Consider the following 144,179-nt stretch of genomic DNA (forward strand, 5'->3'; position numbering starts at 1 on the left):
TGCTCTATTTTTGCTTGACAGGTGGGTAACGTTAAATTGTTTTTTTTCTTCTAAATTGACGCTTATGTTCGCCAAACCCACACAAGGATATAATTAGCTAGAACTATGCACGTTCACAATTATTTCAGGAAGCACGGAAGGGAGGGGGAGGAGATGAGATGCGGAGGAGGGAGGGTCTAGCTCCGATTTGTTTGAAAATATTCGAACGTCAACGCCCAGGATCGCTTTGAGAACCTTTAAGGTTGGTGCCAGATGGATTAACCGATCCATTGTGGTACTCATAATATCCACCGAACAGTGTAACAGTCCAGTCAGTTTAACTGTTTTGAACAATTAGTTTGTGCAATACATACACTAAACCAAGTATTTTTATGAACTAAAAAAAACTGCAGAACTTTGATCATAAAACTAAGAATTTAAATATAATCTAAGATATACACTCACCTATAGGATTAATAGGAACACTACACTAATATGTGTTTGACCCACTTTCATCTTCAGAACTGCCTTAATTCAACGTGGCATTGATTCAACAAGGTGCTGAAAGCATTCTTTAGAAATGTTGGCCCATATTGATTGTATAGCATCTTGCAGTGGATGGAGATTTATGGGATGCACATCCAGGGCACGAAGCTTCTGTTCCACCACATCCCAAAGATGCACTATTGGGTTGAGATCTGGTGACTGTGGGGGCCGTTTTAGTACAGGGAACTCATTGTCATGTTCAAGAAACCAATTTGAAATGATTTGTGCTTTGTGACATGGTGCATTATCCTGCTCGAAGTAGCCATCAGAGGATGGGTACATGGTGGCCATAAAGGGATGCACATGGTCAGAAACAATGCTCAGGTAGGCCGTGGCATTTGAACAATACCCAATTGGCACTAAGGGGCCTAAGGTGTGCCAAGAAAACATCCGGCATACCATTACACAACCACCACCAGCCTGCACAGTGGTAACAATTCTGACTCTACCATCGGAAAGGTCTCAACAGAAATCGAGACTCATCAGACCAGGCAACATTTTGCCTGTCTTCAACTCTCCAATTTTTTGTGAGCCCTAGCTAATTTTAGCCTCTTTTCCCTATTTGTTGTGGAGATGAGTGGTACCCGGTGGGGTCTTCTGCTGTTGTAGCCCATCCGCCTCAAGGTTGTGTGTGTTGTGGGGTCACAAATGCTTTGCTGCATACCTCGGATGTGATGAGTCTAAGTTGCTCTTCTATCAGCTTGAATCAGTCGGCCCATTCTCCTCTCACCTCTAGCATCAACAAGGCATTTTGACCACAGGACTGCCGCATACTGGATGTTTTTCCCTTTTCACACCATTCTTTGTAAACCCTAGAAATGGTTGTGTGTGAAAATTCCAGTAACTGAGCAGATTGTGAAATACTCAGACTGGCTCTTCTGGCACCAACAACCATGCCACACTCAAAATTGCTTAAATCACCTTTCTTTCCCATTCTGACATTCAGTTTGGAGTTCAGGAGATTGTCTTGACCAGGACCACACCCCTAAATGCATTGAAGCAACTGCCATGTGACTGGTTGATTAGACAATTCCATTAATGAGAAATTGAACAGGTGTTCCTAATAATCCTTTAGGTGAGTGTATTACTCAGATATTATGCATTTTATGAAGATCTCTGATTTACATTATATCAGAATGTCATCTTCATGTTTCGCCATAAAAATATCAGCAACTGCACGAAATTTTTGATTTTTGCTCCATTTGGGCCTTGAAATAAAATGGAGGTGTTGGAGCCATAAAATCATGATGCATGATGCTTAAAAAAAATAAAAAAATAAAATAAAATAGGCAAACTAATATATTGTCTAAAGGTTCAATTAGCGGTTCCATTTTTTTTCCCCACAGTTCCCCATCATTAAACAGAAGAAGATTTTTCTGACTGTGTCTGTGAGTGACTTAGGCTTTACAGGGTTATCTATATTCTGGAATACATGAAGGAAAAAATACAAAAAATATAACAAGAAAATTTAATTTCATCTAGTTGATACACCATGATATTTGGGATACACTGTGCAAAATGTATGTTAGGGAGATTTAGGAAGTAGAGTTTCTAGAAGGACTGAAGAGTCCTGATTCTTTCTCTCTTTTCTCAGACACTCATGCACACAGTATGTAATCTTACAAGACAAATGAAACAATGTCCCCTTTGACCTTGTATTGAGAAATTACAAGGTTATAATGATTTCCTTATAACGAAAAAAAGTGGGAACGACACCAATTAGTCTGAAAGACAAACAGACATGAGCAGGAGACAGCAGGAATTAAGTGCCTGAAAGGAGATTAAAGGGTTTATTCTGCTTCAGTTTGTCTAATCTTGGGACAGAATATAATGAATGAAGGAGAGAAAACGACAAGCTTCTGCAACTGAGAGATAAACACAGACTGGAAGAGACAGGGAGAACATTGCATAAAGAAAAACATGAAGAAAACTCAAGACAACAAACATGAGAGGATCCGGTTGTGCATGCGAGAATGTGAAACTCCAGCATGTACACTAATATGAACTGCAAACTGTACTGAAATGCCACAAATCAGCGAGGCTGGAGAAAAAATATCTCTCCATCTCTGCTTACAGTAAACATACTAAATAAGCAAAGGTAATGGGTCACCAATGCTTTAACTATCCCCTGCAGCGTGTCCGTGTCTGTAAACGAGGCACTGGAGTCAGATTACTGGATAATTGCTTTTCAAGATTTTCAGATTTAGGCAAACAGCAGCAAGACTTACACTGATTTATAATTTAAACTGCGTGAGTCAGAATTTCATAAGTGGAGCAGTAGACCAAACAGCTAAAACAAATGTTTTTGATAAACTCTGTAAACTATAATTCATTTGAATAGAGCTGTTTAAAGAAACTTTACTACAGACTAGATCGCAGATCTTTAGAATGTCTCGTGTTTCCTAGAATAAGGCTATTTAAACTGAGGATGAATTATATCTTAGGATATCTTGTATTTTTTTTTATTTGTGTTTTGTACATCCTCCTAAACTCAGTTATTCCAGTCTGTGTATCCTCTACTGATGAGAGGGAGATGACCTGTTCTGAATTTCCGCACTCTGTTCTCCTAGCGCTCCTGATACAGATAGATATTCAGTGCTGATAACACGTTCTCCTACCTCTTTCCTTATGCTTATGTCTTTCGTTCTCTTCTCTGCCCCACTCTTATTCATCTTATCTGTTGTGGTCTGCCCTGTGTTCTTGCTTAATGCACCAAAAAGGTCAAAACCACAAACTTTCATCAGATTTGCTTAGCCAATAAAAGTCAAGCCGGCTCTCCACAGACAGCCGCCTAATTGCAGACTCTCTGCAGCAGTAATGCAATTAAAGAGGTTTTTTGGTTGTCTTCATATTAAGGACCTTGTTCTCTCTTTGTAATCCAATTGCTGAAGATTAATCAATGTGACCACATTGATAAAATATATACTTTCTGTCGACAGCCAGAGAAGACCTAAATCCGCCAAATGAGACAGAGAGTGTGTTGTTGTCCGGAGAAGATTAATTCAACATTTAGCCAAAGCCAAAATGAAAAACCCTGCTGACAAGAAACGTTTCAGTGGTAAATCATCTCTTGATCATTCCTCTCATTATTTTTAATTACACAGATTCTAATTTCCCACAAATTTCCGATTTAAGCACCTCTAACAAATGATCACCTTAACATGCAGCACTCAGAATCGATACCCTCTGAATGGGTAAACAATATGGCATCAACTATGCGCATCTGACACTGCAAGAAAAAGGTTCATTCAATTTAATTAAAAATAATAATAATAATAATAATAAAATAATAAGATGCTGTATGATAATACAGGTTCACCTTACTGATTATTGATATATTTTTTTCCTCTGTTTCTACTATCTTGTAGGCCACAGCTGAGTTTACTATTAGCACACTTTGCACAGGGGCGGACTGGCCATCTGGAGCACCGGGACTTTTCCCGGTGGGCCTCTGGCCAATGTGGGCCGGCCCGGTACACAAATATATAATGACGGAAGTCATAATATTAAATTTCTTTTCTACATGAATGGATGAGGGAATCGATCCCGCGAGCGCGGCCGACAAGGAGTGTGTTTCGCGTGCATGCATGCGAGTTTAAGTATTGCCCTCCCTCCCTGTTAATTAGTTTGGTCTACTCCACTGCGTATGAAACGCGCCTCTTTCACGTCCTGGAAACACACCAAGCCAATGCCGATGAACTAGCTTTTGTTGTTGCGGGAAAAAAAGCTGCACTTTACACACCGAGAGAACTACAGCTGACTGTCAGCTAGAATGCGCAATCTGCGCCTGCTTGTAAATGAGACAACTGTCTATTTCTGCAGATATATTAGTCCATATTCGTCATTCAAAAAGAGAAAGCGACGCTGCACGCTGCAGATACACACCGTAAACAAAGCAGCGAGTTCTTACCGTTTGAATATCAATCCTGCTAAACACTTGTTTTTGAAATATTCGGGAAGGAAGGAATATTACTCGGGTAAGATGACGTAACATTAGAACAGCCTTATCTGTGCTGTTTTGACTTCTTTGCTCGCTGTTTTGCTAATATTATTGTGCAGTGCACTGACAATCAGAGTTTCACTCTTCACGGACAAAAAAAACAGACGAGGACCAATTTCGGCGATTGTACAGAACACACCGAGAAAAGTCGGCCGACACACAAAAACTGACCAATGGCTGACCATCGGCTTGGTGTGCTCCAGGCTTAATTTACAGAGATAGAGAGATTGATCCTTTACATCAAACTTCTCTGAGCAGAAAATTACAAACAATTGTCCATGGATGAAAAGGGGAAGAAAAGAAAAGGTGGAGATTAAAAGTTACGCGTTAAAAAAGGCATTAAAGGTAGATGCTGTGAAATCCTTAAAATGAACAGCCTGAGACAGTGAAATTTGTAGTTGTAGAGAATACAGTATACAATACTGTAGCCACACGTGTATTCATAAATTTGAAGTCACAGAGAGAAATGTTTTAAGAGTTGCAAAATTGTTGACACTTTTTTATCTTCCTCAAATACAACACAACAGTTACACCTTCTCAAATTCGTCATTGCAGGTGCACAAATCCTATTCTAAAAATCACAAATTAAGAAACTTGTACGCTTTCAAGTTTTATGCACTCTCCCTTTTGCACCAAGTGCACCGTGAAATCTGGTGCAAAAGTTAGTTGTGCATCTGTAGAGGCAGTGGGCGAAGCCTACAGCCTTTATTCATGAGTTTCCCGGGCATGCGCTGGAACTGCTTCTAGTTCACGCTCCTCTTTTCTCAGCAAGTTTAATGGATTATTTAAAAAAAAGGTAAATATTGTTTCAGCGTAAACTTAAACTACAATTGTGTATCGTTTTGTTAAGTTCATAATGTTTTTATTAACTCGTCACTGACTGAATGATTGTTGGCATTCACTTCGTGTAGGCCTATATAAAGCACAGGAAACTTACACTTGTCGTATAAATTGCACCATGCAAAGCTTTAACTGGGTTTCGGCTACTGTGTTCCTAGCTCACTCTCAAGACCAGGTCTGCAAACATGGGGACCCAGTGCTCCGGCATCTAGCTCGTCTGGGCCTTCGGGTCAACTGGGTGAAGAGTAAACTTTGCCCCATGCAGAGGATCTCTTTTCTTGGTTTCGACTCGGTAGCCTTCTCCACTCAGTCACTGAAACGCATGAGTGGGGTTTCATTGAAGTTATTTCAGAGGCTCCTGGGGCATATGGCATTTGCAGCCGCGGCAACTCTGCTTGGATTGCTTCATATGATACAGCTTCAGCTTTGGCCGGCATGGCAACATGGCGTGCTTCGAGTACAAGTTATTCCCAAGGCCCAAGGCCAATTCTCACGTGTTCCTGTGACCCCGCCCAAAGGTTCCCACTCCCTTCCTGGACCAGGTGGTGAACCTGCAAGCGCTGCCCTCGGAGGAGGCAGACCCAGCCTTGGCACTCCTCTGTCCATTATGTGTTCTCCGTGCCTACGTATACAGGATGCACTGTTTCAGGACCTCAGACCAGCTCTTTTTCTGTTATGATGGGAAGCTGAATATAAAGACTGTCTCACTGGATAGTGGACGCCATTGCTTTGGAATACTATCAGCAAGGTCGACCGTGCCCCCTTGGTGTGACTGCCCAGTCCACCTGGAGTGTGGCATCCTCTTGGGCTCTAGAGCATTGCGCCTCACTAACAGAAATCTGCAGAGCTGCAGGCTTGGCGACATCCAACACATTCGCCAGATTCTACAAACCCAGAGTGGAGTCAGTGTCCTCCAATGTTCTCGCTTCAACAAGCTGGTACTAGGACCCGCTCAGCTGTCTTAGCTTGCTCGCCATTCCACTCCACGGACTGGATACGTGCGATATTCTCCTCAGGTGAGCCTCACAAGCCCTGAGTTCCTCCAGCACTTCTGACGTCGGCACCAGTGTCTATTGCCTGTGTGTCGGCTAGGTGCCTCCCGTGTGCATTGTCCCTCCCGTGAGCGACCCCCACATGTGTATTTCCAGTGTAAACCTCTCTGAGCATGTGTCTTACCCTTGGCAAGCCACCTTGCCACCCCTGGGGTTGAAATTTTACACCTGCGGCTGGACACCCCAGTGTTCTCCATATGCATTCCTTCGGGTCATTTGTGTATTCTCTACTGTTTGGTTTTCTATATGGAATGACATCTGCCAATGCTAAGGCCTTTTGTAAGAGGGCTGCATCTAAGTTCGAAAACAGGGTCACTGTAGGGCATTTCCTTCCTTAAAGGGGACTATTTTGGTGTAACAGAGGAAGCCAGGAATCTATGGTCTTCTTCAGTAGAGTAAACAATTACAGCGGTTATTTTTGTTAGGCTGTGCCAGAAAGTAAAAGTATGAACCCAAAGTACTGAGGTGGATCAGTCAGTTACCTTTGCAAGGTTGAGTGCAGATAACTGATTTTGGCAAACATAAGGGATATGGAATTTTGTTTCCCAGTAGATACTAATATTCCATTTAGTTTCCAGTGAGGTGGGCCAAACAGCATGTGTACCAGTACTGCTGCTCCCAGATAAGCCACGTTGTTGTCTGGAGAAATTCAAAACAATGGATGCACTATTACTTTTTCCAAGAAGCCTGTATTTAAAAAAAAAAAGAAAGAAAAAAACAAAAGTGACGAAGCACTTTACTGTCTGAATGTGATAAATTTTGACTCCTGGAAAATTGTTAATTCATACAATAATTCAGCTTTCAGTACTAAAGATTACACATTTTTATGCCAGGGGTTGATTTTTATCAATGATGATGATTTTAAATTAGTATTATTAAATGGAATTACTCATAAAATAAAATAAATATTGTAATAACTAATAATAATCTCAATAAAATTAATGTTATTGTTTATGAATCTATTTAAAACAAAATAATTAAAATCACTACTTTATTTAGGATACATAAAATGCTGCTCAGTCTTTAATAAATATTGTATGGTTCATTTCAGTGATTCAGATATGCTTGAGAGCCTTGGCATTATATCTGATTTTTAAAAATGAGCTGCTAATGCAGGGCTGATGGGTCTTCAGCCGGCCAGAAGAAAACTTTCTGACTGGATCAGCACATGCTGTGGCTGCTGCGCACTGATGAATTTACAGTAATAGCGATTGTGGCCACTGAGGGTGCTTTTAATTACCAACCATTCCTTTCTGCCTTGATTCTGTTCCGCTCTCTTGAACAAAGATTGGTGGTGATGTTCAACTGTGTTTCCTGTTTACTCCTTTAAACACCATAACTTTTGTGACTTCAGACAGTTATCCCAGGAAGTGCTCAAACTTCCAGTGAAAGGGCATCAGTGCGGTTTTAGGTTCTTTTTCTTGTGCTATATTTTCCTTGTATGCATCATAAAATAATAATAATAATACACAATTGGGTTTTTTATTATTTAAGAAAGTTCTGTAAAGCAGGTAGACATTCAGTTAGCATACAAACAAATCTTCTGCATCATTCAGCGCACAATGCCTATTTCTCACCGAGCAAACAGGAGATACCCATAGTGTGTATGAGGCACACAACTGTATTTTCTGAATTATTTTCTATGTCTGATAATCTATCAAATTATAATCAAATTAAATATTTTTTTCATGGACAGAAATGATAATTATCAACTCTACAGTACATACAAATGCAGGGATTAAAGTGAAAAAAATTCTTCTGACTGAAATTTTTTTCAGGCCAAGTCATATTCCTGTAACTTTATTTAAATAGTCTAGACCAATAGCGTTTTAAGGGGCGATGTTTAAAACCGATCTACTGCCAGTTTGCGTAATTTAAAAGCTATTTTAATCTATGAAAAACAATTACTTATCTTGACAAATAATCAACCATATACATAACTTTTCAGTGCATGTTTGTATTTATCTTATGAGACCAAACAATGCTAAACTATATTAATATATAGTTTGTGCCATGGCAAATCGTTTTGGCTGAGGGCTAAATTTTTATAAAGTTTTTAAAAAGTTTTATAACTTTATTATGTATGTAGGCTATTTAACTTTAACTTTGTAGCCTATTAGAGAGCGGACTTATGTTTAACTGAATTGTTTGCTTTATTTCTCATTGTATAGCTTATTATAGCCTACCTATTAGGCTACTTATACTTTTGAACGGGATATTAGCATTAAAACTGGCATTTAACAAAAAAGAGACATGGTTGTGTAATTTTATACATTCTAAAATATATAAAATATTATATTACTATGCATTCTCTTCACTGTATATGTACACATAATACAATAAAACGATACAATCCTGTCTGTTTGTTAAATGTCAGTTTTAATGATAAATAATGTTTCATATTTTTAAAATGAAAACAAAAAGAAGCAGGTTTGTGTTTTAGCTATATTTCGTGTTGTTATGGTAAATGGTAAATGGTAAATGGACTGCATTTATATAGCGCCTTCATAGACCTAATGGCCACCAAAGCGCTTTACAGTTTGCCTCACATTCACCCATTCATACACTCTTTCATACACCGACGGCGGTGCAGTTATAAATCATGGGCGGTTATTTCATGGGCGGTTATAAATATATGATGATCAATGTGCGTTGCCTGAACCACATTTGTGTGGGCATTTATATGTTTATGATAATAATTATGTTCATTTATAAATGAAAAGAGGCAGAGTGGTGTTGATGAAAAAAGGCAGAGTTGATAACCGGAGTAGCCGCGTGCTGAGTGACGCGATCAAGAACGCGCTGTTAGCAGCGTCCTCTCGTCCTCGGGAGTTTGTTCTCCCGAGTCGAACTTGGCAAGTCCGAACTACCAAGGACGCGAGTCCGAAGTTTGCGTACTTGGTATTGAGAAACGACGTTCGGTTTTCTATCATGGACCGAGCTGTAGCCTCGCCTGACAAGATTGAGTGAACAGGGAGCAGTTTTTCCGTGAGCGGGAATTGAAAAACCGGAGTGGACCATGAGCAAAGTGATTACAGAATGCTTAGAGTGGAAAGAGAACGTGCTTTCGCTCCACTCCAGGCTTTATCACATCCCCCCTCAGCAGGGTGAATACACATCATCTTTCCTTAATTTAAGACCTATTCAAACTAAAATTAAGACATTTATCACACTGTTTGCGAAATGAAAGCCTATTTACGGCCTTAAAATTATGAAAAGTTAATTTAAGACATAAGGACAGACGGGAATCCTGCAATTGACGGATATCCGTCATAGACTCGCTGCAATTAACGGAAATCCGTTGTAGCGACGGAGAACTTTAATCCCTGCAAATGACAATTGTTTTACTGTACAATTATTTGAAAAATATTATTTCCACGTAATAGGTCTATTCTCAAGTTACAGTATGGAATCGTAATTCCGTTGTCACTCCGAGTTACGTCAGATGACGACGAATGGGGTTTCGCTTAGAAAGCCTATTAACTTAGAGTATCATAAAACGAGCCTATGGGTCTGCGGAATTTGCATGGCGCAACTCCGCCCCACCACGTGGGTATAAAAGGAGGACGCTGGCAAGCCAAGTTTATTCTTCGCTCCACAAGCCATCGCGAAATTATACATGCAAATACATTTAAAATTATTAAGCCTTAGCCTACTTACAGGTTGTGGCCCAACAACTGCTGCCTCTGGTTTAAAAGCTGGAACTGCTTCATGTTTTCATAACAGTTTCTTGTTGAATCCGGCATTGAATTCGTGGAGATTCTGGAAGCTGTCTTTCGTAAAATGCGCAGCACAGAGAGCTAAATTACTATCGTAATTTTAAGGGAACATAATTGTGGCGAGGGGGGCGTGGTTCAACGGAGTCTGTGACAGGAGAGCGGAGACAGAGCCAAGCGAGGAATAAGTGGGTCAAAGTTCAAATGACAAACACCTGTCTGTGATTTCAGTGATTGGCGCGAGGAGACCGCATAAAAGCGGGCTGACACGCAGTTTGAGAGAGAGACTGGGAGCCCGTGCACGGGAGTCAAGAGGAAGCGATCAGCTGTGGAAAGAGTGTGGTGCTGTGGAAAAGAAGCTGTATCCAGCGGGAAGAGTTGTTCATTGCTGACCACAAGAAGCTGTAGCCAGCGGGAAGAGTGTTGTTACTGACTATTTATGTTGTTCATTTATATATAGAGTTATTTTGAGCGCGTAAAGCGCCGTGGGGAGAGAAAATAAACCTGATTAATAAAGTGCACGAGCCCCAGTATTCGCCGACCCCGTGTCTCCTTCCATCACACCCACGCGAACCTGGTTTAAACTACAATAATCAAACATAAATTGTATCCATTGTTGACGAACTACAACATCCGTGGGAAGCCCGAACACAGAAGACCTGACAGCTGGTTGAACATAACACACTTGACGAGCCGCAGAAATATGGCCATGCCCTTTTTTGCATATTCCGGAGGGAGGGTTGATGTAAATGTATGGGTTAGTGACGACTAAAACCCTGTTGTAGTCCCAATCGAGTCGTTTTTGTAAGCAGTAAACTTCCTGATTTTTAAAAGATGATATCTCTGCTTACATTGAACTTTCAGAGCTGCAACTTTGCAGATGCTGTTCAGTGGACCAGGAAGTCGAGACTTATCAACTTAAAAACATACTTTATAAATGAGATTATACTTCGGTTATACTCATGTAAATATGTTTTGGTCCCAATCATTTTGGCAAACATATTTTGGAGAAAAACATATTTATTTTTTTTATTCCACATTTATATTTTGTGTAAACGAACTTCATTTAGAAAGAAAAAGTTCCATAGCATCAAAGCCATGACGCAGCGTCTCATTCCCCTACAAATGACATTTTTGTCATATTGTTGTAATACATTTGCATATTATATTACTGTATCTCACAAAGTTTGAATACCTACTAAAAAAAGGTGCCGTAATATTATAATACTATTCCTGGATTGTGTAGGGGATCAGAGCAGAGGCAGAGAAGAGATAATGAAACTTAAAAGCGGAGACAGAAGACAGATTTTTCAGAACAAAGATGTAAGCTTCGACTGATAACATCAAAAACCCTGTACTGCTGTGGGAATTTTCCCATCTCAAGGACTCCCTGGTGTGTAAGTAATTGGCAGTTGTAAACTAGTCAAAAAAAGGATCAAATTTAGCAATAATAGAAAGAGACAGCAGAAAGAGAGACACAGAGAATTGTCATTTCTTGACGTTCAAAATTGAGACACCCATGTTCATGCACACACAGGCCTAAATGAAGTTGTGATTGTGAACATATAAGGTGGGTGTTTTCGTTACATTAATGGAGAAGCACATTCAATCAAACTTGTTTTTCCACCCTAATAACACACAACAGCACAGAAGCACACTTGTCATCAAATAGACTCCCACTGAGGCTTAAAAAGGAGACATGAAGAGACACTGAGTACAGACTTTGTGGACTAAACCAAAATCTACAACTAATTGGACTCTCATAACATTGGACTGTAAATAATGTTGTAGACGTAATGAAGCATTCAGAGTTATTTGGAGAAAAGATGCTTAATCATAAGTCTAGACCAGTAGTAGGTAGCCCCCCAAAAGTAACTTACAGTTTGACATAATAGGGGATTATCACGCTTCCGGGTTTCATGGGCGGGATTTGTGCTTTGTGCATGTCCACTTCCGACGCAGTTCAACAATGCCTGAGACGAATGCTATTTATGTCACTGCTCTGTTCCACTTTGTAAATCTAACCAACAACGCCAACCCTACTTAAGTTTTCATAGATTCCCGACTGAATTGAGTATAAGGAAGAAATGGATTAAAACTTTAAAATAAAACAAGGTAGCACGTTTGTTTGCAGCCAACACTTTAGCGAATCAGAGTAATTTACCAGGGATGCTGTATAAATAAACTTAGTGTAGTCCTTCATCAGTTTGCCAGCGAGATCGGTGATTCAACGGAAGTGGCAGTGCACAAAGATCACAGAATCCGGAAGTCCTACGTATCAGCGTGATAATCCCCTATTTCAGTGGAATACAATGCAAGCTGTCACTGTGCATCAGGATATCTGATTTTGACAAAGTAAAGCCTTGGGTTCTAGTCTTTATTATAATTTTTGAGAGATTGCAAACATCTGCCTGAGAATGTCTGGACATAAATCACTTTAATTCATTCAATTCATCCGGTTCCAAATAGAATTTGGTGTCTCCAGCCAAAGGAGATATACAGTGGCACTCATAATTGCTCCTTTTTAGTGACATATCTCAAGCTTGTACAAATAAACAAACTTTCTGTCTGTTCAGTCTTCCCTATACAAAAGTACACTACAGTGGATTAAATTAGCTTTTAAGCAGAATGTTATGCTATAAAAGGCAATGGGGAATATTCTTCCAATGACCTTACAATCTTCTCTTGCCTATTTTATTAAAAGAATGATCTACCAAGAACCAAATGCAAGAAAAAATGACTTTTGTCAAATAAATAAAACTCACCAGCTGACCACTTAATTAGGAATCGCAAATTCATACTTTATAGATACAAATTCAACAGTGACATTCCAGAAAAAAAGAAGAAAAAAAACATAAGGATGGATGGTTCATGTATATAGAGCTTTCATATGTACTACTGTACATCCAAAGCGCTTTGAAATCATACCAGGGTATCTGGTGGTGGTCAAGGAGACAACTTGCATGTCTTAACGAAATCTTGCAATCCCTTGGACCACCACCAGTGGCTTTTTCTAAAGCTGAACCAAAAATCGGTTGTTTAATGGCAATAATTTGTTCTAATCAAAATGTATTTTTTAGACTGTTGCTAAATTGCAGTAGACCATTTTGCTTAAGATATTCACCCTATAACTGCTGTAACATGGAACAGCACTGCTTGTTGAAGTCATTTTATAGAATAATTTACATATACATCATATAATTATAATTACATAATTTGGTCCCACTTTATATTAAGTGGCTTTTAGTACTATGTACTTACATTGAAATTAATAGTTTGTTACAATGGACTTATTGTGTACTTACATGTTTTTACATTGTACTTATATTTTAAAATTCCAGCATGTAATTACATTAGTAATTACACAGTTGACCCTCCCCTCACACCTTAACCTACCCTTAAACCGACCCATACCACCACACCTGTCCCTAACCTTACCCGTATCACATCTCAATAGCAGCAAAAGTGTTTTACAATACAACAGGAACACAATAATACATTGTACTTATTGTTCAATGTAAGTACATAGTACTTAAAGCCACTTAATATAAAGTGGGACCCATAATTTTAAGTCATCCTGTGGGCCCTTTGGAAGGTGCCCAGGTTAAACATCACTGCCATGGTAGAGTATGATGATAGGCTAACAGAAGGACTTTAGCAGTATTCTATGATGGACTACACAAAAACACAAAGAATGAGAAGTATTTAAAGGAGCATATGCAAGAATGACAATTAGTGGTCGAAATAGGCACTGCAGTCAAATTAAAAATATCGGAGATCGTTTCTCCCGCCACCTGCTACTCAGACTCGATGGTGCTCACTCGGGTTGCCAGTTTGAGCACACGCAACAGGAACGAGTGCAATGGACAATGAAAATTGGCAAATTGCAATGTGCAGGATCACAGACCAAACTAAAAACAAACATTCTAGCCTGGAAACGCTTATTTCAAAGTAAAATAACTGGCTGTTGAAGTGTTTTTCAGAGAAACGAGTAAGTGAACTTAATATGTTTTGCAGATATTTAGAAAACATGGTATTTGTATGCTTTAGTAGAGTGAAAAAGTTATATACAGCACCTTTAAGTTGAGAATTTGGGTAGTGAAAGAGGAGGGTTTCTGAAGCGTGCTGCAGCACTTAGACAAATGCTAATCAAGTTTTTAAAGTTTGAGCACACAAGCTCATTGGCTACTGCTAGAGCAGGAATCAATCAGCTGTGCCCTAGTGATTGCAAGCAGCTTGAGTTAAGGACCTATCAGCCTGCACAATCTAAAGTTTTATGACAGATCTTACTATTTATATAATGTGATTTGTGTATGATCTAAAAGATATGAATTGAAAAGTGGTCCGTTACATCAGAAAACCTTACGTAAAACTTTTCATGAAGAGGTTCTGGTAGTTCAGACTGTCCAAAGGCAAAAATAACAGCTTCCTATCAGCTGTTTAGTCTGATAACATGTTCTATCTCAGTCTTTTTAGTAGGGGTTATTTTGATGCAATAAAACTCCCTCACAAATGCAGTAGGAAATCCACCAGGTCACAGCAGTGGGGGAGTACAACAGTTAGTCATTATTAGACCAAACCAGTGTTTGGCATGGAGGCACGGTTGCTGTTTGCCGGCATGACAGCAGCTACAAAAATGCATAGGTTTGTTTAACACTACATAGAACGCATGCTTCCGGCACAGATGTTTAAAGTTTTGTCTGCTATGAGGGCTTGTTGACGTCTTAGGTGACAAGGACATGTCATTTACTGTTTTAACTCTCCTGTCAAGCACAGTACTGTGCCGTTTTAGCGTGTTTCACTATCCCAAGTCGTATTACAGATCAAACAACTGAAACAAGAATGACTTTGATAGTGTTTGGTATCAAGGAGTGCACGACATTGACTTTTAGAAAATGTACTGAGGTGAAACTCAAGAGGAAACAATCTCATCACTGTTTTAGCTCTCCTGTCAACCTACTGTGCTTTAGCGTGTTTTACTATCCCAAGTTGTATTACAGATCGAACAAGTGGAAAACGAATGGCTTTGAAATGTGTTTGGTATCAAGGAGAGCATGACATTTTGCTTTTAGAACATTTACTGAGGTGAAACTCAAGAGGAAATGAAAAATAAGCCCAAGGTTGTAAACTTGCTGTCAGGCATGCAGTGTTGTGCCTGAACGCATTCATTGAATGATAGTTCATGAACTTGTTCATATTTTGGGCGAACGTGAACTGTACGTACTGTATTACTGCCTGATGAACTCATTCATTCTGGTGTATGTGAACGCACCCTCTCTCAGTTTAACTTCATTCAATAGGGTACCAGATTTCTATAGAGCCTTCCAGGCGAAAACCTGGCTAAAACACACCATAAACAGGCCTTAATATGTAGCGAAAAAAAAATCCAATCTAGCAACACAAGCCACCAGTGTCACACACACCACCGCATGAGTCATTAAAACAGGTGTCATATGATCATTTAAACGAGTTTTATGACAAAGTCGGTGAGGATGGGAAAAATCGTACATTTCTGCTCAGACTTTACCTGCCGATAAAATAATGTGCTGTGGCAATAAAAATAAAAAAAAGCTCGCAACAACATTACGGAAAAAAGAACTATGAACTACAGGGCTCCAGACTAACTTTTTTTTATTAACACAGTGGCCCCCAACTGAAAATTGTAGAGGCACAATCAGAAAATTTAGAAGCACACAACTTAAATCAACATACTAACCAAATATTCACATTTCTACCAAATAAATTCCCATTGTATTACTAAACATACTTTGATAATAGATGCAGAAATTACAATGCCTTTGCGCTCTGATTTAACATTACAACCTCTTGTCTTCTAAATGCAACCGGCAGTGGTGTTGCTTTTTGATTTATTAACGTTACCGCATACTCTATGCTTCAGGCTAGGATTGTGTTTAACTAGTGTATTACAGTATGTTTACACTGTGAAGTGCTTGCACTGTCGGCAAACCTCGTGTTCCCCGCAGTTGTGGAGTAGCGACTGCAACATTCGCAGTTCATGGAAGTCGTCTCCTTCCAGTACTACCTTAACCAGCTGAATTCCGACAGCCAGTCTTTACAGAAATGTTGGGTTTGGCCGTTTTCGCCACAAAAACCTTTCACTCTAAATCATCTTCCGACTCAGGTCTCGCATGCGCTCATGCGCAATCAACTCAACTCAAGTAAATGACAGGTCATGTTCGAGATTTGCCACTCACATTGAACAGTGTTTACAAAGAGTAATCGTTTTGTTTACGGTTTTTTGATTATCGCTGTTGTAATGTATTATTTGAGAAGCCATCAAGTGAATTTAACTGACACACTAGCCGCAGGTTGGAAGAACGAGTCAATAGTTCACTTGTAACGTTATCTCCATCTCCTTCCCACAGACGTTTAAAAGCGCGTTCGATTATCAACCCACCCCCTCCACACATTAGCCACTTACAGTGGCCATTCCCTATTCTTCTCACACTCATTGGCCTGCCATACATTACGGATTCATTGATAAGCCCCTTCCACGTTTAATGTGTAAAAAAAGGCAAAATTTACTAAATATAAAATTCAGTCGCACACTCTCAAATTTTGGTCGCAGTGTGGAGCCTTGAACTAGTTCATATCTGGAACTTGTGTGAATTTAGTTCAAAATTGTCAAAAATTGTGAAGAATGAACTATGAACTGAACTTCATGTAAGTGAACTTTCCCAACATTGCAGACATGACACATGTGTCTCAAATGCACACAATCAAGAAAAAACGATGGGTGAAAGTCCACTTACTTGGTCAGGAATATTTATGAAATATCAATTTATCTATTAACAACACACTTTCCAACATTAACAAAAACTATTATGGCCTTGCAGTGTGGTGTCAGTATAAGTCAAAAGATCACAGTAAGTCAAGCTCACTGGAAGAGATTTAAACTAAACACATAACATTCATTGTATTTGAAAGATACTTTTTCCATTATAATACTTTAACAAGAGACAAACACAGTTCCAAGGCAGAACTTACAGACTTTTGATCTTGTTCCAAACCTGAGACACATTGGACACAGGAAGCTCCCAGGAGCCAAAACAAACTCAGAGACTGACAGTGTGGAGGGTGTTGCCCAAATAACAGAGATATCCTCCAAAACCTGTGTGATTGTCCTTCAAAAAAAAAAAGACAAGTCAATTTAAAGGGGAAGCATCAACTTGTTGTCTCGTGCAGCGTATCCCTAAACACAACAGGAAATCAACCATTTTGATCTTCCTCTCCGATTTTCATACAGTTTTTGCCATTTTCAGGCCTTGTACTTTAACGAACAGCCAGACAAATGTTGATGTTTCACCATGAAACAGGAAGTTGCTGTAACTAAAGGCAAACAATGTCCAATCTGCCTGGCCTGAACTCATTTACATGATACAATTCAGATATAGTAATAGCGCCACCTATCTTCGTAGTCACGTTCATACAACTTGCTAATTCAGTTATATACAGAAACCGAAAGGTCCAGATGATGTGCCACATGCCCCATTCATTCATGGCCTTAATTTTGACCTATCCAGAACATAGATTTGCGGTAACGCCAGACTCCATTTAATCTACTTGACATAACAATTTTGGAATTGTGCATAGTGAAACTGAGACCATTTCACCAATCCCACTGAGACATTTGAAATTATACCAGTTGGTTTGCTATGAATTTTTATAAAATTATTGTATTCTGCCTTATCCGGAACTTCAGCCTTATAATATCTTTCTCAGAATCAGTTTTGAAAGTTTGCCACCAAAGAATCACTTGAAAGATGGTTGAAATGCATTTCACCAAATCCACCACTAGCATCAGAGGAACAATCAATCAAAAATGATGGTCTTTTTTTAGGAAATTTTAACAAAGTGGAATGGCAATCACTTTTGTTATCAGATATCTACAGTAAATCATATTGCATGTCATTGCATAATCATCAACAAATGTAATGCAACATCACAGGGTTTATTACCCCATGTGAAAAAAAAAAAACGTCAACATCTGTGACAAGAGAAGTTTAAAGGAAAACAAACAGAGAACTGGCTGGGTCTGGATGTCAGGGACCACAGTGGCGGTGGACTGGTTAGATGATATCTTAACCCCTTTAGGCTGAAAAGACCAACAGAGACACACAACAGATATCAACATAAATCTATGTTCTGTTAAAGTGCCCGCTATTATGTTATTTTAAAAGGTTCTTAATTTTGTTTTGGAGGTCTCCTACAACAGGTTTATATGCATCAATGGTCAAAAAACTTTCATTTTCTCATTATATACAGTAGGTAGACAACCAGAATAAGACTTTTACCGCCACCCTGTTACAATTTGGGGTGTATTTGCTGCCTTTTGCCGCTAAGAGGCGCTACTTTTAGACTTTGAAAAGGGTCCATTTATTCTCTCTATTGCATAATCTGCAGCCGCGTAGTGAAATGTAGCTAAATTAATTAATAATCACAATACTGAAATTAAATTGAATAAATAATGAAAACTTGAAACATTCCAACGGTAGCTCTGTGGTTATTCTACAAAAAAGTTCTAAACACATTAAAAATGTTACATATGTATTGCTAAAACATATTACAAAGTCTGTGAACTGTGAAGTACTGAAATGTGGAGTTAGACCGTTAAACAGTTTTTCACCAATGCAATTTTACGGATTAATTGGGCGGGGCTAACAGGGCTCCGTGACGCACTGGAACCCATGAGCTGCTGGACACCCCCCTATTTGATGATGCACAGAGTCTGATCTCCCCCTCTCCACACACACTCCCCGAGCACATTTGCATTCACGGCTCAATCGCGAGTGACTGTCAGTACTATTAGTTACTACAGCTGAGCCTACAGTTTGCTAGCTAGCTATGCCTTCGACACGGACATGCATGGGCTACTACCTGGATGCGATCATGTACAAAACAGATCGGTATCTTCATTTAAATTCCCTTAAAAACGATCACATCAAGAAGAGATTTTTAGAGAGCCTAACGTTACCTTGATGACGAGCTGAGCATCACCGACAGCAACACCCGCCTCTGTAGTGATCATTTTACACTGGATCGTTTTATAAACTTTCCTCAGAGACAACTTGGATTCACTGATAATTCACTGATAATCCGCTGTTGGCCGACTGGCCATCCCAGTCCCTGACCTGAACCCTATAGAAAATGAGTGGAAGAGAAGAAGCGCCAACATGGATCTGGGAATCTGAAGGATCTGGAAAGATTCTGTATAGAGGAATGGTCTCTGATCTCTTGTTAGGTGTTCTCCAAACTCATCAGGCATTACAGGAGAAGACTCTTATAAGCCGTTAAAATGGAAAAAGGAGGTTGCAAAAAGTATTTAATAAAAGGGGCAAACAATTGTCAAACACAGAGACCCCTGTCTAGGCATACATAAACGCCTTGAGTAATTAATACTGCATCTGAGAGACCCTAGTCCTCTTTAGTCCTTTATTATAAGTTTATTTCTGCTGGGCGGTAATTTAAGAAACTCTAAGACTCTGCTCTCACGCTTACGGTGGTCTGGAAGTCTGCTTGAAAGGGAACTCTGCAGCTACCAGATTTATTTTAGTTTTATTTGGCTCTCAGTCAAAAACACTCTGTCAGTGAAAGTGGCCATTCAGATGGGAATCAATTATAGGGCTGCAAATTCCTAGGGCCTTAGGGTGCTATTGAAAAGGATTTCTTGACTTTGAATTACTTTAGAAGACATAAAGCTGCAGGTGCAGCAGGGCTGGATCTAAAAGGGCATCAGGTGACAGAGTGATATAGAAATCTGATAAATGGAAAATGTTTGTCACTTTTGTAAGAGTAACTGATGAACAAGCATGTCCTTTTGGCCAAACAGTTCTTTACTGTCAGATCAACAGGCCGTATCAACATGCCATATTGAAAAAGCAGCAGTGTCTGATTCTGTTAGTTTTTGTGGTTGAGAGCCAAAAAGTTAATCCTCATCTTAAAATTTTGTGTAATTGCTTTTCTCTGATCCTCTCTGCCTTGCTGCTGGTTTGCATCTGTATGCTCTGTATAGCTTTCTGCTTTGAATCTCTATTTACTATAATTCCTTGTTGTTTATATTGCTAAATATAATTTACTTATTAGAAATTGTCTAATATTGGCACAATGTCACAATCTGACATTGCTAGCTTTTATCTAAAGCGTTATTGCTAGCACAACACGGTAGTATCTTGCTAGCCTGTTAACCTGCCATCTGTGCTTGCCAGTCAACAAACATGGTGAGTAATGTCTTTTGTTATTGTCACTTGCACTTCTTGTCACATGTATAGTATAACCTTCTCTGTCAGCTTTATCTGTAGCATATATATATATATATATATATATATGCTACAGATAAAGCCACAGTAAGCCCACCTAAACACATTTTGATACACTTGAAATGTTGCACTGTGAAACCAAACCGAACCAAGAAGAAAATGCAACATTGTAACAACTGAATTCCCTAGCAAACGATCTAGTCTGAAAACGCCAGACAATCGAACCGTATTCCCAGGAAAAATAAAATCAGCCTAAAAAAAGAATTAGGTCCAGTAGACTAACAAAATGTTCTAATAAAAAAAATATCGAGATATATAATTAGGGCCCGAGCACTAACAGTGCGAGGACCCTATTGAAACTGTTAGGATTATTTTTTTTTTTTTTTTTTTTTTTTTTTCTTTTTTCTGCAAAGTAAGTGCCATTTTCGGGGCCGCAACATGCTCAAAAACTCACCAAATTTGGCACGCATGTCAGGACTGGTGAAAAATTTCGTATTTTGTGGGTTTCGCGAATGGGCGGGGCAAAATGGCACGATAGCGCCACCTAGAAAATTGGAAAAAATTAGCCCCTCGTCCACGTTCAACCTACATGCACGAAATTTGGTGGGGACGTGTATCATATCAAGACGCACAAAAAAGCCTCAAGAACCCATACCCTAAACTCGACAGGATGTCCGCCATTTTGAATTTGGCGGCCATTTTTGGACGATTTACAGACTCCGTACTTTAACGAACTCCTCCTAGGGATTTAGTCGGATGGACTTAAAATTTCTGCTGTGCCTTCTAAAGGCATTGACGATGTAAAGTTGTGCTATCTGCGCGTTTTCGTCGATGGGCGTGTCCGTGGCGTCGAAGATTCGCCATGAAACAGGAAGTTGTAATAACTTGGCTGTAAATGCCCAGACCTGCACGAAATTTTACACATTTGACTAGAGTCCCGCCCTGAAAAAATCTACATGCCGACATTCACCCTAAGTCATAGCGCCACCTGCTGGCAACAGGAAGTGACCTTTAACGTAGCAGCCCCCGCCATATGTTTGACCGACATGTACGAAATTTCTGTGGTACATCTACCATGACCAGACGTACAAAAAAGCCTCAAGAACCCATACCCTAAACTCGACAGGAAGTCCGCCATTTTGAATTTGGCGACCGATTTGGGACGATTTACACACTCCGTACTTTAACGAACTCCTCCTAGGGAATTAGTCGGATCAACTTCACATTTCTGCTGTACCTTCTAAAGGCATTGACGATGTAAAGTTGTGCTATCTGCGTGTTTTCGTCGATGGGCGTGTCCGTGGCGTCAATGATTCGCCATGAAACAGGAAGTTGTTGTAACTTGGCTGTAAATGCCCAGATCTGCACGAAATTTTACACATTTGACAAGAGTCCCACCCTGAACAAATCTACATGCCGACATTCACCCACAGTCATAGCGCCACCTAGTGGCAACAGGAAGTGACCTTAAACGAAGAAGCCCCCGCCGCTTGTTTGACCGACATGTACGAAACTTCTGTGGTACATCTACTATGACCAGACGCACAAAACAGCCTCTTGGAGCGATGCCCTAAACTTGACAGGAATTCCACCATTTTGAATTTGGAGGCCATTTTTGGACGATTTACACACTCCGTACTTTAACGAACTCCTCCTAGGGATTTAGTCGGACCGACTTCACATTTCTGCTGTGCCTTCTAAAGGCATTGACGATGTAAAGTTGTGCTATCTGCGCATTTTCGTCGATGGGCGTGTCCGAAGCGTTGATGATTCGCCATGAAACAGGAAGTTGTAGTAACTTGGCTGTAAATGCCCAGATCTGCACGAAATTTTACATATTTCACAAGAGTCCCACCCTGAACAAATCTACATGCCGACATTCACCCACAGTCATAGCGCCACCTGCTGGCAACAGGAAGTGGCCTTTAACAAAGCAGCCCCCGCCGCATGTTTGACCGACATGTAAGAAATTTCTGTGGTACATCTACCATGGATAGACGCACAGAAAAGTCTCCTGGAGCGATGCCTTAAACTCAACAGGAAGTCGGCCATTTCTAATTTTACCGCCATTTTTTGATGATTTACTCATTACGTACTTTAACTAACTCCTCCTAGGGCTTTAGTCGGATCGACTTCACATTTCTGCTGTGCCTTCTAAAGGCATTGACGATGTAAAGTTGTGCTATCTGCGGGTTTTCGTCGATGGGCGTGTCCGTGGCGTCGATGATTCGCCTTGAAACAGGAAGTTGTAGTAACTTGGCTGTAAAAGCCCAGATATGCATGAAATTTTACACCTTTGACAAGAGTCCCGCCCTGAACAAATCTACATGCCGACATTAACCCACAGTCATAGTGCCACCTACTGGCAACAGGAAGTGGCCTTTAACAAAGCAGCCCCCGCCGCATGTTTGACCGACATGTAAGAAATTTCTGTGGTACATCTACCATGGACAGACACACAAAACAGCCTCTTGGAGCGATGCCTTAAACTCAACAGGAAGTCGGCCATTTCTAATTTTACTGCCATTTTTGGATGATTTACTCATTACGTACTTTAACTAACTCCTCCTAGGGCTTTAGTCGGATCGACTTCACATTTCTGCTGTGCCTTCTAAAGGCATTGACGATGTAAAGTTGTGCTATCTGCGGGTTTTCGTCGATGGGCGTGTCCGTGGCGTCGATGATTCGCCTTGAAACAGGAAGTTGTAGTAACTTGACTGTAAAAGCCCAGATATGCATGAAATTTTACACCTTTGACAAGAGTCCCACCCTGAACAAATCTACATTCCGACATTCACCCACAGTCATAGTGCCACCTGCTGGCAACAGGAAGTGACCTTTAACGAAGCAGCGTAGTAAATACACAGCCACACTGGCTGAGCTGCAGAAAATGCAACGCGGCCGCCTCAGACCCCGACGTGCTACAGGTGCGAGGGCCCGCCCATCGCTGCTTGCAGCTTTAATTTGATCTATTATGTAATAATGAGTGTCACACTTCATAAAGCATCAATGCTTCAAAGTTCACACCACCGAGCAAACAACGCTCTCTTGGGGTTGCTGGTAGAAGCAAGCAAATAGTCAAGTGTTGACTTTAATAGAAGAACATTAGCGACATCTACAGTGCAGTAGTTTAAATTACTTATTTATCTACCTTTGACAAGGCTAAATTAAAGGTACAATACCTAAGATTTAGATACCGCTAGAGGGCGCTACATTCAAAACAACAACAACGGCTTTGCTAGATGACGACGTGGAGGAAAGCGGAATGATGGGAACTGTTGTTTTCAACTCCACCGTGGATAAATCAGTCAGACGGGAATCGAAAATTAGTTGTCATGGATGAGGTAAAGTTCGATTTCTATAAACGTTGCGTTTAATGACATGCTTGTTTTTCATTAAACTGAAATAACCGCGCAAGAAAAGTCAGGTTTAAAAGTAAATTAGTTATCACAGATGTTACTGTACGTACGAGTCACTGGACGGAGCTATGGTGGAGAGGGTTTGAAGGGGCAGGTCTCTTGCAAGGAGTTGACGTGGTTGGTCCTCTTTGGTAACTTTATAAAAATAAAAAATCAATTTAAAGGTGCATTGTGTAACAAAGTTGAGTATCTATTAACAGAAATGCAATATGACATCCATAACTATGTTTTCAGTGGTGTATAAAGAACTTACTTGATTAGCCGTAATGTTTTTATTACCTTAGAATGAGACATTAATAGCTCCATAACCGCGGGAATCCCCTTCTATGAAGGTCGCCATGTTGTGACGTCATATTCCTACCGTAGCCGAACGCGAACAAACAGCGCTACAGAACGCGTTTCATCACTACCTTGAAAGAGAAGTAGCGGAAAGCTGGAAGCTAGCCTTACACTCCGTGAGTAGTGTTTTTCCCCTTGTGAGTGGTGTAAAATATGTAGTTGGGATTGTTTCATGTAACTTAGTTCTCCCTCGCTGTGTTATGGGTTTGTTATGTTGGGGATAGATGTGCTGTTACGTTCTTGAGACAGCTGATGATTAGTATTCATGTCATTGACCGTAAAACAGTACGTTACAGGAATCACTAACCCGTCGATAGAGACTTTTACTAAAGTCTTTTATCACTAAAGTCGATCGCGAAGAATTTTAAAAATCAGAGAAAAAAGCCTATTGTGTGTAGTAAATAGTCTGGGATGCGGAGATGACATGATTGTAACAGCGCGCGCACTTCCGACCTTTGGACTCATGCGGACGCGTCCCAGCTCAGCCACAGTAACAGCTCATATTAGCCAGCTAAACTATTACTACCCTGTTAGAAAAAATATATAGCTGCTCCCTCGCTGTATTATGGGTTTGCTACAGTATGTGTGGAGAAATGTGCTGCTGGTTACGTTTGTGAGACAATCAGCTGATTATTATTTTATTAAATTATATATTAAAACCCTTGATCCTCACCTGACTATGGCTTTGTAAACAGACAGTATTCATGATGTGGTTTATAATGGACTGTGGTACAGAAACAGTGACAATGTTACACACTCTTGGCTTACTCTGGCTATTCTCTGCTGTCTCAGCCGACGAGATGTTTGTCCCGTTTTAGCAACCGTAGCTTCTTCGAAAGGGAGGGGTGAGCAGTGGGCTGAGCCCTTAGTGCAAACCTGGTGCAAACTCGCAACCGAACCACTAGATGTCGCTAAAAGTCACACATTGCTCCTTTAATGTCAGTTATCCCAACCTGCAAGAATTCATTTCCGGGAGGTATATTTCGATAACAAGATTGTGGGGGTGGGAGGGAAGGCTAACTTTCGCGTTCGCGAGGCACACACGCAAAGTCTCTCCCTCTGTACAGTGCACGCGCAGCGCGCTGTGTGTTATGCGCGCAGTATGTCTCGCTCTAACATTATATCCCGGGAGATTTGAACTAATTTGCGGGCATCAGGGACACGCTATCAATATGCGGGAGACTACCGGAACTTCCAGGAGACTTGGGATGTCTGCAATGTACATTTGACACATCTTTTCATTTTGTGTAAGTATTCAACAACAGCTACAGTTTCCACAAAATTAACGTTAAGGGGGTCGCACACCGGACGAGAAGCTACAGCGCCGCACCACATAATTATTCGAACACATTATTATCTATAAGTGTACACATACCGGCGGCGCCCAGCAACGTTTCAGGACCGTGTTCAAAACCCTGCTGCGCCACAGAGCGCCATTTACATAGTTTTATATAAAATTGTAATTATTTTTGCCTCAAACCGTTGCTAATGGATCCTGACTTTGCCCTATGCTGCAATATGCATTTAGTTTTGCAGTCATTTACAGAAATCAGCTGCTTGAATGACAATTACTGATTATTATTAGATTTTTCAGGTGAGATTCTCAATTCATTCTGTGAACGGATTCTCTGAGGTAAAGTTTTCAGAATGCAGACTCAGCAACGATTGTATTTAATTGTACAGTACAATAACATAGAACAGACATTATCTTCATTTTCTGTCATTAAACATAACAATATTGCTGGCCATGCACTGATGAGAAAGTGCGCGTCCGGTGTTCGATAAAGCTTAGGGCCGGTTCACATATCGCGTCTTTTGCGCGCTCAAGTTCGTTATTTCAAATGTAGGCGCGCGGTATGCGCGCTCATAATGGAAGCGACGAGGTCGCGGTGCGACGCGCTCGTTTTTTCCAGGCGCGTCCGCGCCGCATCGAGATAAAAACATCTCAACTTTTCAGAATGCCGCTAGCGCACCGTAGGTCACGTGACACGAACCAACCAATTAGCTTCCTCGCCATTTTTGTTACCTCTTCTTAAAATATAATCAAACTGTTGTCCATTGTCCAGGCGGAGTTCCTGAATCAGCTGGTGAAATTCCCCATGGTTCTTGCGTTTTTGTAGTATGGGGTGCACCCAAACACTGTGGCGTTTTTTAACTTTTCTGAGTAAATAAATCTTGTAACAGAGTTACAGCAAGGGTTTTTCGGTGGTGGAAATCCATTGCTGAAATTTACTTCATGTAATGGAGAGCGCAGCTGATCGGTTGCTTAGCAACGACAGACGCCTCCGGAGTGCAACCGCCCTAGCGCTTCTTTGGAAAAAGGAGAACGCGTGCGCCTAGCGTTTTCTACGCGTTTTTAGGCGCGATATGTGAACGGCCCCTAACGTTACTGTGGAGTTGTCCTAAACGTGGCGCGGCGCTTCTCGTCCAGTGTGCGACCCCCTTTACAGCCAACAGTTCACATTCCGAGAATAAATGAAAAGAATATATGTGCTCCATTCCATAACAAATGCGCGAAATAAGCTGTCGTTTGATAGACGCTAACGTACAACTACCGCATTTGTCCAGGACTACACGTAGTAAGAGCGGAAACCGAGGTAAGCGGATATGACGCGATTGACTCGCGACTCCCAGCTCACCCCTGCTGACACGTTCCGTTTCCTTGGTTAAAATCTCAATTTTCTCGCGATTTAAACATTGTTTGAAACATTTGGAATATTGTGAGTTATCATCTTTACTAAATATATAACACTGGCCTTGTGATTTTGGGATATTTTAATGCAAAAATCTTAGGTATTGCACCTTTAACTTACATTTAGATTTAATATTAATATACAACCCAATAGAATACAATTCTTCAGATAATGGCCCAGTTATTTCATTGCTTTCGTTTGGTTCTAATCCACAGCTAAAATGTGAATGAAATACAACTGATGTTGTTGGCTATAAAGGTGTGTTTTCTTTAAGAATGTCGATCAAGTTTGATTGACAAACAAGTTAGGTGTTTCTATATTTTATTGGCTTATGAGAGTTAAGTTGGGCCCTCACTGGGGTTTTGTGAAAGTTAGACGAGAGGAGAGATTGACGAAAGACGCTGGCAGATAGTGGTAGCGAAACGTTGTTTCATCGATAATTCATGGTATCAAAACACTGTATTGACAATATTGTGCACAGTAGCTTAACGTGTATAAGGTACACGAATTTTGAATGAGTGTTAACTTGTTTTGTAACTGAGTGTTCCCTCGACATCGCGGCCTTCTTTCTGTAGACTATCACAATTACTAGTGTGTGTCAAGTTATTCTAAAGATAACAGGTGACAGACTCAAATACTTAAGAAACGTAAACTCACTAACTTGGCGCATTGTTGATCTGGTGAGGACCGTCGGTATCGTATCCGTATCGGGAGTTTGTTAGCTGCAAGCGAGGAGTCTGTGGCCCGTATTCAGAGAGTGTAGCCGGTGCGCTGGAGAAAGTTTCCCCGGAGACCTGCAGCAGAGTTACGTTTCATGCAGAAACGGTAAGGAGTATGAAGAGGCCAGCTTACTGATTCCCAGGCCGCCAAGCAACGTCTCAAGTCTACAACAACGCGCGCCCACAGCTTTTCATGTTGGTTCATGGTGTTATTCAGTGCACTTAAAAACTGTTGTTGTTTTTTCACTTCACTTTTTTTCAGAGTGATTCTTTTGATCAGATTTTGATATTTGACAATTTTGGTACAAATTAGTAATTTTGTGAGCTGATTTATTGCACTATTTTGTCCCGTTTGTGATTTAATGAAATGCGACTGTGTGAATTAATCACTACTGATCACTTGTTTAATTGAAATAATTAAACTTTTTATTTTATTTTATACAAATTTTATTCTTTACATTTTTTGTTACTTTTAAAGAGTTCGGGGAACGAATGTGGCCTATATGGCAACGCTGTACCACAATGGAAAATGGTCAAAGTTATGATTTTCTTTTCTATTTAAATGCATATTTATTTTAGAAATTTCTAGATTTATATACTTGGAACTCATGCAAACCAAAAATAAGTAGATCCCTATCATTTGGCTTACTCATCCTCACTATGGAAGAGCTAACTCTGCACTCTTCCTATTGCCCTTTCTGTAAAATATTGCTGTGTTTATTTTCTGAAAATAAATCATTTTGTTATATACATAACTACAACTTTAATACAATGAATAAACATGTCAAATAAATAAATAACTGCAATATTGTTGATGCTACTTCTATCTATAAAAAAATCCCTATGAGGAAATACTTTAGAGCTGCATTCAGTGACGCTGACGACGTAAGACGCTGCTGACATGTTAGTGCGCCGAGCTTCGTTTACAGTCTGAGGGAGACGCACGCGGGAAACAAAAAAATCTTTGCAAACATGTCCAAGAGGATTTCGACATGGGAAGGCCCAGCGATATTTATTTGAACCCGAATACACGGGCACACCAGATGCACGTCAGCAGCGTCTTACTGCAGCGTCACTGAACACAGATTGACAACAGGACCGGAAGAAAAAACAATGCTTATTAAAGTCGTAGTTTTTGTCATTTTTGGACCAAAATGTATTTTCATTGCTTAAAAAATTCTAACTAACCCTCTGATGTCACATGGACTACTTTGATGATGTCTTTATTTCCTTTCTGGACAAGGACAGTATACATTTTCAATGGAGGGACCATTGAAAATGTAACCATGACCATTGAAATAGCCACGGTAGCCTATATATATATATTTTTTTTACTTTCTAATAAAAATGTATCACACTACTCAGAACTGGTTATAATAACAGAATTAATAATAATAATATAACAGAAAACAGTTATTTTAAATTATTATATTTCACAGTGTTAGTTTTTTGAAGTATTTTTGATCAAATAAATGTAGCCTTGGTGAGCATAAGAGACTTCTTTCAAAAACAACCTTTTGAACAGTATTATTCAGTATACCCCTTATGAGGGTTTGCAGGCTGAAAGAGCAAAATAAACAAAAAAAATCCTTGCTTTAGGCAGGGCTACAAAACGACCTGACCTTAAAATGGAAAAAGATGGAAATCTTACAGTAATTACAGAGTACTCCTATACGGTCCCACATCTTCTGTGGTCTTGTTGCTTACAGTTCCTTGAAAGGAAATGTTTAAACTGACAGACAGACATCAACACCCTGTTATATCGCTTAAAGATCTCATAAGAAAAGACGTCCAGGCTCTAGTTTGCACATATGCTGACGGTGCCTAAAATGGGATTTGTACATTTTGGTGCAGCTCTAGTATACATTTGGTCTAGGTCAAAACTACTATTGTGTGAATAGTATTGATTGAGCCGCAACCTATTAACTTGATGGAACATGCTTAAGGTATTGCCAAGGTATTTACCATTTCCTTTTGACATGCAGACAAAATCCATGAAAGGTTTTCCCCTGTGAAACTGAAAACTGAGAGATTTTAGCATATAATGTTTTACTTTAAGCTGTTTTTATGCAAAGACTTTAATGGGTCTGGATTTTAACAATAGTTCTTTTCCTCATCAAGATTGTGATTCACATATTAAACTGGGAAACATTAGTGAGAGCGAGAGCATGGGGAAACTGTGGGACAGGCCAAAGTGTCAGAGACTCTCTCTATTTGTCCTAACAGGAGGAGGGACTCGGAGAAGAAGGTGGGGACTATGCTAATAGATTCAGAGGAAGTGAGGGAAGACTAGAGGAATGTGTTGGAGATTTCAGGGGGGAGTTCAGCTGGCCGGGAACTTGCTATCTGCCAAAAGAAGAGAAAGAGAGGGACAGATACACACTGAACGGGTGAAAATATGCCCCATTTCACTGTGGTACCAGTGCAGGATAACTCACCGTCCAACTATGACAGTCTGGAGGGTATAAACTGGGTGGATTACAGAGACACAGGACAGGGAGGATACCCTGGACATGGAGACACAGTTAGCTCAGATGGTAAGTTTTCTTTTCATGTATCACTTTCTGAAAAAAAACATCCATCTAAGCATAACTTTTGGTTTAACTACATCAGGAGCAAAGATTGAACGTTTATTCAGTTTAATAGTTAGATTTAACCCTACTATTCGTGACAGACATCCTCGAAGCATCAGCTTTAGATAACATGACATTTGTTTTGTCACTAACTTCATAGAACCCACTGGTTACTTATACATCCCAGTTGTTGGAAAGTTTTGAGGGACCTTTATCATGTTGGAAAAGTTGCATCTCTATAAATGACGTATATGTGATGTAGGGGAGGGATATAAAATTAACTCAAACTGAGACTCTTGGCACAGTGCTGACATGCCAGACACCACTGTGGTGACAAAGGAAAACAATCAAGAGGCAAAGCAGAGGCGGGACAGGGGGGTCTGCCATAATGGGACAGGCCTCAAGTATTCATGGACACAAAAGATGTAGACCTCTCTTTGTGCCAAGACAGCAGCTGAGAGTTTAACTGGCATTTATTTCCTCCATTTTTTCCATTTCATTCTCAAGCTTATTTTAAAAAAGAGAAACAAATTGTAAGACATGCAGCCCATGATTAAGAGACATCAGCATCTGTTTATTGCTGCTGTAACTGGCATGAGAGACCACCAGGTCTGTGGAGATGCAGCTGTCTTTTTACCCTTTGTGTGTCTGGGTAAAAGGGCTCAAATTTGGGATATATAATCGAGTGAGGCTTTTGTAAATGGGATATGTATATCATCATCATATATACAAATAAAAAGCCCATTTAGTGTATTAAATATACTAATATTTTACTGTTAGTAGGTGAAGGGATAATAGCATTGCTCAAGCTTGTCTTTTCATGTTTTTGCCTTTGGCTGTACTTTTATGTACTTTAGGCTGTACTTTTATGTTGAAACGAATGAACAAAGTGAATCATTGAATGAATCATTGCGGTGGGGGGGGGGGGGGGGGGTTGGGGGCTGGATCTGTATATGCATTCTTCCCTTACAGCACACCATAATGAATAATTATAAAGCTTATAATAAATAAATCATTGCAATAGAAGTAAAGAAAGAAAGAAAGAAAGAAAGAAAGAAAGAAAGAAAGAAAGAAAGAAAGAAAGAAAGAAAGAAAGAAAGAAAGAATTTTCCTACATAATATCCAATGGACAGCAAAGAATTAATAGTGTGCAATCATACCCTAAAAGAACATTTTTTCTCTATATATGTTTTATGGACAAAAGCAAATATAGGCCTACTATATATACAAAAACTGATTTTCAAGTCACATTTTGCCATGTATTTTTCATAGTCTAATGGTTATCACTGCCTCTTTATATTCTCTCTCTCACTCACTTTCTCTCTGAGTATGGACATGACAGGCTGGAAATTTTGCAGAAGTGCAAGTTTAATCCAATTCCTTAGATTAAAATGGCCTACCAGATGTGTTTGTCCATGACAGGGCAGGTCTGAATTAAAAAAAAAACAAAAAAACTTGATGTATCATGACTGTTTGCAAGTTTGGGAAGAACAGTAATTTAACATTCAGCATCACTTCAGCCTTTTGATCATCACATAGACATGAGAAAAGTTATTTTGAGTGGTCTGGTCATTGAAGTTGTAGATCTCTAAATACCAAATGAGTACCAATATGATTTTCAATGCATAAGCATTATGATGAAGAAGAGTCTTATGTGGCAGTCACACTGGTGGGTCATTTAAATTTAGGAGGGGCAGAGCAGAAGAAGGGTGTTCACACTGCTATCTTTGTCAGCTTAGCAAAGTAGTACACACTGCAGTCATTGTGCTGAAACAGGCCTGTAATGGAAAAGCATCAGCTCTCACTCAAACCCATACACTATGCATTGCTTCCATGTTACTAAGAGGTAAAGAGACGAAGAGAGGGAAGAAGACGGATAAAGAGTATTTTTTTCCCCCTAAATATATAAATAGCACAGTTCTGTTGTGTGTGTCCAACAACCTTTCAGAGTTCATTAACAATAGCGTAAGCCAAGGAGAGACAACATTAATCTAACAGAGATGTTATTCTATCTGGTTGTCTTTGACATATTTTAACACAACTGAAAAAGTTTTTTTTTTCATGAGTGGCACAAACCTGGTGTGTTCTACTGTTCATCAACTGGCTCCTGACAACCAATACTTCTTTATAACCAGTTATTTGACACAGAAAAAGCAACATCATGCTATTTTCGAGTGGGAGCTGCCTGGCAGTCCCTAACTTCAAGAATGTCTCTGACTTCTCAAGGTAACAATAGATCCTCTTCCATAAAGAGGAACCCCTTCCACAAAGTATTACTTCTTGTTGAGAGACAGCTGTACCTGCAGCACATAATGTCTTAAACTGACTTTTCATTCTAATCTCATATATGAAATTGTTTTTTCTTTTGACTTCATCAAGATCAGGAACAGAGTTAAAAAAAAATAGTGTAACGCACACATTGATCTGCTTTGAAGCATATGAGGGTAATCTAAAGCTTGTGCTGAAAAGGGGCATAAATCAAGCTCTCAAAATGAATACTTATTTTTTTAGCAAGAAAGCATTAATTACATTGAATTCAAAAGTGACAGTAAAGATATTTACCATGTTAATATTTCTATTTAAAACGTCTCAGGTTACGCATGTAACCCTGGTTCCCTGAGAGGGAACGAGAGCTGCGTTGTCAAACGCGATGGGAACGCTCTGCGTGATTGCGTCGTGAAGCATCTGTACAATCAGTCCAATGAGAGAGCAGGACGTCAGGTGACGTCATCGACCAGGAAACTATAAAGCACCCTTGAGATCAGACCGCGACAGCTTCTGTGAAAGGCCTGAAGCAAGTCGATCAGGGCATGCAGGAAGTATGGCAGGCGAACGCAGCTCTCATTCCCTCTCAGGGAACCAGGGTTACATACGTAACCTGAGACGTTCCCTTTCAAGGGAACTTCGAGCTGCGTTGTCAAACGCGATGGGAACCCCATACCCACTACGCCATGCTGAGAAATGCCCGTTCTGTGTGAAGTCCTTGCGCACACTTAGAAGCAAGCAACCTAGCCCCAGGAGTGGAGAGGCCAAGGTCATAAAATCTGAGAAATGTATGCAGAGAGGACATCCTGCCGCATTACAAAAATCGAGAAGGGAAACACTCAGAATAAAGGCTGTAGAGGCCGCCATACTTCTAGTAGAATGGGCCCGAACAGCCATAGGTGAAAGCTGTTCAGCCGCTTCATAAGCTAATGATATAGCCTCGACTATCCATTTGCTCATAACCTGTTTAGATGCAGGGGACTCTTTCTTGAGTGACCCAAAGCAGACAAATAATTGTTCAAAGTTACGCCACAGGGCAGCTCTGTGAACGTAGGCATCTAATGCCCGAACTGGACATAACAGGTTCAGTCGTTCCTGATCTGGGGTATTAAAAGGTGGAGGATAAAAGGCCTGCAGCACTATAAGGCCCCCAAAAATTAACTGGGACCTAAGGAGTATAACCCGGTCTAGGGTATAGAAATACTTTCACCATACCCGGTGCAGATTACAGGCATAAAGGAGCAACCGACAGGGCATGCAAATCTCCTAATCTCCGGTAAATGAAACCGCAAAGAGAAATGTTCTCAAAGTGAGGAATTTTTCTGAAACCTCTTCAATGGGCTCAAAGGGAGCCAAAGCCAGACCCTCAAGTACAATGGCCAAATCCCAAGCCGGTGCTCTAAGTGCAGTGCAGGTTTCAACCTCATGTACCACCGAGAAAAACCCCCCAGAGGAGTGTGGTAGGCCGATATAGCCGACTGCAACTGGCCCCAGAGGTTGCCGAGGAGAAACGATTTCTCAAAATCGTCCCTGCCCTGGAAGAGCCCTCAGAACCAGCAGGGAAACCGAACCGTCAGTGCTGCGACCCTCCTCAGAGAGTCGCACCCCAAAGGGCACTGAGGAGAAACGATTTCTCAAAACCGTCCCTACCCCAGAGGGGACCACCCTTAAAAGCCTGACCACCTCAGCGTCAGGGCTTCTCCTTTGTCCAAGCTTTTTTAGAGATAAAACAGTCCTCAGATCTTGCATTTCTCTAACTGGCTCTGTTTGCACCTTGTGCTGCGAGGAGCTTAATAGGCAGAGACTGCTCTCGTCCAGCAGTCTCAGGAACATTGGTGAGGAAGAAACCTCTGGAACACCGCTGAATGGATTATTTCATAGTTTTCTTGAAAGCGGAGCGTCCAGAAGAACAGACATATTTTTATTTTCCCATTATCTTTATATCGGAAAAAACATATATGTACATATAATTCTGTGGCCACCAGCGGGAACAACCGAACTGGCAGCGCTGCGACCCTCCTCAGAGAGTCGCTCCTCACACACATTCCATACCCACCAGGGCTGCTCTTTCCTAATAAAAATTTATTCATTATGATGGCTGGTGGGTAACGTCGGGGTTAAAAACGATGACACAGACTCGGGAGAGAGAAAGCTTGCAAGCGTCTCTTAACCCGAGGCACTGAAATACCCAAACATTGCTATAATATGGGGATTAAACACATAAAATATAACCCCGACGAGGAGGCTGAGAAACAGAGTTTTCTAGTTTTTAAAATAAATTTAATCTAAAAACTCTTATTTATTTTTCAATCTCATAATGTTCAGCTAGCCAGTAAAATTGTAACTGGCAAAAGCATAAATAAAACCTCCTTTTAAAAGCTCCTCTTTATTCAGCAGATGAGCTGACTTATTTATTCATTCATTTAAAAGTCAAAGTCAATCTGCCTTTCTCTTAACATTTTTATTTGTTTGTACGGTTTCTTTTTAAAACAAAACACTAACGATACCAATTCCTCGAAACTGGAAATCGCAGTCCAGATCTGGCATGTGAAAGCTGAGATAGAGCTGAGCTCGTCCCAACCCCCGCTGTCAGATCCGTTTGCGAACCCCGAAATGCGAGTCGTCTCCGTGCCTCGGCAACAGAGAGACCCGCGCGGGGAACGCGAACCGAACCGTCCTCCTCGGAGAACGCCCGGCGGGAGCGGAGCGTCCTCGCGGACAGCTTCTCGCAATGCCCACAATCAGCTCCCTCGAGAACTGACTGCTGGCATGCTCCACTCCCAAACAAATAGCTGATGTGTGTCCCCACCCGTGATGTAACGAGGGCAGGGAACCACACAGCGTCTATAATCTTGCTTTCCATAAATATAGATAGTGATATATATTTCTTTTCTTGGCTTTGACAAACAACAATAAATAGACAAGGACAGAGTACAGAGATCGCTTGCTGAAGGCTACAGAAGCTGTCGCGGTCTGATCTCAAGGGTGCTTTATAGTTTCCTGGTCGATGACGTCAACTGACGTCCTGCTCTCTCATTGGACTGATTGTACAGACGCTTCACGACGCAATCACGCAGAGCGTTCCCATCGCGTTTGACAACGCAGCTCGAAGTTCCCTTGAAAGTGAACAAATGTTGTTTGTTCGTTTAAACTTTCTAATCATCAAAGAATCATGAACAAATTTTGTCAGGTTTACACAACAACATTAATTAGCACAAATGTTTTCAACACTGATAATAATAAGAAAGGACCAAATCAGCATATCATTAATGATTTCTGAAATATTATGTGACATTGAAGACTGGAGTAATGGCTGATGCTGTCATAGGAATAAATGACAACATTTTACAATATAATAAAATAGAAAACAGTTTACATGGTAAAAATATTTCTGTTATTTAGTGTATTTTTTATGAAGACGCTTCTGTTGAAAACATTTTAAAAAAAAAGTACCAAACCCAAACCTTTTTAGTGTACCTGTTTGGATCAAGTTAGATGGTGTAAGCTATATGAACCTAAATAAAAGAGTTATATTAATTTTTATATCAATTATTAATTTTTAAGCAATTATACTATTAATTATGCATGTCCAAATGCATGCTGGGAAAACACAAATTTGACATTTTTTTCAATGTAGGCCTATCTTAAAGTATATTATAATCTAAACAATTTGACAATAAGCAATTCTTTTCAGGGTTTTATTGGCATTATTTACATACAGACATTTGTTTATAGACCATTTTGCAAGATGTAAACAACACTGGTCCAGAAACACTTCCTGTTTCAGTTTATAACTGTTTTCATTATTTCACATGTAAAGAAAAAATCTTAAATATGTTTGTTTAACATTTTGATTCAGTTTTACATGTTCTGTTGGTTGTATTTTATCCCAGCTTTTATGTAGTGTTAAAAAACTGAAACAGGAAGTGCTTCTGGACCAGTGTTGTTTACATCTTGCAAAATGGTCTATATGTTTTTTTACAGTGTTGTTTTCATAGTACTTTTGAGTAAGTGTAGTATATATGTTTTACCTTTTGCTATGTTTTTAATTACTGGAGATTCATACAGTACAGCTTCTTCTCCCTCATTAACACACATCAAAGCCTTTTTGTACGTTCTGCTCTCCCAGCAGGGTCCAATTCCACAGGCTTATTCAACTGTACTCATCTCATTCAGTCTACCAGTGATGGGCCAATTGTGTAACAAACTTCTCTTCTTGGGAAAAACACTTTAAAAAGGCAATCCATCCTTAACGTTTGTAAAGGTCATGTGTAACTGACATCATCTGTAAACTGTTTAATACTTATTGACAGGACTTAATTATTATTAATAATATATGAATTATCATTATATTCATATTATTATTAATGCCCTCACTCCCATTATAAAGCTTGGAAGAGCCAGGATATTTTTAAATATATCTCTGATTGTGTTCGTCTGAATGGATGGCTTGAGGGTGAGTAAATCCCAGGAAAATGTTCATTTTTGGGTGAACTATCCCTTTAATGTGACTGTTCTCAGGATGCTCACTGGAGCTGGTTGACTTGTAATGAAGGATCAGGAAAGTGTGGGTGAATAGAGTGGATTATGCAATTATGTAGTTTACAGTATGAGCGCATTAGTCTCAAAATGTAAAGCACCACAGCAATCACAGACAGAGGCACACAATAATGTATTAACATTATTAATAATCACACGCCGGATATTATTATTACAATCATGTCAAGCAAGCAAGTATGCCATCATAACACACAGGCAGCCAAAAAACAACAAAAAACAGGGCTAAATCGGACTAAACAGAGTGACTTTGACTCATAATGAAGGCTTTAAATGTTTAATAAATGGGATCTTTTTGCAAATTTAATATTTAAGCTCCTTACCAGCTGGTTAATTTCTGAGGTTAATCAGCTTTTGCATTTTCCTGCATAAAAATAAAACATATGCATTTTGTCTCCTCAATATGTTCCACTTTGGAGGCTGTTTGCACTGAAGCTGGTCTACCTTTAGGCTATTGTCTGAGCAACAATTTGCAGATGTTTGAACTAAACTTTTCTACAGCTGGTTACCAAATGTGCCTGAGTCTTCCCACATACTCATGGAACAACAACTTGTGTGTGTGATGTTTAAAGACTGTTGAAAATGACTGACTGTGTAGCATGTAAAAAGTATAGCTAACTATGCAATATTCAATGTGAACAAGTAATGTTCTTGTTCTCTAGATTGGATAAATGTTGTTATAGTAAGCATATGAAGTCTCTCAGACTTGGGCTCACACCTAACATGTGTGTGGTTAGCTTTGGCTTTGATCTACAGCTTCTGTCATATTCCTGTTAACGTGTTCAGACCCGCCACCATAAAGCTCTTGCTTCCCCCTCCTGCAGACACACAGCAAGAGACATTCTGACATTCTGGAAATACAGATTAAGAAAAGAACAGTTGTCAACCCTAGATGGCAGCATTTTAGCATTCTCCTTTTCTCATTTAATAAAGAACATATTCCAATAGGCCTATAAGATCCCACCACTGAATGGCTGTTCCATTTTCTGAATTTTCAGGCATTTTATTAATTAAACGACTGTTTAAAATGTATTAACATTCTGGATTAGATGTTTTATGGAAGGTAGATTGTGATATTACTTGACCCTAAACACTTAGAGTGTGATTCTGCTTGCATATTGAATCCGGTGTTTTGTAGCATATAGTTTGAGTTCAGTCGATGTTCTCTGAATCTGAGTGGTGTCTCTGTGTGTGTGTGTGTGTGTGTGTGTGAATACTGATCCCCCTCGCTCTCTCAGTAACAGTTAATAGATCACATTGACCTGGATATAGACTATGACCAGTGCTCAGAGTGCTGCCTGCCTTTTTGTACATAGACAAACATGCTGATCCACCACAACAATGCTAATGCTAACACTACCTATAATGGCACATTAACCCTGGACACAGGTGAGTGAGACTTATTGGGGGAAAAAGAGACACAATCTTTTCCTCAGACCATACAATTCTTTCTTATAATTTGTCTTGAGTTTAGATATTTTTGAGAAAGTATATTTGGTGACCATCTGAGCTTATGAAATGATTAATTGCAAACATTAAAATATAAATTATTCTTTCCCCTCTCTTAAATGAGGCTCATGTAAATCTAAACCACTTAAAACAGTTAGATGGACACGCTAATGTATTTAATGTGGTTGTCTAGTGCAAAAAAAGGTCTAAGGGTGATACAGACCAAACAGCTTAAATGTTATGAACTTGACAAATTTAGCAGTGATATCTATCACAGAGAGCCCGGCACTGTATTTGAGTGCTACGCTTGTGTTTGTATTGACATTTGTTGTGAAAGCAGAGAGTGTGAGGACACAAAATATTCAAACTGATTAAGTGTTCTGATTCAGTGACCTGATTAAAGGACATAATGAAATAATGAAAGAAATTGAGAGGGAGAAAGATTCAGGGAAGCAGAAATACAAAATGCGTTTAATGCTTGTTGCCAATCTTAGAAAATAGTTCTTGGGGAACTGCCTACTGACTACTGTCAAAAATCATCAAATATATAAAGTCCTGTAAAGATTGGGTGCAAAAAAAAAAGTTAAACTGCTTTTTCTTTTTTTAAGAGTATTTAGAAATAAAGAGTTTTTATGTGTTTGTCTCTGTATCTTTACCATATGCTTCAAAATGCCATTTTCTAATTGAAGGTTGGGAATATCAGCCTAATAAATATAAACAAAATCAAGATCTCCACACTCCACACACTTTTACATATGTGAAGATGATTCCAAAAATATATAATTACAATGATTTTATTTTACTCAATTGTTACACAGCACAATAAGAGCATAAAGAATGGGACATAGTGACATTTACTCAGTAGGCGTAGGACAGGAAATTACACAATTGTGGGTGAAAAAGTTATTCTGAGAAAATAAACTCAAAAAAATTATTTGGTAAAAAAAAATCCTTCTTCAGTTGATGGGAAATAAATGTTACATTTACAAATACATGGTATCATATGTGTAACGATACAGTGGAAAAGGATAATAAAAAGAGTATAGCAAATTAAGGATGGAGGGGGAAGAAGGAAATTTAAACGCTAATGGACTGGACACCATACACATATACACAAAGAAGATTATTTTCCTTAACTCAACTACATAGCAACGACATTGTATGTTAAATCCAGTAAATAAGTTGTAAATGTCTTCTACCTCTAGGTCACGGCAATCATAAAGAAGACAGTCCCTTTCTCAGCAGTTCAGACTCAGCATCTAAGAGGAATGACTTCTACGACAGAAACCTGGCTCTGTTTGAGGTTCATTTTACATTTTCCTTTCCTTCTATTTGCAGTATTACCACTATAATCTAAGAGCTCAATAATTTTAACACTAATATCAATAACAACACATATAGTGGAAAAATGAAAAAATGTGTTTCTTTTCTTAGTATCATCTATATGTGTATCAATCTTAGTACAGTATATGTGGTACTGAGGTGTATGTTTCCTTAGGAAGAGCTGGACATCCGGCCGAAGGTCTCGTCTCTCCTCAGCCGGCTGGTCAATTACACAAATGTTACTCAGGGAGCCAAAGAACATGAAGAGGCAGAAAGTGCTGATGCATCCAGAAGACAAGTGCCCAAGGTTTTTTAAAAAAAAAAAAGAAAATTATATTTTCACTCCAACCAAAATAAAAAATAAAAAAGTCTGAGAGACTTTTCTCTTTCCTGCTTTTTTCTCTGTAGTCTCCGAATATGGGCACGCTGATGGGAGTGTACCTGCCATGTCTGCAGAACATATTTGGTGTGATTCTTTTTCTGCGTCTCACCTGGATTGTGGGAACAGCAGGTGTCGTCCAGTCCTTCCTCATTGTTCTCATGTGTTGTTCGTGCGTAAGTTACTGCAGACACACCCTAATAAGTACACTATCAGGCTGTGTTTATCATGGCTTTTCTGCCACACTTTTGTCTGTGTATCTATCCTGTAAAAAAAAAACCAGCCTGTGTTTAAACTTGCATTTAAGCAGTTCGACACTGGCAATGGACAATTGTGAAAAACAAGACACAGACAGTAAATAATATAAAAGTATGTCAAATAATATGTCTTCTGAAACTAAAACTAAAATTATATGCTGTGCTTACATAACAGGAAGGGACTAGGGAAATAAATTAATACAATTCTTGGTATTTCTCTTTGTACCTTGATTTCTAAGAAAGATAATTTTTAAAATGTACCACTCTAAGCTTTAACCGCTGCATCCTGCAAGAGTGGTTTGTAATACAGTATAAGATCAGGTAAGACCTGCAAGATCATGCCTAAAGACCTTATAACACTCTTAATATTAATATTACCTTAGTTTGATTCCAAGTAAGATAATGAGTTTATGCAAACACATTTGATTTGAGACAGGATACCAGACGGAGATAAGAAAGAGATAAGATACTATGTCTCAACTTTTGGAGATGTGGCAACAAAATTTAGACATGTAGGCCTACATCTTCAGGACAAAGGTTAACTATGTCGGTTAACTAACTCTGTTTTGTTAACTAACAAAAAGAACATTCATAAAATATATATATATTTGAATAAATTCACATATGAAAGATTTCGGATAGCCCAATCTGGTTGTGCATGAATACTTTGGTGACTTCTGCTGCATCACACGTTGAGTGCAGTCCTTTTTCTGTATACATATACACATATATGTAACAACATCCAACTAAAAGAAGTCTCAAATGTCTCAAGAAGTCTCAAATGTTTCATGAATAATGTTTTTGTGCTAATCTTTTGAGAACATTATTAAATACCAGTTGTCAAAGAACATTCTGTTAATATTACTGGAAGAAAATGTGTTCATAACTTAGATAAAAGAAATAGATAAGAGAATAAGAGAATGTTATCCTAAGTTCTGAGAATGTTCCCTGTTAGCTGGGTAGGAATTTATTATTATTATTATTACTATTAATTATAGGTTTCATAAATCAACCGGATTACATTATTAGGTTGAGTTGCTACTTTCACTGCAGAAAAATACCTACCCCTCAAATGCAGCTGTTATTGATGAGTCAGGCAGGCAGTATAGTATGTGAGCTCTGTAACTCTGCAATCATTGCACAGTAAGTTTGATATACAGAAAGCAGAAGATAGTCATTTAGGTTAATATGCTTAAATGTATGATTTAATCTTGTTTTTAACAGACAATGTTAACAGCAATCTCGATGAGTGCCATAGCCACCAATGGTGTAGTTCCAGGTAATTTGTAGTGTTTATACACCTTTGTATTATATAATATTTTACAGTAGTTACAAACACACACAAATGTATTTATCTATTTGTTTTTAAATTGGCAGCTGGTGGGGCCTATTTCATGATATCTCGGTCTCTGGGCCCTGAGTTCGGTGGTGCAGTTGGTCTCTGTTTTTATTTAGGCACAACCTTCGCTGCTGCCATGTACATACTGGGAGCAATTGAAATATTTCTGGTCAGTCTCCTTATAGTATGACAACACACACACACAGATCCAAAACCTAAAATGATCCAGCTCTGAAAATATTAATTCATCAACTCTTTTTGTCTACAGAAATATCTGATTCCCCAGGCTGCCATATTCCATCCCGCAGATATTCATGCGGGGAGTGGTGCAATGCTAAATAACATGCGAGTGTATGGCACAATATGTTTGAGCCTTATGGCTGTAGTTGTCTTTGTGGGGGTCAAGTATGTCAACAAATTCGCCTCCCTGTTCTTGGCCTGTGTCATAATCTCCATTGTGTCTATCTACGCTGGAGCGGTCAAATCCATCTTCCACCCTCCTGAGTTTCCGTAAGTCTTTATGTTGCTAGACAAAACAAAACACAAAATGTAATATTTCAATGAAAATGTAATTAGATAAAATCATATATGATTTATTTAATTATTTGTTTGTTTATTTTTAACCATGTCTAGGATCTGTATGTTAGGAAACCGGACATTGGTTCGTGATTTGTTTGATGTTTGTGGGAAGACAGTAGTTGTCGGTAATGAGACGGTTACCAGCAAGCTTTGGAAGAACTTCTGCAGCTCTGAGAATTCCAGCAGTGCTCATTGTGATGAGTACTTCTTTCAGAACAATGTTACAGAGATCCCAGGCATTCCTGGGCTGGCCAGTGGGATCATTAAAGGTAAGGACACACTTGTCTGGTTCACAGCATGTCATCTTGGTAAAAAAAAAAATAGAAAGAAAACAGATTTGAAAATTATAACATATTTAAAGATGATGAAAAAGACTTTTCTTTTCCAGGCACTTGCTCTTTGACATGTATTATATGTGGCTTTGTATATCTATTTATTTATTTTATTTTTATGCATGTATGTGCAGAAAACATGTGGGGGGATTACATGGAGAAAGGGCAGATTCTCGAAAAGGCAAGTCTGTCCTCTGTCGATGTCCATGGCTCCATGGAGACCTTTGGCTTCTATGTGTCGGCTGACATTGCCACTTCATTCACCCTCTTAGTCGGAATCTTTTTTCCTTCTGCCACAGGTAAAACTCATATGGTTAAAAAACATATGTATTTATTATTTATTACACCATCGAATACTTAAAGCAACACCAAGTAAACTGCGGTCGCCCTACAGGTTGAAAGCAGAATCGTCCATTTCTGCTGTCGTAAATAATTTAGCCTACAGTAGCGTAGCTACTGTCACACTTGCACGCATGCACATACACTCTGTTTATCCAGCACCGGCTTTGAAATCATCATGACAATTCAAAAGCTACCTGGCTGCAGTTGATGTAAACAGCATAGTGTCAGTAACAACGCTGTAACCTGTCAATCCACTCTGTTACGTTATAATGCACTATTTGTTTTCTAAGTGAAAGTTGAAAAAGCTTAGCCGAAACCAAGTCCAATCATTATTTAATGTCCACTAATTTATTTCTTTGGCGAATACCTGTGTAATAAGCTGCAGCTATCTGCACTATCATTTAAGTATGTAAATATTATGACTTGATGAAAAATTACTTTAATTTCACTATTTTTGTCAATCTCTGTCTCTGTGACAGGCATTATGGCAGGATCGAACAGATCTGGAGATCTAAGAGACGCACAGAAGTCTATACCAATAGGGACTATTCTGGCCATTACAACTACGTCTCTTGTCTGTATCCTTTAGCTCTGTTGGTACTGATATTATGTTTTAAATAACCCATCTAACTAATACTCTTATCAACTGTATGTTTTATTTTTCTTTTAAGTGTGAGCAGTCCTATTTTGCATTAAAAGTTACGTAGAATTCCATGACTCATTTGATAGATTTCAGCTCTGTGGTTCTATTTGGGGCCTGTATTGAAGGTGCAGTGCTGAGAGATAAGTAAGTTATCTATCTAGAGTGAGCAAATAGAAACTTTTAGATGGAAACAAGCATGTGGTGTCTTAAGTGTACTTGCGTATGTCTTTTAGATTTGGAGATGCAGTCAGAAAAAACTTGGTGGTTGGCACACTGTCTTGGCCTTCTCCTTGGGTCATTGTGATTGGCTCATTCTTCTCCACAGTGGGTGCAGGTCTTCAGTCTCTGACAGGAGCTCCCCGCCTCCTGCAAGCCATTGCTAAAGATAACATCATCCCTTTCCTTAGAGTGAGAGATCTTCTGATTTATGATCACAACATATCTAAATAACACACTTTTTCATCATGTTGATGTTACTCATTAAAATAACAAGTACATAGAGTAAAATAGCAGCATTTTTTTGTGGTTCAAAACACATTGTAGATATACTGAGTTTTAAAACTTAAAACAAGTCTGATAAAGTTGAATTCCAGTGAGATGTAAATGTGCGTATTGTGAGTTTCTGGATTATAGTTACTTCCTTTTTTGTGCCAAACCACAAATGCCATAAAAGCGAACATTTGCATGTCATATGCAAAATGTTGTTCCCAAAATGTAAATATTTGATGCTAATAGTTGACTATTACTTTCCATCCCTGTGTGTTCATGTTTTTGCACTTGCAAAGGTCTTTGGACACGGAAAAGCTAACGGAGAGCCCACGTGGGCTCTGCTGCTGACGGGACTCATAGCAGAGCTCGGTATCCTCATTGCATCACTGGATATGGTCGCTCCTATTCTTTCCATGTGAGGACACACCACAAATATGCACATACAGATTCAATTCACACAAAAAATATATGATTTAAACTGCGTTTTAAGATGTCCTTTTTATATTAAACAACAAATGTTAATGGGTTTTTATTTATTTGTTATTGTTGTCATTTTTGATACAGCATATTTTGAAATGTAAATTGAATTCTTTTGCAAATAGATCTCATTGGTAAAATGAAAATATCAATTTATAGTTGCTTATTAAGTTATCACCTTTTTATTTATATCGCACTTTATATAATACAGATTGTTTCAAAGCAACTTCGCAGTAATAAACAGAAAATGATTGATTACTGATGCAAACTTTATCAAACATGAGACTAATTCAAATGATGCTGTAATGATGCTCTACAGAACACAATAGTGTCATTATTATGCTTGTGTCAGTTCAGTTTAATAGCTATGTAAAGTTTAATTCAGCTATAAGCAGTTCTATGAAAGTCAGTTGTGTCGTTGTTCAGCTTGAGTCAGTTGTGTTTAATCAATAGGCTATTTGCAAGCATTACTTCCGCCTTTGACGCTAGGCTGCTCTTCAGTTTCCGGTTGGGGAGATTTAAAGTGGAGGAGAACGGGATTATGGCAGAGTCATCAAAATTTGCTGTCCTCCCGTCTTAGAAATGAAACTTTCATACGTATATAGTTATACGTACGGAAATACGTCATGTACCGCCATGCATAGAACCTATTCTGTTCAACAATGGTGTTGATGTTGCAACTTGCAAATTGGTACATTTAAAACAAAGTTGAGTCACAACCATGAGTTGTGTCACCATCCAGCTCAATTCTGTTAAAGATTTGTTCTTATCCAATAATGTCAGTGAAGTCAAATCGATAATTGTGATGAATATTAAAGGTATAGCGGAGGATCTTTCCGAATTTTAGAGAAGACCCGCCCTCTCCAATTTTTTTAAAAAATGCACATGCACAAACACAACACTCTTGCTCCCGAGAGCTAGGGAACGTCTATACGCCTTGCACAATTATGTTGCAAATTCTGAACTAACTAAAAAACATTCATAAAAAAGACAACATGTCAAATGCCCTTCCGTGTTTTATTTACTTATTATACTGATCGATTGAGTGACCGAGGACTCAAGACATGATATGTGCAAAGCTCACACGAAATACGTTCTGAGGAAACTATTTTGCAAATCGCAATTACGTTACATGGCAACATATAAGCAGTGCTATTACGTTGGTCCTTAACCTAATATCTCTCATTGTTAATACGTTATTTTTATAGATAGTTGCATATGGAGAAGTAGCTTGTTGCATTTGTGTAATAATAAACACACAAGATTTTAGAATATTTCAGCGTGATACATTACCATTTTGGACAAAAGGCTACTTTAGACAAATTGAGATATTTACCGTGTCTATGCGGTGCATGAGGGCTAGCATTGTAGCTTGCATTAACTTTTACTAGTGATTTTAAATGGATTTCTCCAAATAGCGTGACAAACTTTACCTGTCTAGTAGAATCTTCGCGACTGCGGCATCAGTGAGAAGCCAAACCTGTGCTTTTAGCGCACGCCAGCGTGTGATATTCACCCAAAATCTCTCTGGTCTTGTTTCTATATTCTGCGGCCTTTCTCTTCTTATCATACACTTAGTAAACATTTTTTCTCTTTCGACCCTCAGCCATTTTCAAAGGAATGGCTGAAACCGTAACTCCGACATAATACACATGAAAGTGAAAACTACATAGGGATGAGTGCGTAGCCTACGATGGCCTTACGTAAACATATCACCAGAATGATTGACACTTAGGTGGACCAATAGTATAGACTACCCACCCGGAAAAAGAAAATCCTCCGCTATACCTTTAAGTGTCTTTTAAAACAACGTATAGGCTCAGCACAGATGCTATATCATCTTCTCAGAAATAAAAACGTTTTTTTTACCCGTTAAACGCTAATTTACCCGTTTAATTTAATACCACATATTTTTTTACCTGGATTGCCATTACATGTATTACATGTTACTTATTCTAATATGTATAATTGTTCACTTGACAGGTTTTTCCTGATGTGTTATCTTTTTGTAAACTTGGCTTGTGCAGTACAAACACTTTTAAGAACACCAAACTGGAGACCACGGTTTAGATACTACCACTGGTATGTTTGCATTTCGATTGTGTGTTCATTAATTTATGTGATGATCATATTTGTGCATGTTCTGAGAACTTCTCTTGCAGTGACATTTAAATTCAGCTTAAACTATGATCACAAAACTCACTGGAACTTAACCCTATAGATATCTGTTATTCACTTCCTGCAATCATTTAAAAATGACCTTTATTAACAACAGGTCATGCTTTTAAAGTGTAGAGTAAAATAATAGGACTTTTTATGTTGTGCTCTCTCTTTCAGGGCTCTGTCTTTTCTGGGCATGAGTATGTGTTTAGCCCTTATGTTTATCTCCTCTTGGTACTATGCCATTGTAGCAATGGGTATTGCTGGTATGATCTACAAATACATTGAGTATCAGGGGTAAGTGATTCCTAGTTACATCCATTAACCTTACATTTGAAATTAAACTGAAATCACAAATTATCCAACTTTACTTTACAAATCTCAATCTTATATATTTTTCCTCTCTTTTAGAGCAGAGAAGGAATGGGGGGATGGGATCCGCGGGTTGTCTCTTAGTGCCGCCCGTTACTCACTTCTTCGCCTGGAAGCTGGACCTCCCCACACCAAAAACTGGAGGTTGTGAAGCTAATTTAAAATATTATCAGCTGATATTTTCCAAAAACGTCTTGGTTACGTATGTAACCCTTTTGCATGTAACGTCTTGGTTACGTATGTAACCCTCTTGAGACGTGTTGTCTCATTTGGTGTTTGGCATTTGGTGTTAAAGAAACTTTTTTTTCTAATTTATTTTGAAAAAGTTTGTGCTTAATATTTTTGTGGCAAACATGATGCAGTTTTTCAGCATTCTTTGAGAATGTTCGAAAAACAGCCTTTATAATAATTAGAAATATTTATAACAAAATAAACACCCACTTTTTTAATGTATTTTTTAATGTATTAATGCTTTTTATGTAATTACACTGCAATCACATTAAAATAAAATAATTTTAATAGGCCACAGCTACTGGTTCTACTGAAGTTGGATGAGGATCTACATGTGAAGTATCCCAGAATGCTTACCTTTGCCTCACAGCTGAAGGCAGGGAAAGGCCTAACCATCGTAGGTTCTGTGATACAGGGAAACTTCCTGGAATGCTATGGGGAAACACAAGCATCAGAACAGGTTTTTACATGCACTTTTATCATCACCTTGTGCACTGTGCTCTTAAATTACAGATGCAAATACTGTAGTGGCCAAAAGTGATGTCCAGCTTAGGAAAATTGACATTTTATTCTTCCTTAATATTTAAAATATTTAGCAAAATATGAAAATTTTCCTAATATGTTGATGGTTTAATCAAACTTGTAGAACCATTACAAACAATTATCCTCTCCAGACTTTACTTTTGGCCACTACTGCACAATGATCTTCATCCAGATGAACTGTAGTGGATGTACTTTGCAACATATTCAATATTTGTTGTTGGTCTTGTGTCTTTTCAAGAAATAGCAAGAGGCAACATTTATATATTAAAGTAGAAGCAATGGACATTGATTTCATAGTTGGTTTCCATGGTTGTGCTGTGTTTGTACTCATCACCAGGCAATAAAGAACATGATGGAGATTGAGCGGGTGAAGGGCTTCTGTCAGGTGGTGGTAGCCTCCAAAGTGAGAGAGGGGCTCGCACATTTGATCCAGTCCTGCGGTCTGGGAGGCATGAAGCACAACACAGTTGTTATGGGATGGCCATATGGCTGGAGACAAAGTGAAGACCCACGGGCTTGGAAAACCTTTATTAGTAAGAAAAAGATTTATATGAATTATGTGCACTTATAATTGTCTGCAATGAAACACAACAGGCTGATTTTAATCTACTCCCCTATCATATTCTCTCACCTGTAGATATAGTCCGCTGTACTACAGCTGCCCACTTGGCTCTGATGGTCCCAAAAAATGTGTCATTTTATCCCAGCAACCATGAGCGCTTTACTGATGGATATATTGACGTCTGGTGGATTGTCCATGATGGTGGAATGCTCATGCTCCTGCCTTTCCTTCTAAAACAACATAAGGTGAACAATAGCAATTCAAAATAATCCATTAACATTCAAATGTAACATAAAATTGCTCACAGTATTTAAAAAATACTGTTGATAAGAGTAATAATTAGATTGATATAAGAATTATATCTGCACCAACTTTAAAAATATAACAAAGAAAATATCTCAAACAGGGGTGTGTCTGGTACTCACAAACAAAAGGGTGCTCCAGAAGGGGAACAAAACATAAAAAATGCTATGCTGATCGATCTACTTGTAGAATAAGGAAATCCACGTCCAGGCACTCACATAGTTAGAAAGGTAAAATGCCTTTTTTGTAAGAGAGGGCTGGGATCATATAATGGCATTTTCATACAAGTTAATTTGATTCTTTAGAGTCTAAATGATATATTTGTAATATGCTTTCTCATTAGTGTTGTGTATTGAATTGAAAATACTCATTTTACCTGGTCAAAAACATCTTTGTTTTCAGAACACCGTTTCAGTGTATATGCCTTTAAATGATAATGAGCTTCGCTCACTCCGCCCCTCTGTTCTGCTGGCGAGTGTTGCCTTGACAACAGTTGAGGGTATATTTTGGAGAAAGAATGGCAGTGGGATTCTCTGAGGACACATCTGTGCAATCATATCAGTTTGAACCAGAGTTGGACCCAGAACAAGTTGACGGTTGCAAAGAAGTTCAACAATTAAAGCTCGAACAGGACGTTTCTGAATGGTTGGATAACGCAATGTCACTTTGATCTATCTTTGTGTACTGGCAGAGTAGAGTAACATCGTGAGATGTACGAACGCTATGTGCTTAGCAAAACCAGCTTTATACTGACCCTCGTTTATAAAGCAGTCAGAGAAAAGATTCACAAATCGCGCAAACATGAAAGCATCGAAGTTGCTCATGGGGAATATTCCCTTCGAAAACAAAACTTAGCCTTTGCGTCTTCAGCGGTTCGGATTTACTGTAGGAACATCAAAATGACTGTGTTCGTCATTACAGCCAAGAACAGAACACCACAATCACTTAGAAGCCATTCTGCTCCAGCGTATCAACAATGACGGACTATGATGACAGCTCGCTCAGGGCGGGGCTCTGTTGAATCGCTGCTGTGAATCAACAATCATGAGAGGGGCGTCCGAACGGCTCGATTTGAGGGAGGAGAAAACACACAAAAAGTTTAAAACAAAAACACTGGATAGATTTTTATCATTATATGATGGTTGTGTACAGGCACTGTCAACACACATTTCAGAACAATCAACTTGAAAAGTGCATGTACCATTATATGACCCCTTTAAAAAAAAAAAAACACAAACACATACAGTATCAGCCCAAACAGGCCTTCGTTAGGGTTTTCTTGTTCTATAATAGGATCCTCCCACCATTTTTGATATAAAAAAAATACTTAATTATAACCTCCCAATGAACCTGCAATGTATTATTATGCCTTCTGTAAGATAGATTTTGGAATGTGAAGTTTACATATTCAACCTTGTATGTTGTACAGGCTCTTGAAAGTATGTAACTTTATAATTGAAATTATAAAATTACCCCCCCCCCCTTTGTATTATTGTTATACATTTGTAAGTACTTTGTGGTTGTGCTATGTTTTTTTAAATTTGGTTTTCTTGTACTTCAGGTCTGGCGTAAATGTAAGATGCGAATCTTCACTGTGGCTCAAATGGATGATAACAGTATTCAGATGAAGAAGGACTTGGCAACCTTCCTGTACCAGCTGAGATTAGAAGCAGAGGTGGAAGTAGTTGAGATGGTATACAGAACACTTTCTTCACTATTAATACTTCACACACATCACAAATATTTATGAAATTATAATTGCATTCTGTCAAATGTTCTTATTTGCAGCACGACAGCGACATATCAGCATATACGTATGAACGGACACTGATGATGGAACAGAGGTCACAGATGCTTAAACAAATGAGGCTCTCCTGTGCAGAGAGAGACAGAGAGGTACTGAAACCTTCACATTTATTATGTTTGCTCTGTACTAACATTGACTTTTACCAACAGAAAAATAATACAGAAGTCATTAAAGAATATTATGAAATGACAAATGATATTATCCCACATTTTGTAAAATGCAATAAAGTAAAGAATCTGCGATTTGTTAATTCTCTTTAACCTTTATTTAACTGAAAATACTATGCAAATAAAAAAATGTCCCTAACCAGCTTAAGTGCATTTTTGTAAATATAAATAAATTTTGATGGCTGCAACACACTCTAAAAAATTGTGAGAGACAAAAGTATAATAATAATTGTGAACAAACAAAAAATAAAAGCTTATAGAATTTCCAAGTTAAAACTCTTTTGAAACAGTCCACAATAAGAAGGTCAATTGGTAATAGGTGAGAGTATCGTGTTTGGGTGTAAAAGAGCTTATCAGCCTTTGCCAGCAAAGATGGGTCATGGCTCATCACTTTGTGCCAAATATTATGAGAGAATTGACAAACAATTCAGAAATCACATTTCTAAATGCAAGGTTGCAACAAATTTTAAGTCTTTGACCTTCTACCATACATAGTATTGTGAAAAGATTCAGGGAATCCAGCGAGATCATTCTGTGTGTACAAACATCAAGGCAATACACTTCTTTTGAAAGTGTTTGACCTTTGAGCTCTCAGATGGCATTGCATGAGAAACCATCATGCTACTGAGTTAAACTAAGCCACATGGGCTCGTGAGTACTTTGGAAAACTGATTTCACTTAACACAGTCTGCTGCGGCATCAAGGAATGCCACTTGAGTCTCTATCTCTCTTATGCAAGGAGAAAGCCATTCATCTGTTGTATGCAGTGATGATGCTGAGTTCTCTGGGCCCAAACTCATCTCAGATGATCCAAGAGACGATGGAAATCTGTATTGTGGTCAGTCCACATTTCAGCTTGTTTTTGGGAAAAACAAATTTCGAGATCTCAGTCCCAAAGGCTAAAGGGACCATACAGACTTACATCAGCGACAGGAAGAAAAAGCAAACATCTGCCATGTTATGGGTATTCATCAGTACAAACGGGTGACTTGCATGTGTGTGAATGTACCACTGACGTGGAGGCGTATATTAGGATCGTACAGAGACAATGCCAGGCCTCATAAAAAAAAATAAAATAAAAAAAAACATTTAAAAAGTGGAATTAAAAAGAAAGGTGATGTGACAGTGGTAAACATGCCCCTGTCCTAACGCTTTTGGAGTGTGTGCCGTCAATATCAAAATTTGTTTATATTTACAAAATACACTTAGGTTGGTCAATGAAAACTTTGAAAATATTTTCTTTGTCCTTTTGTCAGTTAAATAAAGGTTAAAGGGAATTAACAAATCACAGATGCATTTTATACAAAATGTCATAACTTTTTTGGGATTTGGGGTTGTGTAAAAAAAAATAAAAAAAAATATACGTATATATATATATATATATATATATAAACAAGTTTTCCTGAAGTAAAGTTTTTTTTTTATTGTAACACAATTGTTGAGATCCATATTGTTACTATTGTTATTTTTGAGATCCATATTCTTATTAAAATTACTAATTTGTGGACAAAAGGCATTTTGTGACATGTTGGGTGTATTTTGTTTTCTGTTATTCACAAAATTCAAAGTGCATTCACCATTTTGTCCATGGAAATCAGTTTTTTTTTTTAAAAATTTTCACCAAATGTGATGACTACATTTTGAATGAAAAAACAACAGTAATAGTTGGCTTTTGTGTTTGTGTACATAATGCATTAAAGTGTAACCAAATTTCATGAAATGCAGAATTTCGTGTCACAAAATAAGTAAGGTCATACTTGGTGATCCATACTAGTACTGACACATTTAATGTCTTGTTGATTGTAAAAGCCAAATATATGCAATGGCAGCTCTTTAAAATATGGTCTCATTACTTTTCAATGTAGGCCCAACTAGTAAAGGATAGACACTCACTGATCAGAATGGGCAGTTTATACTCTGATGAAGAAGAGGAAACCATTGAAGTATTACCAGAGAAAAACCAAATGACCTGGACTAGTGAAAAAATAGAAGCAGAAAGACGGAACCGAAGCAATGCACCAGAAAACTTCAGAGAACTAATCAGCATTAAACCGTGAGTAGGCAAGCCGGAACAAGAACTGGAATGCACCACTTTACAGTCTCTGAAATAAAGTTTTTAAGTTTTACTTTTTATCTCTGAACAGTAGACCTATTTGGTTTTTATTAGTAAGCATAAAGAGGATCACTGAAACATGTTCCTTGTTGTTCTTCCTTTTTTACATGAATAAACTATGCAGGTGTGCATGCTTGTTTACTTTTAATGTAGCACTGCCTATTTTCCCCAAAAGCAAAAATTAGAGCCATAGTACTTTTATTTTATTTTACATATTTGCAAGAGATATTGATTTACATTAGTTTAAATCAAAACTGTGTGTGTGTATGTTTGTTTGTTTGTTACAGTGACCAATCAAATGTTCGGCGGATGCACACAGCTGTGAAGTTGAATGAGGTTATTGTTAATAAATCCCATGATGCTAGACTTGTGCTGCTGAACATGCCAGGACCTCCACGTAACACAGAGGGAGATGAAAACTGTATCCTTCACAGAGAATTTTATGCTCCAAGTACAATTTTACAGTATATATATATATATATATATATATATATATAAACTGTAAAATTTATATTTTTTATATATATTTTATATATATATATATATAAAATCGCTTGGACACATTTCTTAATATTTGGGTCACTTTTTTTTAAATGCACAAAGTTTTTTTTTTTTTTTATCAAAGTGAAACTGAGTTGAAACCATGGGAATACTTTGCATGATCCGGTGTCTGAAGCGCTTGTGAATATGCCAATTTTAATTGGTTACCGCAATTAGATGACATCACAGATCAGCTACAAAAAGCCACATAGAGAAAACATCAGCTTCTTTGACTTCAGGTTACGGTTTGTGTGTGCTTGTGAATGTCTTGTCAGAATAAAATAAAACATAACTGTCAGATTCATGAGATGTGTAACACTGTGTGTGGTTTATCACACCAGATAATATACATTTTAGAAGTGGAGGGGGTATGCTCACTGTGATACCATGGTGGTTTAGCAGGTCTACAAGGCCGATCTTTTAAAGGATTCTGACCATGCCGGAACAGGGCGGATAGTGTGGACATGGTAGAAGGTGGACATAGTCGCCATTGTGATCCACTCTCTGTCTTCTCTGCCAATACTTTTGCCAGTGGTAATCTAACGTCTCCTTCCTGGAACCATAGAAATGGGTGACCATTAGCAAGTCTTTCAGTAATGGAGCAATTGGAGAAAGTAATGCTTTTTATTGCCATAGAAGTACCTCTTTCTGGGAAAGTGAAGTGAAAGTGGCATGTAAATGCTTTAGACACTATTTAGATGCTTTTCAGTACTCTCTTACCAGGCTTCCAGAAAGCACTTTGTGGTTTTTCCTTAGGTACAGCAACAGTTGAGAGAGCTCAGATCTCTTATGAGGATTCAATTCCATTCCATTCCTTTGTATGGGATGCTAAAAGATTTTTTCCAGTGACTTTTGGGAAAGATCAGCTGACAACAGGGGAAATACCTTATGGCGGCTCGAAGAGACAGCTGGCAGGAGAGAATGGACCCCAATGGGAAAGACTAGGGCTAGCTACCCTAGCTTCAACATTTTCAGCATGTTGGATAGCACACCCTCTACAGCTACTTAAACACAACAAAAGAGAATACCCCTAGAGTATGCAAGAGTGGTGGTGCAAGAAGTTTAATTGGCTGAAAATAAGGTAATTGATTCTGCTCATTGCTCTGCTAGTCTCAGGTCTTTCCATGCCTATCTGTTCACTGAGGAGGCTACCTTAAACAGCTGATTGAGCTAACCAACACCAGCTAGCTCGCAATGCAAACAATAGAGGAATGGATATTGCAATTCTGCTGCGGTTAGTGGCGTTCCTGTTACACTACCTGGATTTCTTCTCCTGTGTCACATACGGATTGTACTCTGATTTGCAAATGCAATATTATTCCCATGAAGTTGCATTCTCTGTGAGGTTTCCAGATGAGATCCAGCGGTAACAAAGCAACAAAGCCAGGCAAAAAGGGTGGAATTAGAGCCAGACTCAAAAAGGAAGAAAATAAATAAATTGTACACTCCCTTTTTCCCTGCGTCCCTTCTATTTACCAAGATAATTTCCACAACTGTTTTTATTTGTCTACATTCTACAGTCTACATTCATCCCAGAGCTAAAGAGTACTTAGCCATTGACTGTTTTAGACAAATGCTAGATAAACTTGAATAAAACTTATACCCCCAGACGCCTCTAAATTTATTCTTCAGTAGGTGATTTTAATCACTGCTCACTTAAAGGTTTTTATCAACATATCAACTGTCCAGGTAAGACACTGGATAAATGCTATGGATCAGTGTCAGAAGCATATAAAGCCACCCCCTGCCCTCTCTTGGTTCTGCTGAGCACCTTGGCATTTTACTAGCCCCAGCATCCCTACCAGTTGTGAAAAGGTCAGAGAAAATAAGGAGGGACATTAAGCAGTGGACTGCAGACAGCATCAAGGAGCTGCAAGGATGCTTTGAGACCACCGACTAGTCCATACTGACATCCTATAAAAGGAGATAAAGGAGCAAGTGGCTTTTCGTAACTTAAAGGAGCAAGTGGATACAGTATAATCTATGTCTCTTTCTGTGTGGACAGTAATATACCTACTAAGTGGGTCACAATATTCTCTAATAACAAACCCTGGGTGACCAAGGACCTAAAGGAGATTTTGAATAAAAAACCTTCTTAACTGGCTCTGAGCTAGAAAATAAAGAGGTAAACAGAGAGGTCAAGTGTGCCATAAACTACACAAAACAATGTGGAGAGAACATTTGCTCAGGGCAATCTCCACACTTGGCAGGGCCTTAAAAGTATGTCAGCCGTTAACTTCAGTCCTGGTAGTCGCAAGCCCATCCAGGTTGCAGGCTGCAGCCCGACCTCACTACCTAATGACCTGAACATCTTTTTCACCAGATTCGAGAAAGATAACAGCTCTGATCTCAAAAGGTTAAAGGTTTCCTCACTCAAACCTGATGACTGTGACATCACTATCGACACTGGAGAACTGCTCAGTGCCCTCAAGAGAACCAAAGTAAATAAGGCACCAGGCACAGACAATTTCTGTTGGTGGACCATTAGGCACTGTGCTAAGCAATTGGGGGGTGTACTCTAATACCTGTTTCAGTGCTCCATCAACCGCAGCACAGTCGGTTATTCCCAAACCCAAGAAGGGTACAACCAAAGTCATGAACGACTTCAGGCCTGTGGCCCTAACCTCACTGGTAATGAAGGCAATGGAGAGAGTCATAAAGGACTATACCAAGCTATCAGAACCAATGATGGATCCACTCCAATCTGCATATCGGGAGGGCAGGGGGGGTCGACGATGCAAACATTTTCATCCTAGACAATATCCACAAACATCTGGAAACCCCACAGCCAGACTTCTGTTTGCTGACTTTTCATCGGCATTGAGCACCATGCAGCCATATATCCTGGCAGATAAGCTCATCACATACAAAATCAAAATCAAAATGGCAAAAGCTGGGAAAGGGATCTCCAAGTAGTCTTTTTGGATCTCACCAATGCCTTTGGTTCAACACCTCACAATCTTCTCTGGGCTGCCTTGAGCTTCTTCCACATTCCAGATACCATCACAGGTCTGGTAAAAACATACTTTACAAGATGTGTAGTTCTGTTTTACCACTTAAGATTTTACTACCACTTGGCAGCACCTTGAACTATGTTTAATGGCAGGATGTATGATCTCACCTCTGGCATTCACCATGGCCATAATTTGAGCCTCAAAATGGGTTGTGGGAGGCCAGAGAGTAGATAATGCAGCGCCTTCCTCTTCTCAGAGCTTTCATGGATGTCATCTCAACTCTTGACTACCACTGTTCCATGTACTAGGAGATTACTTGGAAAATTGCAAGAGACCATCAAGTGGGCTTGTATGAGGATAAAACCATACAAATCACGTAACATCTCTATTGTCAAGAGGGTGCTTACGAAGCTTAGGTTTTTCATCAGGGGTGAACCAACAGTTTCTGAGCAACCAGTCAAAGTATTGGAAGGTAGTATGACGCAAGCCTGGAGGACAAAGTTGAGGTATAACAACTGCACTCCTTCTGCAGTTGTTCACACACATCATCTGTAAACCACACCAGCAGAGGCTTATAAGCAATTGATAACACTCAATTGCCTGGAAAACAAAAGAGCTGGTGTGTACAATTTGGGCTGCTACCCCGAGTGCTATGGCCCCTTTCAATCTATGAGGTTCTAAGCTTAGCGGTGGAGAAGATGGAAAGAAGGAAATCACGTCATATTAAGAAATGGATTGGAGTCCAGCGGTGTCTCACCAGCATTGGTCTGAATGGGGTCCTCAAACTGCTGTTTACCAGTTTAAAATAGGAATTCAAGTGTATGAAAGTAAGATTACAAATGATGTTGAAGGAATCCAGAGATGGAGTAGTAAGCAGCAATGCACCAACATTGAGATCTGGCACAAGTGGGGTCCAGCGAAAGCAATAGAAGGGGCAACGGCATCCTTAAAACATGCAGAAATTGTGGGACAGGTCCGATAAGGAAGGGGAAGATTTGGGTTTGTAACAGCTTAACCGGCTGGATTAAGTCCACAGCCTTGGGGTGAAGGAAAATTGTGGTGAAGGAAGTATGCTATCAGGAAGAGGCTGTATGGTGGGCCAAGTCAGTCTCTCTTGGAAAGCAGGGGCAGTGGAGAAAGTGGGAAATTGTCGAGAAGAGGAATTTTACCTGGAAGGATGGAAGCAGGTTGGTTGAGTTTTACATTCATCATCATGATCAATCATGATCCAGAGTTTGCCCCCCCCCCTCTGTTCCTTGCCAGCTTCCCTCAAACATATACTTATAGCCTGTGAGGTGAGTCTCACTCAGGGACGATACACCTGGCAACACAATCAAGTCCTTAAGATCCTCGCCTCCATCCAGGAAACTAAACAAACTGCTGAAAATCCCCTTCCACCATAAAACCTGCACAGGCGATTGCTTTTGTCCGAGGGGGGTCAATACAACCAAAAGTGTCTCCCCACCATCAGAACAAAGCCAGCAAGTGACTGAGTAGACATCAAATGCTGGTTGACATCGGCCAACAGCTGGTATTTCCTTTAGAGATTGCTGATCCCTCCTTAAGACCTAATTTAGTAGGTTTACATTGTCGAACTTTGCACTGGGAGGATGGGGTGAAAGAGTCATTTGAACACACACACTATGCAGAGCTAGCAGCTCAGGCACAGTATGGCAGCTGGAGCACTAAACCCTGTGAAAGTGGGGTGTAGAGGCTTTTTGGCGGCGTCAACTACCAGACTCCTCAGGGACATAGGGATTAGAGGCCGGAGTTTACGCCTTGTCATCAAAGCAATGTAAGAGTTAGCAGAAAGAAGTAGCCAGTGGCTATGGATGAAAAAGCAAGATCCTAGCTGGGCCCCACAATAATTTAGTGGAAAGGCAGGAAACAGAGGGGGGTGATTCTGAGATGCCAGAACTCTCTATTGAGCCCTCTGAAGGCATTGTGGGCTTATCAACGAAACGATGAAGGAGGGTACCCACTTGAGAGCTCCTCTGTCATCCTTTTCTCACTTACTTGTCTCTGTGGAGCTGCTTCAACCACCAACAGCAGTTTCAGGTATATCCTAGCGCAGAGGATTGCAACATCGTATCCTGTTAAACTTGTGACAAAGCAATGATAAATTATCCAGAGTTTAGCCCACATACACAGCTGTTGTGCTCACTGTGTAAAGAGTTTTGAAAAAGTGACAAACATATTGAGAAATGTGTCCTAGTGATGGTTAAAAAAAATAAAATGTTTAGTTCTGGGAGAATATTGATAAATCGGCCAGAACAGATTTCCTCATTTGGGCAAAACTGCCCTATTATCTATTGTATTAATGTATCCATACTTGTCTGGCTGTTTCTTTAACTCATAAGTTTCAGATATGGAATTTCTTGAGGTGTTGACTGAGGGTCTAGAAAGAGTGTTGCTTGTGAGAGGTGGAGGTCGTGAGGTCATCACCATCTATTCGTGAAAGCCCAAAGATCAATTCATAGACCACTGTTACTGTGTGTTACTGTAAGCTATATTTAATGCCAAGTCAAAAAAGGGGTATATGCATACTGAACATCTTATGCCAGCCTAAATATATAATCAGTGATAAACTGAAAGGCTCTATTCAATACATTAATTTAATTTTAAATATTTCAATAGCATGTTAGAACCATTTCAGATGTGTATCTTTTCAACTGAACTCATTCCACAATCATGTCATAACATTTGGAATTACATTGGAATGTAGGCCATGTTTACTAGACAAAATAGCAAGATGATTCCAGCAACAACAATGCTTACATAAAACATTAAATAGAAAATCTCTTTAAAACATTTCAGCTTTTTCCACCACTACACTACATATCTCTGGTGTGGCAACATGCACTTTCAAGCAAGCTAACAATCAATTAGAGAATTGTGGTTTAGGCATGTAAATATATAAAAATATTTCACAACCAATAACAGTGACAAATTCAAAAAATAATTATAAAAAAAAAAAACGTTACATGTGCTTTTGAATATATAAAAATACATGCAAAACATTTTTTTATATATATAGGGCGAAATACATGCAATTATCATGACTTTCACTGGCCATGTAACAGATCTAGTGCTTTCAAGTACATTCAAGACTGCCATTCTATTGCTGAACTTAAATTTCCATTTGAGCGCTTCTATTTTATATAATTTATTTTGTCTTTATTATTTATTTGAAGAAACTCCCCATTGTATTGGATGTATTAGCTTTAGAAAACAACCAAAGGAGCTGGAATGGGATATATTGGATATGAATAGCTCTGTAGATTTTGTAATTTATCAATTATTTTTAAGAGATTGTAAATGAACAGTTTTGCTATTTTCACCGTACTGAATTTTAGTACGCAACTTGCATTGAGGAGGAGACATTTTGGATACTGATACAAAGTCTTTATTCTTTTTTTAGGGTATGATAACTGTACAGACAATATACATTTGTTATACAAATAGAAGAAAATATGAAAGACTTGACTAACAACATTTATGTCTGAAATATAAAGGCAATGATCTTTTAGCGGTTGTATAGTATTACATCTGTATATTGTTCCTTGTCTAGAGAAAGACTAAACACTACAATGAAACATGCAGTTGACTTATGTATAAAATATGAAAGTTACAATAAAGTGCACTATGAATTGCAGAATCTGCTATTTGTATTGTATAATCGTATTTTTGCCAGGGAAATAAAGGTAATCTTTAACTGCAAACCTCATGGTTTAAAAGAAGGTAGCTAAAAACAGGTGGTATTGCGTCATAAAGGTGAAAGGTGAGTATTTTTTTTCCTCATTTAATAATTTACATAATATAGTATTATGTTAATATAAAATTAAATTAATATAGTATTATCGTACCATATTTTACAAAGTATTATTTGTTATATGCAGATAAATACAAGCATACTTTATGGGCTCCCTTGTGCTTCCAAAAGATTAGTTTCTAAGTTTGAGCAGTTCAACGTGTCAACTTGCTCAGTGGTTTGTGTTAACTTATTGGTCCAAGGTAAGAGAAATTTTTTCAGAAACAAATAATAAAAATAATTATTGTTATACAAATGATAAATAAACAATAATTTCCTATATTTAAAGCTACTACTGCCACAAAAAAAGAAACGGAACGAAAGACACAGATGATGCATAATGCAACAATGCAGATTGTTTGTTATCTCATGAACTGAACACAAAACGCTATTTTTATTCATTTACAGAAATGTCATCTGTACACTATAATGGTTTATTAATATAAAAAGCTAAAGTATGGTCTTCTTCAGAAACTGTTACAAAACACTCCAAAACAACACAAGTTTCCAATATTCCAAAGTGTGAGTTTCAGTCAGAAAATTTCTTGTCTTAAGATTTAAGTGTTGGCAAGGCAATCTCAAAGGCAGTGTCTCGTACAACATTTGATTTGTATACTGTCTCTGGAAGATTCATTGTCTTAATATAGATACAGTAACTGGATTAAAAGTATGATAAACCAGGGGATAGCTCTTACAGGCATCAATGAAGCTTTTCCATTTCGATAGCTACGGTTGACCATGACTGGATTAGTTAGTATCAGACGACAGCTGTTGTTTGCTTCCAAAAATGGGATTTCAACTTCGCTGGGTAAAATGTATCGCATATCATCACGTACCTGAACATAGGGAGAGAGAAAGAGATGTGAAAGGTGTTGTTTATTTCAGCAAACACATCCTTAAAGTGGATTAAAGGACTGATGATTCTTTTTCATTTTTTTTAAAAAAAGTTGTTTTGAAAATTTCCAAATATATAAAAAGATGCCAATCTACAAAAAAAGCAAATTTAAGTTACGAGGAGACAGGGTTTTCAGCTAGTGGAAGTGATGCGTAAGGCTAATGAAGAAAACAGTTTGCATTGGTTGTGGTCCAAACTAAGTGCAGATAGATTACATCTCTTCAGACTGAATGTGCAGAACCAGTGTAGTGACATTTGGAGGAAGCTTATCACACCTTATCTAGAAGAGCATGGTATATGGTGTGATATGAATATGTATATTTTTTGCGTCATGGTATATGGTCTGTTTGGTTTTGAAGCGGTTCACTGATAACCAGGGATAGTGGGTAATACAACATACAGATTTGAGATATAATGCTCTTATTGCAATAACAACTGTAATTCCACAGAAGGGGTCAGGTGATGGTGGAGAATGAGAAAATATAAAGTTTTTTGTTTGTTTTTTACGCAGCTGTAATTAGTGTGGGTCTTAAGTTTACAGTGTTTTAGATAAATTAATGGGGATCATTGTGTGCAGGATAGAGAGACAGTAGGAGTTATACTAGGTGCAGACTGATCTCATGAAGTAGCGTGTGTATGACACGCTAATTCGTATTTCCATTTTTGGCGTGCTATCAAGATGCATAATCGCCTTTCAGCGTGTTTATGAACGCCGTTGACTTAACGTTATATAAATATATGACTTACCTCAACCTCGTCCCTAAAACTAACCGTCACTGGGGTTAATGGCATTTATGACTGTTCCCTTACCATCCTAGGTAAAAAAAAGATATGACTTACCTCAACCCCATCCCTAAACTTAACCGTCACTGGGGTTAATGGCATTTATGACTGGAGATTTGAACAGACACGCGGACATACATGCGGATACACGCGGATAGCTCAAAATGCGTAGAGATAACACGCCACCTGACTCGAAAGTGGCGTATATGTTTATGCAAAAGTCATGATGTCATGTTGACTAGGTGTGTAAATATCATCATAGTAGTAGAAGAAAGGAAGAGGCAGAGGAATAATATAATCCAAGAATGTGTACAAAAAAAGCTTAGGCAGTGATTTGGCAGGACTGTCTTTTGAAGACCAGTGCCAAAAAGAAAGTAGTCAAGAAGAGAACACCTTTAAAGAATTAAAAAAGCTTTTTGTGAGGACTTTGACCAAAGATAAAATAATCAGTAGTCAGGAAGGCCTGTTACATCAGAATAGTCAATCCTGTAGCACTATAGAATTCTGCCACAAGTGTAGATGAAAAGCTACAGGCGTCAGATGGGTGCTTAGGATCGCACCAAGAAGAAGCACTCTGTGGATACAGTAGCATCGCAACAGAACGTTCAACCCAGGGGGACCCCAGTGGGCAGCGGCCCCGTCGAGGGAAGGAAGGCTGGAGGAGATCAACGAGGGATCGCTGGAAGACATGGGGTCTTTCGAGGATATTGAGATCTTCTGATGCACATCCGGGAAAAAAGGTATTGGAGTGGACGCCGGCAGAAATCAGCGGCCACACCCAAAAACCAATCGTCCCGGGAAAAGCATGACCATCATCTCAGGATCTGACCCGACAAATGCCATGCGCACACCCAAAAGTGGCAGCACTGTCTTATCTTCACTTCCTGAAGATTCTAGCCCACCCTGTGATGGACAACAGATCCAATTCTGGAGCATCAAGGGAAACCCGCGGGACATCCGAAAATAGACCCAGGGAATCCTTAAGCACTCGCGGGTTGCATCACGGAAGAGTGACAGTCAGCGGTTTTGTTTCACACTCACAACCTAGGGTCACCCTGGCCACCAGCCGAAGTAGCACCTCACATGGAGAGGGTTAGATCGGGGTGTGGATGATGGGATTCTCTTTCTAACGAGATCATTGAGTCTCTACCGTAATGACACAATAGTCACTTTTCCGCGGGGAGAACGCGAGTCATCCACAAACGCTGCTCTAGCGTGATCAAGCCCAAGCACCCAAAGCAGAGAATGTTCCCATCAAAATCAGAAATGAGTTGACCGCAACCAGAAATGCACGGGCGAGCCATCTTTAAAAAGACGTGCCACGTGCAAGCTCTTTGGTGAGAGGAGAAAAAAACTCTGCGACGTTGAAGCGAGCAGGGAGAAACACATTCACTGGCAGATCACTGCACAGATCAGCAGGCAATGTGATCTCGGTGCAGAGCGCCGTCACACCAACACCGGAGAGAGTGGCTCGTCTTGTAGAGTGAAGTCAGAAATGGCTGTGGAATGAAGAGATACTCTTGGCTCCGAAGCGAAAACATGTCTTATTTCAGCCGGCGTCCTCCTTTTACACTCACGAGGTAAGGTGGAGATACGCTATGCAAATTTCACAGACCCATGGCATTTCTTTGCCATTGGCTCATTTTATATTGATCGAAGCTGATAGGCTTTCTAAGTGAAGCCCCATTCGTCGTCATCCGACGGAACTCGGAGTGACAACGAAAGGGAACTATGGAATCACAAAAAAAAAAAAAAACTAACACATCAAGACCTTTTGGAAGTGGAACCTTTATTTTTAAGAGTGTATGTTACGTTTGTTTACTATGTGTGCGCTACAGAATATAGTTGTACTAACCCTAAAGATGACCTGATTGATAGCAACTTTTACTGACCTAATCGAAATGGGAACTGAACAAAAGAAATTACTTCCTGACCTTCTCAACCTTTTGGAACACTCTGAGGAAGTTCAGTCTTAGCACTCCTGCCAGCTCTTCCTCACTCCAGTTCCTTGATATCAGCTCTTCAATTAGTGATGGATATTTGGAGACATCCTCAAGTCCTTGAGGGAATCTGTGAAAACACAGGCACACTTTAACACAAACAAACATTTAGTTAAGGGACACAAGCCACATGGAATCTGAATGCTTTTCTTTGTGATTCTTAGGTATATGTGTGGAAATCTTTGGAATGAATTTAAATATTGTAAAATGTGTTTAATGGTGCTAAGATTCCTACAGTCTTATTGATAGATGAAAACATTATCAAATTAGTCAAATATCTGTAAATGGGCATGCAAGGGGTGTAGCATGCCCATTTTGTAACTGTAAAACAGTTTGGCATAAATTTATGATGTTTTCTGCAGAATACTGCAAGCATGGACTCCGTAGAGGCACGTTAGCAAAGAAGTGTGCATTTAATGAGTTTTGTGTAATGTAAATATAGATATAGATTAAATTTTTACTTGCCCTTGAGCTCCATCAAAGTCTGCTCCAATCCCAAGGCTTTCGGTGCCAATCACATGTTTTATATGATCAAAATGATCTAAAAAAAAAGTTTGTAATGAAAACAAAATTTAAAAATGTACTTTATTATTATTATTATTATTATTATTATGTCTGTTGTCTTACCAGCCACAACAGATATGTTTGTGGTATTTGAACATGCTACAAAGCTTCTGTAGAAATTCACCATGATAAGCCCACCATTCTCTTTCTAGAAAGAAAGCAAAGTTTGTCCTTTTCATAATATCAAACATGTTACGTAGGTAAAAGTAGAAAAGAGCATTTTAGAGATTTGGAAACTGGATTTTTTTTTTTTTTTTTTTTACTATGTCTAAAGCCCTATTTGGACAGGACTAGTTTTCTAAATGAGTTACAATTCTCACCCGATGTCGAATTCACATACTGATTCGGCGGAACTAACATCTTTGTTTATTTCTAGATGTGTTTTCTAGATGTGGGCATTACATAAGTTCATCTGCTGTGCTTGAATGTATCACGTATGACATATTTGTCTTTTAAAGCTACACTGTGTGATTTTTACCCCCATTTAGTGGTGAAAATGTATATGACCATCCAGTGAATATTAGTTTCTGTTCCTCTCAATTCCGATTTCATTTTAACTCAAACGTAAACGTGAAAAGCAAAGCTTGAATTAACGTGTGTATGTCCCTCTTTGGCTAATGTACTTTCAAGATGGAGGGGCAACATGGCGACCGACATTAGAACCCCTTACCCGTATGTATTTTCAATGGCATATTATACACTCACGAGAATACTTTATTACTTGAACGAAGTAAATGTACATTAATGAGCACATATATTTGTTAAAGAACTAAGTGTTTTTAGCTAAGAATAAACTAAAAGAGTTACACAGTCTAGCTTTAATGAAACCCTATATAAATAAACTTCACACAAGTACAGAAGTGGCTGTTTATAATAAACAAACACAAGTGAGCAGGGAAAACTCGATTGATCATATTTTGTTGGAATATATTGAAATTAAAGCATACGGAAGACTGGTGCGCAAACAGTTTCTCAGGTAGGTAAAAAAAACAAGGAGAATCGCTGGGATAGTACAAAATCTGCAATCAAAGATATTCGCATTTGGACAGGAATACAGACATTGCCGTTTCAGAGGGTATTAATTACAAAGTATGGCTGTCAAACACAAAATTATCTAACGTCCTCCAGGAAATCTAGTCCTGTCCACATTTCAAGTTCACTTTAAAATGAAAATTACTCCGTGATTTACTCACCCTCAAGCCATCCACACGACTTTCTTCTTTCAGACAAATACAATCAGAGTTATTTAAAAAAATATCCTGGCTCTTTCAAGCTTGATAATGGCAGTCAACTGCTTGAAGCTCAAAAAAAAAAAAGTGAATCCATTTATTTCATTTTATTTATTTATTTGACAGGGACAATGCAAACAAACATAGTGTCAAGACCAAGCATGTCACTGAAGTGTTGCATATAAAGTTTATAGCTATTGCTAATTTTCAACTCCTGTCCCTGAAACATCATCATAAACAAACCTGCATCATAAACAAACTCCAGATGGTTACCTGGGGGTTAATAAAGTTATTTTATGATGGATGTATTCACTTTTTTTGAGCTTCAAACTGTTGGTTGCAATTCACTGCCATTGTCAAGCTTGGAAGAGCCAGGATATTTTATATATACGATTGTATTTGTCTGAAAGAAGAAAGTTATTTACACCTAGGATGGCTTGAGGGTGAGTAAATCATGGGGCAATTTTAAAGTGAACTACTCCTTTAATATAGAAAACCGAACAACAATCTCACCAGACGCAGTAGCAGGTCGTCGGGTACATTGCGAGTATTGTTACAGATAGCATAGGCTGACGAGTGGCTGAAAATAACTGGAGCGGTGGAATGGATTAATACTGCTCTGGCTGTCTCCCAGGAGCTATGGGACAAATCAATCAGCATTCCCAACCGGTTCATCTCATTCACCACTGCCTGGGGTAAGCAGGTAAAGATAGACATTAGGAAATTGTTAAATTTGTTTGTTACTAATGCAAAGCAGTTAGTTCTAATCCATTATGTTCAATCCAAATCACGGTAGTTAGTGTAAATTTGTATCATGTACATCAAAATTAATCAGTGCCAAAGTGAAATCTACTGAAAAATATAAATAATAATATATATTCTGATAATTGTTGTTACACTTCAAGAACAAGTATAGGCATCATAATTATGAAAACAATAGATTCAGATTTTGAAGGTTTTGAATATTTTTTAAGAAAAATGAACTACAGTACAAACAGGATATAAAATCATGATCATGAATATTTTCTCCAAAATCTAAGGCATTGTTTATCAAGAAAACGGTCTTTAACCTTTTAGTATTTTTTCGTCTCTAGAGGACACGAGAAGGGATTGGGGAAGTCAAAATATTCCCCATTAAATACAGCTGTAACTTTCTATTTTCTATCTAACTTTCAACTATAACAATCTCAAATAAAATTTAATCTTCTAATGTCTTCTAATATATTGATATATTGATTCACTGACTCATATCCATCAATAAGAAAGCCTTACCTTGCCAAATTCTGTCAAGCTGTTGCTTTTCCGGTGGTAAAATGGGTAAAAACTAGATGAGGTCTCAGCCCTACAAGTGACATTATTGAAGAAAGTTAAATAACTGAACTATATAAAATAAAATAATAAAAATAAATATAGCTGTGAGCAGCGATTATGGGCCCAAGTCGGTGGCACCGCAACCCGGTGCTGCCGGCTTTGGCCCTTCATCCTATATATACAGGCGCGGACTGGCCATCTGTGTGATCTGGAGAATCACAGAACGGCCGGTACTCCAGGACGGCCGTCGGGCTGGAACACCCCCCCCCACACACACACACACACACACACACACACACACACAGTCACAGACCTCCCAAGTCTCCAGGAAGTTCCAGGAGTCTCCCACGTATTGATAGCAGCTTCCTGATGTACGCAAATTAGTTAAAATCTCCCGGAATCTAGAGTGAGGAAGAGTGTGCATGCGTAGCGAGCACACAGCAGAGAGAGGGAGCAAATGAGAGAACTTGCGTGTGTTTGCAAGTGTGCTAGCGTGCCTCACAAAGCGTGTGCCTCTGACAGAGAGAGTGCACCCTGGCATTCGGCCATTGTGTGTGTGTCTGTGTGGGGAGAGGAGGGGGATTTCTCTGTTGGGTAGAAAACAAATGAAGAGTTCGGATGCAAAAGCCTCTAAATGCCATTTGAAATGTTCTTCTTTAATGATGATTTTTTATCAAACTTGTATATTTAAGTTCAGTAATTTCACTTAAATAACAATTAATAGGTAATTATCATTGCCATTTAAGTGAAATCACTGAACTTAAATATACAAGCTTGATAAAAATTATCACTCTAGAAGAAAATTTCAAATGGCACTTAGAGGCTTTTGCATCTGAACTCTTCAAATATATTGATCATATAATGATCTGAAATATAGCACATTCATTTTAAATTCATTTAGGTTCGATTCAAAGCACAATTAAACCACAATATCTGACTTTTTCTTGGTCGGACCTAATGACAATAAATTAGAAAGTTGTTGGGCTTGATGAGAACAATATACACGGCAAGTTTTGTAACTGTTAGTAGAACTAACTAAGTTATAACATACTTTATGTGTCATTTTTTAGTCATAAAATTCATTTCCTCGCAACGGCCAAACCGTTTGATATATCAAAAATCCCTCCACAATTTAGCATCCTCAATCTCTTGACTTCATGCACACCGAGTTTGGTGGTGATTGAATTAATTTCCTAGGAGGAATACATCAAACTACAAAGCATGCGTTTATCATGCTTTGATAGGGGGCGGCAGTGGCTCAGTGGTTCATGTGGGTTGTCTACAAACCGAAAGGTTGGTGCTTCAATCCCCGGTTCCACCTGACCAAGTGTCGAGGTGTCCATGAGCAAGAGACCTAACCCCAGCTGCTCCCGATGAGCTGGCTGGCGCCTTGCATGGCTGACACCGCCGTCGGTGTATGAATGAGTGTATGAATGGGTGAATGTGAGGCAAATGTAAAGCACTTTGGTGGCCATCAGGTCAATGAAAGCACTATATAAATGCAGTTCATTTACCATTTACCATTTATCAAACAACCCATAATAGCCAACTTCCTGTTGGACAAGCGTGAAACTTAGAGCACGAAAGTTGTTTGGCGTGATGAGATTAATAAGTGTACAGAGTTTCATATTAATTCATGCAAGAGTGTTTAATATATGGATCAAGTTTTCAGACCCCATTCAAGGGGGCGCTGTTGAGCCCCCCCTGCCACGCCCGGGAACCAGTTTCGGCCTGGCCCTAATGGCTGTGCGTTCTGACCAGTGTGAAAAGACTCATACACACAGACACTAAGAGACTGGCAAAATTCTGAGATTTTCTCCACATTCAAACCAAAATATCTGAATTCCTGTTGGTCGGAGCTATTGACTATAAATTAGAAAGTCGTCCAGCTTGAGGAGTACAATATACATACCGATTTTTTTAACAGTAGATAAAACTAACAACCCCACTTTTGTCAAAAGGTGGCGTTACTGAGCCTAACCCCACTTTTGTCAAAGGGTGGCGCTACTGAGCCTCTCACCACGCCCGTTTCTGAAACTTTGCACATCTACTGGCTAATAAATGTGACGTGTCTGACGAGTTTCATGCAATTTCAAGCATGCTAAGAGTCTCAAAAGCATCCAAAAAGAATATTAAAGTTTAATATGTTGTCATAGCAACAGTATTTAAGATAACAATAATCCTTTCACAGGTCTACATCTGGCGTTTGTTTATGTTATACAAAGTTTGAAGCAAATCAGGTATAAATAAGAGGGTGATTTCAAAGCATTTTGAAAGTGACACACTTCCTGCTGTCAGTTGGTGGTGCTATAACTTTACCTCACAATAGTCACATCCATGTGATCGGCCTCTTACAGCGAACACATTGCTGAAGCTTTATCAAGATCAGTTTATATATTCTAAAGTCATAATAACACACTTCCTGTTTCCATTATTCGCCATAAATTCTACGCCACGGCCAAACCGTTCGAGATATCAAAAATCCTCTGGCAATTTTTCATCCTCAATGTCTTGACTTCATGCACACCGAGTTTGGTGATGATCTAATGAATTCCCAATGAGAAGTGTTTCAAATTCTTGAGCATGCATTTCCAAACAACCCAAAATAGTGACTTCCTTTTGGGCTGGCGTAAAACTTAGAGCGCGAAAGTTGTTCGGCCCGATGAGATCTATAAGTGTACAGAGTTTCACATTATTACATGCAAGCATGTTTGATATATGAACAAGTGTTCAAACCGAGCCCCTATGCCACACCCGAGTACCAGCTTCAGCCCGGCCCTGATGGCCGTGGGTTCTGACCTGCGTGCAAAGTTAGAGCACGTTAAGGGCCCCAAAAGGGAGTAAATAATAATAATAAAAAGATGAAGAATAATCCTAAAGAAAACAATAGGGCCTTCACCTTTTCTAGACTTGGGCCCTAAAAAAATGAAGAAGAAGAAGAAGAATCCTAAGGAAAACAATAGGGCCTTCGCCTTTTCAAGGCTTGGGCCCTAAATAAATAAAATAAAATAAAATTCAATTCTGGGACAGTATGTCTGCAAGTATGCAGATTGTGTTACATTTGGGTTCCTCTCTCAATTCACTATTAATAAAGCTGTTTTTATGACTGTACACTTCATTATTTTTATAAGCCTGTGTTGTACATGTATGGTGAGTATTTACCATGGCGTGTTGCAGGTGTGTGTGAGGGCCATGGATCTTACTCCAAGCTGATAGAACATGCGTAGTGCTGGTAAACTGCTGTCGATGGAGTGGCCTCCCTCCACACTGATGAGACATGCGATTTTTGTACTATTCCTCATTCCTTAAAACATACACACAAAACAACTGAAAGACACAAATATTTAAAACCATGTGTAATCCTTTTATTTTTATCTTCTCTCCACATAAATAATAATCTGAGCTTAATGGACAGTAGTTTTCATTGTAAATTGAGGTGAACATCATGGCTGAGCACAGGTATTCCCCTTATTCACCTGGTGGCCATTTTGAATGGCTTTAATCGACAGTTAATAGGAGCCCATCACACATATTTGTGAGGGCTAGGTCTTCTCCCTCGGTGCAGAAAAATGAGGCACCTTACAACATAAAGGAGCTAAGTGGATAAACTAATAAACTCAGTTTGCAGAGCAGTGCCACAGTTAAACCAGCTTGCTTCATTATGAGTTCATATCTACAATGTACCTTTCCCTGTCTGACTGAAAGTTGTTGATGTAATATCACATAAACCTCATTGATATCCACTCAAATATTATAGTTTCAAATTAGCAAAGCCAGACAGGGCTAGGTGCATATTGCTATTGCTTGTTGACAATGATAGTATAATGACAGTATAACTATCAGGTAACACAGCTGTAAACAACCCACCACTACCAGCATGCAGCTGTAATTTTTTGCAGATGTACCTAATTCACTGCACACTCAATAGTGGGTAGCTGTAATATTGCATAGTATCTCTTCTCATTTCACTTACACTGCAAGTATAGGAAAGATTCTTGTAAATTGGAATGTGCCGGTGATAACTAAGCACACATCCTCTCTGGACTTCCGTTATCTTTTGTAACAATGAAGGTACATTTATCTCATTAAGATTTCTATTTTTCTAGTCTCTCTAGAGAGACTATCTATGTGCAAAACAAAGAAACTTAAAGGCATAGTTCACCCAAGTCCAATTCTGAGAGGGAAAAATACTTTATATCTCACAATTCTGACTTTATAACTCGCAATTGCATGTAATAGTCAAGCCCCATTTACACTGCCAGCGACTTTGTCACTCTACTGTATGTCGCTAATCTCAAGACTTAATCTCAAGATATAAACTTGCAATTGCATTTGTAGTTTATTTCATATCACGCAATTTTGATTTTATAACTCACAACTCTGAGTTTATATCACAATACTGGGTCTGCAATTACTTTATTTTTCATTCAGTGTCAGAATCAAGCTTCAAAGGCAAACCACTGCATGGAAAAAAAAAGAGTTGACATGAGTGATTAAATGACAAAATTAAATTTTTATCTGGGTGAACTATCCCTTTAAGCAACAAACTACAAGATACATGCCATGACATGATGGTGAAGCCTGTGTGCAATGGCAACAGATACTTGAATAGAATAATCTATTTTTTTATAGATTATTCTGCAATGAATGGAGAAGACATGTCTAAACTAGAAGCAATATCAGTCACGGGAAGACAAGACTGTGTCAAATATTTTTCTACCAGCTGTCTCTCCCTCAAAAAGTGTTTTTGTTTTTTTTTAGATGACATACCAATCTATAAACGTTAATATTACAGTAAGCATTTCTATTAGAATATTACTTAAATGATCTAAACTGTTTGTCAGTTTGAGGGTGGTAGTACCTTCAGCTGTAGTGACCAGTTCCAGCTCTGGGTTTTCAGTACATACACGACGAATTAGATCAATCTGCTCCAATGTCAGTCTGACAGCATCCTTATCCTGAGCCGTGCACAACACGTACGCTGAAAAAACCTGACAAATATCAAGGGCTTATTTCTCTGGAACAAAGTTGCAAAAAAAAAAAAAAAAGTAGAGTGTGGGAAATTCACACGCATCTAAAGTGCAGTGTTATAGAAGAACCATTTCCTTCTTTTCACATCCAATATCCAAAAAAAAAATTGTGTTCATTTTAAAAAGAAAAATAATTGTCTTTTCTGACATATACTCCAGTTCTTATTAAAACACAGCAGACATGCAAATTCTGTGCATTTTGGGGACTTTTGTGTGAAATCATTTATTTTGTCCATAAAAAGTGTGCTTTCACTTTAATTGAGCGTGAGCAGTGCAGCAATAGACTCTGCGCCGAAACCCATGCTTCACTGCTGCTCCTGCTCCTGGTGTGAATGAACTGATTGATTTACATGCACGCCAGAAATAATATGCGCCGCTCACGTTTGTGTTGTGAAACGGCCGTAATTCACAAGGTTTCCTACATGTGCGTTTCTTGTGCACGTGTGATGCTGATGTTGCGTGATGTTAATCATGGGGTGCCGGAGTGCATTTGACTGGCATTAAAATCGGCATATATCAGACTGACCGGCCGGCCGCCGATCATGGCAGATCACGTGAACATCGGCCAATTCCGGTCACCAGCTGATCAATCGGTGCATCTCTAAAAAAAGGCAACCTGGACACTCACTTGTGGGCCCAAATTGTTCAAGGAATCATTCATTTTAAGAAAGAGTAGTATAACAACACTTTTTGGAACAATTGGTTGTTCAGTGAAAATAATAACCTAAAGAAATTACAGTGTGATTTAATCTACGCACCCCCCTTATGTAAAAAAAAAAAAAAAAAAAAAAATCAAAGAAAGATAAATCATATCAGAACTTTTGCTCCTTCATTAAAAATTGGAACATCTGGAAAGCCAATGATACCCAAAGTGGCACATTTCAGAGACCCGTGTCCGAGCTTTGGCTGGGCCATTCCAAAACATTAATAAATCTTCGCTAAAGCCATTCTTTTATTGATTTACAAGCATTTCAGAGGAGAGTGGAGTTTTAAGACAATATAATGTTCGTTAGTGTGAGGGGAACTAAATTCTAGGTGTAAGGAGTTGTTCAATAACAAATTATTTAGTATACAGTTAGTGTGAATTTCTACAAACCTAATAATTATATACTGTATTTCTTATGAAACAGTACAATTTAGAAGCTATGTGTGAATTTGGGGAGTTTGTGGTAGAACAAATTTGAGCACCCAGCACGTGATCTGCGTCTTTAACAAGGCAGTACACACAAATATAGGTTTGTGACTTTGTGAAATGTACAAATTGTAGTAGGTAGCAAATCTAAGTACAGGATATTTAAAGATATAAATTAAAGTCGGGATCGGAAATTACCTGCCCTCCAACATGACCAGCAGTGAGGCGCCTGATATCTGTAGCCACATGAGGAATGTTGTGCATATTGATCCGGCTCAGTTTGTTGTTATAAATTATTCTTAGACGTAGTGCAAGGTCATTGTGTCTGAGTAAAGAGAAAGAGAAGCAGTGTGAAATAAAAAGACATCACAGCACCATTTTAATAGCAGTTGGTGTACTTATTTGTTTGATAAGGTAACTACAACCCTCTCTGTGAGTCATTTGCCATTCATACTGTTGTATTTAAATGCTTGTGTTGGAGGCTTTGTTTGGATTTTCTGTCGAGATTTTAATAAACGTCGATAAGGTTGTTCAGTTCACCTGCCATAGCAGGTCACACAATCGTTCAGGGAGGAAACTGAACAGTTTTTTACCTTTCTTTCTTGGAAAAAAACAACAAGGGAAGCAGGTCGAGGAGCTGACGAGAAGACGCCGGATTGCGTGGGGTGCCGCAATCATGGGGAAAAACTTTACTTGTTGTCCTCCACTGCATAATACGTTTGTTAAAAGTTGTAAAAAGCAAGAGGTTGTGTATTGTATATTCATCGATGACTAACAGTTAACAGTTAGGAGGATAGTTGAATTTGTGGTTCATGTTAGCATATGATAATCAAATTATATTTATTTTGTTTTAACTTTGCTTTGATATTCTGTACATCTCTTTACGTGCCTTTTTGAAAATGTGTGTGAATCATGTTTTTATATAACTGCTTAATAAATACATTAAGTGACTTCTCTGTTTCTGTACTGATTGCATCCGCAAAGACCCTTTAAGTACACATAAATGGGCAAAGATACATCAAACTATTTTAAAATAAACTGTCAACATTAAATAACGACAATAAGGAAGTTGTATTTAACAAGTTACCACATCTTGTGGCATTCTGAAGTAATGTACAATTTTTTTCTTGCACAACCAATGAAAACTTAACATATGCTGAAAATAGCAAGTTAACATTAACTATGAGAGCTGCTTTTCAGGTAAAATAGCTTGAACTTTATGTACAATAGTAATCAACTTAGCATTGGCTTCGAACACCAATCAGATGTATCAACGTTGTTTATCACAGATAGTTTGTCCAAATAACGTTTTTTGGCAGTGGCATTTAGTTTATCCTGGTAGGGTCCCTTCTCTTCTTCTTTAAACATCACCATTTCTTCCGTTCTTTTTCAATTTTACCTCGTTTTAGCCAAACACCCACTATTATACCGAAGGTAAACAGAGATTGTGCCTGTAAAGATGGCCCACGTCCCATAATGCAACACGGCGTGACGTACCTCCACATTCACGGTACCCCTTCAAATTACAGTCAATCATACTTACCAGATACTTAAAAGTCTAAAAGGGGTGGTATTTTACGAAAGACAGCTTCCAGAATCTCCACCGAATTCAATGCCGGATACCCTCGATCGAAAAGCTATGCATTTTCCCCATAGACTTTTAGAAAATCGCAAAAAATAAGATCTGTGTCGTGTGTTTAACTACGCCCGTTTCACACATACTCCGTTTGCAGTGCGTATGCGGTGAGTGTTGCGGTGCGTATCCGGTACAGGAGCCGCACGTGCTAAAGTGCTTTCACATATGCTGCGTTTGCATTGCGTGAGCTGTACCACAAACACTCGCTATTTTTATTTTAAAATCACAAGTTATGCAGCAATAGCGTGACCAGTGACCAACAGTCCTGTTATCCCAGTCCTGTTTTCACGTCCTTCCTGGCCGGTTTTTATAAAGTGATGTCCTGGTTTTCCAAAAAAAAAAAAAAAAAACGCTGGAAAAGATCAGCTTTATAGCAAAATATAGGAGATGAGCAGACAAGGAGGATGAGGAGGAAAAACAGGATGAGGAGGAAAAACAGGATAAAGAGGAAGGAAACTAGTTCGTTTTTGTACGTTTGTGAGAGGTATTTTTGTTCAATTTGAAGGTATTTCTTTTAGTTAATTAATATTGATATATTTATTTTTTCTAATACAGAAGAGACATTATTTTTTAATCATTATTTCATTCATTATTTTTTAAACCAACTTGTCATAATAAAACATGTTGAGTATCCTCTGAGAAGCCTATCTGATTTTGTGTCTTAATACAACAATTTTCTATCCACAGAGGGGGCATAGCCTATTTTAATTGTATTGAAATTAACAAGGCATCTTTGAGTAAACTTCGAGTATCATTTGTTTTCTGCATGGGCCATGTGTCCTGGTTTTTGGTAATCAAAATATGTTCACCATATGCAGTAACTTTTTTAAAAATAAAAGTTTTGCCATGGATTTGCGATTCTCTTTTACAAACTTGAATGGACGCATGCTCGTTTAAACACGATTTAAACAACGAATGCATACAATTCCATGGATTACTTGTATATTAAGATGTCTTAAAGTAAAAATATGAAACAATTAAATACCTTTATGGAGAGATTACTACATTTTATTGAATTAAATGCATTTATGGTGAAACTACTACATTTCGAGGTCAATCTGAGTTCATTTTGACCACGAACCGTGCGCTGTCACTTTATTTCTGCGTTTGCAGCACAGCAGAAATAGACTCGGTACGGAAACGATCTCTGCACTGCTGTATACGCACCGCAACTGGAACGGATCGACGGACTGCATCCGCGTGCAGTGTGAAAGCTCTAACCTGTTAACATGGGTACGGAAAAAAATACGGACCGCATACGCACTGCAAACGGAGTATGTGTGAAACGGGCGTTGTGACCCTTACACGTGTTGTCTACCAAGATAATCTTTACAAGTTTTCCATAATGTATACATTTTGAAGCCTATATAAAGTTTATAACTCTCATAGTTAATGTTAACTTGCTAACATTGTGTTAAGTTTTCATAGGTTGTGCAAGAAAAAAATTGTACTTTACTTTATAACACAAGCAGACACAATAAAGTTTAAAAAACCACAAGCAGGTTATAACTGTGTGTTCTATGTCATAGATCAAAACGTGAAAATATTTAGAGGCTTTGTTCACCACAGACCTTATTTCAGGCGATTTAGAAAAAAAAACATTCAAAAATCCCATAGATTTTAGAGCGAGGGAACCGGGAGTGCTAAAATGCTAACTTACTTCCGCGTTTTGGCCTACAGAGTGACGTCATAACTTCGGCACTCAATTGAGGCAGAGGTTAGCGGCCTCTTTGGTCCATAGAACGTAGTTCACGTTGATTTGTGCATGTGAAGTCAGTTCTCATGCTGTCTAATTATCAACATTGAGGCAGAGACCGAGATTTCTTCATATCACGTGATCCACTCGCTCTCACTCAATCTGCGCCTCCGACTTTGCTCTGTATGCATGCACGCAGCGATGTGATGATGCCTGACATGAACTTGGGTTGCTACATTAACTGAATGACTACAGTGGCGTAACTTTGTTTTAAAAAGTGGGTGGGACAGATACAATATGTATGTGTGTGTGTGTGCGTGTATGTGTGTATAATTGAATGAATGAATCACATAAATAAATACATAGATCCGACAATTTGATGTGTGTCCTTGTAAGCATGTAAGAGGTTCTGAGTTCTAATCTGCTCTCATATAGTTTTTTTTTTTTTTTCCCTCATCAAAACCGAATACGTTTATCAGTGGTTGTATTGTATCAAACAGGGACACGTTTGTGTGCATTTTTGTAGGGACACGATTGTGTGTATTTTTGTTTTGTGATTTCACCGGAACGAACAAAGAGTCTCCAAGACAGACTGAAGCGTGTGTGCATGTGAAGACTCCGTGAGCCACGAGATGCATTGTAACCACGCTACCGAACGCAGCGGCAACGCTAGATCACCTCTTATTTAACAAACAAAGGAAATTAATTCTCTGTTGTTTATTTCGATTGGTAGCTACATTCGTGCCGGAAGAGGTTTTAAAAAGTGGTGCGGACAATATCGACCCTGGCAAAAAGTGGTGGGGACATGTCACATCCGCAACTTACGCCACTGTGCCACATTGATAGCCTACCCATGATAGTATTTCACCGCACGTTACTGCTGCCTTGCTATACATTAACTTATCCCTTACGTATTCTGTCTGTTCAGCATCCTCCAACAAGAAAAGGTGGTGGTGGTGGTGGATTTATAGAAAAACATCAACCAACATTGAATATCCAAAATTATTATAAAGTATATAATAAAAGAATACTTGCACTATAATGTAAATTAGAAGTGTAACACAAAAAAATTGATTTTCCCCCTATTTTGAATTGTACTCGAATACAAATACTTTCCCCCCCTCAACAAATACAAATACAGGCTGCTTTGCACACCCCTTATATATGTATGTATGTATGTATATGAGTGTGTGTGTGTATATATATATATATATATATATATATATATATATATATACACTTTAAAGTGCATATTAAAAATACAAGCGAGTAAAAAAGTGAAAAGTGAGTCCTACCCGTCAATTAGTGGATATTTTGTCATTATATCCAGTGCTCTAGTGGTTTCGGATATCACTCCATGAAGAAGTGAGAGAAGGCTGCATATGAACCACAGTTTCCATGTGCCTCTGATGCCAGCTTCTTTATATATTAACATCCTATGGTGCTGATTATAAAAAGTCATAAAGGATTTGCTACATTAAAAATAATTCAGAATTTGCAAGAGAATGACATACACAGTAACAAGTTTCAAACCTGTTCAAAAGAGCATGCATTTATAACAAAGATATAGATAAAGGGGAGACCTGGACTAGTTGTCACTAGTTCTATATTTCAGCTCGATTATAAAATCTATTTTTAAAATCTTTTTTCAGGTTGCTCGTGCTAATTTCAAAAGTGTCCATTATTTCTATTGTTTTATTTATTTATTTTATTTTTAAAATAGTTTTATCGTTATTGAAACATACTGTAACTTTCAGACTCCTGAGATCTATAAAAACAATGATTTAAATAGATAAAAACAATGATTAAAATGGTGAGAAACAGGGTAATATGTAATGTAAAATTCAATTACGAATTTTCATTTTATACAATTCACTGATAAAATGTATGTTGGCCCGAACAACGATAAGCATGTGCCTTTCATTCACTAGCATTGAAACGCTCTAGAACATACAGCTTACAAAAAAAAACTAGATTAGCAACTTTATGTCAAACCTTTGTGTCAAAACATTAGCCCCATATAGCCTAATGTAGTGTGATAACATGCCTCGTTACGAGTAGGCGAATGAACTAACGTTATATTATTAAGTTAACGTTACCTTCTAAACGGTAAAGATGTTCCACTGGTCTGTAAAAAAAGCAGTGAACGCTAAAAGGTGAAACAAACGGCTCAGATCTCCCCTACTCCGTTATGTCAAACTGAATTAAACACGCCTGAACGTCCATTCGTAAAATACACCATTATAAAAATCACTAGCTACTCACCGAGTCAGGAAGCTTGCTTAAATGTACTCATGGACGTGAAAAGATGTTAAATGCTCAGTGGTGTAATCCGTTTTTGTTTTGTTTTTTGTGCGGAACTTGCACATGTTTTTTTTTTTTTTTTTGCTATAGCCTATGCAAGGTTGCCAAGTTTGCGTAACAAAACCCACCCAACCTCGAACCAAACTCCACACGTTCCGGGGGTAGCACCCCGGTAAACATTTAGTAAACATTTTTGTGCTTTGGCCATTGTGCAATGTAGCCTCTTTTAGTCTTATTTGGCAAAACAAATTACTTAAATATAGGCTACAGGCAATAGGTAAAATACAAATAAAATAAACACACACACCTGAGACTTTCACTGACTTCCATATGTTATATATTTTTAATATTTTTTTATTCTTTGCTTTTGTTGTTGTTTTATTTCTTACAAATTTGCTGTGATTGTTTTATGGTTAGTTTTTAAAATCCTTTTAATGTAACTTTTAATTACCATGCATGAAATGTGCAATACAAATAAACTTGCATTGCCTAGATGACAACTTGAACTCAATGATTCATTCTTTTGATCTGCACAGCAATTACTTTGAGTAGCCTAGTGTATATGTTTTCAATGTGTAAAAAGCTGTACCATCAAAATAGAAGAGGTGACTTTGGTAATTGATTGGAGCTCTGTTTGTGTTTGCCACAGCAGCTGGGCCCAAATTGACTGACAATGATGCCCCCTCCTGTCCATTTCTGGTATGACTGTAACTCACATTTAAAGACATCCTACATGGGACACGACAAATTCTGCTCTAGCCAGGAACGCAAGCACGACCTGGGAGCACACACAGATATCAGTATCTTAGAGACCATGTAAAAAGGTTTCCTAGAAAATTGTCCAAATCTGAATACTTTGTTAGTCACCCATTCAATTTAGTGCTGCATGGGAGATTCCATTCACATTCAGTACCATGGGTGGATGAATAATAAACTCTTATCTATCTGAATGGGCTTTATGCACAGCTGCACTACTTCCTGAACTTCAGCCAGCTCCTTGTTTCCTGTCTGCCATTATTAGCCAAATTGATTAATTCAGGTGTGCTTGTCCTCAGTAGTCAAGGCAACAATAATCAAACACACCTGAATTAATCAATTTGGCCAATAATGGCAGGCAGGAAACAAGGAGCTGGCTGAAGTTCAGGAAGTAGTGCAGCTGGGCATAAAGCCTATTGTGGTAATTTTCATACTTGTGAAAAAGGTGCCCACAGGGCAGTTTGTATGCTGTGTACATCTTTTCCCGCAGCAAACAGCACATCTGTCATCATGATATTTCAGCTCTTCCATTGTAGCCATAGAAATCCTGCCAAGAGATAATATGATTTGTCTTTTTTTCACTTTAGCAAATTACTAAAACAGAATGCACATACAACAGCTGTTACCTTACTTATGAACAAAAATCAACAATCAGAATAAAACCAGCATACAGCATAATAATACAATACAGGTTTAAGAAACTTCCATATCACTAGCAATATTAACTATTCAAACCTTGCAGACAACATTCCCACATTTAACATAGTAATTCTAGCAATGTTTTTAATAATTACATTTAAAAAAATGTGTGTACATTTATAAAACTGTACTTTTGGGTTATAATACCTTATCACCAAATTACAAAAAAGAGTAAAAAATAAAATAAAATACTTATTATTAAAAAAAAAAAAAGATCTTGCTGTTGGAGAAAATTGGAACACAAAAATCCTATTTTCTGTAGTGTCCAGTTCACCACTATAGAAATTTAACTAACTATGTCTCAAGGCTTAAAAGTCCCATAACACCTATACCTCATGTCCATAACATCATAAATATGCAGGTTTTTGTGTTGAAGTAACTTGTGTTGCATTTCCTGAGACAAATATTCCCATAGAGCTAAAAGGCAAAAACAAGAAAATATGCGAATTCTTATTTTATAGTAATAATAATAATAATAATAACTGTTTTGTGTACCTGAACAAAATGAACATTCAACTAGCAGGCACAAAGCCTAAAAAAAACATTTATATCCTATATCCTATATTAAGAATATATATCCCATCTCCTATAAATGCTTATAACAAGAGAATTCAATATCACATCTTATGGGTCTATAGTTACCAGAGGTGTAAAGTACTTGAGTAATTCTCCACTATTACACATGAGTATTATTTTGGGGAATTTGTACTTTATTTGAGTTCTGATAAAACCGAATCTTTTTTTTTTTTTTTTACCTATTATTTTTTAATCCTAGTGTGACTAGCCAAACATCATACATGTTGAACTTTCCTTTAATTTAAACAGGCAATAAGTTTGTTATAAATAAATGAGTAAATGCTGATAAAGCAGCATTTTTATTTTCAGAAGAATAGTGCACCAAAACATTTTTTGTCATATTTTTCCCACCATCATTATATAAAAACCTGCCAGTGGATCACAATAGGAAAAATTCTGAAGAAGGTTCATGCTTTTCCTGACCACCATGTAATGAACTTCACAGATGTATGTGTGTGTGTGTGTGTGTGGAATGTATATACAAGCACTTGACACTTTATTAGGTACACCTTGCTATTACCGTTTGGACTCACTTTTGCCTTCTGAACTGCCTTAATTCTATTTGCCATAGATTCAACAAGGTACTAAAAACTGTCCTCAAAGATTTTGGTCTGTATTGACATGATAGCATCACGTCGTAGATGCTGTAGATTTGTTGGCTGCACATCCATGATGTGAATCTCCTGTTCCACCATATCCCAAAGGTGCTCTATTGGATTGAGATCTGGTGACTGTGGGGGGCATTAAGTACAGAGAACGCATTGTCATGTTCACTAAGCCAATTTGAGATGAATTGAGCTTTGTGACATGGCATGTTATCCAGCTGAATATAGCCATCCTAATATGTCACTGTGCATAAAGAGATGGACATGGTCAGCAGCAATACTAATAGGAAGGCTGTGGCATTTAAACGATGCTCAATTGGTACAAAGGAGCCCGAAGTGTGCCAAGAAAATAGCCTCCACAACATTATACTACCATCACGGTCGAGTAGGACCCGGGTGGAGGGGTTACACCAGCATGAACCATTGATACAAGGCATAATGGATCCAATGCTTCACGTTGTTTACTCCAAATTCTGACCCTATCTGAATGTTGCAGCATTTGAGTGATTCGAGTATGAGTTGCTATGGTGACGCGTCTTATGAATTTTGAATGCAAATATCAACACTTTGATCGCTGTTGGTTGGTTGAGAGTCGAGGCGATTTTCAGAGAACAATTGTATTGTTCTTGTTAGCAGGAGGATGCCAGGCCCGACCCAGACACAGAGCCAGGAGCTTATTCCTGGATATGTAACATCGTTAAAGTCGTTATTTTTGTTTATTTTTGCGCACAAAAAGTATTCTCGTCGTTTGATAAAGTTAAAATTGAGCCACTGTAGTCACGTGGACTATTTTAACGATGTCTTTAATGACTTTTCGATGCCAGCAAGACTCATTCCCTCAAGAAGCCTATAGACTAGTATGCAGGAGCGATCTTAATATCTTAAATATCTTAATTTGTGTTCCGAAGATGAACGAAGGTCTTGCGGGGTTGGAACAACATGAGGGCGAGTAAATACTGACAGAATTTTCATTTTTGGGTGAACTATCCCTTTAAGTTCTTTTGATTGATACTGTGAAGCAGATTTGATAGAATCTGTATTGTGATTCTTTTTATTATTCTTGTATAATGTATTCTTGTATAATGGCTGTTATTGTTCATTAACTTTTATTGTTCAGTAAATAATATTTTGTAATAATAATATATTGGCGTACCTGATTTTGAGAGATGGTGTGTGTGTGTTCGACTGCTTAACACTGTGATTGCTATCAGGAAATGAGGAGACTTTCAACCCGCATAATAAAAAAAGAAAAGAAATTGTAGACAGTCCCCTATTGCACCTCAGCATTTTCCACACACTTTTATCTTTATATGGAAAAAAATATCCTCTATCCACCTTATTTTTATTTAAAAAAAAAAAAATGTAATGCCAATATCAAAAATACAAGTACATAGCAAAAATGTAAAAGTAACATACAATTAAATGATAATAAAATCCATATTTAAAACATATATATATGGGCCTATACATAGAGGTTTCATATAGCTTATATATACATGTAAAAACAAGAAAAACAGAACAGAAAACTTTAATGAAATGAGTTAAAAAGTTGAAACAAGGTTACTGAGCTTTAAGATTCTCAGATGATGAAATATTTTGGATGTACTGTTGGACCTCTCTCCTAAAAACAGTGAATAAAGAGTTTTGAAGAGAGAATTTAATAGCAATGATAGAATAATAATAAAGTATTCATTTGTTTGAGCTTTTTGTATATTAAAAAAGCAAAATATTACATCCTTAAAAAAAGAGAGAGAAACCCGGAAGAACATTGCAGTTAATCCAAAATTGGTCAAAACAGTTGTGTGTGTGGACAATCCCAGAAGATGTGAGGAGCAGAAAAAAATAATCACAGTATTCCACAACATTCCATGTTCAACACAATTTTACTGAATTATGTGAGTTAGTGTTCTGTGAGAGAATAGGTTCTGTAAGCCCTTGACCTCTAATGTTTGAGAGGCAAATGCAGTGACCAATCGTTATTATGTTTTTTTTTTTCTTTTTTTTTATTTATTTGATTTTTGGCATTGGGTTAGCATTGACTTTACTTTTGTAACCCCATCCTGTGCAAACAAACCCCCTAAACGTTTGCAGTAGCCTGCTGCCTCCGTGTTCTTTTATCCTTTGTGTGTGTTGTGCATGTCAAAATCGATTAATAAAAAATGTATGTTCTTAGAGTTATTATTACTCGACAGCACTTAAATGTGTATTCTTACAAGTTAAAGAACAATATTGTGAAATTCCCAGGGTTTTTTTTTTTCACCTTTATGAGGCAAAAAAAAATGGCAGGTAAAAAGTCTCTGTGGCAGGTGAATTTTTAAATCCACCTGCCACAGTGGCCGATGGCCGAAAAAGTTAACTTCAGGCCCTGGTCGTGTTGCATAGGGTTGCATAACTCTTCGTGAAATGTGTTTACATTTATTAGAGAATGTTCTGCAAAGCGCCACAAGGTGGTACAATCGAGTCAACAATTAGTCTCTTTCAGAGCGAGGTTTCCTGTGAATCAGAGCCACGGCTCTGCTGTGAATGCATTGAAAATTGTCTCATGTCATGTGTATATATTTGCTTTTATGTTCAGATCTTTTAATATTTCACTCCAGTATAGGCTACATCAAGCTTAATGGCACGTGATTATCATTGCTTTTACATGCTATTGTTGTAGCCTATAGGCGAAGCTAATTTAAAAATAATATAGCCTATGTGACAAGACAGGCCTATTTACATATAAATGTACAAATGTGAAATGTGACAAATGCTGATATACTGATATTGAAAAGTAACTCAAGGCTAATCAGGCTAATTATTATTGAATGATGTCTTCTTCTATCGTTCCACTCGGTATTGGCGATTTCCAGAGCAATATGTCCTGTGGTTCTCAAACGATTCAGAGTAGCCTGTTATATCAAGCGACGTATGACGTCGGCTACACACGTTTTTAGACGCACAAAGCTGTATTCAAAGTGCCACCAAACCAAAAGAAATACAACATGTTGGCATTAAAATGACCTTTTATACATCTATAATTTTACATTCACCTATTATTTTAGTAACGTTATTCTCACATTAGGCTACAAAACTGTCTCGTAAAGTTAGCTCCGTGCGCGCTGATGGGACTCGAGTTTATTCTAAGCGCGCTGCAGTCATGCCTGCATGTGCGGCGTATTATATCAACAGCGCCAGTCAAGCCTGTCGGTTTCTGCAATTCATGTTAACAGGCAATTCATCAGCCGGTTGATTACAGCGCGCGGCGAGCACAGACGTTGCTAAAGGCGATTGCGACGCTGCTGTGCGATGCCATTCATCAACGAGTGACAGCAGCAACAAAGGCTCGAGCTGGAATGGAGCGAGATGTTTTTGATTAAACGCTTCCAAGGAGATGAACCAAACAAACGTTGCCATGAACGAGTGTGTTTGGTTACAAACACACAGAGGGCAGGGGGAGGCTGCCCGAGCCAGGTGCCGGGCCGGGCCGGGCTGGGCTGTTGTGTTTGTGTATGTGCCGGTTGCCTCGGCAACAGAGGGACCGGCGTCGACGTCCAGTCTGTCCCTCAGGGGTGACTTCGGACAAATGGACCGCCGTTCTGTAGCTACACACGCTGATCTAATACGGAATATGGCAGTAAACAGCGTTCAGCAAAAGGTCGTGTTTTGACCCTGTTATCAAGTAGGCCTATTTAGTTATATTTATTTTTACCACCGTTTACAGCAAATTGCAGTAGGCTAACTACTGTTGTTTTTTGTTTGTTTTTTTTTTAATTATTTTTTTATACTACAGTCTATGATATTTTTGGATGTTACCATGGTTACAGTGGCATATCTTTTTTGAAGCTATATATATATTTATCATTATTATTATTATTATTTTACCCCAAACAGATGGGTCACTAGATTGGGTTATTTTAAAGTTTGTTGAGTCGTTTTTTTTTTGTTTGTTTGTTTTTACATACAGCTGATGTCCAACAGCAGAGTTAGTATTTATATAACTCTTATAATAACAATTATCATGGGAACTGAAACATTAGCTAGATGTATTGTAAAACTTTTTTGTATAGGCTATCTGTTGGTACTAAGAATTTAACTCCCGAATGCTGTGTCAGCAGGAAAAAAAGGCTCTATGATGGATTTATTTGACCAATGTAGTCTACAATTGCTTAATTTTAATTAACATAATTTCATTTAACAACTTCATGCAATTCCCAGTTCATGGACCCCTGGTTGAATTTTTTTACACGATAACATGATGGATGTGTTAAGCATGCTGTATGAATGTGAATAAAGTTTGATAAAAGTGCAATAAAGTTTGTGTATTTTATTTGTTTTTTAGACCAAAGTATCAAAACGAAACTTAAAATAAAACACACCAAAAGATATTTAGTAATGGTTTATACAAAGGCAGTTTCCAGTTTCAGTAATACAGTAAACTAACTACAACAAAGATATGTTCAAAAAAACTTCAAAGACATTGAAGTTTTGGAAATAATTTTAGCAAACAACAGAAGGGTAATTACTGACTTTTAGCAATGAATCATGTTAGAATTTAGATGACTGCAGGGGATAGACGTACAGACTTTACAATGGCGTGCACTGTAAAGGTTCTGGATCACGTCATTTTTTTCACAACTTTAAAATTGTTTTTGTCTACTCCAAGCTTTGTTCATCAGCTGAACAATCGGTATGTTGTTAGACAACATTGAACTATTCTATCCCTCACAGCCTCACTTTCATTTCTATCCAAAATTAAATGTGGCACTACCTAAGGTCTATACATAAGTTAGAAAAAAAAAAATCTCTTAAATTGGTTATTGTGTTCACTAAAGAATAGTGATGTTCAGATGCACATTTCTCATAGCTATTAAACAGCAACATAAAAACAAACAAGTACATTACTTATCTGTTTCCCTTCAACAGAGCCTACATCTTTACTTCTTCTTATACCCTAACCTTCTGTCAACTTTATAATGAAAACTGACTGTAATACTATGTTCTTTATCCTTAAAGACGAACATTTACAACACTTCCTGTGTTACACTGCATAGTGGCTGTTGGATTTTACAGGTCAAAGTTCAAGTTAGGCTTTGGTCCAGATAAGTGCTGATGAACATGGAGCTCAGAGCATAGAACATGTTGATATGGAGACTGTGAGGCCTTACTTGGCCTTTGTCTTCTCCTCGTAAGTCCCGGCGTTCTTGTAGGCCCCTACGTAGCCTGTGTGCTCCACAATCTCCTCCCGCCCACCTTTTCCTTTGCCTTTCCCACTCTGATCAAAGCGCTCCTTGTGCGAGCCAGTATATTTAGATGTGTCGGTTAACCTATCCACCGCAGGCGTTTTTGCCACTTTCTAGAATGGTTAAAAAAAGAAACACACAAATGAATAAGGAAATGAGAGAGAGAGGGGCCTGTTTTAAAATCAACAACAGTAATATCATAAATGGAAAATCAATTTTAAAAAAGAACTATAAATTACCCTTAAAATGTGCTTCATCAAGCTAGCACTGTTGTTTCAGCCTGCCCCCCAGCAGAACATTTTCAGTCACATATGCATCACATATTCCTGCAACTCTTTTTGAACTTCTAACTAGTTGCCAGAATAGGCTATGCCGTGCGTCACGTGACCAAACCGGAAAACGGGTCTCATCGCATCCGCTTGTCAGAGAAAGTGTTAACGGCCGTAAGAACTGACTACGATATCTATGGATATTTAAGGTAATCAGCTAACCTACCTAGTTCACTTTGTTATTGGCGTTTTATTACATTTAAATATCTAAACGTTACTGTGAAGAATAAAAAATATAAAACGTTTAGCCTAAATATCAATCTGCACATGTGAGGGATATTGGTTATGCTAATCTTTGTTCGCTCCTTTTAAGTTATCTTGAGTAAAACCGCAAAAAATTTCATGAAGCACATACAAAAGACCTGGACCGGAAGCGATGCGACCTGTTTTACAGAGAATGCGGAAGTAAGTTGTGCATAAAGCCTATTGATTTATTGCTGTTTGATTTGTTACTGCCCTCTAGTGTTGAACCGTCTGAGGAGCGATGTGGCAGTACCTTTTTTGTGTTTCTCAATCTTGCTCTTGGAGGCCCAACAACACTACTCATTTCAGTTGTCTCACTAATTTGACACCCAGTTGAGTTCATGGGGCACTCTACAAATGAGATGATGAGTTGAATTATGTGTTATACAGGAGACATTCAAAATGTTCAGTGTTGAGGGACCTTCTTGAGCAACAACTGCTTGGCATTTCTTGGTTTATCAAACATTGTTAAATTTCAGGTAATACTCACACATTTCTGTCACAACAAAGTCGAGGTAGCATAATAACTTGTTGAATTAGAATCGATTTGCAGTGTGATGAAATGGCAAACCGATAGCTGTTGTTTCTTTCTTGCTTTTTTTCTACACTATCATTCAAAAGTTTGGGGTCTGTAAGATTTTTGGGAAATAAATGGCTGCATTTATTCGATTAAAAACAATAATACCGCAAAATATTATTACAATTTAAATTAACTGTTTTTTATTTGAATATATGTTAAAATGTAATTTATTTCTGTGATGGCAACACTAAATGTTCAGCAGCTCAAGTCTTCAGTGTCACATGATCCTTCAAAAATGATTGTATGATGATTGTCCTGCTTAACAATTTTTTGGAGACCCCGATACATTTTTTCAGGATCCTTTGAAGAACATTTCTTTGAATTAGAAATCAGTATCATTTAACTGTCACTTTTGATCAATTTAATGTGTCCTTGCTGAATAAAAGTATGAATTTCTTAAAAAAAAAAAAAAAAAATCTTTCAATGGTTGTGTATAACATGTATTGAATTGACAACATTGATTTCGATGCCGTCTTGAGTACAGTTTGTACACAAGTGTAGTCACGCTTATTTATGTCAACATTAATTTCCAAGTTTTCATACAAACATACCATAAATAAATACTTGTTTCTAAATGGTTGCCTTACCGTTACACCAACGTTGGTAGGATCTTTGCCTTCAATTAGCTGATATATAGACTGCAATGCCTCCTCTTTGCTTTGACCTTTGAACCTCTTTGGGGCCAATTCTTCTAGAGCTTTCTGGAACTCCTCAAATGTAATAACCCGAGATGTCTTTGCTCTGAATCATATGGTAAACATATAGGCTTTTCAATATTTACATTGCCCGGACAGTGCAGTTTTTGAAAATTTAATCTCTGAAGATTTTTAATAACAATAACAAAAATCTATATTGCAATTTGTTAAAATGTGTTAAAAAGTCTCCAGAACAAAAAACAAAAAAAAAATGAAAAACTCACTTGACTTTAGTGAAGACAATATCTACATCGGTGCCGGTGACATTCTTGCCATCAATGACTTTGCAGTCTTTGCACAGCTTTGCCCAGTTTTTCCCATTCAACTCCTTCCCAGTGGCTTTGGTGTCACCATGAACAGCAAACTTCTTAAAGGAGCTCAGAAGCTGGTCCATGTCTGTGCTTTCTGCCATATTGGGTATTCTGCTAAACAAATAATAAGACTATGACCTAATGGAACAAATTTTCTTGAAAAAGAGGTGTTTTAACTGACCATATAAGTCCTCTGCAATAGGCATGACAAACAGACGTTTCTGAAGCCTTAATTTGACAAACAAGATGAAAGAGAAGGCAGATTAATGTGGTACATTAAACATAATTATTGCACTGTATTATATAATCTTCAGAATCTCAGATGTGTATTATACCAATAACGTCTAGTCTCGGTCTGTACATATGAAGTTGAGCCTAGACAATAAAGTACCTTAAACTCAGATTTAGCCTTTCTAAATGAGCCATGTTATCTGCATTATCTACATTGTCCTGTCATTTTAGCTTAACGGTCTTCTTGTTGCAGAGTTTGGCAAACTTCTTTAGCAGGTCACCCTCTTTTCCATTGCGTTTTGAATGGCCTGAATGAATAAAATACCAATTAAAGCACTAGCCAAAAGTAACACATTAGGTGTATGTGGAATGATAGAGTCTGATGTAACATTTAAGGGCCAGAGGGATTGAGCTAATGAGGTGATTACCAGCCCTCGGTAGACTGCTAATTTTTTATTCAACACAAATAACATGGATGTTAGAATTTCCTAGACATTTTCGGGCGGCCTCTTTTCGTCCCTCTTTCTTTCCTTCCTTCATAATTCTGTATTTTCTTTCTTTCGAGTGCATGAGTGAGACTTTCTTTGTGTGTCTGCACAGCCCAACCATTGTCAATGGAGGCGAGAGTAGGTGTGTGGATGGTCTGATGTGTCTTAGAGTTATTGTGGAATGTTTCAGATGGATGTCATGTAGAGGTGATGAGTGTACAGCAGTGATGGGTGGGCTTGCCCTGGCTTCAACTCCAACTCCTTCAGCCTTCTGTAATCTCCTCTCAGCTCACACACAATAACTTCAGTGTTACATAAAATAGTATCTTATATGCTCACCAAGGCTAGATTTATTTGGTTAAAAATACAGTCAAAACAGTAATATTGTCTTGTTCTATAGTTTTTTTTTTTTTTAATATATATATAGTTCTCCCAAAAAATTTAAAATTGTGTCATTAATGACTCACCCTCTTGTCATTCCAAATTACTAAATTTCATGTCGTTCATCTTCGACACACACAAAGATCTTTTTGATTAAATCTGAGAGCTTTCGGTACTCTCCATTGACAGGGACACAACTACCACTTTGAAGCTTCAAGAAGTGCATAAAGAGTTCATTAAAAAAACTAATCCATAAGAATTGAGCAGTTTAGACCATTTTTATTTTATTTTTTTGAAGAGACACGATAATGTAGGCTTTTATTCACATTTAAAAATTGATCAGTGAACAAAAACCTAAGCTCAACCAAACCTGCTGCATAAGAACAAACCTCATTGTTGGAGCTCAAACGTGCTGTGTAACACGAAAATTAATCTCATTGGTTCTTCTGTTCATCATACTGTATATTCTGTCTCTCCAGAAAATTTAGACTAAACCGCTCAATTCATATGGATTAGTTTTACCATCTCTTTATGGATCTTTTGCTGAGTAAATTTGAGTGATTTCTGTCCCTCCATTGAATCAAAAAGGTCTTCATTTGTGTTCCGAAGACAAACAAAAGTCTTATGGGTTTGTAACGACATGAGTGTGAGTAATTAATGACAGCATTTTCATTTTTGGTTAAACTAACCCTTTAAAATGGGATTTATTCATGTGATGACAAAGCTGAATTTTCAGCAGCCATTACTCCAGTCTTGTCACATGATCCAGCATATCCCAAATATGCTGATTTGGTAAGAAATGTTTCTTATTGTTCTTAATGTTGAAAACAGTTATGATAATATTTTTGGTGGGATGTTCAGGATTCTTTGATGGATAGACAGTTTAATTAGACATCTTTGGTAATATTACAAATGGCTCTACTGTCAATTCACCTTTGGCTAAGCCCCGCCTCCCTTAGTTACTGTTGCTACATCCGTCAAACTTCATCTGCGCTCTGCATGGCTTATGCTGTAACAGCTCTTCCTGCTGAAATGTTATCAAACTTTTATAAAGCAGCAAATAAAGTGTCTGATAGAAGTAGGCAAAAGGGGCTGCAATCAAAGGCTATATTCAAGACATACAGGTGAAACGCAAGAAACAACAAGGCATCCAAAATAGAGGCAAAAGCATAACGTTACCGGTCACAGTCAAAAAAGGAACCACCGCATTTTCCTACTAAACGAGACGGAGGCTGGGACTAACAATATCAGGGAGAAACACTGTTCATGCAAAGCTGGGTAGGTCTATATTCACTTCTATAATCGTTAAAGCAAACGGACTACACGAGTAACGTTATAACGTTGTATTTATTAGCAGCGTGTGCTAGCGTATCAACAACCGGTATGAGTACCGAAATCATAACCTAAAACATTATAAAACAGTCTAACTAGTATAAATTCACACTCACAGTAAGGTTAGAACAGAAGTAAAAAATATGTGCTTGTTGATCTTTGCGGGGTTTAGCTGACTGAGGACACCCACACTGACACAGGGAAGGGAAAAAACAGACACCCCCCTTCAACCTCTCTGGGAAACGCGTATGTGTTACAAATGCCCGAGGCACACCGTTTAACTATATTTTGAATAAAACCTGCCGAGACCAAAAATATGAGACGCCTGCGCTGTGAAAAAGTGTCCGTCCTCTGTGGGAGCTCGTTCTTTGCTGCGCTGTGATTGGTCAATCTACATTCTAGGGCGTGGCTTAGCCAAAGGTGAATTTCGATCAATTTAATGTGTCCTTGCTGAATAAAAATATTAATTTATATCACAAAAAAAATCTTACTTTTGAATAGTGGTGTTCATTCATTTTTTTATTTTTATTTCAGGATTTGTTAAGGATAATTAACCCCAAATTGTTGCATAATGTTGTAAACATCACTGGTTTGGCAAACAATTCAGTCATTGAACCATTGAAGTCATCGCATTTTATATGTCGTCATACTTAACATGTTGCACGTGTGTGCTGCGTATTTCCTTAATACATTCTATACTTCGGAGGTTATTCCCACACAGCCGGCTGAATAAAGACATCATTGTATGAGCCTCACCCTTCTAACACACATGCAAAGGCAGCCGTCCACATAAACACACACTGCCCTCCTCCCAAGAGATCCCCTCACACAGGACAAGACTTTGTGGAAGTGTCTATGGAAAATTACCATTGTATTAAAGATGGAAACACACACACACACACACACACACACATACAGTAGACTCATCAAAATAACAAAGGCATATCCTGAAGACTTTCTGATTAGATCTCAATCTTTCTCTGCTTCAGCCCTATGGTTTTGCAGCTAATCCTTCTTTGTTGTCCTGCCTGCAAGATACCTATTCCCCCCACAATGTTTTTTCACACTTATTCTGTATTCCATACTGACATATAATAGATATAATATGTGATACTCACTTCATAAACCATCTGATATATATGAATATAACTGATATAGACAACTTGATGAGTGTTTACTTTTTGATCAGACAGACATCGACCCTATAATTAACCTGACAATGTCAGCAGCAGTGTTTTGTTCAACAATTATATGAATAGCATCGGGAACACTTCATGAAGTATATAAAGCCTATACATAATTGCAATCTAAATAATTTTAGTCGGTGACAATTGTAATAAATCTTGAAAAAACAATGACATATACTTAAAACAGTTTATTTATTTATTGCAATTAAATTTTTTTTCTATCCATTTCACTTGTGTTATATATGTATGACCAGCAGAAGGAGAAAAAAATAGCAACATTTATTATAGCATTGAATGCAAGTTTTGCAACTTCAAATATAGGCTATGTATATTTGTTAAGGGGTAACAAAAAATAAATAAAAATAAATTCTTGAAATAACACCACTTTGTTTTTGTTATGTCAATTTACTCACTGAATTCACACATGCAGCAATACCCATATGCAGCATGCCATTAACAGTTTCAATATTTAAACCATAGATGCTGTATACCAATGGATGGAATATCATGGGTCTGTATGGTGTTGAGTGCATGCATATAGCGAATAAGATGAGTGCATGTTCTGTATGCATGTTCAGGTGTGGAGTGCATTTGCTCATGAAGAGCACTCGTATCACATTAGTAGCAGTGAAATCACTCTTACCTGTGCTACTGACTTCCAGCTGCTGGCAATCCACATACATGCACACACACTCCCTGGTCTGCACAACTTCTGTCCTCTCTCTCTCTCTCTCTCTTTCTCTGTCTGTCATGTTACTCCCTTCTGAAATGGGCTTTAAAAGGCTGAGGGCTTGTTATCATCTGTTTATTCCTGTATCCATGGAGACGTCCTGTTTAGCATCAAGGGATGGCTATAAAAGAGAGAGAGAGAAAGAGAGAGAGAGAGAGAGAGAGAAAGAGAGAGAGAGAGTATGTGTGTGTGTGTCTGTATGATATATATATATATATATATATATATATATATATATATATAGAGAGAGAGAGAGAGAGAGAGAGAGAGAGAGAGAGAGAGAGAGAAAGAGAGAGAGAGCCAACTCAAGTTGTAGTGACCAGGGTCATTTATCAGTCGGGGTGAACTGGAAGCTTGAGCATGGCAACAAAGAGAAACCAGGAAAAGACTTGAGCATTTGTGTTTTATTTGTGGTGTGCTTATCCACTGTTTTGCCGTGTTGTGTTTGTATGTAAATACTACTCATTCAACAGTATGAGTGTGAAAGAAGAGAGCGAGGAATGCGATTCATCCAGCACAATATGTGTTAGTGTCCGTACATGTCAGAAAGTTCATCTAATACTGTGTGTGTGTGTGTGTGGTCCTGGTAAACACTACGTTGTGGGAATTAAATGTCCAGAAGCTTTTCTGTGATGGGTAGGGTTAGTGTAGGGGGGATAGAATATACAGTTTGTACGGTATAAAAACCATTACGTCTATGGAATGTCCCCATATAACTTGGAAACCCAGTGTGTGTGTGCGTGTGTGTGTGTGAGAGAGAGAGAGTGTGGGTGTGTGTGTGTTCATATACACTTTGAAACCAGATTTATCCCCAGAAGTGCTCAAGCCAAATCTGACAAAACCTCTATTTGGGGACATTCAGGAAAATCTGAATTTGTAAAAAAGAAAATTAAAAGAAGATACAACTTTTAAAAGTTGCAATAAAATAGGTGTAGTGGCATGTATTTAATCTTTTTTATTTATGCCTTTGACATATCTCAGATATCTAAAATATTATTGAAAAAAATAAAATAAATATCGGGTGGGGACCAGGTTCCATCCATCAGCTATTTATTGGATGAAGGCATATTTGGAATGCTTAATTGTAAAAAGGACTAAATGTTGTAATAGGACTTACTGATTAGAGAAATCTGGCATTTGTCACCAGAGGGAAGTCTGTTATTTCACCAGGGATGCACAGAATTATAATTATTATTTATTTATTTTACATTAAGATCAATAACATGCATTTGGAATTTCAAGCCAACTTGAACACAATGCTCTGGAATACTTTATTCTGACTAGTCAATTAGGAGCATTCACCATTCAAACATTTTTAAATAATTACCATTGTTCAGCTGGTCATCTAGGTAAGCCATGTGCTTATGTTTTGTTAAAATCATGACAATTATTTCAGCTCAAATCAATATTTTATGCCCAAGTATTTATTTATTTAGGGAGCCATGTAATAAGCGTAATAATGCACAAACAGATGGCCATTATCCCATAATAAACCCGTCAGGGTGATTTGAGACCCTGATCGGCCTGTTGGGAATAATTTACAATAACTGCCTCTACATTATCCCTCCCATAAAGTTTCTCTCAGGTGCAGCTGAATCTCACTGAGGGCCATTCTGAGGATGGCCAGACAGGTATTTTTGAACTAATTTTGTCTATCCGTCTCTCTCTCTTCCTGCACTGTTAGACCTTACCAGGTTTTTTACAGTAAAATACTGGCAACAGGCCAAATTCTGACACTATCATACCATTTTCCATTAAAACAGTAATATACCGTAGAAAACAAAACTAGCCTACAGGAATATACTGTGAATTAACAGCTCTCAAAGTCAACACTCAGAGACTGTGTTCCTAATCACACCCTATACCCTCATTCACTATTCCCTACATTAGTTCACTAATATAGTCCACTTGAATGAAAAGAAGTGAGTGAATTGAGACACTGATGAACACCTGATAAGCAGAATCACTGAAGGACAGAGAAACAAGAACTGAAAAAGAGAAACACAAGATCTACAACTGACTTCCAGCAACACAGAGTGTGAAAACAGTTTACAAACCAGTTTAACATTATTTATTTCAATGTATAAAAGTTCTTGTTGAGAATTAACAGAGATTTAATTAATAATAAAGTTTTTTTCCACCATAATGGAGATCGGTATTTGCTTTACTTAGGTCTCTTATCCCTGGACTTGTGACATTTATCCCACTATGACTGCTGTAACAGTGAGTTTTAAAACACATTTGTTGTAGCTAGAAAAAGTCAAGAGGAAGTTGATCTGGTGTCATTGGCTGCTGTGATGATGTCATGATCATTCAGGATATGTCTGATTTTCAGATCTTTCCTGTTTATACTCTTTGAATAAATGGGTATTTAATACGAAATATACATTAAGTTATAATTATAAAATAAATCTGTGAATATACAACATGAAATCAATATGTTGGTTTATCATGTCTTCTGAATAATATTGTAATCATATAAAACATTTAAATAATATCCTGTTAAAGTCAGACACACACAGACATCAACAATTATAATATTCATCTCAACAACGGTAACATTCAAAAGTTTCATGCAGCAGTGCATGCTGGGTTCCAGGATTGTATAAAACTCCCAGCATGCACTGCTGCATGAATAAAAAAAAAATTGCCACCATTATTGAGATTAATGTGCTAAATTTTGATATATTGGTTTTTCAACAACACTGTAGCGCTGTTTTGGTTTATGTATATGTTAAAAGAAAAATTAGTCGTAATTAATTGCTGTGGTTTCACAGTGGTGGTAATGTAACACTTTTGGTTGAGGATTAAACTCTGAATGAGTAAAAATGAATTATTTAGTAAATGAACAGACCATATGATGATTGTCATGTTTTGACAAATCATTACTAAACTGTGTGTCTGCACAAGTGTGACTTGCTTAAACACAGCTCACAGCGTCTAAAGAAAATCTCGTGTTACAGCGTCAGCAGACCAACTAAAGCAAACACTGACCTCTATGATGGTAACTTCAAACCAAACATTTTAATTAAACATCTCAACAACATCTTCTATAGATGTATGACAGAAATAAAGCCATACTGGTTAATAATAAGTGTAATAATGTGTAATGGCTGAAGTCAGTTGTAGTTCTTGTGTTTCTCTATTTTCTGTTCTTGTTGTTCCTCTTTCCTTCAGTGATTCTGCTTGTTAACAGCAGGTGTTCATGCTCAACAATCACTTACATATTCCCTTAATTATCTCACTGCAACACTGCATCAATGTTAATTTTTACTCTTTGTAGTGTGAATTTTCCTGTGGGGTAGAAAGGGTTAACAGTGTAAGATAAAAAGACACTCCCACAAAATGTATTTTAACAGTAATAAACTGTAAGTTATAAAACAGGTTTATACTGGCAACACTGTTGCCAGTAGTTTACTGTAAAATCTTGTTTTTTGGGTCACCGTTGTGCTGAAGAGTAGAGCCTGAGCATCAGTCCAGGAGAAGATCTACAAACATTGATGATATGCTGCATGTTGCTTTATTTAAAAGGCACTGTCTGTGTTAGTTGCAGAATCCGGTGGAAATCTTTGTTTACAAAAGTTAACTTTTATTGTTTATAATTAAATAAGTTCACAATAATACCTTGCTCTTATTATTAATGCATTATACATTTAGTTGATTCTTTTAAGTTTGTTTCTGCAAGTTAAGTTAGTTAACTCGAGTTTTAGTCCATTTTTACAGTAAATAACTGGCAACACTGTTGCCAGTTATTTACTGTAAAAATGCACTAAAACTAATAAGTTGTATTTTTTTTTAGTCAACTCGAGTTTTAGTGCATTTCTACAGTAAATAACTGGCAACAGTGTTGCCAGTATTTTACTGTAAAAAAAACCTGGTAAGGTCTAACAGTGTGCTTTCTCTCTTTCTGTCGTTGTTTCTCATGTGTCCGAAGAACAGGACATACAAAACCAGAATCGCAATTCCAGCCTAGAGCCAAAGGTGTTACCGTGGAGCCTGATTTCACTGAGAAGTGTATTTTTTTTTTTATTTGATTTTTTTTATTTAAACTATTTTTGATACCTAATGCATAACCAGAATATATTTGAGCTTTTACAGCAGTGTGTACCGGTGCATTATGGTTGAACCATCAACATGCATGACAAATATTTGAAGCATGTAAAATTGCATGGCAATAACATACAACATCAGTTTAAATGAACTGAATAACTCAGGTTCATATATACAGGAGTGTGATGGATAATTTGCCTTTCCCATTTCTATAGTACACCAAACTGATTGCCAAATGTTGACTTTAACTCCTTATACAAAGATCACTTTTGTTCATTTGCTGAATCATGGTGCAGAAAGGTTTAGTTTCGCTCTATGATTAGCTTTGCACAAAGAAGTTTGTTTAGACTGCTTCGCATTCATCTTTCCCCAACTGTGCCACTGTGTTTTTGGAGCCCTGGCATTCTCATCGCTGCACACAGCTGCTTTTTTTTACAGCACAGTTAAGGATAATCATCTTCTCTTCTCTACAAAATAACAAATATATAGAATTCATGATCCATATTGTTTGATTATTTTTTTTAAATTATGACTTTATGCTTAAACATACACAGTCAAAAACAAAAAGACATTAAAGACTTTTTCCTTTTAATATGGTAAAGGGCTCATTCTGTCGTTATTTGCTAATTATGGCTAATACACAGGTCTTAAAACAACTGGAACTAATGGGATAACTAACTGAACACAGGTGATGGGAATAACTAATTACACAGACAGGGAAAAACTAACAGGACTAAACCAAAAATCACAAAGACGGGGAAACGAGATCACAAAACTGAACTAAAAACATTGAAAATGTGACAGAGAGACACAATTTAACTCTAAACTCAATTGTTTTTTTGTTTTCAGATGCTGTCCCGTACTGTAACCTCATCATAGACAGAATCTGCCACTCAGAATACATAATGAAGGACATAATAACATAATAATAATAATACATAATAACTGCCACATAATGAAGGACATAAAGATATTAGGAGATTGTGAAGATATTTCACGGTCTTCATTATTACATCTATATCGTGTTCAATGTCAATTGTTATTTATTAATGTATTCAGCTAACTGTTATTAGAACACTTAAATTTTTGCTACAATCTGACCATGTCAATAAAAAATAAAAAGTACAAGAACATGCTGTATTTTTCAAATGTAAAAATAGTGGCAATAAGACCAGTCAGATAAAGGGATAAAAAAAACAATATTAATAAATAAGTTATATTAATAATATGAATATAATATAAATAAATATTGTTGAAAATGTTATTTATAACACCATTCAGGTTCTAGGACTTTCAAAACATGGATCTTTATGGAACCTTAGGGTTCTGCTATTGTTCCAATTCGAAGAACCATAATGTGGTACTGTTTAGAACCATTTTTCTTAAGAATGTACATAGCCTACGTCAACATCCGCCTTTTTAGGGTACTCTTAAACGCCGGTTAGATGACGTTATCGGATCCTAACCTTACCCCAGACCTAAACCTACCCCGTCACTTAGCTGACGTCAAAGGTAAAGCGTCAGTTGTATGACGGCCCGGGATCGTCAATTAACCGACATTTAAGGGTACCCTAAAAAGGCGGATGTTGACGTAGCCTAGGCCTATGGTCAAAAGACGTCCCAAGACGTCAGTATATGACGACTTGGGATGAGACTGTGTTACAGCGTAGAATGATGAACTTTAGGTTTGTGTTCTTTCAAAGCACAACATTTAGCCTTTTGACGATTCAGTTGGGTCATGTGTGGTTCATCAAATGCATTGTGGGTATAATGTGTGATAATGCAAATATTTTGAGAGTTTTTGTGTGTGTACTCTTGTCTTTCATCACTCACTGGACCAGATTACATTACAGTTGCCTGCACCAGAAATAGCATTTAGGCTTGCTATGAGAAAGGAAAACTGCATACCATGGCAATGCATAGGATGTGTGGTGTGTATTTAAGAGAAAGGGAATAAGATGTGTCCATATAACTGGGATTAAAGCCATTAAAAACTAAGAATATTTTTGTCAGTGTTAAAATATTGAAATATCAAGAATCTCCATTTTATTTCCATTTACAGTGTCCTTTATAAAAGAAAACATACAGGTTCAGAATCCTGAATCTTCTGTAATCACAAAATGACGGGTAATTATTTTTAAAGAGTTTTTTTTTTTTTTTTTTTTTCAAGAAATGAAAATTCTGTCATGAATTACTCACCTTCATGTTCTAAACCTGACGGACTTTTGTTCATCTTCAGAACACAAATGTTTTTTTTTTATGAAATCTAAGAGCTTCCTGTCCCTCCATTGACAGCCAAACCCCATAAAGGCAGGAGCATAGTATAAAATACTGTAATCCTTGTGACTCCAGTGGTTAAACCTCAATTTTATATTAATTTCCAATGGATGTTCACGCAACAACATCTGCTCTCAAGTCAACAAAACACACATGCGTTGTGTTGCTTTCATGAATATTTTGCATATAAACTGGTAAATTGTGTTTTTGTTTTTTTGTGCAAACAAAGCCTTCTTATCAAGTCAATAAAGCTAAGAACCACAGATTTAGAAAATGCTTTTTTGTTGGCGCCCCCCTTTGAAAGTGGAAAGCCACTGCATTCATGCCACATTTATGAGAGTGGCACTTTATATGCTTGTATATTGGCTTTGAGAACAAGAGCTCTTCCAGCATGAGCTTAAAATGCCTAGCCAATAAACACCTGTCCATCCTACGACGAAAACCATTCACATCCTGAATTGTATAAATAAAAAAATCTCAGACACACACTCTGTTTTAGACATTATCATTTAATATGGAAAAGTGCTGGATTGTATTATTTCTTTCTGTAAAAACAATGATTTCGAACCTACAGATGTGTGCACTTATAGTCCTATTAACTGAACTTTTATGTTTCAATAAAGTGTTGAGTGATGTCTGTTACACATTGAGCGGCTAAGGCACACACTGTAAATCTCAAAATCTGCATGACCTTTTGATGATTGACACATTTAGTGGGTGTATGCAAGTTGTCATGGAAACACTATGTTGTGATATCAAACTTCACACGGCAAAATGGTGTGCAGAAAGTGAACGGCAGTAGCTTTCATGTGACATTTACTGTGCACAGCATGCCAAACAAACTGAACACTTGCACTACAGCATTTCAACGATCAGATGGGACGTGACATGCATTTACCGCATTGTTGTTTTACTGTTTTACTCTCATTTTCAGCACCTCTTTATCACCCATAAAAAGAGCAGTTGTTATGTATACACACAACAAATACATTTTATCCACAAATTGAAAACAGGAAGGTTTTTTTTTTTTTTTTCTCAAGTCAGTCTTGTCAGAGTTGGTTTTAAGTAGCTTTCCATCCTCCATTTGGAATATTTTATCATCTCGTTGCATGAATCAATGTACAGGAGGAATTGGTCAGCAGATGGAGGATTGCTGTGCTGCTGCAGTTTAAAAATATCTTATAACCTACTCTTCCTTCTCTTCCCATTCTCATTTACTTAGCTGCTTTTCTATGTAAACTAATGTTTCTTCATTTTCAGTTCATTTAGTGCTGTGAAAGCAGAGTAACCCATAGCCAACAGGAAACAGATGTGCACCTCAGAACAAAAGGTCTGTGGCTGTGGGTTTCGACATGTGTGTCTTTGCGTGTTTGATGATCAAAAGAATCAACTCTCATTCCACCAACCACCATTCATTAATGTAGCTTCTTTTGCATTACAGAATATGAAGTGTGTACTGTGTTTTTGAAAGCCTATTTAACAATGACCACTGGTTAATAAACACAAACAGTGGGAAAATCAGAGAGATGTGGGGAGCCCTGGGGGATCAAACTAATGACATCAAACAGCACTCACTTCATATTTCAGCTTTTGTTTTAACTGTTGTCATAGAGACGATTGTTGCTAGAATAGCTTATTTTCTATCCTTTTTTCTGGTTAAGAACTACCGATGATGAGGTCACCGTTGGAAATGAATGAAACAGATTGAGAGACATTGATAAGTGAAAGGACACACAGTTCTGTTTAACCACTCTTTCCTTGTCAACCCTATACCTCAGCTGCATGTGGAGGATATTGCTTATTATTTATATGCTATATTGACTGAATTGAAGTAAACCTGTAAACTGATATTTGCAGCAATAAATAATATACATGTAGGCTACATAAAGTTGTACATGGTCGGGTAAAGTTGTAGGCTGGAGTCATTAATTTATGTGGTGAAATTGGAGATTAAAATTTGTTCAATAAACAAATTTATCACATACAATCGCACTGTTGTTTTTCAAAAAAATACAAATTATTGCTTAATGGGCTTTATGCACAGCTGCACTACTTCCTGAACTTCAACAAGCTCCTTGTTTCTTGTCTTCCATTATTGGACAAACTGATTAATTCAGGTGTGGCCGACCTAGTCACATCAACAATAAGACACACTTGGATTAATCAGTTTGTCCAATAATGGCAGACAGGAAACAAGGAGCTGGCTGAAGTTAGTGCAGCTGTGCATAAAGCCAGTTGTCCAAACAATAAGTCATCTTACAAAATTTCACAGAATTTAGACTTTAAAAAGAAAATGTGGTGAAAAAAAAGAAAAATTAACATGGATGGAGTTTTGGACATAAGATCCCTTAATCTCATTATCACATACATGACAATGCTAAATTCCCTTCAGTGCACACTATAATTCATGAGAAGTCATAAGGCAAGTCATAATAACGCCTTTGTTTGACTATGATGATCAGCAGAGCCTGTAAATCTGTTCCAATGACAATGATTAGACTAATAAATCAACCAAGGTGAATTGTGAAAACTGAGCTCGTTATCTCTGGTGAATAATTGCGTGCAGTGTACTTGGCTCCATGCAGCCAAAAGGTTTCTGCCAGTAATGATGCCACTGCTGTCACTGAGTCCTGTCACAAGTTCTGCTGCATGCCTTTCTTCACCAGAGGAACTCTGACTGTCAGTGCTACAGTGTTATAGGATCCTGACGCCATGGTTACACTGGGTACACACAACTACAAAAACAGCCACCTGGCTTTCAGAAGGACATTGTCTGAGAACAAAAATGCGCAATTGGCTTTTTTAGAGAGCAATTTTAAAACATAATTTAAAGGCTTATAAAAAAAATATAATCTATATCCTATCTTTAAAAGCAGTAAGTGCAGCCTTTTTTTTATAGTAGTTTGACATTAAATGGATGTTGGAGCAGAACATGATACTGAGCTTCAAGCAGGAGAGGAACGAGAGTCTACATGATTTTATACAGCTGGTCCAGGAACAGGATCTATCTTTTTGCCGGTGCTATTTTCTAAACCAAAATAACAATAGTCCCATTCTCAAGGCAAGGAAATCACTAGCATATCTGCCTATGATATCATACTTCAGCTGTTGGTTAACCACACTCTTATTCAGTGGATGTCACGACTCTGACAAATTCAATTACATGCTCTAGGCTCAATTTGAAGTATAAAAATATTTTTCTCCAACTCCATGAGTTCTCTATTTACCTACATTATGGCCTTGACAACAGGCTGTCTGACAAATTTCTGGCCTGGCAGAGAACAGTATAATGTTCTCAACAGATAAGCCTATGAAAATGTAGTTTTAAAATATACCAGGAGCTACAGCAGGTGTTTGGACATGATCGTGTGCAGGTCTTGTTGAGGTCTATGCTACATATACAGAATGCTCTTTCTCACTACAGTTTTACACAATTACAATGTCAGAAATAATTCTCAGTTTCAAAGCAGTGTAGTTTGCAGTTCATTCTGGATATTTAGATCTTTTTGGATCCTTTCTCAACAAAGTCTGCATATAATTGTGTTACCCGATGTTGCTATGTCACTCGAAAAAATATTCTATATCAAAACTTTAAGGGAAGAATGAGGCACTTCATACAGAACCTTTTGGAATCTTTTTATGGATTCAGGTTTAATTCCTTAAATTCATTTTATCAACTAACAGCTCATAAAAAATACTTTACCCCTTGAAAAATGTAAATAACCTGTATGAAATTATTATGCATTAATTTAAGATTTTTATTTATTTATTTTTGCATAGAGGGTTCTTTAAAATCAAGCCAATAGAACCTGAACCTAATGAGATACACTCTACTACAATGGGAGGATGAAAAAAGATCATGTGACTAACATTGTGGCTATAGGTTTATTCTGAATGTATGGACATCTACACTGAACTGTAGAACCGTAAAAAAGAAATATGTCTATAACCGATTCAGGACACATAAAAACAGGACAACCACCATGCAAGGCTACATGTGCAGTTTTTATTGAGGAGAAAAAATTGAGGTAAAAAAAAATAACGTTCATAATAGCATACCATCGTACTACTTCTGCAGTATATATACTGCACATAATGTGCACATTTTCCACATGCCTGGAATATCGAGATGATCTGCTAAATGTGCAAAACAGGGCAAAGTGTGTGGAATGTACTGTGGGATACAGCTACCCACTTGACTTCTTGACCTTCCAGAAAACAGTACCAAATGTAATTTAACATCTATTTGATCATACTTCTATTTGTCATATTTAAATTGAACGTAGTAAACTAGAATTCTTTTCCAAGCAAACATGGCTTGAGTTTGAGATTTACTACCTTTTTTTAAAAATTGTCTACATTAAAGAATAAGTGTGACTAGATTTAAACCCTTTTATTAATTCATCAGGGGGTTTCGGTCCGTGCCAATAGGCTGTAGCAGTCGATAGGGTGTCTATCTATATGATGTCTATGGTTTCGGGTGTCCTAAGTTCAGGATCCATCTCGTGGAATTTTACCGATGCCCCTTTCTCTCCTCCGACCCCAGCTATTCCATACTATCTGATCGAAATAAAAATTAAAAACTGCAAAAACAAAAAAATGTTTTAAGTCAAATTTATGAAAATCCATCCCTTGTTCTTTAAATTTGATATAATAATGTCAAAAATGTATAAATAAATGAAAATAACATGATATTTAAACCATTGATAAATAACCATTGATAATTAAACAAAAAGTGTATATTAGGGAAACAGTTAAAGAGAAACAGACTTTTTTTTTTTTAAATTAAGCAACAAAAAAAGATATTGCTTCACCATCATGCCATCATTCAGCCACTTCCTCTACTTAAAACATTATGTACCAAGAATGTTTCCATTCACAGTTTGAACATTAATGTGTAAGTGGGTTGTTTGAGCAGCATTTAAGATGGGAGTAGATTACTCATACGGGCCGACATCATGTGGCACTGTTTTTATATAAAATGTTCATTTAGAAAGCAAAGCACTTGAGTGAGTACTAATGGTGTGATAACAGAAAACATTAATAACATTTAAATTCACATCCCACTAGAAGCACTCTATAGTACATAACTCAAGTTCACTCAAACACAACTGGATCGGATTCAAACAATCTGCCATAAAAAGCTTATAAAAACAACAAAAAGGAAATCCAACAATTAATAACAACAAATAATAATTTAAAAATAAGGTAACTTAATGTGCAACAATGGACACATGGACTAAAAAAACCTGAAAATCAGTGGTCACATGTGTTTCATCATAGAAAACTAAAACTTTGGCATTTAACACATATAAATAAATAAATAAATAAAATTGGCAGCACTGCATGAAGTATTTAAAAAAAAAAAAAAGAAATATTTGTGCAATGCTGCAGCAAAGTCATAGTGAAATATAATAAAAGGTTAAATAAATGTATATAGTGTATTGGTTTCCTCACAAGATTCATTAATATGTGAAGAGTCCAAAGCTTCAATACATAATCAACTTTTACCACAATTTCAATATAAGTGATTTTGATCATATTGCTATACTATTCAATATGAGGTCTTTAGAATGATCAAATTTCACTGACCAATGACAACCAGCATTCGATGTTTAGTCCAGCAAAAGGTCAGACAACAAAATCCACATTGCTGACATTCAGTGGTGTTTGCATAGGTTGCATCAGGTTCTGAGTGCTACATCAGTTTTCATGGGATTGTACCGAACAAGCCAGTTTTTTGTTGTTTTTTTTTAATATAAAAACAAGACCAACCAAGGGCTGATGAGTCCTGACTAGTAGTTATGCGTCTCTGTAATGTAGTAATCTCTACACCATTGGGTTTCCTAATCTGGAGCTGGGCTTTGTGTCCTCCATATTTCTCTTTTTACCTGTCTGTTTGCGTTTTGCCACACGGGGACTTTCCTCTGTGACAATGCCCTCTTGGGACATTACAGGCTCCCCGCTTTCTCGACTCGTCAACACAGAAGGGTTATAGGACACCATCTCAAACCTCTGCTCAGCAGCTTTACGAACGGCCGCTTTCCTCTTGGTCCTGGGCTGAGGGGAGGGTAAAGCTTGTCCTGCTGCTGAGGAAGGCAAAGCACACTGGAGAGAAGAGGAATAGCTAGTGGCCGAAACAGCAGCAGTGGTAGTAGCGCAGGTGGGGTTCGGAGCTCCGGCCAGGGCTGCGCTGCCAAGCCGTGCCATTGCTACAGGGATCTCCTCCAGAGATTCTGCGGAGTCAGAATGATACTCAGCAGGGGGGCCAGCGGCTTGTACGGGTGCAAGAGGGGGGAGGGAGGCCCGCAGGGGAAATGCTGGGAAGGGTAAGCGTTGACCAAGAGAAGAGGACACAGTGGCGGCAGCTACAGAGGACTCTATTCGTGTAAAGCACAGACACAGATCAAAAAGGTAACTACTCACACACTGTTTCGCCAATATAAAGACCACTTTGCTACTCTAAAGCCAAGTTCACACTACAGGATTTTAAGCCCGATTTATGCCCGATTTGCAAATCGTTGAGCTCGCCGACAGGTCAGGGTGTCAGCTCGTGTAGTGAGTTACCTCCTGTTGTGGATCAATCATGTTGTGTGGTGTGAACAGCTAAACAACTGATTTCACTGAGAGCAGGTCATGTAGTGTGAACCGCACAGTTCAGCCCGACGTTTTAAAATCATGTAGTGTGAACAAGGCATAAGGGTGGGTTGCACCAAAAAAGGATTCAAATTAAGCAAAGTTTACAGCTAATCAAGGTTTTGTTGATCTGGGTTTTATTTTAAATCAAGTTGTGTTGCACAACTTCATTTTAAACATTAGAATTCTAACCAGCGATTAAAACCTTAATTTACAATTCATTTCCTCCGCCATGATGGATACACCAATTAAACAGAAACAATGTTAATATTCTATTTCTTTCTTTACTGACCACCAGAAACTCTCTTTCTGACTTAAGTAGCTCTTGCTGATAAAGGAAATAAACTTTATAAACTGCAACACAGAGAGACCGATAATGATCAAGCAAGCAATGAAAACATTGTGGCAGCTTGAGCAGAATGCATAAGCCTAGAAATATATTTACAGTATCAATTAATGGAATAATAAGGCAGCATAACATATGACAAAACAACCGAGATAAGAAAACTGGCACGAGTGTCCAGTTGAGCACCGCCCAGCAGCCACGCGTGGAGAGGGCATAAGAAACCAGAGGTGCAGAAAATCAGATGGCGCTCACCTCATTATCGCCACTGCTGTTAAATGCTAAACATATTCCTCTCTTCTTTTCTTTATCCGACACCAAGTGCACAGAGATGAGCGACGGAGTCACATTCCGAAATCGATAGCAGGCGTAAGTTTATGGCCCAATGTGCTTTATTTTTCCTCTCTGAGACCAGACAACACAGCTACTTTTTCTGTCTTTGTTCAGTCAGCGACATATTTTAATTTGGGTGCACTTTATTTAAACCTCCCCCCCCTCTAAAATTAAAGTTTATAATTGTTTATAATATTTATAAATGTAAACCTGCTTATTTTTAAACAAGGTTTAAAGTTAGGAACCTTAATTTAATCTAGATTTAAGATTAATCCTTATTGGTTCAGCACCCCACCCCAAGCGGCTACACTTGTGTGAATAAAAAACATTTTTTTTTTTATGGAAGCCCAATTCCACCACATAAGAAATGACTATGATTTTATAATTATATAATTTGTATAACTCTATTTGTTATAATGGTTACATTTTTAAATAATGACCACATTGACTGTTATAATTTTGACTTTGTCATTGTTTTTATGTAATTTATGCCAATTATGTTTGCTTTTTTGTTTTGTTTTTTCACAGAGTTAAGATTAAGCCAGGATTAGACCTTAGTTCAATAAGGACATTTAAGTAGTTTCTATAAGCCTGCCTTGAAAAACAAAAAACAAATAAAAACAGCTCAAATGCATTTTAATCTGGGACTTGGCTGTTTGTCATAATTCTGACTTTTTTTCTATGTGGTAGAACTAGGCTTAAATAAACACTAGAGCAAAAGGTTCCCAGGCTGTTTAAAGGAATAGTTCACTTTTAAATAAATTTTAGGTATGTTTTAGCTTACCTCAAGGGCATCCAAGATGTAGGTGTCTTTGTTTCCCCAGTAGTTTCAATGTTGATATTTTGATCAAGTTGATCAATGATGAGCATGCACAAAGAAGTCCAACTTAAACACGATTTAATGACTCGTAAATGAAAGTACACATTGATGGCCTAAGACATGAAACGAGTGGTTTAATTTAGACTTCTCTGTGCATTCTCTTTGAGGTGGTGACCATATACCTCCATTATATGACTGACAGACAAGAACGGTTCAACCTAAAAATATCAAAATTGAAACTACTGCGGAAACAAAGACACCTACATCTTGGATGCCCTTGAGGTACTGTAAGCTAAACCTTACCAAAAATTCATTTCAAAGTAAACTATCCCTTTAAGACCACATGACAATTCAAACACTAAATACAACTGAACAATGCATTGGGAGCTAAAATAAAGTTATATATCAGGTAAAGAGAAATGCTCTATTAGCAGGTTTCAACTTTCATTTCATAGTTTTATCTTCTTCTTACAAAACTCCAGTCTTAAGCAAACAGGGTGTTGTTCATTGATGTAGATGTACCACACTATTTAATATTATAACATAGCAACGTTTGCCATAACATACTAATCTCCTAAACCAGTGACACACTGTTAGGATTAGTCAATGCTGCTAATGTTGCAGCACTGTACATGCTACCTGTATTTGTGAATACAAGCATGTTACTATTAAATGTTAATATATAATTACTATAAAATGCATGTTATAATATTAAATAGATATTATTAAATTAGTAAATAATAATTAAATATTAAATAAAACATATGCTTTAGTTATTGGATAATAAATGCATGTATAAAATTAATGCTTCATCTATAACTTTCCCATACCTTCACTACTATTTTTTTACTCTCATCTCTATTCTGGCCTATACTCCTCTGATCTTGGCATCGCATATTGCAGCACTTCTCAAGTCCTGGGATGAATCAGTTTGTTGTATTCCTTATTTGGAGAAAACTTTGCTAAATTAATAAAAGTACGCTTTTGTTCAAAAGTTTAGGATGAGTGAAATTTAAAAGTTTTAAAAGAACATTTTATTCAGCAAGGATGGTCGTTCAAAACAATGAGATATTATATTCACCAGCTGAATGTTTATGTTTGTCTTACCCTGCTCAGCAGGAGTCTTTGGCATGCCTCTGTTGGTGCTGGTGTCAATGGATCTGTCACTGTTTACCTCAGCTGCGAGTTCACGCACTTTCCTCTTTTTTTTCTAAGAAAATAAATGAAATGGTTTTAGTACATAATGAGGCAGGAAGAGGTTACAACATCAGTGGAGTGTACAGGCCATTGGTGGTGTAATTAGACCTTGGAATTAATATAAAATTGATTTTTTTGTGTCGGGTGGTTGTGACCACCTGTCCTACCTGTATGCGTTTGTGCGAGTGAGATGATGCTTTTGGCTCGGTTAAGACAGCAGGGAGGAGCTGCTCCTCACCCATATGCTCAGACGAGCTTCTGATCCGGCCGTTGCTGTACCGCCTGCAGAGAGACACGCATTACTCAAATCTATTGTACACAAACAACATTGTTTAGTGTCTTTTATTACTTTAAATGTTATAACACAGACAATAGCTACTTTTCCACTGTCAGGCCGTAATGGTCTCTTTTTCTTTCATTTATTTCAGTAATTCAACTTAAAAGCTGAAGCTAATATATTATATAAACTCACTAGATGCAGAGTGAGATATTTCAAGCCTTTATTTGTTAAAACTTTGTACGAATAGATTCAATTTCAGGTTACAAGGCATAAATCTTTATTTCGATTTCACAATGTGCACTTTGACATTTAATACACATGCTAAAGTGTCTCATCCACCTGCCTGTAACATTGTGGAAGGAATGAAGCAGGAAGTGAATCCAATCGCAAGCACATTTATTAACAAAACAAACAGGTAATCCAGGGTAAACGGAAAACAAAGAAACTCAGACCAGGAACAAGGAAAAAGCTAACAGCAACTATTACAATATTAAGAACTCACAGCGACTGGACTAAAACATAGGGCTTAAATGGGCTCTATGCACGGGACGTATTTCCGGTGAAGGTGTAAGGATGCTCGATAACTTCCGCCGATCGTAGAGTCCAATGCAATACCGAGAATTTATATTGAATTTTATACTCCATGGTTATACTTAAGAAACGTTAGTTACAAAAACAGACAAAACAGACACCCCTCGTTGCGACAGTGTTGCAAAGTCTAAGGTTTTCCGGCAGAATTGGCCTACGTTTACAAAGTCCACGGGTTAAAGCGACACCAAAACGTGATATTATTTACCCCCCTGAATTAAATTTTTACCAGGAAAATCCTACCAAAAAATAAAATAAATAAATAAATAAATCCCCCCTGAAAGCGATTGGGATAGTTATGCGTAGCATAACAATATAGCAATATAAAAATGATGATGACCAATGAGTCTGCTATGTTAGCGATTATAACGACAATAAGACGTGTGCATGTGTGGACTGATATTAGACTAATATAGTAGATATTTGTGTTGGGATTTGCTCATGATGTTAAGTGGCAGATCAGTGGGCTTGCTGCAGTTGAATATCTAAGTAAGAGATGTCTTCTGTTCCAGACGAAACCCAAAATACTATGTGGAGGACGCAAGATAATTTAATAATTATAAGTAAGGCTTTCCTCTGTGTATCCTTCCACCGCATATCCTTAAAAGTACAATTTTGGCTGTATTATTTGTGTAAAACTTGATCAAGAAATTTGGATGTTTATGATGCCAAAAAAAGATGTTTATGATGCCATGTTTTATATGTATATGTGTATATATGTATATATATATATATATATATATATATATATAAATCTTCATGGCTCAGGAGCAGCATTAAATGCCCAACAGTAATATTTTATAATATTTACAGTTACCGCTCTAAACTATTTTAGCATTTTTTTAAACTTTTTTTTTTAAACAGACTGTTATACTCTCAATAATTGTTACTGAATAGAAATTACAATGTATCTGCGAAGACTTTAATGTACAACAACCTGGAATTTACAATGTCATGGGAAACAATTTTGCCACTATGACAACAATGCTATTAAGCATTATGAAATACTGTTATTGGTGACTGTTTCTTATTACGCAATATGACACATAAGTAAAACAGACCCTTAGTAACTGCTTCTGCAGAACTGGTCCAGCTAGTAGCCTGAGAAGTTTAATATCTAACAAACACTCAGTTCATGGGGCTTTCTCAATTAAAACAAAAAGCTTGGCAAAATAAGAACTATTGTAAAAAGCATTCTGATGTATAAGGAGCGAATGGATTAGTCCATACAGGTATAAAGAACAAATAAGTAAAACTTCTTTAATCTGCAACTGGTGCCCTAGCTCACATTTAAACTGCTGCACAAAAGTATTAATATCCTTCATTCCCTTTCAGAGTTCTCAGAAGACTGACATGATACCATCATTTGCCAATAAAATACATTAGATTATTTCTATTTTCACTGTTAAAGGAATCAATCATCCCCTTAAGCCTATTAGAACAAAATGTGCAGAGTAACATGGATTTGGCTGGGCTGTAGACATTAATGTGGGCAAAGCTAAAGGGGATAGAAAGCCAAGTCTTGTGTGAACGGGAGACTGTTTTTCTATTCAATTATTTATCCACTTTGTTTAGCTAAGTCAGTGACATTTACTCACTTGCTTTAACAGAACTGTTTGGCCACATTTTAACACCTGTCCCATAAAATAATACACATCTGTTCAGTTTGGAAGTTCTTTCTTGAAAGAATTCTCTTATGCTCACCAATGCTGTATTTACTTGATAAAAAATACAGTAAATAACAGTAATGTTGAGAAATACAGTATTACAATAATTACAATACAATAACTTTTACTGTATACTACCCATATATTTGAAAGGTATTATTTGCTTTAAATTAAAATTGTACTTTTGGTATCATCACTTGAACCTGAATTAATTAAAAATGAATGTGCTATATTTGTTTTCAATTTCAATAGATTTTAAAATGTAATTTACTCTTTGTAATATACTGATTCAGTGATCAAGTAACACTTAATCTTATTATCATAGTTGTAAATGATTATGCAGTTTAATTTTTTTGGAAACCGTGATACATTTTTTTCATGATTCTCTGTTGATTAGAAAGTTCAAAAGAACAGCATTTATTTGGAAGATTTTTCTTGTGCATGTAAACTTTACTGTTGTTAAAGTCTTTACTTTCACTTTTGATCAACTGAATGTGTCCTTTCTGAACAAGTATGAATTTAAGCAAATAAATACAATTAAACACTATATGGAAGCACTTTAAAGGGGCAGTCCGCAGTTTTTCCTCTTTGCAACTTTGTTCGAAATCTGCAATTGCAGTCTTTTGCGGAATTAACAACACTACGTGAGATGTACTTCAACACCTCGACACAGCACGGATGAACACAATGTTTGAGGAGAGTGTGAGGTGAGTATGAGGCCATAAGGTGTCGCCAGGCGACCGTCTTTATGAACGAGTCATTGATTCATTCGTTCAAAATCATTCAGAAATGAGAAAACACATTGCTTTGAGATGTGCGATGGTTCTGCTGTGATCTTTGTTTAACTATTTTCACTGCTGAAATGGATATTGCAGTCAATATTGCATCTAAAATGTAAGTGACTTGTGTGTGTGACTGTGTATTTGGAGGGAACATCTATAAGAAGAGCATTACAGTAGTCTATACGTGCAGTGACCAGTGCGTGAATAAGAACTGCAGTATTATTATTTGAAAGAAAGGGATGGAGAAGGTTAATATTACGCAAGATGGAGTATGCAATCTTTATGATATTATTATTTAGTTAACTAAAGGAAACCGGGTAGCGGTGCCACCAGCTTGGGCCCGTCATCACTGCTCGCAGCTATATTTATCCTTGTTTTCAGATGGGTCTGGTTGCAGCCTCTTTATTTTCTGTAGCCAATCCGAAGTCCAAACGAAGTCTTTACCCGTCGGAACAGGTGAATCTGTTGTCACTGGTGATTGTTGTTTGAACCTTTCTGGATCTGCCATCAAATTGATAAGTTCAATTATTTCAAGAGCTTTCTCCGCAGGGTGGCTGGGCGATCCCGTAGAGATAGGGTGAGAAGCTAGATCACTCGGGAGGAGCTCAGAGTAGAGCCGGTGCTCCTCCACATCGAGAGGGGTCAGCTGAGGTGGCTCGGGCATCTGTTCCGGATGCCTCCTGGACGCTCCCCTGGGGAGGTGTTCCGGGCACGTCCCACTGGGCGGAGGCCCCGGGGAAGACCTAGGACACGCTGGAAAGACTATGTCTCCCGGCTGGCCTGGGAACGCCTCGGTGTCCCCCCAGAAGAGCTAGAGGAAGTGTCTAGGGAGAGGGAAGTCTGGGCATCTCTGCTTAGACAGCTGCCCCCGCGACCCGGCCCCGGATGAAGCGGAAGAAGATGTATGTATGTATGTATGTATCTATTACAAGCTTACATTTAAATCGAGCTAAGGCAAGCGGATAGTTTTGAACACTGGCTGGTTATGTATTTTCTCAAATATGCATTTTGGATAATTTTTAACCCCAAAAAAGAGGGAAATACGGACTGCAACTTTAAAAAATAGATAAACTAAAAAAGATCCTAAACTTTTGAATGGTAGTGTACGTAACATTAGCTCTTAGTTACTGCCACTGGCCATGTCATTAGTTTTATTTTGGTGTACTATTAAATACAATTAATGTAAAGCATCTGAAGTCAGAGTATTTCACAAAGCTAGATTTTTTTAGGTTAAACTTTTAGGTGAGATTTTTAAGTAGGTTATCACATTTTATCAATCTAGTTGGCAGAACTTACACTGTTCCTTCTTGAGAGCCCATGGCGGTTGGATCATGTACCTCCATCTCAGGGTTGGTGTAGCCGAGCGTCCCACTGTAACTGACCTGCTGCTGCAAAACAATGATGGAAACCAAATCATGATGAGAGAAAACAGGGATAAAGACAAAGATACATTACTATTGCTTTGAAAATGAGCAGTTGTCCAACACGAAACATTAGTTGGTACACTGAAAAAGCATCATATGATTAAGATCCACATTATAATGAATGTGATGCACAACAGCAACCCAACCTCCTGTCCAATAAAAATCCACAACAAAAGGTACATTTGCAGAAGTAAACATTTGGATGATTCATTTTATTTCTTTTTTTTTTTTTTTTTTCATTTTGAGAACAGGAGTGTAGAATCTTGTGTTTTTTGTCTTGTGAATTTGTGTGTCTTATGGGTGTCTTATGGGAGTGGGATACCAATGGCACATGTGTGCTTGTGTATGTGGCAATATGTATATGATTACAGAACAGATGGCCTTGCCCAACACAACAATTTACATAAGGAGCCAAAGCAAACAGTTCTTAAGAAACAGTGAAGTCACATGTACACTTCACAGTAAAGGCTGGAGTCAACTTGCATAACCCTTCAGGAAAAGCACACATACTACAAACCCAGCCTGTTTAAGTATGAGATTCTTGCAAAATGGCATACAGAATTGTAAAAAGCAAATATTGTTTGTTACAGCCTACATAATTTTAATATATTGAGTACTGATCAAAAGTTTGGGGTTGGCAAGTTTCATTTTTTTAATCAAAATTATAGTAAAAATAGTAATAGTGAAATATCACAATTACAAATAATAAATGCAAAGCTGTATTTTCAGTATCATTACTCCGGTCTTCAGTGTCACATGATCCTTCAAAAATCATTCTAATATGCTGATTCAGTGTTCAAGTAACACTTCTTCTCATTATAAATCATAAATAAGAATAAAAATTTAAAAAGAACAACATTTATTTAAAATATTTACTGTCACTTTTGATAAGTTTAATACATCCGTATTGAATCAACGTCTTAATTAAAAAAAATGGTAGTGTACATGCATAAAATAAAATTAGTAAAAATTTACAAAAAGGTTTCATGAATTAACAATAGTTAACTACATTAGTTAACATGAACTAATAATTAACAATACTTCTAAAGCATTTATTCATCTTTGTTAATTTTAATGTGTGATTTTAACATGCAATACATTATTAAAATCAAAAGTTGTATTTGTTAACATTAGTTATTACACTGAAGTAACATGAACAAACAATGAACCGCTGTATTTTATTTATTAATGTTAACAAGATTATGCTCCTGTCATGCCTGCTTACAGTGTTATAATCAAAGTGTTAATGTCTTTCAAGGCAGAGTCAAAATGTCTTCAGAACACACATCATGCGCTCTGTGTCAGGAAGTAACTCATGGTGTGTGCTCATTTCCTATAGTTCAGTGTGAGCTCAATGTGCCGCCCCTGTGAGGATTTGGCAGTAGCATGGTGGAGTAGTTTTCCTGGGAATGTGTTAATTGCTCTGAGAAGCAACTGTGCAGATGATTTCGTCCCCACACTAGGTTGTTTTAACAACCTAGTTGTTACAACAATTAGGTTGCCATGAGCTATCCACCCTGATGATTACACATGTGGGCAACGCAGTACACAAGCCTACATTGGGAATCTGACAGTTTTGAGAACAGATATTGTTAATTCAAAGGCTAAAAAACTGAACCACTATGGAATGTTGTTTAGGCAATAACTTACACACACTACTGTTCAAAAGTGTGTGGTCAGTAAGATTTTAAATGTTTTAGAAAGTAGTCTCTTACACTCACCAAGACTACTTTATTTGATCAAAAATAAACTATTGCAATGTATTCTATTCTATGTATTTCTATTTTTTTTAATGCAATAGAGAACTACTGTAATATTAGTTTGCTAATTTGGTGATCAAGTAACATTTCTTATTATTATTGTTTAAAACAGTTGTGGTGTTTAATTATTTTTTTTAACCGCAATGCAATTTCTTTAGTATTTCTTTTTGTAACAAATTAAATGTCTATTAAAATTACAATTTAACACATCTTTCCTGAATAAACGTACTTACTGACCTTAAATATTTGAATGTATAATTTATGTTAAAAAATAAAACTAACAGGTGTTCCCAGAAAATGCTTTAGAATAATAATTCAGTTCCCTAAACCTGTGCATTTGATGCATTCCCCAAATATTAATATAGAATCACAATTATAATACAGATTTGTGTAGAGCCAGCATTGTTTTCAGTGGCCTAGCAACAAAATGGTGACATCTGACTAGTGAATAATCAGCTAAATAGAGAAGGAAATTAATAAAATTAAATTGGTTTTATGTGGGTGGAAAAAAATATTAATTGATCAAATTTTTTTATTTGACACAAAAAGAAAACAATGTAGTACATCAAAATATAAATAACCACCATTGGCTGTGCTAAAAATATGTTTATGTTTGTCAATGTTGTACCTTGATGAGATTAATCTTGGGAATCCCAGATTCATTTTCTGGAGGAGGCTTTCTGGAATCTTTGGCCTCTTGTCGATGCCGCTGTCGCACGATATACTCATATGTGCTAAGTCTGTTCCACACTGAAGAGGAGAATGAGATGGAGAGAAAGAGACAGAATCTGAAACAAAATGTCTACTGTCATATCACCCATGTACATCACATCATTCATATTATCATTCCGGATAGGAACCATATCTACATCTTAATCATAGTTAAGGCAAAAACCTAACTTAAAGTTCTACTGCCACTGGATTTCCTAGGAATGCCCCCTTGTGGCAAACCCAAGGAGGAAAATGTTTAATTATAATAACAACCACAGCAACAAGACATCAAATAACCAATATGACTTGTTTTTAGATAAATTGATGCTTAATCTCCAAGAATGAATTGATTGTTGACCAAAAGTGACAGTAATGAGTTTTAAATTGTTAAAAAAAAAAAATCTATTTCAATTTAATGTTGTTCTTTTGAAATTTCTATTTATCCAAGAATCCATAAAAAAAGAAATTGTCACCATTTCCACAAAAATATTAAGCAGCAAAATGGGTTTCAACATTGATAATTATAACAGAGTTCCTACACATTTTCCATTTTCAAATTTCATAATTTTGAAACCTCTCTGCAGATTTTCAGAACATAATTAACATAAATTGCCCATACATAGTACAGTCATCTGTAAATATTATTTTCTCAGTTTTTTTTTTCATTGGTTTTCTCAAAGTAATAACATTCTCTTGTATTAATATTATAGTAATATTATAATATTATAGCTGATCTGTAGATAAAGCTCTATGGTTTCGCATAAAATTACTATCTTGTAATTACTATCTCATTATTAATAGCCTTTTTTGTTTTGTCTTAACCATGGTGCTGCCTCATTAAACAGCTGTGTTAAACAGCATATATTTAAATGTCTTAATTTTATAGTAGACTATATAAAATAATTGATCTTTCAGATTTTTATCTTATTTTTCATGAATGTATTTTCAGTATATTTTCCTGCTTTTTTGTCCTTAGCCAATCACATGCCTGGTTATTGTAAATTGCATTAATATTTCACAATGTTACCATTTTAAAAGGCCTTCTTTCAAAAAACCTCAGACTTTTGAAATGATAGGTTCGTTACATGAGTGTACTCACTGAGGTATATGTGGAAGCAGAGTAAGTGGCCCAGTAAAAGTGCAGAGAGTAGGCCCAGAGCAATGGTGACTCCTGCAAGAGCGGGAATGGCTGGACCTGCTGTAGTGACTGGAGCCACCGGCAGAAACACAAACCACACCACAGATTCATTCCTAACTGCAGACAAAGAGAAATAAAAAGGATGACAACATTGACAGAAATGTCACATTATCTGAGAAAACATACTGTATTATATGATGTTATGTGTAATGGGACCAATTTTAGTACATTCAATCACACAAAACACTTCTTACCCTGTTGAAAGTGCTTGTCAGATCGAAGTTTTGATGGGTCCAAAAAGAACTCTATAAATACATAACTAGCAATAACTACAACAAAAAAAATCCCCAGGAGAGCAGAAATCACACTATTGAGAAAAAGCCTGTCATGAATAGAAAAAGAAAGAGAAATAATTAAATACATAAATCGTCAGGCCTTTAAAGAGATAATGCTATTTTATATGTCTATAAATGTGGATTTGTGGATGTCATGCTGCTTGTACATAATGCTACATAAGTTATGACACAATGATTTTTCACACTTACTCTACATATACACATATTGTCATTTAATGAAAAGACAAGACATGAAGTTCTCCCAATAGCAAATAAAACTCACAAACAAAAATAATGTTTGTATGTGGTGCTAAGCAACAGCACTTGATCTCATGATTGCCTTATGACTTCTATTTGGGAAAACATTAAAAAGTGGTTGCCAGAATTATTTGCCCCCTTGGTAAATAGGATCAAAGACAACTGTAAAGCAAATACATCTGCATTGTTAATCCTTTTGATATTTTATTTTAAAGGGCACCTATTATGCCCCTTTTTACAAGGTCTTGGGTGTCCCCAGAATGTGTTTGTGAAGTTTTACCAAAAAATACCCCACAGTTAATTTATTATAACCATTTGAAAATGTCATTTTTGGGGCCTGTTTTAAAAAGAGCTGTTTTGGTGACTACGACCTTAAATGCAAATGAACTGCATATCCCCACCCTGCCTTTGGATAAGCGCGTAACTTGCATACCTATGGCAGTCGGTAAGCAGAAGGGCTGAGAGAGTGAGAGAGCCCCGCTGTTTTGTACGTCATTCAGCCGTACATGTTTGAATCGGAATATATAAATAGTCTCTGATCAGACCCAGATGATGAAGAGACTCCGGCAGAATAAACACAAACGAGAATGGACCAGGGTCTCTCGATATGGTTATTTAATACATTTTTGTATTGCGGTTTGTATTGCCACCTCCAGTTTTCACTTTGTTTTGCCTCCAGCTAGCGGCGTGATGTAATTGAGACGTCGGTGCAAAATGGGTCTAGAGTGACATACACTATAAAATGCTATTCTGAGTGTTACATTTTTCTGAATAGTTTGACACAGGATCTGCCTTAAGGACTCACACAGGTAAAATATCTATCCATGGAAATGGCAAAACATGGAAAACCAACACACACAATGACATACAGAGAAGAAGTGAAAAGGACTCACCAGTAATTTCTGCTGCCCACACAATTATTCAACCATCGACAGTGGTGGTCAAAGCTTGCCACACACTTATTACATGCACTACAGTGTTTTGATTTAGGGCCCCTGGAAAGTACAAATGTACAGGTTGTGGGACAGAATAGAAGAGTTGCTTGAAAAAGTTGCACGCTTGAACACAATTCATTGTTGCATTTTGGCAGATAACCGATAATTAATTATGTTTGAAAGCCGTTAACCGATATATATTGGCCAATAAATCAAATTCAACTTTTATAAATTTTTTTGTGAGCCTGATTTAAAAAACAAGCACAAAATTATAAGGTTCTCATTATTTTATGAAGCCTATACGACAGACTTGTGCTGCATGCTGCTCTTAACAGTATGTTCCTTTTTTGAAGGGATTCAAATCATATTTCAAGCCATTCAAAAGCATAATGGCGAACAGTGCACATATGAAGTGTCTCAGCTGAAGGAAATAATCCATTATTTATCGGTTTTAAATAGATCAGCCAAATTTTCTTATCAGGCCGATAACATTATAAATGATCATATATCGTCCGATACCGATATGGTGGCCGATGTATCATGCATCCCTAAAAAGAACCATTGCTCAGACAGTCAGTCAGTTACAAAGTAGTAAGGCTATCTATCAGTTATCATCATGTTGCACTTGAAACTTCAGGAAACCGCAGTTGTCAAATTAACCACTTTTTGTATACAGTTAGTCAGCATTAGAAAGCGCTGCAATTAATAGTTTAGTCATTTCCAATTTAAAACTTACAAGACGTCAAGGATTATATAGTGAGGAAAATAAGTATTTGAACACCCTGCTATTTTGCAAGTTCTCCCACTTAGAAATCATGGAGGGGTCTGAAATTGTCATCCTAGGTCATCCTATATATATATATATATTTATTTATTTATTTTTATTGTCTGTGTTTGTATTACAAATGTGCAGATATAACTATCACTGCAAAACAAATTTACCCATGGATACAAATAAAAGGAACTGAACTCCATGATTTCTAAGTGGGAGAACTTGCAAAATATCAGGGTGTTCAAATACTTCTATTCCTCACTGTAATTTTTGTTCTATCATATTCCTACTGTAACCATATTATTAAAGAAATAAGGCTTAATAAAACAGAGGGTGTACACTACAATAATTTTACTACGTTTATGAGGGCTTTATTATGCCAAACGACATCCTGTGGTAATCACTGTAACGCAGCCCATTGTAGCTTGTTGATAGAGTAATATACATGAAAGGGGCAAAGATGATGCATTGCATCTGATTTAGGAAGTGGTTCTCAATGTCTATACACATACCTGCAAAACATTTGAAAAATAGTCAGCAGCTTGTCTGTACTTACACATCTACTTCACAGAGGTAGCAGTGACAGTTCTCGATGACGTGTGCATGTTTGGTGTGGTCAAATACCGGCATGGGTCCTTTATAACTCTTAGCTCGGACATTATAATCTGCAGGGTCGATGGAGACGGCCATCAGGTGCATGAAGAGGTGACAGACAAATGTGATCCCTGTACACTGAGCTCTAAGTTAAAGACTGATAACTTGATAAGACTGTATATGATGTACATAGAGTTGTACAAGGTTAGACCTGTATAATAACAACAACTTATAAATGTGAAAAGAAACAGCTTCTTTGCAGGCCACATAATAAATATTTAAACAAGGATACAATATATCCGGCTGGGATCCAGTGTGTGGGGAGCAGAGGTACAAATACACCAAAGCCAGTGACAGCAAAGTAGAGATAAAGCAGCCAGGCCAGGAGCTGGAAAGGGTGTGGGGGCCAACTCCAACCATTGGTACGAGAGCATAGGGGCACATCAGCTCTCCTAGGTCCCCCCTCACTCACTGGGGCGGTGCGATTAGAGTTCTTGCTACAGACATCCATGAGAGGGGAGCCTGTTTCTGTCACTCCTGTCATTAAAATTTTTTAAATTCATTAAATTCATTAAGTCAATGTGAAATTAAAATTGAGAATTTTTTACATTTATGGAACATTGCAGCATTTTTTATAAATAATGTTCCATGTAATTTTTATTTATTTTATATTCTTTATGTCAGTCACCAAACAGGTTTGAAACGACAGGATGAGTAGCTGAAGACTACTCTTTAAAATTATATCAAAATAACGTTTAAAACAGTAATCACAATTTACACTATTTCAATGCTAATTTATGGAATGCATCCAGAATTTATTGAAAATGAGCTGTCTTAATATATAATTATCTTATCTAATTGAAAAAACTTTTTTTTAATGACGACTAAATATTCTATGGCTACAAGACTTGTCATTTTTACAGATATCCAAACAAAATTTGTGTAGAAAAACTTGTTTAAACATTTTGGTTTGACCACATGAATGCAAAATTTATTTAAAGAAACGTGTTTCCTTTTTATTGACTTGGAAGTTGGATATATTGGTCATCGACCTTTTATAGCTCAAGTAAACCATTATACTCACTTGGTCAGTTACCGATGACAGGACTCTGGGCTGCTCCTGTGCTCCACCACATCCGAATCAGCCAGCATTACCTGCACTGTTTTTTCTTTACACGAAAACTACCACAAACCTGACACATTTTTAAACCTTACTCATCCACAGCAATAACACAACAGCTCTGAGTGAGTCTAGCTCAATCTTTACTCATTTAACGTTACTGTATTTATAGCCTGAGCGGAGCAGCGTCTCAGTAAACAAATCTCTCATCACGTTCTCGTGCAGTGGGTAAACTAATCTCGTCTAGATGTAGCAATTGACTTGCAATAATGAACCAGACTAATAAGAGACTTGAAACTGACCTAGTGTCAAACGCTTGTTGTGCGTGGAGAGCACGACTATAAGTTAACTGTAACGTTACCGTTAACTAGCTAATCATTCTACAAACAAATCACATTTTACTGAAACACACACATCTCGATAAATATCCAGAGCGTTTTATCCAAAGACTCAATCCAGGCAGCTTAAAAAACTGCACAAATACCAAAAAGTAAAGTTTTTAAAATAGAGCAGAAGCACTGAAAGCAATACATTCGGCATATAATCATTGCATATAATGACAAGCTGTGTGCACCTACATCCGGGAAACCAGTTACACACTATCTCCGTTTTATTTCAAATTAAAAGTCCTTGCCACTGAGGTAAATTTAACTATTATTATTGTAAAGTACTATTATGATTATAAATTGATTTTTTATTTTTAAATTAAACTGAGAGTGGAAAATACTTGGATCTTCTTTATATTGTTATTTCATTAGATGCAGTTACTTTGTGCTGATTTAATTTGTCTGTTTTTATGGCATCGTAAGCTTTTCAGTGCTGCACTGTAGGCAGTTTTACACTAGATGGGAGCAATAGCTTGATTTAAAACAAAATAGATTTTTTTCACAAGTATTTTTTTTGTATTACCGTTGTATCTCACTAGTCAACTAGTTCCTGCAAATTTAAAATTCTTTCATGTATTCTTTCTACATCACTTATTTTCTTCAAGAATCTTCTTTTTTGTTCCACAGAAGAAAGGCATACAGTTTTACAGTAAAATAGTATGAAGGTAAATAATGACAGAACTAATCATTTAAACATTTGGCTATTATTTACTCGATAAGTTTTTGTATTACTCACACAGTTAAAACAATACTGGACATCAAAAAGTTCACTAAAAATTGTTGCATGAAAAAATCATAATATGCTTTTCTGTATGCCTGTTGGCCTTCCAACATAGAATTTGACTATTTGAATTACATGTGTTGCTTTAAATTTCCTTAATAGTTGATTTTACAGTACATAGAGTTTACTTCTCATTCTCCTTACTTATGTTAAGTAACATTGGAATGCTGCAAGAAGCACGCTCCATAATAATTTAAACTTCCCTTGTGGGATCTGTTGAACAATGAGCTCTATTTCTGTCCCAGTCTAACATTCAATGGGACGTGGTGCAGGTCACAAGGTTTAGCTATAGTTTTGGTTGAGCCGATGTGGTCCAGGCCATAAAAGCTAAAATGCTTTTGAAGAGAAAGTTTGGGAGGTCTCTCTTTTGGCAGCAATGTGTATCCGTAATAGAGAATGAAGCAGGGGACAGTAAGATTAGTTGGGTTGGGCATGACACGCTTTCCCAAATGAAAAACTTTAATATAAACACCCATTTTCACAAGATGTAAGTCAGTCTTTCCAGGATTCTACAATTTTTTTTTTTTTTTTTTTTGTGTGTGTGATTTTCATTTTTGCAATCAAAATGACTGACTTTGTGATGGTAATTTCCAGAAAAATGCAAAAATGTGCATTTAAAAAAAAAGTAACGCATTATGTGATATAGATGCACAATACTACATGACAATAGTACAAACAAACTTCAATTATTCTCAATTTACAAACATACAATCACTGGAATCAATGTTTGTATTTTGTTACTATTTTTCTGTAATAAACTTCATTTTTTTGAGATATTTGACGTCCACATACTTTTTTGCAATATGTGAATGCAATATGTAAAATGGCATTGCATTCTGTATTTAAATTTACATTTTACACTACCATTCTAGCAATGTTTTTTGCAAAATGAAAATGAAATTACATCATTTACATTTGCCATTTCATACACTAATATGCATATTGATATGCTTTATAAGTTGCAAAATTAAAATGAAAATGCATTACAGAAAGGATTAGATATGTGTAACAATGGTGCGACCAATGAGAAAACTCTACGTCATTACACGTCAGAGCCTGCCAAGGAGGCGCCATGTCCACAAATCCGCCGCAAACTCTATAGGTGCCGCCATCTTGCCTGCCACCATTACTGCGAGCCTGCTAAGGGTGACTGTGTGACACATGCCGGTGCCCTCTAATAGCCTCTATGCACGATCGCTTCCAGGTTCATCTCAGCACGCCCGTTTCTTATCACTTTCTCTTGATAATTGCATTGGGGCATACTTTCCTGAGCCCCTTCACCCTCTCTGTAACAACAGTGTCAATACAGAAAGGGTGATTGTGCCTCATTCCACCTCTTGCCACTTCCTGGCTGTACCTCGCATGCCAGAAACAATGATTATGGGAGCAGGGGTTGAGCGTAGTGGATGTTTTTTTTGTTTTTTTGTTTTTCGGGGTACATGGAGACAGTCAGTGGGGTCCTTAATTCTGTTGCCAGACCCTCAACAGGAATCTTCTGGGATTGCTGTTGGTGTAGCACGCTCTTCCTCTTTTCCACAAAGGGAGATTTAGCCCTTGCTGTGTTCAGGGAAGGGGACTCAGTGGGAGGTGGTGCACCAGAAAAAGGAATCTAGAGCAAAGAAACAATAGCATCCCAAAAAGAACAGTCACAGCCTAATGTTTAATGTTTGCAGAAAGGTCCTTGCAACCCACTAACCCCCCAGCCCTCAAGCAATTTCATCATTGTGTGTTCCTGCCCACCCAGGACATTTTTTGACACACTAAGAGTATAGAACTTATCAGAAGCAGCAGCATTCTTTGTTCTAAATCCATCAAGCGTTTAATACTTACCTACAAAGAAAAGAGTTTTATTTATTTATTAAATATTGATTGATTTAAAGACATATGTATGATTTTTGCATTAAAATTGCACTGTGTATATATTTTGTTCACGTGTGTACTTGCATTATCCCAAATGTTTCCAACAATGTTTGAATCCAGAGAAATTCACAATTTTAACCAGTGTAATATCCCATTTCATCACTTGTCAATGGCATTATGTCCACATTATCCTAGTTTCTGCTTTAACTGCCATTAAAAATGGCAGAGTGACCCTCTAGAATGCAGCATTCCTGGTCTCCAGCATAAGATATGTTTTGCATGCTGGGACCAGCATGGGAAGCGGTAGAGCTGGTGGACCAGTAAACCAGCTCAGTTTTGCACGAGAAAGGCATTACTACTGTATGCTAGTCCACCAGCTTGACAAGCTCTATACCAGCTCTAACCAACATACAGTAAACCAACCTGGACCAACATGGAATTCATGCAGAAGTAGTAGTTGTAGTGTCTACCACAGCACCGTTTTGTACAGTCATCATGGACCACAGTTATTTGTTATCATTTGCAGCAGGTCCTGTTGCCAAAGATAACTCCAATAAACATAAATGTACCGGTGAATAAAATTTCCTAAGAAGAGTTTTGAACAAGCAGAGAAATTAATATGTTCAAATGTACTATAAGTATGATTGTTTTTTTTTGTTGTTGTTGTTTTTTTTTTTGAAAACATAAAACTGTGCTGCAATGCTCCACCAATTTTAAAAAGGGATGCTAACATGCTGTAAAAATGATCTGTTGGGTATTTTGAGCTAAAACTTCAAATAAACACTCTGGGGACAACAGAGATTTATTTTACATATTGTAAAAAGGGGCATTACCACCCCTTTAACTGGCAAAAAAAAAAAAAAAAAAAAATAGAAGAAATCACTGTAGAGCCTGAACTGTCTATGTTTTGTTTGTTCATTTCACAAATTAGTCTTTTAGGAGGCTTAATGACTCTAGTTTGAATCATTGCCAAGTCTAGTTCGAGTTACTGCAGCCTCAACATGTCTTGGCTGTGTGCACACCCCAGGTTCATTTGTGGCCTCATGCATGAACTGTCCTCCTTGAGTCGAATCAGAGTCTTCATTCCACTTCAGGTAAGTTGACATCACTTGTTACATTTTCATTACTTCTTTCGACATCACTTTGCACTTTGTCATAATTTCTTACATTCAGGTTCCCAGCGTCAACACTCACAGAGTCCAGCCTCCCTGACACAATCTGACACAGGTAAGTCTGTACGGTTTGTATGACCATCTTCCTCAACAAAAGCAGCAGGATTACTTAATATCCAATCTGCAGTTCTGTCATCATGGTCAACTTCATCTCCTTGAACAGTTTCATCCTTATGGTCAACTTTGTTTCCTTGAACATCATTTTCATCAATCAAGTTATCGTCCTTTTGATCCCGTTCCTGAGGTCCATCAATCGGTAGGAAGTTCACAGGTAACAAAAGATTTCTATGGACTACTCTCACTTTGTCTGAGCTGATTGATTGTCCAAATCGTGTAAACATTGATATGGGGTACACAACGATGACTTTAGATGGAGATGATTTCCATTTCAGCAACCTTTCTTCTACCTCTATCACCTCTGTTTGTAACCAGCACCCTTTCGGCGTTCAGCACTATAGATGCGCAGTCGGGACTCAAGTGCCTCAAACGACGGAGTCCCCTCGCCTATGCCCCGATCTAATTATTTTTCTGGAGCTCCAGAAAAGGGCTACTTCTGCATATAGCCAAGGTGACCGGAGGATTATAGTGAGGGCTTCCCCCGCCCGAGAACTAATTCAAACATTGGCCATGCTTTCATGGTCCCAAAATCCAGAAACTGCAACCTTACCAACTGAAAAGGACAACCTCAGGAGTACAGTGACTTCTCCTAAGGCAGAAGAAGTCCGTCGCAACTCACACCCTTTTCTCTGCATGTCCTCCCGGACCAGGGCTGGCAGGCCACAGAGTCAAACCAACCAAGTTCATCACATCTTCTTTATCCAACGAAGAAGGAAATGATTGAGACTTCAACATTTGACACTTGCAGAATCATCAACAACTTCAATTTTCAACAACTTTGATAATAATGTACACTACCCAGGCATGCAATTATACTTTTGTTTTGATGCTTTGAAAATTAAATGCTGATGTTTCTTCTCAATAGTTCCATTTCCGGTTTCGTCCTATCACTCACCCATTTATGTATTCATGTGTGTATGTTGTTTAGTTTATTTATATTTATATAAATATTTATATTTAGTTAATAAAACTTGTACATAATATGTATTTGGTTCTGTTTTGTTTGCAATACGGAGTCCCTTTACGATTTTGATTTGGCTACATGCTCAAAGCGCTGTACAAGTTAAAAAATAATTATTCTTCTGTGGCCATGGAAGGTACCTTTTTCTTAGAATAAATGAATAACGAAAGAGTTTGTTGGACAAACTTATTAATTGATTGTAATATCAATTCAGTCACAAGTTAATCCAATTAACTGACTCAAATATGCATAATTAATAATAACACGTTATCATTGATTATTAATGTTCCAAAGAGCTGATTCGTTACACTACTAAGGCCAACCACCTAAAGTTAAGTTGGCCTAAAGAGCCCTCTTAGGGGCTACCCAGTCAAGGAGGCCTACTGAGGGCTACTACCTAACCACGCAGCCTTCATTGGCAGAAAACCTGTTTAACAGCACCTACAGCATACTGGTACCTAATCACATCATAAAAGGCAGTATACTCAGCAACAAAGCAATACCCTTGAAGTAGGGGAGTACAACATACACCACTCTGCCTAGTGGTCCATCTATTTGCATGGGTGTCAGTTCATGGCAATGCTCTGGCTAGGAGCATAATTTAATGTCCCAATGGGCGGCACATACCCTTGCTCTGCGATCCCCTCAACATTAGCGAACCTACCTCACTGATGTTGGTGAATACGGGCAGAGTGTGGGCTCTTCCATGCCCTCTCGATCTCCGTGTGAAGATCAGAAAGGAATGGAAGGCTCACCTGAGCTGGTGGCCTACGGCCGGGGAGAACCCAATCGTCAAGTTGGCTGCGAGCTCTTTCTCCCCTAGCATGCCACCAAGGCAGCTGCAGCTTGCCGGTGCCACGCTCCATAACATCCACCAGCTCCGCATACACGGGGAAGGGTGGTCGAGAGGGCTTAGGATCTACCTGGATCTATCTACACATGTGTTTGTGTATGTGTGTGTGTGTCTTGAGGTAAGCTGAAAGGATGGATACATTTTATGGCATTGTGATAGAGGGAATTGAGCCCTAGAACATGCTGCCTTCAGTGGTCTTACAGTTTCAGCTGAATATGAGCAGAGCAGAAAGATGATCAATAAAGAGGTGCATCTTATTCACAGCAATAGCAATAAAACCCCCCTTGTTTTTCCAAATATCATTCTTCATCAGTACATGAACACACAAAAAACAAAGGTGCAAAGATAAAGCACTAGTTTTATTTTATTCAACCTTCATCATTAAACATGCCAAGGACACAAAATTTGATGGCTAAGATAACTAATGAAATCACAAATAACATAAATCATAGTATCTGTGATAGAACTCCATTAACATTGGCCTCTAAAAGTTCAAGAACATCTTCAAAGTCATGGCCAAAAACCAGAACAACCAAAATGAAACACATCTCTTTAGTTTACAGAGGCAGGTGCTGGTGGATTTACGGATAACTTCCACACACTGTGCAAAGCAGACCCAAGATCATCGTCCTTGTGATAATTATGTAAATATCAGCCATTCATCTTGCAGTCCCATTCCAAAATGAGGTAGTTGACCTCATAGACTTAAGCAATATGCAATATGTTATCGCTGACACAGAAGGAAGGAAACCATAAAACATAATCCAGAGACAGTCATATAAAGTAATTGAAGTCACTGGTTTGTCAATCACATTTTTATGATAATAGATGAATGCCTGGGGAACATATTTCCCTGTGTACCACAGAGCGCAATGCAAAAAAAAAAATCTTTACATATTTATGTTACACTGTTCAAAAGATCCCAATACAAAGGTTTTTATTATAAAACAAACTCAAGTAGTTCACAGATGAAGAACGGATAACATGACAGGATATAAAACACGACAATATTTTGACATTTATTTTATCGAGGAGGAAAAACCCCTTGAGATGAACCTTCTCGTTTTCCAGGGGGTCAAAAATGTACCTTACATCAGCTGTCAAATAAAACATAACAAAAAGAAAAAACATACTTTACAATAATGGTAAGTACAGAAATATATAAACAAAACCCAAACAAGACAATCACTCATACAAGACTCTCTAAAGCACTCATCCCTAAACAAAGTAAACATATAATACATAATAAACACATACTTTCATTATTCAGATTCAAATTGGTTGTAGTCTGTCCTGATTTCCCAAGTACATTATTAACCTATTTCCAGAATTGTTGTGGGTTTTTGAAGTCATTCGTTAGACAATTTCAGGAATAATTGGATTTGGAGTTTCTTGTTTGCATGGTACAAAATGTTTCAGTTTCTGAATCGTTTATATTCTTTCAGTCTATTTTGTACATCGAAACTTACATCGAATTAGATTGAGCCTATACCAGTTAATTTTTTGCAAATCACTAATAAATTAATCACTATTAAAGAATTTGGTTTGCATTATCTTAATAAATTTTGAAGGGAGACATGGCTTCACAATTTTCCAAATGCAATAGATCATGTGGTGATCACTAAAGCAGTCTGGTAAAAACCCAGATTTAATTATTCGTTCAGGTTGAGAAACAAAGGCCCAATCCAAAGGAGATTTAGAGGTGGGAGTAAGTCATGTGGGTTCAGTTATAAGTTGAGTCAAATTTATGCTATTAATCATATTTCTTTCAGTAAGTGTATATGAATGAAGCCAATTAATGTTAAAGTCACCCATAAGCCAACCATCATATCATTTCTTTATTAGAAACTAGGGAAGTCACAGTGGAAATAATATTTTTAATTGATTCCAATTTCAGAGAGGTAGTAACAGACAATTATTGATAATGAGACGATGACAAATGGCTGTAATGATTAATGGGTGTCCGTGGAAACTGATGACTGGTGAGAATCAATGAACAAAACTTTTGACCGAAAGTCCATAAGAATACAACTAAATACACACATTTTGACAGAACTCCCCCTACTGAAAAGGCGCAGCCTCTTGCTGTGATGGATGGCTCGAATGGAATAAGGGTTGAGGTTCAGGAGGTGGATGAGAGACCGGCGAGGAGTAGAGCCCAACAGAGCCGTATGGGCTGGGGGATGTAGTGCAGCAGACAGCCCAGAAGTCCATGGCAATGGTGGAGCGACGACTGACCAGGGTAGAGCCGGTGGGATGAGGGAGCCCGTTGAAGTCAAAGGGACTACAGTCCTCGGTGGAGCTGAGGGGGCGAGGAGTCAGGGTGGAACCAACTGGTCGAAGGGCAATGTAGAACTGAGTGCTTCGAGGATCAAGGTCGAGCTCAGGACTCCTCACACCAGACCAGGGCTGGAATCGTGAAGCCTAAATGCGGATCAGGGCAGGAGGGGTGGAGAATGTGAGTGGGATGTCTTAGCACTCATGAGACAGACTAAGCGGTCTTTAACTAGTGTTTCAAACTCCTTATCTATTCATGACCACCCACACCCGGTCTCTGCAGCACTGTTTGAGCTTCAATATGTCCAGGTGGCCCTCATGCACCATTGCTAACACATGTACAAAGGGATCCTGGGACCACTCTGCAAAACCCTCAAGCCATGCAAGCATTATTCCAGCAGGACAGCTTGTCTTTAACCTGGGAAAATACAGCTAGTTCCCCTGATACATTTGATGGCCATGCAGCCATCCCAGATGTACTGTAGGTACAGACCTGTGATAGGGTCCTAGTAAGAGGCTGTCTTGAGCTCCTATAGTGATCAGCTTCTGTGAGGACATGTGTGTTTCCACCAGGACTTATTTAACATATCAAAGACAAGTCATGTTTCACTTCAAAACTCAAACAGCTTCACCAGGCCAAAAAGGGTGCCTACAAGATTGGGGACAAAGCCTTGTACAAACAGGATGAAAAAAAATAAAAATAAAATAAAAACGGAATAAGGACATAAGAGTAACTAAGAGAAGGTGTTCTGTAAAGCGAAAAAAAAAAAAAACAGCTAACGAGTGTGGAAGGGCCTGAAAGCCATCTCTAGCAACAAGAGACCATCCCCCAGCACTGTGGAGAATCCACAATTGGCAGATGATTTGAATGAGTTTTATTGCAGCTAGGTCTCACACCCCACACCTGCTCTGTCCATCTCTCCACACACCCATAAACACCCCCTGCCCCTTCTGTCCCCCTACTGCTTCTCAGCCTGCACTTGAGATCTGTGAGGAGGATGTATGCCAGGTCTTCAGGATACAGAAGTTAAGAAAAGCCAAAGGCCCAGGCGGTGTCTCATCAGCTTGTCTCAAAGCCTGTGCTGTCCAGCTGCATTCCATCTTCACACTGATCTTCAACAGATCACTGGAGCTGTGTGACCAATTAAAAGGTTATGTACAGTTATGGTTTGATAAAATGTGCTGAACTGTTACGTAATATCGGTGGTACAGGCTATGTGTCCGGCAGTGGTCTTGTGACTAAAAGGATTTTAGTGAACAACTGTTGAAAAATGGTGTGATGCAATCATTTAGTAAGCATTGATTTCATCCAGACCTTGTCTGGATCAATCCCCCCTATGTCTTGGACGCTTCTATCAGATTTTAGTGACTTATGCTTCTACATTTGGACACCACTTGTCCAGTAAAAAGCAGAAACCAGATGCAGAAACCAGAAACCACATTTCTCCGGATGCACTGAAATTAAAAATCTGAGCCAAAACCAAAAATTCTGTATGCTCTTGGCCAAAAAACTTTTAAATTAGCTTACCCTAGTGAAAAAGTTTACTGTATTATATTTAAAATACATTCCCTTTTTTAATAGTACATTGCAAATATACTAACAAAATGTTTTACTGTCTTTAAATATATTAAAAGTATATTAGCATCATATTTTCACAATACAACTTTTAACACTTTAGTAAAGCCAAAGTAGTATGTTTTAGAAAATGTATTTAAAAATATACTTAAAAAAATACCCAGATCGTTCTTCCCATAGGCCGGATTTTGACGGATTTTGCCACAAGGAGAAGTGACTCGGCTCATCCCCCACCTGCTACGGTCTGGGGAGCCCGTGGTCCTTAGGCATCATTTCGGTCATGCCGAGGTAGACCTTTTTGCATCCAGGGAGACATCACACTGTCTTCTGTGGTTCTCTCTAAGTCATCTAGCCCCTCTGGAGTTGGTTTGCTCGATTGCTCTGCTCCCAGGAGTTCTGATGTGGGTTCGCCAAGACGGGGTCAGTCTACTGTTGGTAGCCCTGTACTGGCTGGCCCGAGTATGGTTTGTGGACCTAGGGTCTCTTCTCGTAGGCTCTCCTCTGGAGATTCTGATCAGGATTGACCTTCTCTCTCAGGCGAGTGGGTCGATACTTCACACTCGCCCAGAACTGTGGAATCTGTGGGCTTGGCCTCTGAGGGGGCCCAGCTCATAGAATGTGGTCTTTTGACTGAAGTCGTAGAGACTATCCTCCACTCCAGAGCTCCGGCCACTAGAAAATGATATGCCTTGAGGTGGAAACTTTTTACCTCTAGGTATGGAGAACACTGGTTGGAGTGTTTCTCCACAGGGTTATCCCCATCCACACTGAAGGTGTACCTGGAGGCCTAATCTGCTTACCAGGGACATTTCTCTGGACAGACACTCACTTATATCTCGTTTCCTTCGAGCCCATTGAAGAGGTTTCTGAGTAATGTATTACTCTCAAAACTGTCTTTCTGCTTGCCATTTCTTCCCTAAAAAGAATTGGGGACATTCAAGCTCTCTCGGTTTCTGGCATGGTAAAAGCCCATCTCCACCCTAGACCGGGTTATGTTCCTAAGGTTCTAACTAATGCTGTTAGGCCTATTGTACTGCAAGCCTTCTGTTCTCCTCCTTTTCTGATGTTGGACCAGCAGAAACTTGATCTGCTCTGCCCAGTTAGGGCATAGAGCTGCCCTGTGGAGGAATTATGTGTTTTGGACCACCCAAGAAGGGGTATCCTGCGTCTAAGCAGAGAATGAGCAAGTGGGTGGTTGAGGCCATCTCACTTGCTTACGAGTCAGCTGGTCAGCCTTCACCTCTGGCTGTACGAGCTCACTTGACTGGGAGTATGGCTGCCTCTAAAGCTCTTTTGTCAGGAGTTTCACTTCAGGACGTTTGTGATGTGACAGGCTGGTCCTCACCGCATACATTCGTCAGATTTTACCATCTTGACTTCAGCTCCATGCAGGTGCTTTCGTCAGAATGTGCACCCTGAATTCACACGACGGACACTTGCTCGTATGGCGACATGGGTGTTGGCGTTACCACAGTGTTTTCATGCAACTCGAGTTCCCTGATAGGGAATGTCTCTGGTTACGTATGTAACCCAAGTTTCCTGAAGGGAACGAGACGCTGCGTGTCTATGCCATACTCCCAGCATTGCCAAGATCACTTGCTTCAGTCTATCAGAAGCTGACGTGCTTGTGTTTTGAGTTTCTCTGGGGACACACCCACTTATATCTCGTTCCCTGAACACTGGTCACATGTTTCACAGCACACTTGTCTCTTAAAGAGGCACTACATTAGGTTACTAAACCTCAAACGTTTCTCCACAAGTGTTACTTGTAATATTTGTAACTGGTTTGAGGTAAACTTTTTGTAGAGTTATGTGTATGTTCCCTTAAGATCGGCCCCGCCTTCTAGGACGTGTAACAGAGATCACAGGGGTAGAGGGGGCAGTTCAATAAACTAAGAGTGCAGAGTAAGACGGTCTTTTTGTATTTCTGTCCATCCAATTCTACACTTTTGAATTAAACATTTAAATAAATAATAACAAAACTTCACAAATGACAGAACTCTACAGAAAACACAACAAATACTAATAAAGAATAATTTCATAATGCAACATGAATAATTAAAATATGAAACAGTAATGAAACAAACTGAAACCATTTCATTTCTACATGTTTGAAGTTTTTCAAAATGCTGATCCTCACTTGGAAGATTATATCATAAAGTATTGCCATCATGTCTTGTTGAACAGTCTATTATCAGTTTTGGTTGCTTTTTTTTGTATTTACGTGTTTACTTTGACATCTGATACAGCTGCAGACTACCACTGATAGTCATATCCGAGACAAGATGAGCATGCTCCATTGGGAGCAAATTCTGAAATCTTGCTCACATGTTGACAGCAAGATATCAAGTAGGACAGCAGGCCTGTTTTGACAACTTTACTGAGGCCTGGGAAAATGTTATTCTGTACAGAAAAGTAGGGCAAGCTAGGGTAAACTAGACAAATGTGGACATTGTTTGGGCATAGTGTTTTGTTGGGAATCAAAGTTTTTGGCAATTTAACCAATGATCAAATAACCATTCAATCAGAAGTTCTGTACAGAATGTTTATTGTGAAATCTAAATCACAGCAAATCATAACTGCATGATGAACATGCTTAACCAACAGTGCACCAACAGTCACTGCATGACAGACAGTGTCTTAAAACATCAAACCAGACTTTTATCTCTCACTCTCAGGGACCATAATTCAGAATGAGAATTAAACAGAGACCTTGCATAATCTTTTTTTCTGATTTGGCCCTATCTTCACTCTGATGTGCATGTCATACAATTTCCAGGAAAAAGGGGTCAAGCTGACAAAGTTCAGGGAGGCACAGGAACAATGGTGGTTTTGTAAGTGTCCCTGGATGTTTATCAGTGCACGACATTCGGAGCCTTCTGTCACGAGTACCACCAACATACAGCAACATAACCACAATGATCAGTCCTCCTTCACCACCATGCTCTGCGCTCTCTGTTCCGTGCTGTTTTTCTTTCTTTGACCCATTATTTTTATCTCTCTTCTCCCAACATGTTTCCCACTCAGCTTCTGTAACAGAAAATCAGACAGGTACTCAGGCCTGATACTGCACTCTTACTTGTACTCATTAAAATGACGTTAAATGACTATAAAGAGAGAGTGAGTGCGTGCATTTCTGTTGCATGATTCTCTCGTTCACTCAGCACACATGCATCATTTGGAATAAAACTAAATTGTATGTGCAAGTGAAAACATGAAGTGTTACGTGATTTATGTAATCGATATCGAGTTGGTCCCTACATTATTACACAAGGCGGTACAGTATTCACATGACGATTTCTAGAAATTTTCTGTGTGTAAACATCTCAAGTGTGCATCCAGAAAGCTACCTCCCAGACAGCATATTAAGCCTATTATATGCTGTCTATCAAGCCTATTCGGCCTCCTGCAGCGTCCTCCGCTCCCACTAAGCCCCAGCAGCAGCCACCATCCAGGCCTCAGCGTAAAGCTAGTCGCAGGATGCCGACCCCGCCCGTCCAGGCCGCTGCTGCCAAACCAGGAGGCGAGCGTAGGTGCAAACAACCCTGAGACGGGTGGCCCAGAGTTGGATCAAGTTGCTCTTCAGGAGATGGCCTGAAGATCTGTTGTGGAGTTCCTTACCTGCGTGCTGATCAAATCTGTCCTGCAGGTTCGCTGGGAAGTCCCTTACCTGAGTGCAGGTCACTCTCTGTCCGAAGATCCGCTGTGGAGTCCATCACCTGATTGCTGTTCACAGTTGTGAAGTTCTAACATGAGTGCCGTTCATCGTCTGTCCTGAGGATTTACTGTGGAACTCCTTAACACTGCCTTTGCCAAGGAGCGCCTCTTTCGTCCTCGCCATTGTCCTTGGCTTGGGAATTTGTTGTGAAGTTCATACCTGAGTGCTTATTGTCTTGAAGATCCATTGCAGAGTTCCTCACCCGAGTGCCGTCTGTTTTACAGAATAGCTGGGAAGTTCCTTACCTGAGTGCTGTGGACTGTCCGTCTTGAAGATTCGTTATGAAGTCCTAACTCGAGTGCTGTGCACCGCCTGTCTTGCAGATTCGCTGGGAAGTTCCCAACCTGAGTGTTATTCACTATCTGCCCTGAAGATTCACCGTCCAGAGTGCTGGTGACGGCCTGTCCAGTAGATTAGCTTAGGGATGTATAACCATTGTCAATGCCAGTGAGAGCCCTTACTTCCTCAGCCACTATATCCTGGGGACCTTGGAGGATAAAGAAGAGAACAATTACTTGATGCCCTGTTCTGAGAGACTACTGTAACCTAATAAAGCAACATAATTTTGTATCTTATCACGTTGTCCTGTGTGTGGTGTTCCTCTGGTCAGGCTCCTCAGGGTGGTGCACTTAAAAGGGGCGGTGTTTAAGGTCTGGTTGCCGCTCCGGCCTGTGACAAACCATCAATTCAAAGTGCATTTAAACACACTTAAGAATCATATATCTCATTAGGGATCCACAAAGATTGCAATTTCTTAAAAAAATAAAAATAAAAAAAAGATTTAAAACATTTTCCCACTGTTCATAGGGTTTGAGTATTGTTTATTTCATTAGTCCCTGATTTTATGGTCTAAAAACTAAATTTTAACCAGGATCCTTTAGAAACAACGAGCAACACATTTCCATTTCACTCCAAAATGTAATTTAAACAACTAGCCTTGACACTGTTGAATTTGAATTGTGGCCCTCACAGGCCTTACTTAATCTCTCAGAATTCTCAACTGTTTGACAAACCAGCTGTGGTTCATATTTGTTTCAGCGTGAGAGCCTGACCTGGGTAAATCAAGGACACACACACACACACACACACACAAGGGCTTATGCGAATACAGGACGCCATTGGGGTGAGTCTTGGAATTTACCTTAGATTATATCTGACATTAGAAAGAATGTTATGAATAGAACAGATCGTTGTTGATGCATAACCTGAGAGAAAAGCATATGGGTGAAAATGATATGCTCCTAGGGAATTGAGGAGTATTGAACTACATCCAAGAATTGCACAGTGATTTGTTTTTCTTTTGATGTTTTAAAAGTTCATGTCAGGATGATGTAAACCTTGAATCTTGACCATTATTTGAGAACACTGGAAATGTTTCTCCACATACATTTTTTCGGCTGATACAATACTGATTTTAAAGGTAATAGGTGATTGGGAAATGCTAACTATAGCCTGCTAGCATTGAAAGCATACAATCCCATCCTGCAAATTGCCATCCAAAGCCACGCCTCCTCCAGAACACACGAATGCACACAGACCAAAGCGAGACGACTAGAGATAACGTTATTGGATTACACCATGTTTTATTCAATGGTGAGAAAACTTTACAGTACAGTGAGGCGATAAACAAAAGCGCTTGCTTGCATAAATAATTATGTGACTGTGAAATGACTCCAGTTAAAATTTTAGGGCAGACAAAGGTCCATATAACACATCATACAGAACAAAAAGGAGATACAAGGAAATACATAAATAAAGATACATACATAAAAATTCCATATTAGCTTATAGGATATACAGGCTATAGCATCAATGTCGTCTTAACCGAGAAGTGTATCTATAACAGCTTTTCAGTGGACTGACTAGGGCTTCAATTATATGCTTCACTGACTTGTCCAGGCGACACATAAAACTAAACAGCAGTTGTCTTAAAGGGTTAGTTCACCCAAAAATGAAAATTAAGTCATTAATTACTCACCGCCATGCTGTACCAACCCCGTAAGACCTTCGTTCATCTTCGGAACACAAATAAAGATATTTTTGATTGAATCTGAGAGCTGGATCAGTCCTATATAGACTGCCTAAGGGACTGGCTCTTGACGGCCCATAAAGTCATTTACACTGTCGTTTATTGAGAATATTAAAGGCTTTTAAGTGCACCTTATAGTGCGGAAAATACGCTAATTGAAAAGCGTATGTACAGCGCGCATCTTCCTCTGCTTGTAAACAGAAAGTTTTGCGCTTCCAGCTATATCAGCACATCATCTTATACGGTAGGGGGCAGTAATACTCCTAAGCGGTGAACAGCCGGTAACAAGAAGTAGACGAATGAGAACGTCCTCGTCTTCTCGCGCATGCACCCATAAGGAAGTAATAGAATAGTCTAATAAAGTCGTTATTTATGTTTTTTTCGCACAAAAAGTAGTCTCGTCGCTTGATAAACTTATAATTGAGCCGCTGTAGGCACATGGAATATTTAAACCTTTTCTTTAATGACTTTATGGGCCGTCAAGAGCCAGTCCCTTAGGCATTCTATCTAGGACTGATCTATCTCTCAGATTCAATCAAAAATATCTTTATTTGTGTTCCGAAGATGAACGAAGGTCTTACGGGGTTGGAACAGCATGGGGGTGAGTAATTAATGACTTAATTTTCATTTTTGGGTGAACTAACCCTTTAAGAGTGCCTCACAAGTTGGCACTCTAGTAGACACAAACAAATGACTGGCACTGTGCCACTTAGGGACACAAAACAGCAGCCTCATCACATCTTTGTATGCTACCTTGAGCCTCTGCATATTTTTTTCATACAGTTAGACCACAATTGAGCAGTATATAGCGGTGTGATGTGGGTTCTAAACAGTCAGAGCATGTGGAAAACCTCCTTATGAGCATGTTAGCTTGAAAATACATTTCAAAGCGCTTACGGTATGGTCTTTGTCATCCGTCCAGTCATTGGATATGAACTTCCTCAAACACAGCAATAGGGCTATATGACAAATACCAGGTCGGAAAAGTTGATTTCCTATACTCATCGCTTCTATCTAGTATTACGTGGCTTTTCTTAGGGTCACCGTGATTTTGCCAAGGAAGACATGGCCCTGGATCAACATTTCTGTCCTAAAATGTAGTCCTTACCCAATCCCTAACCCTAACCTATAACTTTTCCCTAAAATCATAGGGAAACGATAGGTGAATAACACTGATGTGTAAGTACTTGGATCTAAGCCTAAACTTGACATAAGTTATGTCAGAGTTCACACGCTTGCTCAAATGCTTTAAGTGTCTTGCTCAGGGACACATTGGTGTCTCACAGTGGATTCAAACCAAGGTCTCTCACACCAAAGGCATGCGTCTTGTCCACTGCGCCATCACCACCCCTGGTGGCCTAATTATCATATTCATTGTGGACGTTGCATATTTAAAAGTGAGGAAAGCGTTTTGAATGAAACTGTACGAACGCCATATGTTTTAGTCCCTCACAGGGCTTGCACATAAAAATTGAGGGAAATTACAATTAGTCTTGTGAGTTGTGTGTGGAAAGTCTGCAGGCATATTTAAGAAATACTCGTCCGCTACTGGGGTAAGTTCCTGCACAGTCTGTGTGTGTGTCTTCTGTAATGTCTCTCAGGATCGTTTTTGCAAAAAAAAAAAAAAATGCTTTTAAGAGCTTGATAGTTTTAAATGTATGAGTGCAATTTTTACAATCATTCACAGCTGTTCACTTGTACCTGCAGATGTCATATAAGTGTGTTCTTTAATAATCTTTGAATGGCATTAATCAAAAGAGACATATACTGTGTAACTGCATCCTAAGTTTTGGTAATTGTGAGCTCAGGGTCATGAAGTAAAAGCTGCCTTATTCTGCTGTCTAGTTTTTATGATTCCAATGTGAGGGCTCTATGGGCTGCTTTTGTGCCTTTTGAACATAGAGACATTCCGTAGATCGTGTACCACAAAGCAAAACTCAAACCTGGTCTTTTGTGTGTTGTGTCCTTGAGTCAGGCTGACCCAGACAAGACAGGCTCTTAATGTTCTCTCTATCTTTTTTTTATTTTATTTTTTACATTTGATTCAATTTTTTTTCCTTCTTCAAAACCTGTATTAAAAAAAAGGGGAAAAAATGTTACTTTCCGCACTTAAAAAGGTCATTCGCAACGTGTTTGTATTTATTTGGTGGTAGAATTTTACACAGGTGTGTTAAATAATGTATTGTGAGCAGATCAATCGTCAACTCATCATATTAATTATATGTGCAAACAGCATATTAATGCACATTGCTTCAAAATAAAAGGTAACATTGTAGCTCTCAGGGAGCAGTACTTGAACCCTTTTCACTGTCTGCAATGATGTGCTTTTTTCTGTAGTAAGCGCTTTTATAGCGCTTACTACAGAAAATGGCAGCGTAATATTAGTAGTATCCTTTTAAGTTTACCCAATTATGATGACTTCCATTTATGAGAATCCTTAAAAAAATGTAAAAAGGCTTATACTGAGATTCAGGATTATTATTATTTATTTTATTTATTTTTTTTGCGCACAACATGGAAACAGAAGTATTGTTTCTTTCCTTGAGAAAAGAGCAGTTGCATTACCCAATGGGCTATATGCAGTGGCGGCTGGTGAAAATTATTGTAGGGGGGGCTGAATAAGAGGGGGGTCTGGGGGTTCCCCCCCCAGAAAATTTTGAATTTAGTAGATGTGATTTCCTGCATTCTGGTGCATTTTAGGCCTTAGGCCATGCCCTTACCTATACCAATAAAATAACTTAAACCAGTCAATACCAATGGTCAAATAATACAGTAATAATAATAACAGTTAATGATAATGAACAAGTTGCATGTTTATTATGCTCTGTGTGCTGACAGAAAAAGTGCAAACGCATAATATTGATAAATTATAATATAGGTAATACAAAAAATAATAGGTAATACAACAATCTAGTTTAATCAATCCCCAGCTGTAGACTACATATTTTTGACAAATTGACAATTGGATAATGGATAACAATGTGTTGATACTAGAGAAAGAGAGGGAGAAAAGGCTCTGAAAGAGAGGGTGGGACAACATTCTTGAGGGTAACACCCAAGTATGAGAAGAAAGTTGATTTTAGCTAGTATGAAACACAGTAATCTAGCTCAGAACTTAAAAACATCAAAAACAAAGCAAACACACACAGGTATTATTAATATTCCTATAACTATTTTAATATCAAATGTGTGTGAAACAGTGTTTATGTGTGTGTGAGTGAGTGACAGAGACAGACAGGTCAATTACCACGACTAACTTTACATTATTTCCACTCGACGTCACTGGCGCTGCCATTCTGCTCTCATCTGAGGTAAAAAATGTCCCGTGGTGCGCGTGCACGATGCACTCCCCTAATCTGATACTGTGGGCGATATTTTCAGCGCCCCCAAACCATAAAATTTGACGACGCTGATTGGCGAAATATAAACTTTTTTGCATAGCAACCGGGGAACTATTGGCTTAAATTCCAGCACTGTGGGGCTGAGCGAACTGGCGCCCTGAGAAGACAGCCTATTGGCTATACTACTACACCAACATGATAAAAGTAACGAAAGTGAATGCAAATATAATTCTGGTGAGTTCAAAACACTTTTCAAAGTAAAACCATTATTAGCATATAATAATTAACACAGATTATTTTTAAAAATGATAAATTATAATATATATTAAAAAAACAGACAGACAGGTCGGAGGGAGGGCGGCGCCCCAGCGCCCTCTATGGGCGAGCCGCCCCTGGCTATATGCACGCATAAGTTCCGCATTTGACGCAAGGATGCTCGCCCATTTCCGGTTGTGGAGATTAAATGCGGAGGAAAACCGAGTCTTCAAAATTTACTGTCCTCCCGTCTTTGAAGCGAAACGTACATATGTTTAGATGTAATTTTATATATAGTTATGTTTATTTAATATAATTTTAAAAAGAAGTATAAACACAACGAGGGGTGTCTGTTTTATCTGTTTTTGTGACTAACATTTCTTTAGTATAACCATGGAGTATAAAATTCAATATAAATTCTCGGTATTGCATTGGACTCTACGATCGGCGGAAGTTATCGAGCATCCTTACACCTTCACCGGAAATACCGCCGTGCATAGAGCCCATACTACTGTCTTGTGTTCTCCTTGTCTTGTGTGGAGTTTTGTTATTTCGTGTTCTGTGCCATGTTTTGTAGTACTTTGTTGTTTTTCTTGTTTATTAGTCTAACCAGGTGTTTCTAATTAGCCCCGCCCCCTTGTTATTTTTTTTTAGCTTGTTTGCCTGTGTATTTAAACCTCTGTGTTTCATTTGTTGTTGGTCGGTCGTTGTTAGCTTGTTACAGACTGACCGACCAAGGATGAATTCAGCAGCACAGATTCTGTGTCACCGTCAGGCCAGTACTGTAGAGAGACTTCATTGAATTGGCAAATGTAACTTTAATGGATTCTTTGTGCCTTCCTTCCTTGTTCCTTGTGGATTTTTTAGAGGGGGACTATCTGAACCTGAACCGATCTGCCCTTGCATGATCCTCACTGGACTTTAGAGCACTGTAATGTACCTTTTGTTGAGCGGCTCATCATTTAGTGTTGGCATAGTAGAGGAGGGGCTCCTGTTCTGTCGAGCCTGCACGTACGTCAGCCCTGCTGAGCCTGCGCTCCACATCTCGTCTGCTGAGCCTGCGCTCCACGTCAGCCTGCGCTTCACATGTCGTCTGCCCATCCAGAGACTGTTCACGTCACTTCCATTGATCCAGAGACCGTTCACATCACTTCCGCCGATCCAAGATGGCCGCCGCCACACTGTCTGTTCCTGTTCCCGAGTCTGTTCCTGCCCTTAACCCTATAGCCGACCCCAAGAAAGATGTTTCCCTTGTTAGGACCATGGAAGCCACGCTGCCATGGCCTCCTGAACTTTCTGGACCGCCCGCCTGCTTCGCCCTGGTCACCTGCACAGCCTGCTCTGCCCTGGCCGTCTGCACTGCCTGCTCCCCCCTGGCCTCCCATCCTACCACAGTCTCCAGGCCCCCTTCCGCTAGGCCTACATGGGCCTGGCCCTCCATCCTGCGCCTGGGTCCGCCTCTGCTCCACCACCCCCCTGGACTGTTTCCTGAGATGTGTCTAGAATCCGCTCCTTAAGTAGGGGGCTATGTCAGGATTCCTGTCTTGTGTTCTCATTGTCTTGTTTGACCTTGTAATTTCCTGTTCTGTGCCATGCTTTGTAGTCCTTTGTAGTTTTTCTTGTTTATTAGTCTCTCCAGGTGTTTCTAATTAGCCCTGCCCCCGTTATCTTGTTTAGCTTGTTTGTCTGTGTATTTAAACCTCTGTGCTTCAGTTGTTGGTCAGTCATTGTTTGCTTGTTGCTTGTAGCTGTTTCCATGTTTCTGTCATGAATTCTGTGTTCCATTGTTTGCCCTGGATTTCCTGTTTGTTTTATTAAATTTGTGATTGCATGTGGATTCTCTTGCTTTGTTACTATCATTGTTACTACAGCACCACAACATTTGCATTTGTTTTATTTCTTATGTAAGATATAAATTAGATTATTTCCCACTCTTTGGTTTCCCTGTTTTTTTTTAAGTCTTTAAAGAAACGATTGGCAAGGGAGCCTGCTTTAAATTTGTGACTACAAGACAAAAGTATTTCTTACTCCAGCATAATAGTCTAGGTTACGGAGCCATTGAGTTTAATGGGCAGAAACAAGGCTATTTTTACTGAGGATAACTGAAGATATATTTTTTTTTTCTCTGTGGAAAGTGTGGAAAAAATATGTCATAGAGTATGTGTGGTGACATACGTGGTAACATGTGACATGGTAACATGTGGTGCCATTTAAAAAAACGTGTGGTACCATTTTTTAAACTATTTATCCAACTACTAATGAATGCCTATTTTATTTTTTTTTACCAAATAGTTAGAAAGCTCGAATAAAATAAGTAATTTACATTGTCTAATTATCTCTTCGCACTGTCATGTCAGGGTGACGACAATATGACGAGCCTGTTCTGAAGACTGCCGTTAATTTTGAATGCATGCGCAGAGAGCAGAGAACTTTTTCAGTCACAGTGCAATTCATTTTATACAATCAACAGGCCAAACAATTATATAGGTCTCAGCAGCAGGAGGGATGTAGAGGTCAGTAAGCTGGGCTTAGTTGACTTTCTGTAAAGCTGCTTTGAAACAATATGTATTGTGAAACGCGCTATACAAATAATTTTGAATTGAATTGAATATAATAAACTATAGAGCCTCGATATTTTGCTTGATGAAAATTTGACTGAATTTTTTTATGTAGGTAAAGTCAGATAACAATATTTAACAATGTATAGGCTACATATTTTTCATTTGATTTTTATATTTATATTTTTCACCTGCCACCTGCCCGAATTTAATTTTATTTTTAAATTTGTCACATCATCCATATGCGCTCTGCTTTTCTGCATTGTCTTTTCATATTGTGTGTTTTAAGTGTTTCAAAAAGTTAATTGAAATCCTTCTTAAGGAGTTCTGATGGCTCTTTATGAATATCAGTCTTTCCCACATGAATGATAAGTTGAATTGCGGTCTTATGTTTCATCAGAATATTCTGAAGTTCGCTGTTTACATCAGATGTTGTTGCTTGTGGAAGGCAGCTCATAGTTGTATCCCTGCTGCTAATGTTTCTGATTATGGAGTCACCCACTATCAGAGTCCTGGGGTCGGCTACGCTCTGAGCTGATCGACCTTGAGCGCCAGTTGGCATCAGTTAGAGGATGCTACTGCGACAATATGCTTGTGACAATCTAATGTCTCGAGTGCCTTTGGGTCTCGCTCCCTGTTTGTGCCATTGATTTGTATGTCGATCAGTTACTTGTTTCCCTACACTCAGTATGGCCTGTCGAGGAGCACTAGATTAATGGGACTCACCGGATCTATGCTGAGCGCATCCACGACGAAGCTCTATTCCGTCTGGTTTGGTTGGCAAGTACTTTGTTGCAAGAACTGCAATCCTTGGTAAAAGACTGTGACCGTTTGTGCAGCAAGTAGACTCTTGAACCAGAAGATGCACTTTCTCTCTTATCCTTTTGAATGTAGGCAGTTGTGTTTTCCCTTCCCTGGAATGTAAGCTGATGGCTTTCAGTGAGAGGCTGGTTGGATAAAATAAATTTGTTTTTGTTTTTTTGTTTGTTTTTTTTTAAAATCCATTTTTTTAATTAATCCAAGCTTTGTCATTTTAGCACTGTGCTGATTTGCTGAAGATAAAATTAGGTGATAAAAGGAAAAAAATAAAAAATAAAAGCATGGAGCAGTAAGCAAGAGCGTTGTTTTTTGATGGGGGTTGTGTTCTGCTTAAAAGGTACAAAAACCAAATCAGTCATCTATG

At 38.1% G+C, this 144,179-nt stretch overlaps 4 protein-coding genes and 1 long non-coding RNA gene across 10 annotated transcripts; 1 reads left to right on the forward strand and 4 right to left on the reverse strand.

Moving 5' to 3' along the window:
* The first annotated feature begins 29,858 nt into the window (after nt 1-29,858).
* slc12a4 (solute carrier family 12 member 4) lies at nt 29,859-59,994 on the forward strand. 2 transcript variants are annotated; one of them, XM_039688474.2, is made up of 24 exons: nt 29,859-30,117; nt 39,630-39,727; nt 39,923-40,054; nt 40,156-40,302; nt 41,608-41,662; nt 41,761-41,891; nt 41,991-42,232; nt 42,356-42,570; nt 42,768-42,932; nt 43,455-43,553; nt 43,705-43,762; nt 43,852-44,026; nt 44,404-44,522; nt 46,568-46,666; nt 46,922-47,041; nt 47,156-47,260; nt 47,639-47,807; nt 48,228-48,423; nt 48,528-48,697; nt 50,317-50,448; nt 50,544-50,651; nt 52,595-52,782; nt 53,130-53,263; nt 58,703-59,994. In XM_039688474.2, the coding sequence occupies exons 1-24, from the start codon at nt 29,979-29,981 to the stop codon at nt 58,792-58,794; spliced, it is 3,288 nt and encodes a 1,095-aa protein (XP_039544408.1). In that variant the 5' UTR covers nt 29,859-29,978; the 3' UTR covers nt 58,795-59,994. The 2 variants fall into 2 exon arrangements, with proteins under 2 accessions (XP_039544408.1, XP_039544409.1); XM_039688475.2 differs by lacking the exon at nt 29,859-30,117 and adding an exon at nt 38,213-38,364.
* Nucleotides 41,567-42,881, reverse strand: LOC120490946 (uncharacterized). The gene is made up of 3 exons (XR_005625158.2): nt 42,788-42,881; nt 42,443-42,605; nt 41,567-42,248 (listed from the first exon to the last, which is right to left on the reverse strand). It is a non-coding gene; the product is annotated as an uncharacterized LOC120490946 (long non-coding RNA).
* Nucleotides 59,995-60,375: 381 nt separating the features above from the next.
* Nucleotides 60,376-78,825, reverse strand: dpep2 (dipeptidase 2). Of its 2 annotated transcripts, none has more exons than XM_039688477.2 (11): nt 78,689-78,825; nt 77,719-77,867; nt 73,290-73,416; nt 71,791-71,920; nt 70,092-70,233; nt 66,891-66,960; nt 66,132-66,308; nt 64,453-64,537; nt 64,291-64,366; nt 63,760-63,895; nt 60,376-60,983 (listed from the first exon to the last, which is right to left on the reverse strand). In XM_039688477.2, the coding sequence occupies exons 2-11, from the start codon at nt 77,856-77,858 to the stop codon at nt 60,786-60,788; spliced, it is 1,281 nt and encodes a 426-aa protein (XP_039544411.1). In that variant the 5' UTR covers nt 77,859-77,867; nt 78,689-78,825; the 3' UTR covers nt 60,376-60,785. The 2 variants fall into 2 exon arrangements, with proteins under 2 accessions (XP_039544411.1, XP_088985621.1); XM_089129495.1 differs by lacking the exon at nt 78,689-78,825 and adding an exon at nt 78,523-78,541.
* Nucleotides 78,826-85,726: 6,901 nt separating this feature from the next.
* Nucleotides 85,727-93,157, reverse strand: tppp3 (tubulin polymerization-promoting protein family member 3). 2 transcript variants are annotated; one of them, XM_039688480.2, is made up of 4 exons: nt 93,006-93,157; nt 88,657-88,854; nt 88,325-88,478; nt 85,727-86,698 (listed from the first exon to the last, which is right to left on the reverse strand). In XM_039688480.2, the coding sequence occupies exons 2-4, from the start codon at nt 88,842-88,844 to the stop codon at nt 86,507-86,509; spliced, it is 534 nt and encodes a 177-aa protein (XP_039544414.1). In that variant the 5' UTR covers nt 88,845-88,854; nt 93,006-93,157; the 3' UTR covers nt 85,727-86,506. The 2 variants fall into 2 exon arrangements, with proteins under 2 accessions (XP_039544414.1, XP_039544413.1); XM_039688479.2 differs by having other exon boundaries at nt 88,657-88,857; nt 93,006-93,152.
* A 10,687-nt stretch (nt 93,158-103,844) lies between these two features.
* Nucleotides 103,845-121,706, reverse strand: zdhhc1 (zDHHC palmitoyltransferase 1). Of its 3 annotated transcripts, none has more exons than XM_039688592.2 (11): nt 121,077-121,706; nt 120,285-120,529; nt 119,955-120,130; nt 118,585-118,686; nt 117,353-117,480; nt 117,060-117,215; nt 115,878-115,999; nt 113,362-113,450; nt 108,916-109,030; nt 108,659-108,761; nt 103,845-105,799 (listed from the first exon to the last, which is right to left on the reverse strand). In XM_039688592.2, the coding sequence occupies exons 2-11, from the start codon at nt 120,501-120,503 to the stop codon at nt 105,249-105,251; spliced, it is 1,761 nt and encodes a 586-aa protein (XP_039544526.2). In that variant the 5' UTR covers nt 120,504-120,529; nt 121,077-121,706; the 3' UTR covers nt 103,845-105,248. The 3 variants fall into 3 exon arrangements, with proteins under 3 accessions (XP_039544526.2, XP_039544527.2, XP_039544525.2); XM_039688593.2 differs by having other exon boundaries at nt 103,845-105,655; nt 113,362-113,453; XM_039688591.2 differs by having other exon boundaries at nt 113,362-113,453; nt 121,077-121,705.
* Between the last annotated feature and the right edge of the window lie 22,473 nt (nt 121,707-144,179).

Source organism: Pimephales promelas, chromosome 1 (assembly GCF_988280905.1).
Source record: "Pimephales promelas chromosome 1, fPimPro1.hap1.1, whole genome shotgun sequence".
NCBI classification, from domain to species: domain Eukaryota; kingdom Metazoa; phylum Chordata; class Actinopteri; order Cypriniformes; family Leuciscidae; genus Pimephales; species Pimephales promelas.

Bases quoted from the DNA above. Each gene is read 5' to 3' on its own strand.
- slc12a4 (XM_039688474.2), top strand. From the start codon at position 29,979: ATGCCCCATTTCACTGTGGTACCAGTGCAGGATAACTCACCGTCCAAC. The intron at 42,571-42,767 runs GTAAGGACACAC...ATGTATGTGCAG, and splicing joins GGCCAGTGGGATCATTAAAG to AAAACATGTGGGGGGATTAC. The intron at 48,424-48,527 runs GTAAGAAAAAGA...TCTCACCTGTAG, and splicing joins GGCTTGGAAAACCTTTATTA to ATATAGTCCGCTGTACTACA.
- dpep2 (XM_039688477.2), bottom strand. From the start codon at position 77,858: ATGTTAATATATAAAGAAGCTGGCATCAGAGGCACATGGAAACTGTGG. The intron at 73,417-77,718 runs GTAGGACTCACT...CTCTTTACTCAG, and splicing joins AAATATCCACTAATTGACGG to ACACAATGACCTTGCACTAC. The intron at 70,234-71,790 runs GTACTACCACCC...GTATGTTTTAAG, and splicing joins ACTGGTCACTACAGCTGAAG to GAATGAGGAATAGTACAAAA.
- zdhhc1 (XM_039688591.2), bottom strand. From the start codon at position 120,503: ATGGATGTCTGTAGCAAGAACTCTAATCGCACCGCCCCAGTGAGTGAG. The intron at 118,687-119,954 runs GTAAGTACAGAC...TGTACTTTCCAG, and splicing joins TACCTCTGTGAAGTAGATGT to GGGCCCTAAATCAAAACACT. The intron at 113,454-115,877 runs GTACAACATTGA...ATTGTTTTGCAG, and splicing joins CCAAGATTAATCTCATCAAG to CAGCAGGTCAGTTACAGTGG.
- tppp3 (XM_039688480.2), bottom strand. From the start codon at position 88,844: ATGGCAGAAAGCACAGACATGGACCAGCTTCTGAGCTCCTTTAAGAAG. The intron at 88,479-88,656 runs GTGAGTTTTTCA...CATATGATTCAG, and splicing joins ATTGTCTTCACTAAAGTCAA to AGCAAAGACATCTCGGGTTA. The intron at 86,699-88,324 runs GTAAGGCAACCA...TAACCATTCTAG, and splicing joins CTACCAACGTTGGTGTAACG to AAAGTGGCAAAAACGCCTGC.